Source organism: Mesoplodon bidens (genome assembly GCF_964165515.1).
Source record: "Mesoplodon bidens genome assembly, chromosome: 1".
NCBI classification, from domain to species: domain Eukaryota; kingdom Metazoa; phylum Chordata; class Mammalia; order Artiodactyla; family Ziphiidae; genus Mesoplodon; species Mesoplodon bidens.
This window is the reverse complement of record NC_138176.1, coordinates 737,008-872,197: the sequence shown is the minus strand read 5'-3', so window position 1 is coordinate 872,197 and position 135,190 is coordinate 737,008. Positions and strand designations below refer to the sequence as shown.

The 135,190-nt window shown below is 53.8% G+C and overlaps 1 protein-coding gene across 1 annotated transcript; it reads right to left on the bottom strand.

Annotated features, from left to right (window-relative positions):
* Positions 1-14,238: 14,238 nt before the first annotated feature.
* Positions 14,239-110,165, bottom strand: CFAP46 (cilia and flagella associated protein 46). Its single transcript, XM_081249549.1, has 58 exons — positions 110,096-110,165; positions 109,480-109,604; positions 109,196-109,327; positions 108,492-108,556; positions 106,730-106,894; positions 105,735-105,858; positions 105,168-105,262; positions 104,287-104,397; positions 101,045-101,144; positions 88,446-88,544; positions 86,189-86,379; positions 81,541-81,769; positions 81,260-81,380; positions 79,936-80,059; positions 79,596-79,726; positions 78,931-79,058; positions 77,778-77,911; positions 76,306-76,518; positions 75,011-75,176; positions 74,152-74,301; positions 73,182-73,289; positions 72,499-72,665; positions 63,889-64,020; positions 63,350-63,512; positions 61,470-61,554; positions 58,989-59,127; positions 58,442-58,625; positions 55,552-55,726; positions 54,539-54,744; positions 52,747-52,896; positions 47,853-48,001; positions 46,834-46,932; positions 46,059-46,191; positions 45,203-45,349; positions 43,832-44,032; positions 43,621-43,727; positions 42,346-42,522; positions 41,331-41,466; positions 37,388-37,576; positions 36,418-36,606; positions 34,574-34,708; positions 34,313-34,492; positions 33,711-33,881; positions 29,017-29,114; positions 28,454-28,530; positions 28,162-28,292; positions 27,743-27,867; positions 26,862-26,941; positions 25,733-25,894; positions 19,445-19,515; positions 19,283-19,343; positions 19,177-19,212; positions 18,584-18,686; positions 17,910-18,022; positions 16,525-16,606; positions 15,755-15,891; positions 15,588-15,668; positions 14,239-14,817 (listed from the first exon to the last, which is right to left on the bottom strand). Exons 1-58 carry the CDS (start codon positions 110,142-110,144, stop codon positions 14,693-14,695), a joined length of 7,656 nt encoding a protein of 2,551 aa, XP_081105675.1. The 5' UTR covers positions 110,145-110,165; the 3' UTR covers positions 14,239-14,692.
* Between the last annotated feature and the right edge of the window lie 25,025 nt (positions 110,166-135,190).

Below are 135,190 nucleotides of genomic sequence, written 5' to 3'. Positions count from 1 at the left end.
CAGGCGTTTCCCGGCCGTGAAGTCGCAGCTTGTTCCCGGGAGGCAACCTGAGTCCGGAGCTTGGACCTGGGCGCCCCGACCTAGGGCACAGCCGTTCCCTTGTGAAGCGCGGCCCGAGCCGGCGGTCGGGGACCCTGGCAGGCTCAGAGTCCCGGTCCCAAGGCGTGCGGGGCCACACTCAGGGCCTTAACGTGGGTGTGCGCCCGAAGTGCAGCCAGCGGGCAGAAGCGTGGCCTTCTGACGGGCACGCAGGGCCCATGGTGTCCTCCTCCGGGTGGAAAAGCCTCCCACCCCGTGGAATTGCTGTGAGGGTTCATGTAAGATCGCAGTGGACCGCGGGCGCCGGCGGAGAGCCAGTGCTGAGTACAGTTCTGGACGTGGCCTCCTTGGTTCTCTTGGGTGGTGTCACATAGCAATTACTAAGTGGCGGCTATTATTATTCGCTGCCTGCTGGGAACGTGACGGGAACGTGTGAGAACCAACGGCTGCAGTTTCGCGGCTGAGCAGCGGTGTGCGCCAGGCCGGCCTCTCTTGGGCCTGGTGTGGTCGGTTAGCAACGACGTTCCCGTTTCACCCCGGCCGCCAGGGTTTCTGTGGCGCGGACGAAGGCGACCCTCTCGGCTCTGTGCAGGGACCCAGCGTCCGCTGGCACTGAGGCCTTTGGGGGGGGGTCCATTTTCGTTTTGTGCAGTTAGCTTTCGGGTCTTGGCGCTTTGAGTCCCTACGCCAGATCGCCGCTCAGAAAGCCATTGGCCGCCGGGGCGGGGCGGACGTTCGGTAGCCGCCCCTGCCCGCGTGTGCGCGCACCGTGCTGTCCCGGGCGGCGCGCCGTGGCGCGCGGTGCCCCCGGCTTCGTGCGCGGAGCAGTCCGTGCGCATGGGGATTTCTCTCTTCCCGCTTCCTCGGCCGGGGCTGCACTCGCGGGATCCGGGTGTGGCTGCCCCGCGGGCGATCGGCACCTGCGGAGCCAGGCCCAGGATACCTAACAAGCGCTCACCTCTCGCATTCCCGTGCTACCTACGGGCGGCCAGGCCCCGAGACCCGCCCCGGGCCTCGCTTGAGCCCCACCGCCTCGGGCACAGCGTAGGTGCTCCCCGAGAGCCCAGCCGCAGGGAGGATCCTTCCCAGCTGGGTTTGGGGCCCTCTGGGCTCCTCGGAGGCGGCTAACGGGGTGGCCAAGGCTCGGGCTCTGAGGGGGGTGGCAGTTACTGGCTTGGGGGCGGGACCAGAGGAGGCGGGGGCGGGGCCAAGTGAGAGGGGCGGGGCCGGGTCCCTACTCCCGGCACCAAGGAGCCGACTCTGGGCAGCTGTGGCCCGACAGTCCTCTGGGGCGGGCCGGGAGTGGCGCGCCCGGACGGGACGACAGGGCGCACTATCCTCCCTGCGACTCTGGCTCGGTGGCTGGAGGAACACCGCAGCTCTGGGCGCCGCGCTGTGGCTCCTCGAGCACCCGGGCTGGGGCCTCCGCAGCCCTTTTTACCGCTGAGGAAACAGACACCATGAGTCGCTGCCCGGGTCTGTCCGCGCCGCCGGGCCCTCCCTGGACTGCGGCCGGAATGCTTGGGGTCGCGAGTGGGGCTGCTTCTCCCCTGGCCGCAGCGTGCTCGTCTCTCCAGGGAGCCAGTAGCCCTGGGTGCAGGATGGGGGTCCGGAGTGCGGTTTGGAGGGCCCAGAGAAGATTGGGGGCGCCGGGGGTGCGGGGTGAGGGCGGCCTCTTCTCCATGCTCTCTGGCGGTGGGTGTCTCGGTGCCCTCCCCATGCGCCCTGTCCTGCCCGGCGCGCGGGGGTTCCCAAGCCCTGGACGCAGCCCCCCAACCCCCCCAGGACGCCACGGCACGGGACACCCTCCCCCAGTGCCCCAGTCCCGGGTGTGTAGTCTTGTTAACTTGCTCGACTTGCCTGCCCGCCATCTCTGGGCGCTCCGAGGCTGCGCCCTCCACCTTCTACCCGGCTCCCACGCCACGCCCTCCTCCTGTGCTCCCGGGAGCCGCCCCCTGGGTAGGATCAAGGGAAACGCCCCTCCTCCGGGGAAGGTGCCGTGGCCGCCTGTGGGGAAGGAGCGCCTCTCGGCTCCCGCCGCCCGTGCTGATTGCCGCCGGGGTGGAGAGGTTCGCGAATGCCACCTCCTGGTGCTGAAGGAAAAGCCCTGCCTGGGAAGGCGGCGGGCACTTCGGCGCTCACACTTAGACGCTGTGGGAACACGCAGAGCGCGCGTTTGACAGAGACCTTTATTTAGTCAACGTTTATTTATTGGGCACCTACTAGGTGCCAGGCAAGCCCTGGGAGAGCCACGTGAACGCAGCGAACTCCACCTCTGCACCCCACCCTGCCCCCAGGGGAGGAGTGGGTAATAAACAATAAACCAAAAAACTTCCGCAAGTCCCTGCAGGAGGGGAACAGGACCAATGATCGCTGGGAAGGGGGAGGTCAAGGAAAGGTCGTCCTCCTGGAGGGCCAGCCAGGGCCAACAGGTGTCCAAGCCCAGGGTGGGTCAGAGCCTGGCCAGCAAGGGGGGGAGGGGGGCAAGGGCGCTTGCACCTAGAAGGAGCTTGGATTCTATCTCCAACCACACAGGTACCCCTGGAGTTGGCAAAAAACCTTGTCAAAGGAAAGATTTGTCATTTTGCGGGGCTGGCAAGTCATGGAGCTGCTACCTGCTCGGTGGCTTCCTGCAAAGGGCAAAGGGCCCTGGCTTTGTCCTCCCATGTGTGAGCAGTTCTCAGCCTCTGGGGGCTTGAGGAGGTGACCACCCCTGGGGGCAGATTCAGGGGGCTGCTGACCCAGAGGTTGGTGGGTCAAGAGAACCAAGTGCCGCCCGCAGCTCTGGGATGACAGGGCAGAGGCGCGGTCACCTGGGCCCTGGAGCTGCAGGAACTCCCAGGTTCTGGAGATGCTGAAGGAGCCCTGCTGGCGCAAATCCCACCCCCTCCCAGCAAACGCCCGGGCCACAGGGAAGACCAGACCCCTGCCCATCCCGCTGGGTGCCCTCCACTGGCTGGCCCCCGGAAAGGCGGCTGGTAGGGGAAACCCGGCTGGTCACCAGGCCCCGCCTCACCCCTCTCCCACCTGCATTAGGGCCAAGTGACGCCCACCACGCTCCAACTCGGTCTAACCCCCACCTAGAGACCCGTGTGCCTCAGACCGAGGCCCCCTGTGGCTTCGCATCCCTCTGACCCCCACACTGGTCTGTTTGCTGCCACCCTGCCTTCCGCCGGCCCCCGGACCGCTGTCCCCCCGTCTTCCTGTGGCTCACTTCCTGCTCCCTCGGCTCTGGGCTGGACCCTCACCCCCAGCCTCCACCAGGCTGGCCTGCCCCTCTGCACGGCAGCATCTTCCAGAGACTTAGCACCCGGGTGCAGGGCCCCCATGCTCCGGCCACCTGGAGGGCTGAAGAAGTGCTGCGGAGCCAAGGAATGAACATGCACCCCGGTCCCAGGCTTCAAAGGGTTTTCCGGAGCCCGCGCTCCCCCAGGGAGATGGCACTGCTAAGAGGCTCCAGATACCCTCAGCCAAAGGGCACCATGGGCGTGTGGGCCCCGGAAGGGACGTCCCTGGGAAGATCCTGGCAAGACCCTGGGAGGCGGGGACCGTTGGTGGGTGGGAGGGGCCCCCGAAAGTATATGAAAGAAGCAGCAGAGGCCTGGGAGCCGGCAGGCCGAGGGGCCCCAGCTGCCCCCCTTCCCCGATCTCTGGGGACCTCTTACCCCTCCCCCATCCTCTGTGATGCTCTGGCTTCATTGGACTTGAAGCCCCTCCCCCAGCCTGGGCCGGGTGGGCGTCTCCCACCTTGCAGAGCCCCTCCCCACACCCCCAGCTCGCCTTACTCCAGCTCCTTCACTTCTTTAAAGGTTCTGTATTTTGATAAATGTAATAGCCATAGAGGAGTCTACAGAGCTATACTTCACATTCTTGTCGTACAAACCTGAATCTCTTTTACCATTTAGCTGTGCTGGCCTCACCTTTCTCCTCCTGAAGGAAGAGCCCATCCTCCAGGTGGAGATCTGACACAGAGGCTGGGCGTCCGCCAACACGCTGGTCTCCCAGGACCTGTGGCTGTGCAAGCCACCGGTACTGGGTGACGACCTCACGACTCTGGGTCATTCTCTCTTTTTTTTTTTTTTTTTTTGCGGTACGCGGGCCTCTCACTGCTGTGGCCTCTCCCGCTGCGAAGCACAGGCTCCGGACGCGCAGGCTTAGTGGTCATGGCTCACGGGCCCAGCCGCTCCGCGGCATGTGGGATCCTCCCGGACCGGGGCACGAACCCGTGTCCCCTGCATCGGCAGGCGGACTCTCAACCACTGCGCCACCAGGGAAGTCCCTGGGTCATTCTCTCTTTGGGGCACATGGCCACAGGCCTCTTGTGGCTGCTGGGAGGTGCCCACATATGAACGAACCCCTCTGTTGATTTAGGTCCATTTATTTTCATTCCCTTCTCAGGCAGCTTCTTAAGAGGGTGGCACCCTCCACCCTCCCCGGCCAGTGCATCTGGGCTCAGCGGGGCTGCCCTATCTGATGGGCAGCCTTGGGTTTCAGGTACCTGGCCTCTGCACTTGGGGCGGCTCTGGCCATACTCCGACGGCTACCGGCATCCTGCGTGCCTGGTCTTCCTCCCTCTCGGGCCCCTCCCTCCTCCTTCTTCTCCTTCCAGGGTCCCTCCCCCAGGTCCGCTACCCCCCACTCATCTCGCATTTCCCCACGTGAATGTCCAGCAGCCGTCAAGGCTGTGCTGCCTCTTCCTTTCCAGGTGTCCTGCAGGGTCCTTGGTGCAGGACAGGCTCCAACCCACCAGGGGCCCAGGCTGCTAAGAGCTTGAGTGAAGGAATGGCTGGATGAATAACTCCCTGGCAGAGAGGATTTGGGGCTCAAGAGGGAAACGTCCGTGTGGGTCTGGTCCAGGCCAAAGGCTCGGACGAACCTGCCCCCCAGTCCCCCCTTCGCCCCGCCTCCAGGCCTGCCTGGCCCCAGCTCTGGGGCACCTTTCCTAGGGTTGCCATTTTGCTCTGCTTTCCTGCTTCTGGGTGGCACCTGGCTCTGGGTTGGAGACTGTGGCCACCTTTCCCCTCAGCCACATCCAAGCTGGACCCGGCGAGGGCTCCGGCCCCCTCTCCACACCCGGGAGCGGGGCCACCGCTCCCTCCGGCTGCGGAGGGCCGGGCTGGGGTGTGTGCGCCCAGATGGTCTCACCTGAGCTGGAAAGCGTCCCCCAGCCCATGGCTGTGGAAACGGGAGCCAGGCGAGGGGCCCCGGGAGGAGGTGGCCTCTCCCCTGACGGCAGGTGGCAGGCACATGGCACCTCAGAAGCACTCTTCTGGGGTCCCAAGACTCTTGTCTCCCTCAGGAAAGGACAAAAAGTGGCGGCCTAAATCCGCCCCCGAGCTCATCCCTGGGGCCTCGCGGCACCAGATGGGCTCTCTCCCGGGGGTCTGACCACGTGCCAAACACGCTAATTGGGCGCCAAGTACAAGGTTTGTGTTAGGGCGTCTGCTCCAGTGCCTTTGCTGTGCTCCCAGGATGGGCTCGGACAGCGCTGGCCAAGGAGACGCTTCCGGAAGGGCTCCTGGCTACACTCCAGGCCGCTCCGGCCCCAGGGTGGGGCTTCCTGGTGGGTGAGGGGTCCAGCTGTGCCGTGGCCAGTGCCCTCCCATCACCCCCCCAACCGCCGTGCGGGGCCTGGGCTTGGGGCTCAACGTCTTTGTCCTCGTACCCCCAGGTCTTTACTAAGTGCCTTTCATGGCAGAGAGGGGCAGACAGGAGGCAGATTAATAACCGAGCCTGACAGACGCATGGTAGCATTATTGACATGGTGACCCCTGCACTGCTGCTGAGGGCGCTTGCGGCTACCTGGGGGAGGGGCAGCTTCCCTAGAGACCCGTCCAGGAAGTGGGGCTCAGTATTCAGGGGAGGAGCTGCCTATGATGGGAACCAATTTGCACTTTTAAAGGGTCACTGGGCAGCAGATGGGGGGCTGGACCAGGCAGGGTTTCAGGTAAGAGTGGTGGGGTCCCCTCCCCGTTCCCGGGTGGGGGCCGGCACACAGGGGGCCTTGGTCTAAGGAAAGCCTTACAGCCGGTGCACAAGTCGGGGCTACTGTTTGCCATAGACTGGGCAGCCTGTCCTGTAGGCTCCTATACATGAGGAAGAGCCAGGCTGTGAATAACCCCCCTGACTTTGAGGCAAAGAGCACCCCACGCCCCTTGCAACACATGAAGGGCTTCCGGCTCCCAGCCCAGGCTGCCCGCTACCTGGACATCCAGCTGTCTGGGCAATGCATCCGGCAGGGCTGGGGAGGGGAGTGAACTGGGCCCGGGAGCTGGTCTGGCACATGACCCCCAAAGGCTCAGAGGCTGTGTGCAGCTGCCAGGCCACTAAACCCCTCTGCCACGGGGGTAGGGGGTACGGGCACCCCCAGGCGCTGGTGGCCTGTGGCATCAGTATGTGGCTTGGTCTGCAGGGGCCCAGTGAGCTGCCTGAATTTCATGGTCTGGCTGCCTCTTCCTACAAAGGGCCCAGGAGAGGTTGTACCTAATTTAATTCAGCTAAGGAAGTTAATCCACCCTCCCAGCCAGAGTTCCTCCTGCCCGGCCCAGGGGACTGGCTTTGCTTCTCCTGGGAGGACCCCACTCTCTCTCCTGATGACCAGCTTGGCCATGTGATTGCTGTGGCCGGGGAAAGATGGGCAGGAGGACAGACGCCAGCCCAAGTGGAATCTTTAGGATCCCCCGTGTCCACCGGTTTCCTGGCTCTTTGTCTCACCATGAGAATGGCGTGTCCCAGACCTGCCCCAGGTGAGAAGACCGAGATTTGGTGGTGAGGATGTTTTTTATACAGCATTACTGAGCAGAAGCTGGCTAATATATGGCCAGAGAGTAACAAGGGGCTCTTTCCAGACCCCCAAGTGAGGAGGACAATTTATGCTTTGAAGTCTCTAGTTGGGACAAACGTTTATTTGGGTGACCCTGGAGGGATCCGCGTGGTTTCCTCACTGTCACTTTACCTGGTTTATGGGGCAGACAAGGAGTGTGTCCCAGTGCCTGTCTCCAGGTCGTGCACGGAGACTTGAGGGGCAGAGACTGAATGCAAGTCCCTGCCCTCCACTGGCAGGGACAAGCTGGCGGGAAAGGCCTCTGGGCACTTACTCAGGGTCCTGGGACAAGGAGGGGCCTAGGGACTCCCGGAGGCTCCCTGAGGAAGGGACGGAGAGCTGAGCCTCCGGGAGGGTAGGAATTGAGGCTGGTTTCTCCTGCTCTCAAGGGAAGACTTACAAACCCAGGAGAGAGGCCCACACGGGCAGGCCGGACCCCAGCCACCACACGACTGTCCTCACGGGTCTCTGGGAGCCCACGTGGCGGCCTCACCTGACACCCTGGGATTTCCACCGCTGGAAAGACCCCAGGAAGCCCCCGAGGGAGCAGTAGGCGGGGGCTGGAAACATCCAGCTGCCTAAAGAGTCGGAGGCCAGGGCAGAGGGCAGATGTCACCGAAGGGGACTTGGGCCAGACCACAGAGGCCAAGCACTGCATCCCTGCCCGACCCAAAGGCAGAAAGCAGGCGGCTGCTGGGTCCCCGACTCAGTCTGTGTGCGGTGCCCCCGAGGCCTCCCCTAGAGGCACAAACGTGAGGAGGGACACGGAGAGGAGCCTCAAGGCCCCTGCTCCCCAAGGCCCCTCCTCCCCAAGGCCCCACCCCAGAGGGTCGCCAAGATTTCCTCTGCAGCCCCTGCCCTGCCACCCGAGGGCCAAAGGAGAGCCTCCACCCAGCCTGGGTCTGGACATTCAGGGGCCTCTGGGCACACGGGGGGTCCCGGGCACACAGGGATGCAGACTGGGACTCCATGTGCTTTGTGGGCTGCAGCCATGGTGGAGACCGACTGACTGTAGAGTCTGGATTGTGGTTCCACCGTCGGGGAGCCCTTGCCGGCCCCAGGCCAGGGCCGCATTCTTGACATCTCTGGAGAGGTGACCGCTGTCAGAGATTTGGGTGGAGAGAAATTGCATTTTCAAACAAAACTTTTTTTCTGGTTATGAAGGTGACAGACACCAGGTGTGAAACATGGAACACGATGAAGAAAGTAACCGTCTGCCGCGTCTCAACCCTCAGCCCCAGGTGGCGGTGTGGCCAGCGTCCTGCCCACCTCTGTCCACTCACACTCCTTCACTTGTTCGTACGACTGCTGAGTGAGCACCTGCCGGGGGGGAAGACACTGCCCCAGGCCCCGGGGACAGCGACCCCCAAGGACAGAACGCACAAAAGCCCCCGCATGTGGGAGGTCTCACTCTCTATAAGATCCACCCCCCACAGAACTAACACACACACTCACACACACGCTCCTGTCTGTGCCCTTTTTCCCACGGGGCCTGTGTCACGGCATCTTCATGGAACCACTGTTCAGGGCCCAGAGTTGCTCGGTCCTGCAGACCAGTTTTGTGGGTGTCCCATAAAGGGTGTCACCTTTAGCAGTTATACTGGGAAGACCACAGGGTACACATGCAAAACCTCTGATATCCTTGTTAGGACAGATTGCTGCAAGCCCCTGACCGGATCTGAAGATTTCTGTATTAATCCTGTTGGTGTGTGTAGTTACAGCAGGTGTCTTTGGCCTTCTGTGATCTGACTTTGCGTCTTGCTTTCCTTCTCGCCTGTGGTTCCCCCAGTTCTCATCCTTTGTCATCCGGTCTGCTTTTTAGTCTCTTTTGGCTTGGGCACAACGTGGGGACCCAGGAGGTCCCCCGGGAGTCCTGGGCAGTCCAGGCGAGGAAGGTAGGGCTGTCCCTGCCAAACAAACGCAGTTTGTGGCTGACGTACAGACATCTGTGAGTAGAAACCGTGGGCCAGACAGTAAAACCTCTAAGGGTCATCTCAAGACAAAACTACAGTTGACAACAGTGGAAGCTACAAGCTGTTCTGAAGACAAACCTGGCACCAAAATCCTTAAGAGTTAAAAAAAAATGACAGAAATGCACAAAGAAGCAAAAAGAAACCCAGTTGTGGTCATGAACTTTAACTCACCTTCCCCATCCATGAAGGCCCAAGTCAGCTGCAGGGACGGGAAGGCTAAGTGATCAATGCTGGGATCTAATAAATACATCGAATTCTCCGTCCTGAACACAGAGGCATGACAGAGTTACATGAGTTGACCATACATTATTCACAAAGAAGATATCAATAGTTTCACCAAAATAGACAGATTGCTTGTATCCTGGGAGCACAGTGACCCGGGGTGCGGCCATGTATGAAGTGTGAGCCGCCCACGAAGACGTGCAAAGTGGGGGGACCCCGCTATGACGCACTTCTAATATACTAGCACTCTGGGAAAATCTGCGCGTCGTTTCATCATTAAATATATGGACACTTACCCAAAGAAAAGTCCTGGAAATCCCCGTGGCACCAAACCCTGCCCTGGGGAGGAGCCTGGGGAGGAGGGGGAGGAATTTGGAGGAGAGGCGGGGCTTGGAGTGGAAGGGGAGGGCAGACCTTGCCTTCCTTCTTGTAGTCTCTGCTGCTCTCTTCGGTTTTTTCTACGAGCAGGGATTACTTTTTTTATTTTATTTTTTTTATTTTTTTTGCGGTACGTGGGCCTCTCACTGCTGTGGCCTCTCCCGTTGCGGAGCACAGGCTCCGGACGCACAGGCTCAGCAGCCATGGCTCACGGGCCCAGCCGCTCCACGGCATGTGGGATCTTCCTGGACCGGGGCACGAACCCGTGTCCCCTGCATCGGCAGGCGGACTCCCAACCACTGCGTCACCAGGGAAGCCCAGGGATTACTCATATTAATAAGAACGACAAAGGCCCTCATGCTGGGAACTGACTGGCCGTTGGTCATGACCGATGAGGCCGGGCTGGGGTCCAGGAAGACCTGCGTTTGTCTGAGCTCGAGGACCATTTTCTCCGGCCGAAGTGAGTTCGGAACAGCCTGCCCTGTTGGTTGTGGGTCTGTCGGCAAAACCAGCAGCGCAGCAGGAGGAAGGCCGAGCCCGCGGGGCCAGGTGTCAGTAGGGTCAGAGGGCCGAGGGTTGTGGCGGGTCAGGCACTGCCCGAAGCAGTCCGCAGGGCGAGGTGGTCTGGCCCCGGGGTGCCCGTGACGCCCCGTCCTCTGAGCAAGTCCCCCCTGACTGGCTCCTAAGTGCAGCACGAGCCTGCTGGGCCGCAGCCTCGGGCTTATCTGCGAGCCGGCCTCGCCCGCTCGAGGCCCTGGCTTTCATGAGCCTCCACTGCGGACTGCACCCTGTGGGAGCTGCACCGCGAGGCCATCCCTGTGCCCGCGTGGGAGCTGTCGTGAGTGCGAGGACTTCGGGGCGGGTCCCCGCAGCAACACGGCCTCCTCAGGGCCGCCCTGCGCTGGGAGAGGCCTGTGTCGGGGAGGACCCCTCCAGCCAGCGGCCGAGCTCCTTGCCGGGAGCGCACCGCCATGCACGTGCCCGCGAGCTGCCTCACCCCGGGCTGCAGGCGGAGCCCGGCGGGGTGACGGACACACGGTGGTGGGCAGCAAGGGCAGGAGGACTGCGCGGGGGTGGAGGGGGGCTGGAGGTCAGGGCAGGGGCCGCACAGCAGGCGGACGGCCCCCATTGGGATCCGACCCTTTCCGGCCCTGCCTGGAACAAGCTCCCATCAGGACCAGGCCGGCTCTCCTCCAGCTGATCTGAGCTCTGCGTCTGGGCAAAATCGTTTGTTGTTATCTTAGTTTCTCATTAAACCGGTTCCAGAGCCAGCAGATCAGGTGGTGATTCTGTAGCTTTGTAATACTGGCACTGCAGCTGGGCAGATGGAATCAGCCAGGATGCCTGAGTGGTCAGGATGCTTGGATGCTTGGAGCCTTGAGAGCTCTGATGCTTGGCCGTTGGCCCCAGGACAGCAGAGGCTGCAGATAAATCTTCTTTCCACTTTCTACTCAAACGCTAAGATTTAGGCTCTAAGGATGATGTCTATGCTCAGTTTTCAGGGAAATCCAGAATAATCTCTGTGAGCGGTGGAGCCGAGGAAAGGGCTTGGGGGGCAACAGGCAGCCCAGGGTGGGAGCCTTGTGGACGGCGGCCTGGGCCAGGATTCCGGCTCCTCAGTGGATGACTGCACCTGTGGCCACAACTGGCTCTCTGTCCACACTTGTCCCCATCACCTGTCACCGCCCTGTCGTTCCTCAGGGGTCAGATGTGATGGGCTACATCACAACCAAAGGGTGCTGTCCGTGTCAGTGATGTCCACGCGGACAGTGCCATGACATGGTCCCCAGAGGCGGTGGCAGAGGCCAGACACTGTCCTTCTCCTCGGCTTTCCCTGCCTCCACGCCCCATCTCCCTCTGCCTGCCTAGGGCTCTGTCCTCACAGTCCCGGACCCTGTATCCAGTGTTCCCAGCCTCCACCCGGAGCCTCTCCTCAGAGCCTGGGCCCGTCCAGGCACAGCTGCCCCTCCTGCAGAGGCCAGAGTCTCCCCCGTGGGGACGGGCTCCGCAGGCCCAGCAGACCCCTGATCTCAGGGCACCGGGGCAGAGGCCGCCTCTACCTTATTATCCTGATGCCGTCTCTCACCTCATGTCACAAAGAATTAAAACCTATAATAAGAACATTTAAGAGCTCCCATCAGCTCCTTCCCGGCCATTAGCCAGCCTTGCGGGGGTATTAATCTCCTCATCTCCCTTTGGTCTCAATGAATTGTGATAAAAATGTCAAACAATTAGATTATATTGGCCGAGAGAGCCGTGTGATTGATTGGCAAGGCAGGGCGCATCCCTTGAATCACCCTGACCAAGGGGGCGGGCTGCACGCTGCAGTACATCCCCCGGGATGCCCTCCGAGTCTGCGTGGGCACCCGGTCCATCCAAGGTCAGCGTTGGTCCAGTGAGCAGGGCTGTCCCTAGGGAAACCTGCTGCTGGGCGTGGGGGCCTTGGGGACCAGAGCGATGCTGGGGGGAGGGGAGGAGCAGGCAGCACCCGCACAGGACAGACCCCTGGAGGCGGGGGTCACAGGCCCCTCCCAGAGTCTGCCCCACGGAAACGCTCTACACAGAAGGGCTGGCCCGTGGAGAAGCCCCGGGGTCTGCAGTCAGGCCCGAGCCGGGAGGGAGTTTGCAGGCGCCACTTCCCAGGAACCACGCTGCCTTCTTCTTTATAAGGGTGGAGACGTATTGAAAATTGATTTCTCTGCTGGAAATGGGATAATTAAACTGGTTGTTTCTATCTCCATCATCGTCATAATAAAATGAGAGGACAGTGGGTTGTGCATGGCGTGAAGTAATACTGTATGTCTTAATGCAAGGGAACATTAATTGAATACAAATGGCCTTTCTTGAAGTTGCTGGGTTATATTTCAGAGATATGGGATAATGATGCCAGTTAATCATTTTTACAAGATATAAAATTACTGGCTCCTCCAGGACGATCATTAAGGAAAACAATTGTTCACAGTAATTGAAAATAGAGTTTTAATTATTTAATATAGAAATTAAACTATTAGAGACCAGCGTTGAATGAGGGAACTTAATAGAAATTTATATACAAGCACCTGTGAACATTTTAGCTTTATTAACCTACCGATTTCTTAATCCAGATCAACCTGGAAGGGCTGCTTTAGCTGTGATTGTGAATTAACCACTTGCAGAGGAGGGTGGGCCCAGGCTCCCCAGGCCCCAGGTGGATGGCGGAGCTGGCCGGAACCACAGGAACCACAGGTTCCTGGGAAGCGTGGCGAGGGGCAGCCGTGCCCTCAGGTGGGCACCGGAACACCCCACTGGGAATCCCAGGGTCCAGGAGCTCAGAGAGCCCGTGCCTGGAGGTGGGAGCCCGGGGCCATGGCAGACCAAGGCCAGGGTCTCCCACGCAGCAGAAGCGGTGGCCACGTCATGGAAGATGGACCTTGGCCTGTGCCTGGTGATGCTGTTCCTCGGGGTTCGATGAGGAAGGAGGTGCTGACCCGGCCGGGAACTGGGACCACCCACGAGGCAGGTCCTATGAGCGTGAGCCCCCCACGCCCCGGCTGGCCCAGCTCCAGAGCCCACCGTCCCCGGGCCCCCAGCCCAGTCTGCTGCTGCCCCCACTCACCCTCCGGTCCCCCCGCTTCCCCAGTGATGAGGGGGACCCCAGGCTGCCTTGCGCCATCCGGAGAGGCCCCCTCCAAGCCCGAAGGACCCTCGTCCTGGTGCATCAGATCTGTCGTGTTTGCAGGCAGCCTGTTTGAGGGTAGGAATGCTTTAAACAAGGTTTCTGATTAAAATCTTGAAATGGGAAGTCCTTTACCATGTTGTGTGAAACCACCCAGGAGCTCACTGTGCAAAAACACAGAGAAAGTCCAGAAACCATCAAAACATGGGTTTCTGCCTTTGTGTGGCTCTGAGTGCTTTTCTCCCTTTAATCCCCCCCCCAAATTTCCTACAATAAAACATATTGTTAAAAGAATCTCCATATTTTAAAAATATGAAAATCACTATTTCCAAGACATAAATTCGGAAAACAAACTGAACTTTTAAGCAGGTGACTGACGAGCAGGAACCGACTGATCCGATTCGCCGGCTGCCGTGGGTGAGGGACCGACACTGCCGCCCAGGACCTGGGGGGGCCTGGACGCAGGCAGAGTGGCTGCGAGGACGACGCTGGGCCCCTCTCCTCCCCATCCGGCCCGCCCTGGGTGCTGCACTTTCCGGGGGAGGGGGTGGGGCTCCTGGGCGACCAGCTCAAGGGCGTGGAGCCCATCCGGAGTCTGGGGAAGTCAGAGGCTGGGTGAGGGCAGTGGCGGGGTCTCCCGGGGTCTCCTGGGGCCCCCGGCCCCCCGTGCCCCGTGCCAGGGCTCCCCATCATCCACCTGCGTCCTTTCTGGAACGTTTATAACTTGTAGATCTGGTCATCCTTTCTCAAAGGGCTGAAGGGCTGTCCACCATTCAAATTACATTCTGTCTGCTATTATTACCAATAAATTCCAAGTGATCTTTCTTCTCCTTATAGTTTTTAGGGTTACATAAATTTCACCTACGCAGTTCTTTCATGCTTGAATGTATTACAGAATGCCACTTCTGTTATAGGAGCTAATTGATACTGTGATTTGTTATGTTGCTGGGACATAATTCAGAAAGTTACTGTAGAGGCTTTGATATGCGGAACGGCAGTCACTGTTGAACATTTCTCACAGGAGCAGATGCAGCATCAGGTAAAAAATGTGATGCTGCACAGATGAAATATTTCCAGAAGCTTTTATTCTTGTTGTTTGGGTGGGTGCCAACATCTTTCTAGAAGAAAGCTCATATTTCCAACGCTGCTTGATTTGAATTTATTCCCTCGTCATTAGTTAGTGCTTTAAAAAAAAAAAACTGGAACAAGTATGTGTATATATTTGAAAAAAGGAAAAAAATCAAACACAAAAGAGGGGAATCACCACCTCTCAATCTAATCAAAGATGAGCTTTTAGAAAAATGTTTATGGTGAATTAATTATAGATTCACAGGAAGTTGCAGAAATAGCAAAGGCAGCGCAGTGCATCCTACACAGCACACACTCCCCCAGGGGGTTGCCCCAGATAGTGGCAAACCAGGAGCCCAGTTTGGTGCTGCAATCCGGGCTGTGGACCCGGTTCTGTTTCCACCACTTCAACAGGCATTCGTGTGTGTGTGTGTGTGTCTGTGTGTGTGTGTTCTGTGTGTCTGTCTCTGTGTGTCTGTGTGTGGGAGGGGCACTGCGGATGGTGGGGACGGGCTGTGGGGAGGCGCGGCCCCATCACACGATGGCCTGGTGCGGCAGCCCGTAGAGGACCAGGTTGAGGGTGACGGGGAGCCGCTCCGAGCCCTGTGGCTGTGGCCGGAAGAGCACCAGCCTGTCCTTCCAGGTCTGCGGGGCCTCATCTATGGGGAGAGCAGACGGGGATTGTGAAACACGGGGCTCACGGGGACAGGATGCCTGGGGCCCAACCAAGGCTCACGGCGCGTGCGGGGAGCACAGCAGAGATGAGGGTGCTGCTGGCCCCGCCTCTGGTCGCAGCCCGGACGGGGATGCCGCCACTCGTCCCTACGGACGGGGACGCCGCCACGCGTCCCTACGGACGGGGACGCCAGGCGCGGAGGCAGCAACCACAGCCCTCGCCCACTCGCTCCACAGGCTTTTGTTGTTTGGCAACAGCCTCCCGGGCACCGCGGACCATGTGAGTTTCGAATGTGACGCCCCCTTCGCCTTGTATATTTGAAAATTTCATCATTTAAATCACCCTGGAATAAACCTTTCTTAGTTACGGTAGATTCTCCCATCAACGTATTGCTAAAGCTTAGACTACCTCGCACTGCATTTAAGGTTTTTACACCAGAATCCATGTGTAAGGCGGCTGCTACGTGTGGACTTCAGGGTTCCATTTGCCTTGAAGGAGTGGGTGGGCTCCCCGCCTCCCAGAGAACACATCAGGGCTTTTGGAGTTTGTGGGACTCGAGCTGTTTTGAAGATGAAGATGTTCCAGTGACCCATGTGTGTTTCCGTAAAGACATTCGATGCCAGATCTCACTGTAGGCAGCGGTCTTTGTCAGCGCAGGCTGACCCTCGGAGGCTGTGCAGACATGGGAGAAGTGGGGGCCCCTGACCCTGTAGCCTGAGGGATGGACAAGGAGGTAGGGCCGTTCCTAGTTACCGTGGTTGACAGTTTCACCGGTTCCCCTCTTCTGAAGGAGGCGGGTCGTTCTCCCGATCGGCTTGCCAGCTGTCAACAGATCTAGAGAAGAAACACCCCTTCAGAGGGGCCGTTAACACCCCACAGGCTTCCGGGAGCCCCGCGGGGCTGCAGGAGGCACGACTCACTTTCCCACAGGATGCTGGCCCGCATCGCGTTGTCCCGCAGGACCGTCGGCCACTGGTTCGCCACGATGCTCCCGACCCCCACCAGGCTCAGGAGGACGGCCGTCTCGATGGGCCCCTCCAAGGACAGTTGGGGTGCACTGTGGGGGACCGAGCTCCTGTGGGCCGGCACCAAAGGGCCCGGTCCGAGCCCTCCTCCACCCACAGCCCGAAGAGCACCAAGTGTTGGACCGTGTATTTGGACTGACAGCTCCTAGGGTTCTCGAAAGAACCAAGAATTCCTCCCCCGCCCCCACCCCACACACAATTAAATACCATTTAACAAGAAAAGTCATTTCAGAGTCCTGCCAAATCCCTCTGGACGCTCCCAGCCATGGGGTGTGGAGCCAGGAGGGGAACCCCCGCCGGAGGGTGGGCCTCTGCTCTGCCTGCCTGCAGCCCACAGAGGCCCTGGGGTATGTGTGACAGGTGACGCGGGGAGCCCTGGAGCCAAGGTGTCCTCCTGGTTGCCAGCTGTCTGTTTCCTGGCCCAAACCCAGCTGCCTGAAGTTCCAGCCAGGCCTGTGGTCTGTGCTGGCACTGTCCATCCCCCAACCCCAGGACTTTGCCAGGCAGGGTCTGGGGGCCGGATCATGGCATCCCAGCTGCCCAGGGGGTGCAAGGACAATGCCCCAGGCGGACAACCGTGGCTTATACGCGCCCCCCCAGGTTCCTCGTCAGCTGCCGGTGGCCAGGCTGCAGGCTTGAGCCCGAGCGCAGGGGACCCCGGGCACCTCTTGTTCTCCGAGGACTCCACGCAGCGCTGCATGCTCTCGTAGGACCGCGCCAGGTCCAGCAGGACCACCATCTGGCACTCTGTGGTCACAGGAGGGGTGGCTCAGAGGCGCGGCACCCAGGGTGAGGGCGCCGTGCAGGCAGGGGTGTCGCCCAGGGCGCGGAGGGTAGTGGGAACTCAGCCCGACCTGACCGAGGCTCCGACTCCTCTCGTCCCCTTCCTGGGTCACGTGGGCTGCACGGGCAAGCGGGCCGTCATCTGCCTCGGCCGACCCACCCCCTTCACGCCCTCCTTGGGTGACTGGGCCGGGCGAGCGAGGGAAGCCCACCCCGGGGCCTGCCACAGCTCTCCCTGCCTCGCAGAGGGGTCTTGGCTCCCAGAGGCCACCCGTGAGGCACTCCGGCTTGCCAGGGGCTGGGTGTCGGTGGCCCTGGTCCCGTGTGCCCACTGAAACGGGGTCAGTGTCCAAAATGCAGCTCTTGGATGTGGGTGTGCGGAAAGCCCCACAGATGCAGAGGCCAAGCGTCAGGGGCCATCCCCAGAGCAGGCAGAGCCTCCAGCTGTGTGAGGACAGGCCTGGCTGGGAACAGCGGGGGCACCCAGCAACGCTGTCACCCCTACAGGTGCCTGGGAGCCTATGATTTCTTCAGTGTCCCTCACCGCTCGTCTGAGAAGGTCTGGAATTCAAGTTTCAGAGAAGCCTGTTTCTACCTTCTCCTGGGGTAAGAACGTGCGGACCCCACCCATATCGGCAGGGTCTGGGCAGGAGATGGGGTGACGGGCTGGGTTCAGGTATTCCGACCACGGACAGTGTCCACCTGTGCCACACAGCCCAAGGGTAGGGGCTTCTCTGAGGGGTCCCTGAAAAGGCCCCCACTCAACCGTGCACAGTGACCAGCTACCCAGCAATCCCCTCAGGAGAAGGTCACCTGAGGGCAGGCCAGACGACACTCACGGGCACCCTGGGGGTGGGCTGGGTGACGCAGGGGCCAGTGGACAGTGGGAGGGAAAACGGGGCCAGAGTGCCTGCATCTCAAGTAGAAGAACTGGTGGGAAGGGGATGTGACCAGCACTTTCCAGAAACACCCGCCCAGCCTTCCTGCACTCTGCAGGCCCAGCCCTAGAGGGGTGACCCCTCCAACGCCTGACACTGGCCAGGCCTCTCAGAGAAATGGAGGAGGGGGACTGAGGGCAGGAGGGGCCCTCAGTCCACACCGGCCCCCCCACCCCAGGCCCTGCTGTGCCTTCCTAAAGCGCCCCCCCAGCCCTCCATCAGAGGACAGGGGAGACACCTGATAAGACACAGGGGCGCCCTGCTCTGTCCCCGTGCGGATTCGACTTGTGCCGGCGGGTCTGGCGGGCTTTTGGGGGGGGCGGTCTCACCTTCCAAGTTCATGGCGGCCAGCCTTTCTACCAATATGTGGGACAGGAAGCTCTCCATCCCGTAGAAGAAAAAGCCTCCGCATCTGCCCAGGAGCTGCTCCCACTCGGCCTGGCTGCCAAGGGAAGGAGAGAGACCCGGGGTGGGGAGACGGCGGGGACAGCCCTGCGTCTGCTGGAGCCGCGAGCTAAGGACGCGATCCTGAGCAGACTGTCCCCGCTTCCGCTCCACACCCTCCCCACAGGGCGGACTCTGAAAAGCCGCAGAGGGTCTTCCACCCGGCCAAGGAGCCCAGGTCCCAGCCCCAGATGGCCCCGCCCCTCCTGGGCCCCGCCCCGACAAAGCCCCTCCCCTCCATCGCGCCCCGCCCTCCTGGGGGGCCCCGCCCCCTCCGCGAGGCCCCGCCTGGAGGTTGGGCCCGCACACCCGCGACGGACAGGCCCGGCCCTTGTGCTGGGGTGCACACACCGCGGGGGCCCAGGTCCGCATCCAGGATCTGGGGATCTAGGCGCCTCCGTGCACCAGAAGGAAGGGTGTGACAGGACAGAAGTGGGGGTCAGGGCAGGAGGGAGCCTCGGCGGGACGGGGCGGGGGGAAGGGGCCGCATGCGGAGCGCCCCTCGGGCTGGTGCACGGCAGCCACCGCAGGACGGCGTTCCGGGAACCCAGATGCCAACCTGGGAAACTGCTTCTTCCCCAGATGCCCCGCCCATCTCGCAGTGAACGTGTCTCGGAATCTTTCCAAAATTTCCCGGGTCACGGAGACAGGAGTCAGCATTTCTGCAGCCAGAATCGGATGGTGACAAAACTTAGGAGCACTGCGTGTGTGGGCACGGGTGGTCCCTGTGCCCTTGGTGGCCCTTGGTGTGGCAGGGAGGCCTGGGCTTTGGGCCCTCGCAGACGGGGGCCCCGGGGGAGTGGAAATCTTAGCGCTCCTTCCCTCCTTTGTGGAGAGATGAAAACACCAGCTCAGCAAAAGAGGAGCTGAGGAACCCGTCCCGGAGCCGCAGAGGCAGCCCTCAGCCACACCCGCAGGCCCGGAGCGGGGCACCGGGGCCGCCTCGGGTCCGTGTCACAAAGCTGTCGCCCTGACTGGCTGCAGACGGTGAGGGCGGGGTCTCGGAGCACACCAGTGTCCCCCTCCCGCCCACCGTCAGTGTGGCAGGAGGTGACGGAGGGCCCGGGTGGCAGCAGAGGCCGAGGCACCCGGTCCACGATGCCCCGAGCGCTGTGGGCGGTGTATGGCTTGTGCGTGGGCGGGAGGGCTCACCTGGGCCTCGGGCCTCCTCGTAGGGGTCCACAACGACTGGGCCTTGGTTAAGGAGAAACAGGACCACACGCTCGCTGTCTGGGGCAGAAGCAGCAGCAAAGGATACACCTGAAGTTGTCCGCGTCGACCGCGATGCAGTGCGGGGGGATGATCCGGGACACGATGCCCTGCAAAGACAGGCAGGGGTCCTTGGGGATGCGTCCCGGGGGCAGGGCCGGACCGCAGGCCCCCTCCAGCTCTCCGCCTCAGCGGGGCCTCGACCACCTACCTTTGCTCCCTTCTTTGCTGTGCTTCTCTGTCTGCGATCTTTACCTCTGCTCTCCTTTTTCACGTTCCCTTCTGCTGAGACAATAACAAGAAGTGGTGACGGCCTGGAACTGGACAGAGGCCGTGGTACACGATGTTCGAATGCATTAAATGCCGCTGAATTGTTCGCTTGAAAATGGTTAATTTTATATTACGTGAATCTCACCTCAATGAAAAAAACAAGAAGTGGTGTGAACAGTTGATTTTCATTTTTGTAAAGTTGAAATGGCAGTAATCTCTCAAAGGTAAAGGCTCACAGGGTTGGGAAAGGCCCGGGCCAGGAGACCTCAAGAACGGAACGGCTGCCAGAGGTTCCCGGGCCCATGCGGCTGCCCAATCACACACCACGCTGGGCACCTACCGGTGCCCCTGCTGAGCTGGCCCAGTCGCAGAGGGCTGGGCCCTGCTGGCCCCTCTCCCTCTTGCAGGAGGACTTACACCCTGCCCCCGCTGCACTCCCGTGCTGGTGAAGGTAACCGAAAATAATGCCAGTTTCCTTCATTCCCATCCGGCCTCCTCGGAGATGTAAGTGCTGATGTGGGCCTCTCTGCCATGTCCCAGCTTTACGGGGGCACCACTGGGAAGCAGCTTGCCCTAGATTTGGATGGCTTTCTCCACCAGGATGAGGAGAACTCCTGGTTTGCTAAGAATTTCTATTACGGATGCATGCATTTTATCAAATGCTTTTCTTCCTGCATCATCTTGGACGCTTATAAGTTCATTTTCCCTTTAATCTGTTCCTCTGTGATATCTGTAAATTTTTAAGGTCAAACTGGGTGATGAAATGTCACACGTTTCTTTCTTTCTTTGCTACTCTTGAGTAGTTTGGGTGTCAGGGTCCGGACTGGCCAGCAGAAGGATGGCTTTTTTTCCTTCTACTTGGGGAGACGTGTATAGACTGACATGAACGGTTTCTTGAAATTTTGGTAGAATTCAACAGAAAAATGGTAAAACGGATATTTTTTGTGGGGAAATGTAAATCTATTGACCTTCCTTTCTTCGCTATGAGGCCGTTGGGTTTTCTTTCCTTCTTGAGTCTCCGAGTTTCCTAGGACTTTGTCCACTTTGCTTAAATTTTTGAATATATTGTCAGAAAGTTGTTTGTAACATTCTCTTATCCTCTTAAATCTCTGATGCTCTTTAGAGTTGGTGTCTCTTTTATTTCTCATATTATTTGTGCCTTGTCTATTTTTTTCTGGATCATTCTCACCCAAATGTGTCTATTTTATGAGGTTATTTTTTCCCAAATAACTAATTTTTGTCTTTGCTTCCTATTTTGTTGGGGTCTGTTCATGATCTGTTAAGCATTTAAAGCTAAAGGATCCTTCTAGATTCTGCTGTAGTAACATCCAGCCAGTCTTTGACATTTCTATGATCGCTTCTTCTGAGTCCCATGAGTTTTTAGAAGTCAGTGTTTTAAAATTTCCAAATGTACGGGAATTTTAAAAATCCGTCTTTTGGGAATTGGTTTCTAACCTAATCACACGTGGCCTCAGCCAGTTTCTGTGACTGTTTCACGTGTACCTGAAAAGAACGTGAGTCTCTAATTTCTAGACGCAGGGCCCGTGTGTCCATTAAGCCGAGTCTGTTAAGCGCGTTGCCCCAGTTCCCTCTGTTTGTGCTCTATCTGCTCGTCAGTCAGTCGTGGAGAAGTGCTGGAACCTCCCACCGCGGGGGTGTGCCCACCAGCCTCGCCCCAAGTGCTTGTTACTTGCTGCTTCCGTACTTGAGGCTCTTTGATCCTCCTGACGAACTTCACCGTTATCACTGTGTGATGACCCTGCCCTACTGATGCCCATGGCTGTAAAGTCGGCTCCGGCGGACAGTGAGATGGAGGCCCTTTCGGTGGCTCGCCCGCGTGGCACCTCTCTTTCCATTCTTTTGCTTTCTGGCTTTTGTGCCTCCTTTCTGTTCAGGAGTCTCACGTGGCCGGCATCCTATTGACATGCTCTTGTTTACTGTGTCTTTAGTGGGCAGGTGTGGTGCACTCACTTGTTCAGTTCCTGATCTAATGGATGGGCCACAGCACCTTGCCTGTGGGTTCTCCTTCCTCCCTGCTCCGTGTGTGCGTCTCCATCACTGGCTCTTTGTAACCCGACTGAGGGGTTGGTTCACTTGTTTTTCTTATTCATTTTCCCTCTTTACTGGTTTGGAATTTATACACCAGTTATGCTCTTTCATGATTATCCTTAAAGGTTTGCCGTGAATATTTAACACTCGAAGGGCATTCATTCCTCCAGCCTGAAGGGTTCAAGGCTCTGAGAACACTTGACTCTGGGACCTGCAGAATCCTCCTTTTTATCCCCACTCCGTAATGCATTGAAAAGACTTCACTCACATTTATGCAGTATTTTTGTTACTATAGGGTGAGAGTTTGTATTAGGGTCTAGTTGCTGCTGTAACAAATTACCACAAATGTTGGGGCTTAAAAACAACACCAATTTATTACCTTACAGTTCTGGAGGCAGGAGTCGAAAGGGGTCCCACTGGATTAAAATCCAGGTGTGAGCGAGGCTGTTTCCTTTGGGAGGCCCCAGAGGAGAATCGGCTCCCTTGCCTTTTCCAGCCTCCAGAGGCACCACGAGCTCCTTCCACTACCTCTGCACCCTCCTGCCTCCCTCTTTTCAGGACCCTGGCGATGACACTGGGCCACCCAGACAATCAGGACAGTCTCCCCATCTCAGGACCCTTCACTGAATCACATCTGCAAAGGCCCTTTTGTCACATCGGGGCACCTCCTCTTGGGCCTAGGGTCAGGGCTTGGGCGCCTTTGGGGCCACTATTCTGCTAACCCCACCAGGCGGTGGTCTGCTCTTCCAGACCACGCTGGCAGCGCAGAGCGGTGGGGACAGGAAGGCCCTTTCAGTAAATGGGGCACGCACAGCAGGGGACTCGTGGGAAATAGAGACCTGCCCCTTATCTTACACTGTGCACAAAACCGATTTCGGATGAAAGGTACGTAAAGACATGAAGGACAAAAAAAGAGAGACATATTTAGAAGACATCATAGAATATCTTCATGATCTTCAGGTAAGAAAATATTCTTTTTAAAAAGACCCCAAAAGCACCAGCTATTAAGAGAAGATGGGTACATTGGACTATGTTCAAATATTTTGTTCACCAAGAGGTACCACGTAAACGGGTGAAAAGACCAGCTGCAGACTGGGAGGAGATCTGTAGTTCATGAAATCATCAGAAAATTTATACAAACCTAAAGAACAAAAGCCAGGTAACCCAAGAGAAAAACTGGCCAAAGACTAGAATGGATTTTCACAAGTGAGGACATCAAATGGCCCATAAAATGTGGAAGGGTCTGGGCTGCCCAGCAGCAGAGGGGGCAGATGGGTGGGGCCTGAGCCCGAGGCCCCGCCGGCAGCTCCTGGTGAGCCCAGCACCGTGGCCTCTTGGGGGCGCAAGGCCTGTTCTCTCTCCCGTCCTTTATATCTGGCCCATTAGCGTCCTTTTATTTAAGCTGACTTCCTTAAAGAAGCATGTTTTGGACCTTGCGTTTCCACCCCCAAAGGTGATCTTTACCTTTCAACTGGGGTGTTTTGACCTTGTACGGAGACTGTGATTACTGACGTGGTTCGGTGGAAACACACCATCTTGCTGCTTGTTTTCTATTTGTCCTGTCTGTTCTTTGTTCCACGTCCCTTCTTTTTCCTGCCTTTTTCTGATTAATCGTATTTTTTTTTATGATTCCGTTTCGACTTCCTCATTGAGTACTAGCTGTACCTCTTTGTTTCTGTTTTCAGTGGCTGTGCTGGTCCAGTACCCCAAGCCTCCATTCTCCACCCCCCACCAGCCTTTGCTGCCCCACAAGTTACATTTATATAATGCCGTAGAACCCCACGACACGTTGCTATTATTTTTCACTCCAAGCTGTCAAAATCTTTTATTTTTTATTTCTTTTTTTTTGCGGTACGCGGGCCTCTCACTGTTGCGGCCTCTCCCGTTGCGGAGCACAGGCTCCAGACGCACAGGCTCAGTAGTTGTGGCTCACGGGCCCAGTTGCTCTGCGGCATGTGGGATCCTCCCAGACCAGGGCTCGAACCCGTGTCCCCTGATCGGCAGGCAGACTCTCAACCACTGTGCCACCAGGGAAGCCCCTGTCAAAATCTTTTAAAGAGATTTTAAATTAAGAAAAAAGCTTTAAATATTGACCCACCTAATTCCAGTTTCTGGTGTTTATTTCTTTGTGCAGCTGCAGGTTCCCATCCTTTTCTTTCCTTCCTGGAGAACACTCTGCAGCATTGCTTGTGGGGTAAGCAGGCCTGCTGGGGAAGAATTCTTTCAGCTCACCTATTTCTGAAAAAGTATTTCACCATTGTTTTTGAGAGTTATTTTCAAAAATATCTGCATTGATAGATATTTTCTTTAATAATTTAAAGACGTTCTTCACTGCTTGCATTGTTTCAGCCGAGAAGCATGCTAACTCTCTTGTATTTGTTTCTGGATACATAATGTGTCCTTTTTCTTTGGCTGCTTGTAAAATACTCTGTCACTGGTTTTAATCACCCTGACTACAATGGTCCCTGGTATGGTTTTAGTTCTTGTTTGGGATTCATTGAACTTCTTGGGTCTGAAGGATTACAGTTTTCATCAAAATTGGAAAACATTGGCCATTAGTAACTCAAATGTTCCCCCTGCAAAGACTCCAGTTACAGGCAGGTTCGGCCGCTTCACTTTTCCCAGCAGCTCACTGGTGCTCTGTGTTTTTGTTGTTTTTGTCTTTTTTTCAGATTTTTCCTGCTGTTACTTCTTCAAGCTCACTAGTTTCTTCTCCTGTCATGTCGAGTTGCATTAATGCTGCCCAGGGCATGTCCCTCCTCAGCAGAAGTTCAGTTCTGGTCCGTTTTACATCTTCCGTGTCTTTGCTTACCACCTCCTGGAGCACGTGGATTATAGGTACAGGAACTATCACCTGTGTCACCTCTGGGTCTGCTTTTGATTGGCTTTTCTCTTAACCACGGGTCTTTGCATGCCAGGTGATTTTTGACTGGACGTCAGACATTTTGAATTTTTCCTTGTTGGGTCCTGGATTTTTAAAAAAACTCTATACATCTTGAGCTTTATTTTGAGATGCAGTTAAGTTACCTGGAAATAGTTTGATCCCTTGAGGCCTATTTTTAAGTTCTGTTGGTGGGACTAAAGCCAGTCTCCCTAGTGCAGACAGGCAATGCCCTCTGGTCCTGTACCTGATACCTGTGAATGATAAGATGTTCCATTCTGGCTGTAGTCTCCACACACACCTGCACTGACCGGCTCTCAGCAGAAGACTGAGGGGGACTCTCTGCAGGTCTCTCCTCCCAGGACCGCCTTGGGTCCCCAGTCCCTCATCTCCTCACCTCAGGGAGACCGCCAGGCTCTGCCTCGTCCCCACCCACCCACCCACCATGTGCTACAGCCTGTAGATTCTCTCCAGGCAGAAAGCTGGGGCTCACCTGCTTATTTCTCTCTCTTGGGGATTGCTGTCCCCCACTGCCTGTTCTCCAATATCTGAAAACTGCTGTTTCATATATTTTTCAAATTATTTATTTATTTTTTTGATGTGGACCATTTTTAAAGTCTTTATTGAATTTGTTACAATTCAATATTAGCTCCCCGACCAGGGATCAAACCAGTACTCCCTGCATTGGAAGGTGAAGCCTTAACCACTAGACCGCCAAGGAAGTCCCTGTTTCATGTATCTTTGTTTGAGTTTTTGTTGTTCCAGCTGTAAGGGCAAATTTGGTCCCTGTCACCTCATCTTGGATGAAAACAAAAGTCCAATCTATCTACTTTTAATGTAATTTGATATTTATCGTAGTGCAACATACATGCAGAAAACTGTACACAGCACCAGTGTACATCCTGGAAAATTTTCACACCCCAGGCACATCCATGTCACAGAACATGATCATGCCTGAGTCCCCAGCCACCCCCAGACCAAGCCAGGTCCCCCTTGTCCTCACCCTCATTGTCTCTCACCATCTGATTGATGATTAACTGTGTAGTTGGTTGGTTACCACCAGTCCCCTCCTTTGAAACAGAAGTATGTGAGGCCAAGAACAAAGTTAAATTTCCTGTTCAGGGAACGTCTGGCACCTAACAGAGCACCGGCACATAGTAGGTGTTCTCTGAATGAACCAGGGCCTCGAAAAGTATGGCAACATCTGATAACTATTTTTTGACAAGAGTTAACATTCTCTTATCGTGAAAGTCACTTAAATATTTGCATTTTAAAGTCAAGTATCAGTGTAGCTCTTACCTGTCTCCTTTCTCTGCAGGCGGTTCCACAGCATCTGGAGAGAAAACTCTCGTGACACGGAGGAGACCATCCCTTCATCGAACACAGAGAGACCTTCTAATGGCAGCTCCAGAAGGGGCCTGTCAGCGATCAGGATGATGTTGTCTGCGACCTCGGGCTGCACTGTGGGCGGGAACGCCAGCGGCTACCAAGGCAGCAGCAGACACCTGAGTGCCGAGCTCTGCCCTTCACCACTGAGGCCGTCTGGCTGCTCCCCCGCCCGGCGGGAGACGCGGAAATGAGTCTGAACTGGGCACAGCTCGCAGACATGCCAGCCGTCTTGGGGGTACACGCTGGTTTTGATGGTGCGGCCGGGTCACAGCCAGGACCCGGACAGAGCCCAGGCCAGGGGGACGTCGGGTCCTCTGTGGTTCTGAGGGCCGCCCAGGCTCCGCGGCCACTCCGGAAGCAGGTGCTGGAGCCACAGCTCCTCCTCCCCAGGGAACCCCTTCAAGGGACGAACATCTGCACTAACCCCCCTCCCCAAGGACTGTCCAGACAGGGGCCATGGCCTCTGGGGACAGCTCCGTTAGAGGAAGGGGGTGGTGCTCCCGCGACACCTCGGCTTCTCCAGCCGTCGGGAAACTGGTGAAAAGGCTGAGGCCACCAGATATGTCAATGGAATTGATGTGTTTGCAAAGTCAAGTCAAGTTACTTAAAATCCAGCAGGTTTTCATCTGGGAACTTTTAGGGCAGAAGCTCAGGTCACACAAGTGGTCACTGGGATCCTGACAGCTGCACACACTCAGCGTGGCGCTGGGACCTCGGGCACTGGGGTGACTCAGCCACGGGGCAGGTGGCGGGAAGCAAAACAAGAGCATTTCATCTCCCACGTAGGAAATCAGCAGACTGCTGACCCGGGAAGCCCATCTGCCCTCCTGTCGTCTGACGTGCTCAGGAGGGTGACGGCGACGTCACCGTGGTTTTTGCCCGGGCATCTGGCAGGGCAGGGGCATCTGCGGTCGCATGGGCAGCGGCGGGGTGTTGCGAACCTTCTGGGAAGGCTGCCCCTGCCGGCCCCGCTGCAGCCACAGAGAGCGCAGCTCTGCCGGCCTCCATCCCACAGACGCGGACCTGGGGCCCCACTCACCCTGAGGCGGGGACACTTTCCTCTCCTTGTCTTTGCCCTTGTATTTTCCCAAATCCGAAACAACTGTGGGAACTGGTGCTCTGAAAGGCAGAGGCAGAGATTCAGGTTTTAAAAACTCCATGAAAATCACTGAGAACAGGGACAGCATCTCTTCAGGCTGTTCCCACAAGGGCAGTGAGGGCCACAAGACTCTCCAGCCCGCTGTTGGGGACTGGTCTCCTGAGATGGGGGCAGGGACAACACGCAGGACGTGAACACACAGGATTCAGGATGCTCTGACCTGCTGGCCAATCAGGGAAGGTCACGTGCCCGAGCCTTCTACCTTGTCTCCCACCAAACGCAGACCCAAGGGGCCAGGCACTTCGCCGGGCCCTCCCCTCCCTCTCACACCCAGGCCAGCGGCTCAGAGGGCGGCAGGGGCCTGCACGGCGGGGACGCCCCCAGAAAAGGTTTCAAGCAGGGCCAGACTTCCTCCCGATGGCAGGCGGGCAGAGGCCGGGCTTCTCTTCTCAAAGAGCCTGTGCACGTCTCCCATTTAATCGAATGGTCTGATCCAGCACACAGAGAGGCCCACTAAGCCCATGGCGCTGTGGCCTCAGAGGTGCGAATTTCCACAAAGGAAACAGCTCTGACTTTCATACGCCCACAGCCAGCCGTTCAGCTGGCCCTGGGACTCAGGGAGTGCTTGCAGGCCGCGCCCCCCAGCCTGCCCACCCCAGCCCTGGGTGTCACAATGCCCCTGGCTCCCCGTACCTGTGCACACCTGTGGGGACAGAGAGACAACACGACCCTGCACCCCGAGGGCTCGGGCAATCCAGACGGCGCCCACTCTCCACGCCCTCAGTCCCTGAGCTCCTCAGGAATCAGCCCTCGATGGGTACCTGGCTTCCGGGGGGCAGCTGAGCAGCGGGAACAGCGGCCTCAGATACTCCTCCATGGGCTTCACGACCTCCGCGAGCCTCTGCAGAGAGTGTTCTTCCCTGCTCAGGGGCACGCCTTCTGACTCCTTCTCAACCCAAAAGACAGCCACAGTCAGAGGTGTCAAAGGGGAAGAGGGGCGAGACGCTGCAGGCGACCCCCCAGGACAGGCCCAGCTCAGCAGCCAGGGCGCCCCCCACCCCCGACTCCTCTGCCAGCATCATGGAGGCGTCTGCAACAGACTTGGCCCAAGGATTGGCCCCGTGCCTGGTCGGGGAGCCTGACCCGGGGTCCAGCAGTACCTGGGGGTGGTCCTCGCCCAGGCCTCCCCACCCTGCCCTGCGGGGTGGGAGCAGCCCTGGCACCGGGCTCGGGGCCTCACCAAGCCTGGGCTCAGGGCCGTGTCCTCACTGTGCGCCTCGGCCTGGGCGTGCTCCCGGAACCGCTGGGCACTGGCCAACAGGGAGGAGAAGGCGGCCGGGCTCACGGCCACCCGAGCCACCTTGCAGGAGCCTGCAGAGACAGACGCTGCCGCTGTCCCCACACGCGGCTTCACAGAACGCCCCCCAGGGCTGAGGGGACGGCGGGTGTGAACGCATGCGCACGCTCGGCCCTGGTGCCCGGTGGGCGCACCGCTGCACGCACCCCGAGGGTGGTGCTCTGGCAGGACTCACCCCCGACCTGGAGCACTTTGCCTTTGGCTGCAGGGATGCACTTGGGTTTCTCGTAGGCAGCGCCGTACAGATGGGTCCTGTTGGCAGGACGTAGGGTGGGGTCAAAGCCCAGCTCCGGGGGTTCCAGAGGAGCCCCGACGAGGCCGACTCTGTGCCACATACCCACACTGCTGGGAACAGGAGCCTCCTCCCTGCGGTGCCCCAGCCAAGTCAGACACAGGGTTAAAACAGGCCCCTGGGGGGGCTCTGTGTGCGGTGCTGCCAGAGGCTGGGACACCAGCTTCTCCCCAGACCAGTGGGTTCTGCGCCACTCGAGCAGTGAACTTCAGACCAGGGCCACGTGCTGGTGGGAGGTGGCACCGTGCCCTCTCCCCTCCCCGGGTCGTACGGACCAGCCTGGCCATCGTGGCAGAGGGACGGTCGCCCCCCCCGCCCCCCTCAGCGGGCAGCCCCCGCCGGCCTGTCTGTCCCTCGGCTTCGCAGCCCCCATGCTGTGTCCACAGGGTCCTTAGCGGGCAGAAGCCTGGGTAGCAAGCCCGAGAACAGGAGCGAGAAGGCCTCACCTGTCCCGTGAGTGGTGCAGAAAGAGGATCCGAAAAGTGGGAGGGATTTCACTCAAGAAGTTAAAGTGCTGTTCGGTGACCCAGAGATTCTGCCAAGCCTGCGGGCGGCAGTCAGGAGTCAGCGCCGGGCGGCGGCTGCGGGGCCGCGGGCCCGGGCGGCGGCTGCGGGGCCGGGCGCCGCCACAAGGAGGCAGCAGACGCACGCGGACTTCACCGCTGCCCTGGACACTGGCTCCGCTGGTACCGCCAGAGCCAGACCCGCCGCCGCACCCCGGCAAAGGCACCGAGCCCAAAGGCGCACGGAGAAGCCCCGGCACGTCCTGCAGCACAGCTGCCGCCCTCTCCCCTCCCCGCGGTCCCGGCGCCCCCCGCGCAGACGTCGGGCAGGGCACGCGCAGGACCCGCGCTTCCTGGCCCGCAGGCCGCGGGGGACGGGGGTGGCCGGCGGTTCAGCCTGCCCTGACCCGGGTCCCCCTTCTCTGCGGGGAGGGGTCCGAAGCGCGGGCCACACAGCACCCCGCGGGCCGCCTCCCCAAAGAGGAACGGTTGCTCAGAAGTCCATTCCCCACTTTCGGATGAAATGAGCTTCGGCTTTGCCAAAGCCGACCAGCGTCCGCACTCAAGCCCACGGCGGTGCGGTTCTGGGACGCTTGCCCCGGCGGCGAGCAGACACAGGGAAGCCGTGGGAACCGCGCTCGGGAGGCTGTGGGCTGCTCACAGGGGCCACGGCCTCGCTCCAGGGGAGGAGCCGGCAGGCTTCCGCAGCTCGGGCGGCCCGCTGTGCGAGGCCCGGGGCCCCTCCGGGCTGGCGCACGTGGCGGCTGACCCTGCTGCCCTTTGCTGCCTGCAGAGTGCCCCATCGGTGAGGGCACCACTTCTCATCCCTTCTGTGGCCACTGGGCACCTGGGTGGGCTCCCTTTTGGGGCCGCAAATGCTGCTGTGACGTCTGTTCTTTGGGGACCACCGGCCGCAGGGGAGTTGCTGGGGGACGTCGCTTCCACCCCCGCCAGGGCCCCGCCTCCTCGCCCGCCCTGGGGCTTTGCACCTGTTGCCTTTCAGCCGTTCTGGTGGATGTCTAGCAGTACCTGAATGGGGGTTTAATTTTTCCATCTTCCTGATGACCAGTGAACTTGCGCGTCATTTAAAAAGTTTACTGGCCACTTGGGTATCTTTTGTGAAATTCCAGTCTTGTGATTGTTTTCTGTGGGACAGTCAGTCTTTCGCCGGCCGGGAGGGGACACCTCCTGTCTACACACAGGACACCAGCCCCTGGCCCCTCGCGTGTATCTCCTCTGGGGCTTTGCCTTTTGACTCCTGGGCTATGGTTTCGATGAGCACAAGTTCTGTCAGTGCAGTACAACTGATCACTCCCCCTTTGACGGTTGGCACCTCTGTCTCCTGCGTGGTAAGTCTTCCCTACTCCGAAGGCATGCAGAGGTCCCCTTAAAGCTGCTGAAAGCTCTGCTGTGTTACCTTCGCAGGCAGAGCTGCCCTCCGTGCAGGGCTGCACCATCCGCTCTTCTGCCCGAAGTGTCGCGCTTGACATCTGTCAGGTGTGGGTGGTGGGTCTGTTTCTGGGCGTTTTCTCGTCCCATCGGTCATTTTCTCCATTTGCGTGCCAATGCCACGCTGTCTTACCTTCTGTCGTTTTAAATAGGTCTTGGTATCTTGTATAGTAAGCTGGCATTTCCTTACAAACATCTTACTGTGGAGCCTTCCCCCACAAATACAGCTGCCTCTGTGCTTACTTAGTTCTTCTTGAATTTTCCTTTGGAAGGTTTGCAGTTTTCAGGGTAGAAGTCATGTGTATCTTTTGTTAGATTTTCCTTAGGTATTTGATTGTTTTTGATGTTACTGAAAACGGTATTATTCAGACATTGTAATTGCTTGTTTGTAGCTGGCATGTAGAGATACAACTCATGTTTACAGCCTTCAGCAGTGACCTGCCAAATCTGCGTGTTAAATCTGTTATCGAGAGACTATGGTTTTCAAGGCCCACAATCATGCTGATTGGGAATAATCAGGTTTACTTCTTCCTTTTCAGTGCTTCCGCCCTTTAGTCGTTTTTCGAGTCTAATTGTTCCATTGAATAGAAGCAGTGATAGCTTTCTTGTGTCATTTTGACTCAAGGAGAAAATTTTAGTATATAGTATGATTTTTTTTTTTTTTTTTTTTTTTTTTTTGCGGTACGCGGGCCTCTCACTGCTGTGGCCTCTCCCGTTGCGAAGCACAGGCTCCGGACGCACAGGATCAGCGGCCATGGCTCACGGGCCCAGCCGCTGCGCGGCACGTGGGATCCTCCCGGACCGGGGCACGAACCTGTGTCCCCTGCATCGGCAGGCGGACTCTCAACCACTGCGCCACCAGGGAAGCCTTATAGTATGATGTTTGATATGGAGTTTTAAAGACATTCTTTATCAAATTAAGAAAATTATCTTCTATCTTGATTTTTTGAAATCACAGACTGGTGCTGAATTTTGACAAATTTTTTTTTGCATCTATCAAGATGATCTTACGATTTTCTCCTTTTCCTCCTGTTAATACGGTGAATTATATTGAATGATTTAAAAGTATTAAACCACATGGAACACAGCCATTTGATCCTCATGTATTACCCCTTTTATAATCGCTGGATTTTACTTGCTAATTCTTTGTGTCCACGTTGATGAGAGAGATTTTCCTTCCATGTAACGTCCTTGCTAGGTTTCTAGTATCGAGGCTCACTGGGCCTCTTTAAAGACAGTTAGGAAGTATTCCTTTTATTTCTATCCTCTGGAAGTGTTTTGAAGGATTATTTCTTCCTTCGATGTCTGGAAGAATTTATTGACGAAGCCAGTTGGGCCTGGGATTTTCTTTGTGGGAATGTTTTTAATAAAAGCTTCCATTTCTTGAAGCGATATTATTCAGATTTTCCATTCTGTCCGCTTTGGTAGGTAATATATTTGGAGGAATTTGTCCATTTCATCGAAATTGTCAAATTTATTAGAGTAAGTTTATAAAAAAATAGTCTCTTATTAGCTTCTTGATGTCTGAAGGATCTCATGATGTCTTTTTATTACCAATACTGAAATTTTTGTTTTCTTTCTCTTTTTTCTTTATCGGGCCTTTCTAAGTGTTTATCAATTTTATTAGTCTTCTCTTTGGAACCAGCACTTGTCATGACTGATTTCCTCTGCCGTAAGTGTGTTTTAATTTCATGGCTTCTGCTGTTCTCGTTCTTATTTGTTTTCCATTTTTCTTAGGTGTTTTTACTGTAGCTTCTTGAAATCACAGCTTAAATCACTGTTTTTAAGACTCTCTTTTGTATTCAAGGCTGTATTTTTCCTCCATGCCCTGTTTTAGACAAGTCTCCTAGGTTTTGATATACAGTATTTTTATTCTCTAAGTCAATTTAAAGTATTTTCTAAATTCCATCGTGATTTCCTCTTTGACAAACGGATGACGATAGACATACTGGTTAATTTCAAGGCAGTTGTGTGTTTTACAGGTATCTCTTAGTTACTGATTTCTGTTTTAATTTCCTTGTGGTTAGAAAACAAACTGAATGACTTCAGTGCTTTGGAACTTGTTGAGGCCTCTTGTGGCCCAGGGCTGGTCATGCTGGTGCAGCGTTCCAGGCCAGGTCTGTCCAGACCTCCTGCACTCACAGACGCCCCGCACGCTTCTGCAGGCCACTGCCTCTTCATCTGCTCATCGTGCCAGCAGCCAAGAGGGCGGCTGCAGCCTCCCCGCAGAGCCAGGGGTCTGTCTGCGGCTGCTCTGTCTCTGGCAGTTCTCTTTTGGGCCTTTGAAGCTGCATCACTTGTGCTCACAGATTCAGGACGGTGGTCCGCGCTGACTGGCTCCTGGGCCATTTCCCTCCAGTAAGGCATCTTAGCAGAACGCTCACTGGTTCTCACCTGTTAGTGTTTTCACGGTTCACATACTGCTTCTCACCTCCTCCAGGCTGGCCTGGCCTAGAGCAGCCGGCACCCCGTCTTGCCTCCACCCCACAGGAGGGAGGATTCCCGTCCCTGGGTCACAGCACTGGCTCTCGGCCTGGTGACTTTTTTGGTTGTCACACCTGGGGAGGTGCTGGAGGCCAGGCCGCCGCTAAACACCCATGGCGCACAGGACGGCCCCACCACAGAGAGTCATCCCGTCCTCAGAGGTCAAAAGGAGGAAAGCAGCCTAGATCAAGGGATATGAGGTCGGCCCATGCAAGTAACCGTGGAAGCCCCACGAAGGAGGAGGGTGGGCTTGACCAGAGCGTCCGGGCCTGTTTTCTCTGTTGAGTTTCATCAAGTTTAATTTCTTTAAATCTCCAATTCATATTTGCTAGTCCAAATAAAAGCAGAGGTGCTATTAGCTACCATGCTCTGCAAATTTCTTTCAAAATTAAACTCTAAGACTTGACTGAGTATAAAACTTTTCTTCAAACACAGCGAGGGCTGAAAGCAGAGCCCGGGGGTACCGTCCCCTCTGCGGCCTGCTGCAGCCGCCGGGCATTTATACTCGTGAGCTCGCTGACTCTCGCTGTCACCGAGGAGGTGGGCTGCTGTCCCCCCACCGGGCCCATGAGGAAGCTGCAGCTGAGAGAGGTTGAGTGACCCTCCCAGAACCACACAGCAAGCCAGGATTTGGACTCGGTCCGAGTGTGTCTGCAGAGCCGCGGGGCCAGGGGCAGGGTCAAGGGCGTCCCTAGCTTGGTCACCTTGGATATGGCGGCCAGTCTCTGCTCCACGCTGGCAAACAGGTTGGTGGACGTCCTCTCCTGGCACCTCAGCCTGTGCTGGAGCTGCAGCAGCGCGGCCAGCTGTGAGCTGCTGGTGTTGGCCGTGGCCGTGAGCAGGACATCTCGCATCCCCTCCGCAGCCGAGCAGCTCTGAAACAGACCACGGAGGCTGCCGAGGGGCCCGGGCACCGTCCAGGGCGGGTGGGCCCCCAGGTGCTCCTCCTGGCGGCCGGCACAACCGCGGGGCAAGGCCAGGCCGGACCTTCACCGCTGTGCCCGCAGGCCTGCAGCTCAGGATGCAGGGAGGAGGGCTCGGCGCTCTTGCCCTACGTCTCAGGAACACGAGCTTGGAGGGCTTCCACTGCTCGTGCATCCATGAGCCTCCGGGCGACCTCGGGGGGCCGGACCCCTTCTCCTGGTGCCCACGGTGCTTCCTCCAATGAGCGGCATGCTTAAGGCAGAGCCCAACTGCAGCCTGGCTGGCAGGGCCACCAACGGAGGGAGCATCGGGGTCTCGGGGACCCTCCTTCTCCCCAGTGGCTAAGAGGGACCTTGCGGAAGGCGCCCAGAGCAGAGCGCACCTGAGACAGCGCCAGGAACTGGCAGGTGGCCGCAGGGTCCAGGGTGCCGACGCACTCCACCATCTCCAGGCTGGCGGCTGCGGCGATGTCCAGGAGGTTGCTGCCCAGGGCTACCTGCAGGCACTGCAGCAGCACCTCGGACGCCTGGGCCAGGTACCGCTGGGCTAGTGCCATCCTCCTCTGCGGGGCGAGGCTCAGGCTCAGGCCGGCTCCGCAGGCAGGGCGCGCCCGGGCCGGGGCTGGGGGCTGGGTCAGGGGTACCTTCAGATCCCAGCCTTTCCTGCTGTGCCCCTCGGAGGTGGCCCTGAAGGCCAGCAGGCCGCCGTAAGGCCCCTTGCGGTCCTCGTCCTCCTGGATGATCTCCAGACACTTGAGGCTGCTCAGCTCAGCACCCCCCTATGGAATACACACCTCCAGTCGGCCCACACGTCAGCATGGACGGCAGTGCCCGCCACGGCCAGGCGTCTCTGTAGGATCCCTGGGTGAGGGCGCTGTGGGCGCTGGGCCGGCATCTCGCTGATTTAGGTGACCAGCAGGACCCTGGCCCAAGAGCCTGGCGTTTGGCAGGTGCAGCCAGGGTGGGGCCTCGGCATGCTCAGGTCAATGGCCTGTGCTCACTCCCCTTCAGTCCTTCAAAATCACCTCCCCGGCATCAGGCCGGCCAGGACCCGGGGAGCCAGCTGCCAGTCCGCCCCAGGGGCCCGGGAGACAAAGGCACAAACAAGGCCCTCCTGTCTGCAAGACAAGCCACCCTGACGGGGTCCTCAGGATGCCAAGGGACCCTGCCTGGGGGCAGCAGGCCCGGGAGGACCCGGGTTGACGGGGAGCCCTGGGTGTGAGGGGACATGGCACGACGCGAGGGCGGGGGGCACGTTTCCCCAGCGGCCCCTCCAAGTTGGGGCGTGGTGAGGGCCGCTTCATAGACGGGACGCCCGCTCAGGAAGGAGCTGTGTATCTGGTCCACGTCTGCCTGACTCAGAGCCACCTGCTCTGGTGCTCAGTAAATACTGGTTGGACAAGGGGCCAAACGCCATCAATTCACTCAAATGTGAGTCATGTCCTGCGGCCTGGAGACCCAGGACAGACAGTCACGGGCTGACCCCAGGGCCTGCGCACCCAGCTGGGTCAGGGAAGTGGAGGCACCAGCCCCAAATCACACAGGGGTGCGGCACCTGGCTGCTCGGGGCTGGGGGGTCTCCTAAAAGAGCAGGGTCTACGGGGATGAGCCTGGCTGCACCGCCAAGCAGGTGCCTTCTAATTGGAGGAGGTGGCATCTGCAGAGGTGGTTAGGACGGTGACCTGGAGCTTCCACGGCCAGTGGCGGCAGTGGCTGTCACCAGAGCTCCTTCCGAGGGGCTCCAGGCCTTCTGAGCAGCCTTGTGGGGGGTGGGGAGTGCTGGAGAGAAGGGTGTGGGCTTCCGTGCACTGATGCAGCTGCTGGGGTCAGGGCTTCACCACACCGTATGGGTGGGGGAGGGGAGTGAGGGGGCGGGGGTAGAGGGGGTGAGGTGGTGGGGGAGGGGAGTGAGGGGCGGGGTGGAGGGGAGGGAGGGGGCGCGGGTGGAGGGGGGTGAGGGGGCGGGGGTGGAGGGGAGGGACGGGGAGGGGGAGGGGAGTGAGGGGAGGGGAGGGGAGTGAGGGGGCAGGGGAGGGAGCGAAGTGGGCGGGGGGGCCCCCCACTGTGCTATAGGATGCAGGCCCAGTGCTCAGGTGCAGGCCAGACGCCCAGGTGCAGAGCTGCCAGGGTGAGGGAGACACCAGGGGCACCCACATTCGGGGTGGGGTGGGATGCCCCCCATAGGATGGGTCCGTCCTGCCCTCGGACCAGGGCCAGCCGTGTGCCTGCCCTTCCTCTCCCACCCGTTCTGTGCAAAGGGCGGCCGCCCCTCCCCGGGCCCGTCCCCAGAGTCCCTGTCTCTGTCCCTCCCTGCGGGCCCCGGGCAGGGCTGCTTCCGTAGCCCACATCGCCCTTCTTGACTGGGATCATTCGAGACCTGTTTGCTACCTCAGTTCTTACTGAGGTCAGGTGAGCTCTAAATACCTTGTTTCTGTTTTTTAAGCACAGGTGGTAGGTTTGTGAATCACCCAGAAGCGGCAGCACGTACCAAGAGGCCCTCCTCCCAGTAGAAGGCGGGGCGCAGGGGGTCTGCGTGCACGGCCAACAGGTGCAGGGCCTTCCCGGCCAGGCCCAGGAGCTGGGCGCGGAGCTCCACGCAGCCGGCGCACAGTGGCCGCAGGCTCCCCAGCTGGGCCAGCACGGTGTGCGCCAGGGTCCGCTTCAGGGTGAACCACCTCTTCAGGGACACAGAGCGCCTCAGTTACCCCGCCCCCGCCCCGGAAACGCAACAGGCCCCCCGCTGCAGCCCCTCCCCACCGGGACCCACCCTCTAACACCCCATGCATTGTGGCGAGGGTCTCCAAGGCTCAGGTGTTGGGAGGGTCTGCAGTCTGCTGATGGAACCTTAATTTGGGGCTGACTGACAAGGACGTGAGTTGGTATGCAGTTCCATTTCAGGACTAATTTGATCCATTTTAGGACTAATTTGATCCATTTCAGGACTAATTTGATCCATTTTAGGACTAATTTGATCCATTTAGAGTTACATCAAATTAATTTGATTCATACTTCATCAAGTCTAAAATGCCAGGACATGTTTCCCTAAAACAAATATTTTGCAAATGTAACTTATTTTCTTAACAGACTGCAGTTGACCTTTATGGACTCCTTACTGTGACGACATAACCGTCAGAGCAAACTCCCGCCTTGGGAAGGGAAGCCGTCTGTGCACAGGGGACCTCCCCCCAAGTACGACCCCGCTTTCATTAGCCAGTTAGACGGGGCCTTTCTGAGGCCCACCGAGCTGCTGGGGGCTGCTGGGACCTGCCGGGAGCTGCCGGGGCAGGGAACCCACCCTGGTCAGAGACCTCAGGTGGGGAGGCCTGTGAAACCTGGCCTCCTGGACTCCCGCTGGCTGGTCTGCACTTCAGGCACATGGAGGTGGAGGCCCCACCGCAGCCTGACAGCCCCCGTGGGTGGGGGCCCCGGGGGACCGGTGAGTGTCCATGGATGGTTACCAGGCCGACACAAGTGTAGTCACTGGGACTCTGCAGGTAGTCGGCCAGCAGCTTGTCCACGGAGCCCTGCTCCAGCTGCCGCTCCAGGGTCTCCTCCCACGTGAGCTGGAGCGTGTCCAGACACACCTCCACGAGGCTGAGCTTGAGGTGCGCCAGCCTCCTCATCAGAGGGGTGCTGACGTTCTGTAACTGAGACGTGCGCGCGGGCAGTCACGGCACGGGCGCTCCCGCCATGGCTCAGCCTCCACCCGGTCAGCCCCGACAGCGCGCGCGTCCTGACGTGTGGATACCCACGAAGATGACGGCTGCACCCTCGCCCCCAAACCCCCCTGCGCCCTCCTCCTCAACCTCCTCCTTCTTCGGCAAACATGTGGCTACTTTCTGGGTCTACAAGTTAGCTTGCACTTTCTCGGATTTTACATAAATGGAATCCTATAGCATGTACTGTCTGCCTGGCATGCTTCACTCAGTGTGGTTACGTCAGGGTCCGTCCACGTTGTTGCTTGTATGTTAATCCCTTCGTACAGCTGAGCAGTGTTCTGCCGTGTCGATGCGCCAGTGTGTTCACCCACTCACAGTCTGACCCCTGCTGTGAGCATTCATGCACACGTGTGTGTGTGAACACGTGCTTTCACGTCTCGTGGGTAAACCGCTAGGAGCGGATGGCTGGGGCGCACGGCGGGCCTGTGCTTAACTCTTCAGGAAACGGCCAAACCATTTTCCAAGGTGGCTGCACACATTGTGTCCGCACAGGCAGCGCAGGAGAGTTCCAGTTCCTCAGGTTGTTGCTAATATTCAGTGTGGTTGGTCCTTCAGGTTGTAACCATGTTAACAGGCGTGTGGTGCTTTTTCACCGTGGTTATGATCGGCGCTTCCCTGACTAACAACGTTGGCCATCTTTTCACCTGATTATCTACCATCCACATATTTTCTTTGGAGAAATGTCTGTCGAAATGTTTGGTCTGTTTTTATTGGGTTGTTTATGTCTTACTAAGTTTTGAAAGTTCTTTCTGTACTCTGGAGACAAGACCTTTGTTAGATAAATGACTTGCAAACATTTTCTCCCAGTCATCGACTTGTCTTTTCATTCTCTTAATAGTGTCTTTTGAAGAGCAGAGTCCAATTTATAAATTTATCGTTTGATGGATCATGCTTTTGGTGTCATACATAAGAAATCTTTGCTAAACCTAAGGCCGCAAAGGTGTTTTCCTGTTTTCTTCTAGAAGTTTGATAGTTTTAGCTCTTACATTTAGGCCTATGATCCATTTTGAGTTAATTTTTACATATGGTGTGAGGTAAGAATTGAAGTTTATTTTTTGGATGCGGACGTCCAGTTGCTCCAGCACCACTGTTCTAACGATGGGACTTTGTTCACTGAACTCTCTGCACCTTTGCTGAAAGTCAGTTTTCTGTCTATGTGCATGTATCTATTTCTGGATTCTCTATTACGTTCCACTGATGTTTGTGTATTTTTAACACTAAAAGCACACTGTCTCAATTCCTGTAGCTTTATAATAAGTCTTAAAATCAGGTAGTGTTAGTCCTCCGACTTTGTTCTTCATTTTCAAAGTTGGTTGGCTATGTTAGGTCTTTTGAAATTCCATATAAATTTAAGAATCACTTTGTCAATTTCTAAAAAAACAAAACAAAACAAAACAAACCCTGCAGTATCCTGATCAGGACTGCAGATAATTTAGGGGGGAACTGACATCTTAATAACGTCAAGTTTTCTAAGCCATGCACTTGATATATCTTTCCATTTATCTAGGTATTGTTTAATTTTTCTCAGCAATGTTTTGTAGTTCTCGGGGTAAGAGTTTTCACTTTTTTGTCAAATTTCATATTTATGCTGTCATAAATGGTGTTGTTTAAAAAATTTTAATATCCAATTGATCATTCCTAGTATATGGAAATATACAATTAATATTTGTATATTGTTCTTGTATCCTGCAACCTTACTAATCTCATTCCTTAACACTAATAGCTTTATTCTTTTGTAGATTACACATTTCTATACAGATGACCATGTTAGCTGTGAACAAAGACAGTTTTACTTCTTCCTTTCCACTCTGGATGCGTTTAATTTCTTTTTCTTGCTTTGTTGAATTGGCTACAACTCTAATAAAATTCTGCATCAAAGTGATGGAGGACTCACTGCTGTCTTATTTCTCACCTAAGGGGAAAGCATTCAATCTTTCAACATGTGAGCTCTAGTTCTTTTCATAGATGCCCTTTATCAGATTGAGGAAGATCCCTTCTATTGGATCTTGGATGTTGGATCTTGCTAAATGCTTTTCCTGCATCTATTAAGATGATAATTTATTCTTAATTTTTAAAAATATATGGTGAGGGCTTCCCTGGTGGCGCAGTGGTTGACAGTCTGCCTGCCAATGCAGGGGACACGGGTTCGGGCCCTGGTCTGGGAAGATCCCACATGCCGCTGAGCAACTAGGCCCGTGAGCCACAAGTACTGAGCCTGCGCATCTGGAGCCTGTGCCCCGCAACAAGAGAGGCCGTGACAGTGAGAGGCCCGTGCACTGCGATGAAGAGTGGCCCCCACTCGCTGCAACTAGAGAAAGCCCTCGCACAGAAACGAAGACCCAACACAGCAAAAATAAATAAATTAATTAAAAAAAAAGAAAATTCTAAAAAAAATATATGGTGAACCAAATTGATTGATTTTGAATGTTAAACAAGTCCTGGGATAACCTCAACTTGGTATATAATCCTTTTTATACATTGTTGGACTTAATTTTCTAAATTCTGTTTAAAATTTTTCCATCTATATTCATGAAGAATAATGGCCTGTACGTTTTTGTTTTCTTTTTTAATATCTTTACCTTGTTTTGGTATCAGGCTCATAGAAGAGTTGGGATGTATTCCCTCCTTTTCAATTTTCTCAAAGAGTTTGTGCAGAATTGGTATTAATTTTCCTTAAATGTTTGGTGGGATTCACCAGTACAGCCATATGAGTCTGACATTTTCTTGGTGGAAAATCTTCTAACTACAAATTCAATTTATTTAATAGATAGAGGGCTATTCAGTTATCTGTTTCTTTTTGAGTGAGCTTTGGTAGTTTGTGTCTTCCAAGAAATTTTTCCATCCATTTCATCTAAGTTGTCAAATATATTGGCATAGAGCTGTTCATGATATTCCCTTATTATCTTTTTTTTTTTTTTTTTTTTTTTTTTTTTCTCTTTTTGCGGTATGCGGGCCTCTCACTGTTGTGGCCTCTCCCGTTGCGGAGCACAGGCTCCGGACGCGCAGGCCCAGCGGCCATGGCTCACGGGCCCAGCCGCTCCGCGGCATATGGGATCCTCCCAGACCAGGGCATGAACCCGTATCCCCTGCATCGGCAGGCGGACTCTCAACCACTGCGCCACCAGGGAGGCCCCTATCTTTTTAATATGTGTAGGGTCTATGGTGATGTCACAGCTCTTATTTCTGATATTGTTTATTTATGTCCTCTCTCTCTCTCTTTTTTTTTTTGATCAGTCTGGCTACAGGTTTATCACTTTACAGATCTTCTTAAAGAAACAGCTTTTGGCTTTATTGATTTTCTTTTTAATTTTTGTGTTTTCTATTTCATTGATTTATACTCTGATCTTCAATTTCCTTTCTTCTACTTGTTTTGAGTTTGATTTGCTCTTTTTCTCCTTTCACATTGCAGAGGGTGGTGAGATCATTGATTTGGGATCTTTTTCTCTTCTCATACAGGTGTGTAGTGCCACAAAATTTCCCCTAAGTATTGCATTAGAGATATCTTAAACATTTTGATATGCGCCCCCTGCAGCACTACAGTTCAAAATAATTTCCCTTTTGATTTCTTCTCTGGCCCATAGTTATTCTGATGTATGCTACTTACTTTCCAAACATTTGGGCATTTCCTCCATAGCTCTCTAGGTTTTTTTAAATTGAGGTAAAAATCACAGAACACACTTACACCCTGAAGGGACAGTGAGCCCTGAATACGGTGGAACAGCTCTTCCTCTTCCGCAGCAGCTCTCTGGACCAGGTCATATGCTTCCAAGTAACATGCAGTTTTCCGTTCTTCATCTTTCTCATTTTGGGCAGATAACCTTTATTGGACAGAAGAGTGGAATTTAGAACAAAAATGTCAAAGCATCACGTCGTCAGTACTAACAAAATGTGTAGCATGTAATTTTCTTGTAATTATGATGTATATTTTATTAGTACTTTAAATTTTATAATTAGATGTTTTACCTGGAAAGATATTCTCAATATATCTCAGAAAAAAAAAAAAAGGAGATCTGGAGTAATGCAGTAAGCACAGTATGACACTATGTTTATAAATAATTAAACTGGTGCTTGATACATCAGGTGTATACCTAATACTAATACCACAATATTAGTTGTGCTGGTTTAAACACCTAATTTTCCTGTCTGTGTTTTTTTGCATTTTTTAAAGTTCTACATATACTGCTTCTATGATAATACTGTGTTAGGTTAGGTTTCACAGGTGTCAGTTTGCTTTTCCCGCATAAAGGCTGTTTGTAATACCCTGCCCTTGGTTTGCTTGCTGTGTCTTGGACGCTTGCGTGGCCCCGACCGCAGGGGGGCCCTGGGCGGGGTACAGGGACAGGGGAGGGTCACGTGGGAGGGTTGTCGGCCCGCTGGGGCGGGGGCAGCCCGGGCCTCCCGAGGTGACGGGCGTGTGGCCGCGTGTGCACACGCGTGTCTGTGCCTGTATGGGACGTGGGAAGATGCGTGCGCCCGGGGCCAGGGCTGGGCCGGGACGACGTGGGCGGACGCCCCCCAGAGGCTGCGGACCCCAGTACGTGTCTCTGGGGGAGGATCGTGGAACCCCGCGGCCAAGCCAAGCCGTGGGGAGGCCCTGCTGGCGGCCGGGCGGGGGCTGGCCCGGGAGGAAAGCTGGGTGCGTGGGGGAAGCAGGGGAGCGCAGCGGAAGGCCAGGATGGGGCCGAGGGCCCACCCACCTCTTCATTTTGGCGCGCTCCAGCTTGATGTCCACACACTTCTCCTTGTGGCCAATGTTGGTAAACTTTTCCTCAATTTCCAACAAGCGATCATCCATTTCCATCGGCAGAAACGAGTTCTGGAGGGGCTCACAGTCCACCGGCTCCTGGACGGCTTTGATCTGGAGGCTCACACACCTGCGGGGGTTGGGGGCGGGGCAGGGAGGCGCTTCCCTGAGATTCATGGTCAAGGCCACCGCCCACCTCTAGCTTCCATCTGGGCGCAGGGAGAAACACCTTCCCCAGCGTTTCTTGACACCAGAAATCCTACAAGCCACGTTCTTTGCTCACAATGCCATAAAATTAGAAATAACAACTCCCCACCCCACCCCTCTCTTAAAACACTCAGGGGCAGAAAAGAAAACCCACTGGAAATGGAATCCGTTCACAGGTCACACCTGCAGGCTGCTGCAGGGGGCGTCAGAGGTGCCTCTGCTAGGGGGAGAGACAGCACGGGGGCCAAGGAACCCATCCCACAGGGGTGGACAGAGCAGCCATGACAGAACAAGCCCTCTCCCAGCACAGGAAGAACTCCGCAAAGACCAAGAGAGAATACAGAAAACCAGAATCAGGCAAAATCCACAATTCTTTGGTCAGTAAAGCAGAAGCTGCTCTGAGAAGGCGGATTCAGTTGGAATCTGCAAATCCAACTCAGGAGACAGACCTCGAGACTTTGCACAGCTACGAGAAAGGCACCCATGAACGTCTGTGCTGAAACCACGAGGAAACCACTTTCTAGGAGAAGATAAACGACCAGGAGGATGGCTCGAAGATAAGCTGCTGATCTGAAAGCTAACGATCTTACCTGGGGTCTCTCTCCCATGGCCTCCCGCCTCCCAGGCAGCTGCAGAGACCCTGGTGCTGTCTCTGTGGACCTGACACGCGGCCCGGAAAACTGGCGAGCAGAGGAGGAGACAGACCAACAGACCCAGGAGGACGTCTGACCACCTGGCAACGCGGGGAGAGGAGAGGCCCGGCCTGCCCCAGCCTTAGAGGCTTCCCGGAGATGGAGCCACTTCCGGGGGAGCTAAGAATCCACGGGACAAACAAGGCCACCCACCCCATCCCGAGAGAAATGCTTGCTGCCAGGAAGGGATGCGGGCGGAGGCTGTGGGCACAGGGCCCTGTCCTGTGAGTCTCTGAACTTCGTAGGCTTGAAATTTGGCTTAAAAATTAATAGATTGAACAAAGTAAACCACTATTTTCATGTTAACGTTTTTTCTTACAAAAAATTACCTGGCTTCTAGGTCTGTGGTCATGAATTCCAATACGGGCATTCGGTTCGGTCTCTCCTTCTTAAGAACGTTGAAGGTATCTATGAGCTTCTGGAACAGCTGGCAGACCTGAGGCAGGCCCAGCAGGGTCACGGTGGCCCCCGCTGCCCCGCCCCCTCCCCCCACCCCCCCGCAGGCTGCACCGCCAGGCGGGCACGCGGCCGGCCCCTCACCACTGCCTCTCTCCTCTCCTTCTCGGTGGACAGGAGCGTGTCCGCCAGGGTCAGGGTGGAATCGTACCAGAACTGCTCACCGCCCCCCAGGTGCTGGGCCTTCTCGATCATCTTCCTGGCTTGCCCGTACTTCTTTTCCTTGTTTGCCAACCGTGCCAACAGGTGCAGGCATTTCGATTCTGCACAAGGATCGTCGAGCTCCTAAAAATGAGGTGCGTGTTGAGACAGGACGGGGAGTGGCGGGGGAGAGTGAGCGAGACAGAGACAGAGACAAAGAGATAGAGAGACAGAGAGACAGAGAAACTGAGACAGAGAGAGACAGAGACAGAGAGACGGCAGCCGTGGCACCAGGCCTCTGCACACACTGTCTGAGCTCTTGTCTGGCGACATGCCTGCAGTGTGAGGGCACAGGGGCTGGGCTTGATGCCTGTGTGTGTGTTAAAACCTACTCCCCTGACTCTGGAAAGCACTGACAGCCCTGGAAAGCCTGCCCCTGGCAGCAGGAGGGTTGGGTGGCGGCCAGGTGGAGGTGAGGGCAGCATGTGGATGACTCTTTCGTGGGTCTGGGGGAGGCTGACAGGGAGGGTCACGGATGCATGGCCACAGGAGACGGGACTGCAGCGCCTGTGGCGTGTGGGTGTCGGCTCACAGCCCGCCACCTCCTTCGGCCACCTGTCCACCCTCTGGTGCCCAGTCCTGGCCCCGGGAGCCCCTCCGTGCTGTGCTCCTCTGCATCCCCCCAGGGCCCACCCTGGCCGCTTTCCTTCAGCAGCCTCACGGCCTTCTCGGTCCCTTCCCAGGCCACGCTCCCTCCTGAGTCTGGTCTGCACACACCTGTCCCCCTGCCTAAGACATAGAGCCGAACCTCCCAAGGCTGTGAATTTTTTATACCTTTATTAGGGATGCTTCTCTCTCTGGAGTTCTTCTACAAAGAAAGTGCCAGCCTGTCTGGTTCTGTAGCTTTGCCCCACCCTCCCAGGGAACAATTCTGAACCTGCACCATCTATCTGCCTCTTAGAACAAAACCGAAGCCCTAGGCCTCTCCAGGGGCACCCGTCCACATGCACATCGAGAGGCCGGCTCAGAAACAGAAGGGGCCCCGCGGCCCAGGAGGAAAAAGAGGTTCTAACACACTCTGTTGAAGGAGCTCGAGAAACCAGAGGAGCAGACAGACTAAGGACGTGAAGGACAGACCTCCGGCAGAGCTGGATCTGCACATGGGAGTTGGACGGGTGCTCTAGAACAGGCTTCAACACAGACAGGTCCCTGCCTCCCAGAGAGAAGTGTCTCAGCGGGGGCGCGGAGCTGGGGGGCTGCTTCTCGGGGGAAGAGGCCCCACAGGTGCAGTGGGCCGGGCAGGTGTGGCCTCACCTGGAAGGCCAGGTACGCCTCTGACAGGAGCAGCCGCGCAGGCTGGTACAGGTCCATCTCCAGCAGGACTTCAGCCTTGAGGGTCCACAACTGCGGGAAGGACATTCCATCCAGGCCCCTGCCGGTCTCTCCGTTTATCTTCAAAGTCTGTGAGACATGCAGGCCCGCGGGTGCTGCGTGGGTGCAGGGACCGTGCTGTCGAGCGAGGTTCCCCACCGGCCCCGCACTCGCCGAGCCCAGCCCCCACTCTGGTGCCCGAGGCCGGGCTGTCCCCCGGGAAGTGTGTCTCTCCTCACCCACCAGGCCCACCAAGCAGTCCCGGGTGCAGGTGGCTCGCCTGGCCTGGCTTGCAGGAGGGTTCTGCGCACTCTGGGTCCCGGCCATCCCCCACCACGAAGGGAGTCCCAGGTGTGGCACTCCCATGGTAACAAATGCTTATGACCTTGGAGCATGGCGGTGGGGATGGTTATTTCCTTTACGGGCGAGCCCACCACCGGACGGGGTCGGGGGCAGGCCGGTGGGCGCTCAGACCTCCTGGCCACTCTGGCTGCGAGGGCTTCGCCCTTTCCCCCTTCTGGTTGGCGCGGTAGCTCTCCCCGGGGGGGCACCCGCTGCTCCCAGCCCGTCCTATTTGAACTGCAGCTCAGGCCCTGCAGTCCCATCTTCCATGGGAACTTCCAGGGCCCGCAGGGAGGGGACACATCCCATCAGTCCCTGGATTTCCCAGGACACCCGGCACCAGGATTTGGAGGCAGCAGAGGCAGTTCAGACAAGTCTGAGCTTTACTGGCTGGAGCGGGGCCTGTCACTGCCCCCGCTGGGCGAGGAACCAAGGTGCTTCTGCAGAGCGAGGCTACCTTATCCTTTGCTACGAGGGGCTTCATCTCCGCTCGCTGGGCTGGAGTGGGGGGCTCGCTCAGTGCTGGCAGACTTTCTTCTAATAGAGGTTCCTTATTTTTCTCCTTTTTCAAGGCAATTTCTTTTCTGCAGCTAATATAAGTAAAACAGGCATTTTGCCAAAGCAGAAATACAATGGCCAGAGACAGCTGGAAATGTCCACGTTCAGTAGTAAATCAAAGACAAACAAACGAAAGTAGCCACAAGAGGCTGCTATCCACTCACGTGTTTACAAAGATTCGTCTTAATTCCCATATGCTCTCGCAGCATATATGGCTCCCAAATTTCCACCCCTAGCCCATTCTCGCTTCCAGACTCCAGGCTCATGCATCCAGCTACTCATCTGACATCCCGACCTGGATGTTTAACACGAATCTCAAACTTACGTCCAGGCCAGAACTCCAGCCCCTCTGGAAAGGCAGCCCACAGAGGCCCCCGCCCAGCTCCTGCTTCTTGTGGGACCCTCCTTCCCCCTGTGCCCTCAGGATGCCGCCTCCTTCACCCATCCCGCTCCACCTGGCCCCCTGCACACGCCTGGTGCTCCGTGTCCCTCCCTCATGCGGCCCCAGCCTGGGAGACGCCCACACACGGGAGGGCAAGTGGGGAATGAACTGCTCCTGCTGCCCAGCCGTGGTGGGAGACGGGGCCTGGGGCCCGAGGAGACGCGGCCGAGAGCAGGGCCGGTGCCTGAGCAGCACCACGGCAGGGGGAGCTCCGCGGCCTCAGCTGACTTACCTCGCCTGCTCCACCTCGCAGATGTAGGCGTGCCCGACCACCTCCTCGTGGAAAGTGGCTGCTTCCCTCAACTTCAAGTCAGAACAAACCAGGGCAAGTCTACGGGGGTGGCGAGAGGAGCATCAGCCCTGAGTCGGGCTGCCCTGGGCTCAGCCAACTGGATACAAGTTGGTAAACGGGAAAAGGAATGGATAATCTGAAGATGTTTTCTATAATTTGTAAAGCTAAGCCAGATTACTAGGGAAAAATAACAGATGGCTCCATCAAATTTCAGGCAGAGCACATTTTTACACTCATTCATATATTTTACTCCATACACATTTATAGTCTCAGGGTCAACTTTCGAGGTCAAGACAAGGCGCAGTGGGTGGGGCTCCGACCCGTTACAACTTGCAGCAAACAAGCTCTGCTTTGATTCTTGTGTAAAACAGTTGTATTGTGAAATGATTTCAAGTTTCCAGAAAAGTTACACAAACACTACAAAGAATTACTACATCCTTCACCACCCAGGTTCTCTCTCTCCTTCTCTCTCAATTTTATATATGTAAAAATCTATTAAAATTTTATATAAAAATATAAAAATAGTATATAGAAAAATTATTTCCTGAATAATAATATAAACTTTCATATATCGTTCAGGAAATAATTAAAAATTATTTACACATAAATTTTATTTAAAATTTATATATATAAAAGGTTTTCCTGAACTATTTGAGAGTAAGTTGAAGACACAATGCTCCTTTTTTCTACTTATTCTACTTCAGTGTGTATTTCCTTGGAATAATCATATTCTCTTAAGAACCAGGTACAAATTTTAAAACTAAAAATACTATTCTTATGTTTAGGTATTCTGATTTATTTGGCTTTACAAATCTTAGGAACTTTATTATTTATATAAATAGTCAACTACAGAATTAATATTTTAAAATCTTATTTCGTTTTATATTGCTTTGGGAAATATTCACTTTAGCCACTTAAATGTCTCCCAGCTCCCCTGAAAATAAAGCAGGTGTACCAACCGGAGGTGGTAGAGGTCCTTGAGGCTCTTGCTGTCGACCACGGAGGCTGCAATGAGTACCCCCAACTGCAGGACCGGGATGGTGAGCTCGTGAAGGAACACCTTCTGCAGGGCCTCGACCAAGTGGTCCAGATAGTATAAACTGTACGTCTACATCAATACACAGCAAACATGTAAGGTCAAAGACGGGGGAAGGGTAGGCCCCCAGCTCACAGGGTCTTCCCTCCAGGAACTCTGTCCCCACAGTGCCACGCGCACAGGGGTGCTGAACTAGTGTCTGTTGAGGGAAGGAATGACGTGCTCTCTGCCTCCTTTCCTTCAGTTAATGGCTTTCAGCTTGTCGTGTGCAATTTCCTGGAATCTTCACCCAAGTATAAAGATGCTCACAAGAAACATCCATCTGCTTTCATTCAAATTAATGTCTTTGTTTCATTTCTTTATATACACATACAACTGCTTTCAAATTTAATATAGACAGAGATGAACTAATACTTCTTATAATGTCACACGAGGTTTGATAAAACAATTATTCTTCAGTAGAAAATTAGAGAAGTTGGATGAGCTATTTTAAAAATCTGCTTAAAAGCAATGAAGAGTGAACAATGCAGGCAAAAATGACTGGGCCGAGACATGGAAGAAGATGTGAATTGAGAGATGTGAAGCTGGCATATTGGGATACACGTGTCCTGGGATGTCTGCTGACAGAAGAGGCAGCTGAGAGCCTGAACAGCACCTGTGACTTTTCCTTTGCAGGTGGAGTTGAAAGCCCACTGAAGGCTAATGTCCTGACTGGGTCCCCAAAGCCCACACCTGAGGCTTAAGGGCAATGAAGTAAAACAGCCCTGTCAGGGGTTACACCCCAGCCCAGTGGTATTCGGGTGGCCTGGAAAGCGTGTGGTTTTTTTGAGAGACTAATAATTGATCATTCCTGGTGAGGCCACTCAAGAAAGAGAGTGGGGGGAGACACAGAAATCTTTATAGATTCTACAGACACTAAAAGATGAAACTAGGACATTAAGAACCACATTATGCCAATAAATTTAAAATTGTATATTAACTGGAAACATCCTAGAAAAACACAACCCACCATTACAAAAGAAATATAAAATCTGAAGCGTTCTGTAACTGTTAAGTAAATTGGATCCATATTTTAAAATCTTCTCAAATGGATCTAGGCCCCGAAGTCTTCACCAGGGAATTCTTCCAAACATTTAAGGAAGAAATAACAGCTAATCTTACACAAATTCTTCCCAAGAAGAGTTAAAAAAGGGAACACTTTCTAATTGACTAAAAGGTCAGTGTGATGTTGTGATACAACAAGACACACCTCTGGTCTTTGTTCTTGGGTCCTGGCACTGAGCTCCTACAACCCTCGGGATTTTGTGGTTCACAAGCCCCTTTCACCCACACCTGAGTTTACACTCGCAAGGTGACTCCTGGCCATCCCTACAGAGCTTCAGGATGGGGGCTGGTGGCCGGAGGAACCAACCACGGGACGGGAGAGTGAAACCCTCAGCCCCGTCCCGATATCTGGGGAGGGGAGGGGCTGGGCTGGAGGCTGAGTTAATTCCCAACGGCCCGCGAGCCGATCAGCCGTGCCCTGTCCCGGAACCTGCATGGAAACCCTGCGGGAAGGGGTCTGGAGAGCTTCTGGGCTGGTGAACGTGTCCACCTGCCAGGAGGGTGGCGCCCGGCACACCCCAGCTCCACGGGGACAGGCTCTCCTGTGCTCGGGACCCTGCCACACCTGCCCCATGGACCTCCTCATCGGGCTGTTCACCTGCATCCTTTACAGCATCCTCTGTAACAGACCAGCGATCTAGTTAAGTCAAGCGTTTTCCTGAGTCTGGGAGCTGTCATGGCAAACATCGAACCTGAGGAGGGCGTCGTGGGAACCCGATTCATGGCCACACTGCATGGAGTGCAGTGGCCTGGGGACCCGACACTTGTGACTGGCGCCTGGTGGGGGCGGCCTCGAGGGACGGAGCCCTGACCCTGTGGGGCCTGCACTGACCCTGGCACGTAGTGCCAGAACTGAGTTAAATGGGGTGGTCACCCAGCTGGTGTCCACGGGGAGCTGATTGTTGTGTGGTTGTTGTGTGGAAACCCACACACCTGCAGTCAGAAGCGCTGGGAGAGAAAACAGTTCAGAGCCAGGGCAGGTTTTTACCACTTCCTGACAGGCGTGCAGTATGAAAGGAAAATTAAACACCAATTTCCTCATGAACATAGAGGCAAACACCCCAAACAAAATACTAGCCAGCTGAATCTGATGATAAATGAAATGAATAATACATCTCAACCAAGGTGACATTATTCTGATAACCATTAGGGAAAAAAATCAACATAATTAAAATAAGGAAAGAGAAAACCATTATTTGATAGATGGAGAAAAATATTTGATAAAAATCTATAGCCATTTGTGATTAAAACTCTTAGCAAATAGAAACAAAGGAACTTCCTTAATCAATAAAGAATACCTATAAGCGCCTACAGCAAACATCGATGACACTGAGTGAAATGCTGAAACCCCCTTGCTAAGACAGGGAGCAAGCTAAGAAGGTATCACCATCTCTGCTCAGCGCTGTGTTGGTGGCAGCCAGTGGAATAAGGAGATAAAAAGTGTAATGATCGGAAATGAGGAAAAACGTTTGCGGACGAAATGCAGACTCTGTGTATACACATAGAATCAAAAGAATCTACAGATTGATTACCAAACTTATCTAGAAGTTAACTAAACCGATGGCTGCAAGGTCAAGATGAAAACAATTATATTTCTAGATTTCGTCTGGAGTTTAAAAAAATGAAACAAAAGAGGTATATTTATAACAGCAGCACAAACATCAAATACATAGAAATAAATCTAATGTGTGTAACCTCCACGCATAAAACTCAAATCCACTATCAAGAGAAGTTACAGAAGGACCTGCGTCAACAGAGAGCTAGAACATGCTCATCGACTGGAATGTTCAATGTGGCAAAGACGTCAGTTCTCCCCCGAACCAAAAACTGATCTCGAGATTCAATGCAATCACAGCCAAAACTCCACCAGGGTTTCCAATGGAAGCCAACAAGCTGACTCTAAAAGACACATGGAAACACATGGACGACGGAAAGGACATCCAAGACCTTACTGAATAACAAGGTCAGGAAATGTTCTCTCCCAAGCAGTCCAGGTGACGAACCTCAGTAGCTCAGACAGTGAGGTGTCAGTGCGGGTGTGGATGCCTGATTCATGACAAGCGTGGCAAAGAAGCCAGGCAAGCGATTTTTCAATAAGTGGTGTTAGAACATTCAGCTATCCAGATCGGAGAGCTCAAAACCGGATCCTTCACCTCACAGCACACACATGAACCAATTTCAAGTGGATCTAAATCTGACATGTAGAAGTATAAAGCTTTTGGGAAAATATCATAAGAGAACATTTTCATGATCTTTGGGAAGGAAAACATTTTTTTAAACAGGACACAACAAGGCACTAGTCATAAAGGGAAAGATTAATACTTTTTAGTACACTAAAACTTGGAGTCTGTATTCACGAGAAGACCTCAAGACAGTCAAGTCACAGAGTGGAGGGTGACCTGCTGTCATAAACTGTCAAAGTGTTTTTTCCAAGACAGATAAGGAACTCCTTCAATTCAACAAGGAAAAGACAGAGGCTTAATAAAATGTGGGCGACCGATTGCACAGGCAGGCCACGAAAGAGGACATTCAAGTGGCCAAAAGGTGCTGAGAGGCGTCCGGCCTCACCATAGTCAGGGAGTGTCCAGCTGAGCCCAGTTAGAGGCCCACGCCCCACCCCCCGACGGCCAGGTGAGAAGGCGGGCCTCACTGGCACGACCACTGCTGAAGGCAGTTTGTCAACATGCTGTAGTTGGAGATACACCTGCTCCGTGATCCAGAAACCCCGCTGCCGGGTGTGCCCTCCAGACACGTGGGCACGTGGTTCCCTGAGACATCTGTAACGGGCATGCTGGAAACAGCCCCGTGCCTTCCATGGCTGAAGGACAGACAGGCCGTGGTCGAGTCACCAGACGGAATACTTGACACCGACGATGTGAACACAACCAGACACACGAAGCAGCGCGGAGGATTCCCGCGGACGCCGCGCTCCAGAGAGAAGCCAGCCGTGGGCGGTTAGAGGCCGAGAGTCTCTATTTCCACAAGCACAGAAACCAGGCAGGTGCAGGGCTGAAAAACAGCCCCCGAAGTTGTCCGGCGCTACGCCTGGAACCTGCGTGCAGGTGTGGTCAAGCTAAGGGTGCCGAGCTGGGGAGGTTGCCCTGGATGATACAGGCGGCCCCACATGTCATCGTATGGGCCCCTGTACGTGGGAGATGAGACGCAGACACAGTGGAGAAGCCACGTGACGACAGAGGTGGGGGGGGTGACGCGGCCACAAGCCCAGGAGCCCCCAGGAGCTGAAAGAGGCAGGAAGGACCCTCCCCTGGGGCCTCCAGAGGGAATGTGTCCCCGCCGACATCTTGACTTCGGCCCAGTGATACTGACTTTGAACCTGTGGCCTCCAGAACTGCGAGGAAAAACCTTTCTGCTGCTTTAAGCACCCGGTTTGCGGTGGCCTGTCACAGCAGCCGTGGGGCCCTCCCAGGCACGGCTGAATCTCATGTTCAGGAGTGTGACCTGTGCGGGGAATGCGTGAGGAAAAGTCCCCCGGGTGCTGCAGGTGCCCGGGGAGGGGGAGGTGGCTGGGGACGGGCCTGTGGGAGGGTCCGGGGGCTTATGCCCAGGAGGCCCTTCACAGTTCCCTGAGCAGAGCCCTGTTTCTGTGCATCCCTCTCTGGCCTCACTTCACACCGGAAAGCGTCAGCTGTGACAACAAGCCAGGAGGCAGGACAAGGACACAGGCCTGGGACGGCATCTTCAGGTCCACTCACCGGCTTCTGGAGAGTTGACGGGTTGACGGCAAAGTTGCTCTGATCCTGTTTAAATACTGATATGGCTTCTTCGGGGCAAGCGTAGGAAGCCCACTCTTCTATGCTTGCTGGTACGTCTTCAAGGCGTTTGCCAGGAGTGGGGCTTTGAAGCTGCAAAGCAGGAAGCCAAGCTCTGTTTTAGGAGGTGGAGCTCGAAGCAGACACCCAGGTGGCCCCGCGGGAAAGGACGGGTCGGCAGCGCCTCTGGGGACGTGCGTGGCGCCCTCCCTGGGCTGCCAGCCCGACGGTGAGCCACGCTGGACCCACACGTGTCTCCACTTCCTGGAGAGCACAGTGATGGGGGAGGGAGGCGGGGGCGTCCCCAGTGGGGACAGTGAGGTGGGACAGCCGGGAGGGGCGCTGCCGTGAGCACAGCCCCAGACACAGGCAATTCCTCCGGTGACAAGGTGACGTGCAGCACAGGCCCCCAGTGGATGGAGAGAAGGTGCTGTCCCGCCCCACGTGGCCAGGGCCCAGATGCACCTGGGCAGAGGGAGGGACCCGCTCTGGGAACGCAGATGACAGACCACAAGGGAGAAGCCAGACCCTCCCCGTGTCACCGCCTAACACCTGGGGCAGGGGGACCAGAACCACTGGCTCCACTTCCCAGGGCGGGAAACCGGACAGAGCAGCCAGGACGGCCCTGCCCTCTGCTGCCCAGCATCTGGGATGAGGAGCCTTGAGGGCGGTAGGGGCAGAGCCTGGCCACCCGGGAGGGCACGGTCACCTGCTTCGAGTCCCTGTCCTTGTCTTTCTCTCTGCCCTTGTCCTTGTCCTTGCCCCTGTCTTTTTCTCTGTCTTTGCTTTTCTCCTTCTCCTTTTGAAGCAACAACGAATGTGAACTCACTGCTGCTGGAATTCTACTTTCTGAAATTGATTTTCCTGCTGTTAATAAAGAAACCTGGGAAAAGAAAACCCGAATTTGCAGCACTGATAACAGAAGCAGGTCCCCCTCCTCCCACGCACTCATGGGACGCAGTGGCCCAGCCATGAGCCGCCCGGCGCAGAGGTGGCGGCAGTGCCCCTTGGTGGGTGGACACGCGGCCGCCCTCCTCTGCCCTCGGGGGGCTTCCTCCAGGACTCTGGGCCTGCGGGGACGCACAGCTGACCCTTAAGAAGAGCTTGTCAGCCCCATAAAATGAATTAATGTCTCTAATGAAGAACACACTCAAGTGACTTTTAGCGGTTCTCAAAGAATTGCAGAGTCGCCGCGTGGTGGGTGGTGGGTGGTGGGTGGTGGGTGGTAGTGGCCTGGGGCACCTTTAAGACCCAGGATGGCCTTCCCAGTCCTTCCTGCTGCCAATGGGCAATGGTCCTGTTGTCCCCAGCATATGGCCGGGGTCAGGGTGCAAACCTGCGCCCAGAAGAAAGGCCTGTCCTGCCGACACTGTCCCACTGGGCGGGCACCGACGGCGGGAGGTCCTTGAGAGCAAGAGTCGACCAGGAGCTGCCCCGGGGGCCCCGTAAGGAGGTGGTGGGAAGGAGGGCAGCTCGGAGGCCGTGCGGAGGGGGCACAGAGAAGGTTCTGGAAGCCCAGTGGCAGCGTGGTGGAAAGACAGGGTTCTGCGGGTGGTTGGGCAAAGGCGCTGGGGTGAGTCTTGGAGAGGAGGGGCCCCTTCGTAGGGAGCAGCGAGGCCCTCCCTCCTCCCCTGAGTCCCCAAAGCAGGGAGGGTGCTGCTGGGAAGGAGGGGAGGGGGACGCTGTCCCGGGAGAGACACAGGACCTGTGTAAGTGCAGGTTCCCGGGGCCTCACCTGCCAGATGCGGTGGAGAAAGGTGTAGGCCATGAGGCAGTGGTCCTGGTGGCTGGCGGCGCTCGGGGTCACCACCAGGGCCAGCAGTGTGTAGGCGCGGGCCAGCGTCTCAAGCTGCCGTACATTCCGAAGCTTCTCCAGGGAGGGGGGCCCCGAGCCCTCGGCCCCCGGGCCCTCTGGGGCCGCCAGAGTGGACAGCTGCTCTTCTGGAAGACAGGGTGCCGCTGGGTGTCCTCCCTGCCCGCCCCCTGCGCCCGCCTGGTCCCCAGGGGCCCCTGTCACCCGGCCTGGGGTTGAGACTCTTCCAGAGGGGGCGCTGCCCTCACAGGGGCCAAGGCCACCCTCAGGGACGGACCTCCCAGGGCTCCCCCAGCGGAGACAACAGGCCCACCTGCAGGGACTCTGCGGCCACTGTTGGGGCTGTGAGGGGACACTGCCCCAGGGCGGGCTGGCGGCCTGGGCTCTGGGGTCTACTTGGAGCCTCCTCCCCACCGTGGTCCACCCTAGCTGCTCTGAGCTGGGCGTCTGGCGGCACCCAGACACGGCTGGACGTCGTGTGGACGTGTCCTCGAGCCTTCAGCACGTGCAGACAGGAGGCGGCCCCTCTCCTGGGCCCCTGAATTCTGCAGGCCCGGGAGGAGGCTGCCTCGGTGCCGGGCAAGTCGGCCCGCTGTTCCGAGGCCCCTCTGCTGCCCGGGGCACCCATCCTACTGGAGCTTTGTCCCGCCTTTCGGTGACAGCTCTCAGGCTGGACCCAGAGAAGGACCAGAGGGGCTGCCGGGAGGCTGCCACCCCTCCCTCCGTCCATCCGGCAGGGCTCCCCTATCACGCCTGGGCTGGGCCTTCCTGGTGGATGTGCTCTGCTGGAGGGGGAGGACCAGCACCCGGGGAGGCGGGGCCCTGACCTCGCCAAGTCCACAGGGCACTGGCCTGGGGGGGGGGGCGTCGCAGGGACGGTGGAGCCCAGGAGCCCCTCGCGGCGGGCGGCCTCCCCCAGCCACTGCACCGCTCACCTGTGGCCCCCGCACCTGCCGGCTCCGGGGAGCCCCTGTCGGGCTGCATCCTCAGCAGGATGTCAATCGCCCACTCCAGGTGGAAGATGACGTCTTCGAGAGGAAACTGTTTGTGGTACAGCCACTCGCTGAATTCCACGATGCAGTCAACCTTCTGCCACTCACTCTCCGGCTTCTTTGGGATTAAACGGAAAAGGATGGTGAAGACACACACCTGCCACTCAGCAGCCCGAGAACCACACTGCAGGTGTTGTGTTCCTCCACTTCCTAGAAACAGAGGGGCTCCTTCTCACCCGTCTCTACCGTCACGAGGCCACCAGGCTCAGCAAGACCTCCCACGTGCAGCGGGCAGCAAGACCAGAGCCAGGCGAGTGTCCCCGGCCTCTGCTGCCTGCGGACGCCCCGCCGCCTGCCCGCCGGACCCCTCGCAGTTCCCACGTGTCCCTCCCGCCTCTGGGGCAACGCTGGCCTGAGGGGCTCTCTGCCGGCGCCCCACCATCTGCCCTGGGTCTCCTCCGGCACTTGGAGGTATGGACTGTTCTGTGGCTCACAGGGCTCGGAGGGCAGGGAAGATGCTGCACCGTGCAGTGTGTAGCCCGAGTCAGACCCAGTATCGCGTATCAATCATCACTGCACCAAGGGAGGAAGCTGCACCCCCCCGCCCCCCCGAGAGCGGAGCCAGCCTGCCTTCCACTTGCCGGGCCCCAGGCCCCAGGCCCCACACCTCACGCCTCACACGCCAGGAGGAGGAGTATGCGCAGCCACAGGTGAGGGAAGGGGCAGGTGGCGGTGGGACACGCAAGGTCAGGGTGGACTCTCCCCAGGACACTGCTCGACGTCACCAGGGAGGGAGGGGCGTGGACGGGGCCTCCCAGCCCTGAGTGGGGTCCTTCCCCCTCACTAGCAGGTGGGCAGAAGGGAAGGAGGAGTGGCCCTGAGCGCTGGGGGCCTGGAAGCCAGGTGACAGACGACCATGAGTGCCGAGGAGGGGTCAGACGGGGCCTCAGAGTGACTGTGACCATGTGGTCACGGGTGGCTTTGACAGGAGCTGTGCAAGAGAGACGACGGGGACGAGGGCGGTGGAAGAGAGAATGGTCATCGTTTCAACAACGGTGCTGGGAAAAGCAGGCAGCCACACGCTGAGGAAAGGAGCAGGACCCCTACCTCGCACCAAACACGAGGCTGAACTCAAGAGGGATCAAAGACTTAAATGTAAGAGCTGAAACTATGAAACTCTTGGAAGAAAACGTAGAAATCTTCATGACCTTGGATTACACTTTGGTTTCTCAGCTACGTTGCCATAAGCATAAGCAGCAGAAGAAATAGATAAGTTGGACTTCATCAAGATTATAAACTTTTGTGCTACAAATGACATCATCAAGAATACGAGAAAGTAGTTGAAAAGACAACCCACAGAATGAGAGAAAATATGTACAAATCATATATCTGATAAGGGACTTGTATCCAAAATACATGAAGAATTCCTACAACTCAGCAATAAACAGACAAGAAACCAATTTTTTTTAAAAAAGGGCAAAGGATTTGAATAGACATTTCTCCAAAGAAGATGTACAAATGGCCAATTAGCACATGAAAAACATGCTACTAGTTACTACATTAGTTACTAGGGAAATGCAAGTCAAACCACGATTCAAATAGTTAAAGAGAGTCATCACATGACCTGGTAGTTCATTCCCAGGTATGTGCCCAAGAGAACAGCTGTAACGTGTCCGCGCAAACACTTGCACACGGATGTCCACAGCAGCCCAGTCACAAGAGCTCATAAGTGGAAGCAACACCGAGGCCCATCGGCGCAACATCCATCCACACGATGGAAGATCATTCAACCACCAGCAGTGAAGCCCTGACATGCGCTTCAACAGATGGAGCTTGGACGTGACGTCCAGGGAGGGCAGCCAGACACAGAAGACCCACCTCGTCTGGTTCCATCCGTGTAACGCTGGCTCACTGGGGCTGGCGGGGGTGGGGGGAGGGACATCGTGCCCACGGACCTGGGTGTTGGGGGGCTGGTGAAGTGTTCTAAAATTGATTGTGATGATGGCTGCATAGCCCTGTGAATTTACCATAAAGCACCTTGTACCCCTAAGAAGAAAGAAACGAAGGAAGGAAGGGGCGGAGAGCCTTTCCACGGAGTCTGTGCAGAGCGTTCCGGCAGCTCGGCTCGGCCAGCAGCCGCCCCGTCCGTGGCACCACCTGCTCCCCCGGCACAGCTGCCTGGCCCCAGGAACCCTGGCCTGGGCTCCAGGCACAAGATGCAGGGGCACCCACGGCCTCTTGTAGTGGACCCAGGCCTCTGCTTGACCGCTGGGTGATGACCACACGGCCAACGATGGAGCCTGTGTTTGGACCCCTTCCCGGGAGACACCCCGACCCTGGAGCGCTCTGAAAACCTCGGTAGGATCCGCTCCATGAAGGGGAAACATTCTGCTCAACAGAAAAGCCTGTCAGGTGCCTGCCGCAGGGCACATCTTTGGGGCGGCTTCAGTCCCACCATCAAGGGGCCTTCTTTGCCCCGAGGCAAGTCCCACAAGCTCTGCATCAGATCAAGGTGCCCGCCCTCCCCCAAATCTCCAAGCGCGTCGAGAGGAACATGTGTCTTGGCTTCTCGGGAGCGGGGGCTGTCCCCAAGACCCCGAAACCCCAGAGGCTGCAGAGCCCCGCGGCCTACCCCCTGCCCTCCCCACACAGCCTCACAAGGACTGCGTCCCTCACGTGGGAGGACAGGATCCGTCTGCCGCCCCGGCTTGTGTCCCGCTGCCCCCCTCTTCCTTCCGGGCCTCCCGAGGGGCTGGGCTTCGCTCCGCACCGCCCCCCGCCTTCCCGCCCCCGGGGGCTTCATCCGCAGACACACGGTCAGTCAGAGCCAGACCTGCAGGGCCTGGATGGCATGGTGGTAGCACGTCAGCTCCCCGGAGACACTCTTGGAGTTGAGGGCCAGGCGCTGCCACATGTGTGCCAGATACTCCTCACTCTGGTCTTTGAATTTCTGAATTTCCATCATGAAGTTCTGGCCGAGTCTAGCCTTCACAATGACCATATGTTTGAAAATCAAGCTGAAGAAAAGTAAAAGAGAAAAATTAATGCTTGAATGGTAAAAATCGTAACTATATGGAATGCACACAAACTAAAGTATTTGTGCATGTTCCTACTTACAAAGAGAAAACAAAATGAAACCTGAGTATCTTGGGGGTCTTGTGTTGTGCTGTGTTTTGTTTTTTCATTTATCATTTGTGTGTGTTGGGCTTAAATCCCCTCCCTTCTTGTGTTGACTTCTTGGTAGGGAAATAAAGTCCCCAGGGGAAAGGGGAGAGTGGGGGGCTGAGGAGGGAGCCACCCTGCTGGGGGACTGCAGGGGGAGGCAGCCCGGGGGGGGAGGCGTGGGGAGGGGGGCGCCCTGGGGGGCCTCAGGCACTCACAGGCGGTGTGCCGTCCGCGGCAGCACCCGCAGGGCCTCCTCCAGCACCTTGAGGCAGCCCTCCCAGTCATGCTGGTCAGCGTGGCTGTGGAACAGCAGGCCGTAGAGCGCGGCCCTAAGCGTCAGGTCATCCTCGGCCCCTGCGGTGGGAGAGGGGGCTCAGGAGGGGCACCGGTCGGGGGGTCTGGGAATGGGGGTGCTAGCAGCTGGGGGTCCACAGGACCGGGAGGCCCCCAGGGAGCACTCGGGACACGGCCGCCTGTCTGGGACACCCCGGGCCTCCTGCCGCAGAGCCGGACAGCAGGTGGGACCGCGTGGAGATCCGGCCACAGGACCTCGTCATCTGCGTCCATTAGACACACGCAGAGCTGCCCTTCCAGGGCCGGGCCTCGAGCAGCGGGAGTGACCCCTGATCGTGGGAAACACATCAGTCCTTTTGGGACTGAAGGCTCAGGGGCTCCTCCTGGGCGACACCTGCGCCGCTGTCCTCCCTCCCCCACCTGCCTCACCTGCACCAGGTGCCCCCCGCTGCCCCTCACCCCCCCCCCCCCGCCAGGCTTTCTCGGGCCCCGCAGTCCTCAAAGCCCTTTCTCTTTTGGAAACTCCCATTACTCTTCCGTAATTTTAAAAATAAAAAATGGGAGCGTCAGGAAAGAAGCAGCCTCTCTCCACCACCCTCGCCCAGGCCACTCGAGGGGCCACCTCAGCCCCACCGTCCACCAAAGCAGAGCCCCTGCCCCTGGTACCAGATACTCAGGTTGCCCTGTTTTACCTCATTGACCGTGTAGCTCTCTTTCCCGTTTTTGAATCGTTATAGCAAAGGGGTGAACACTCCCATGGATCCTGCCGGCAGGTTGTCCGGCTGCTGGCTAGGAGGACAGCGCCAACTCACACCACTCGGGGCCTGAGGGCTCACCGTGGCCCCCCACTGCCAGCGATAGGACGGAATACAGTTGCCCAGGAGCAGGTGGATTTAGGCACATGAGCAGATAAACTGGTCAATGTCTGACACTTGGGAACAACGTGGGTTCCGTAGCGTGCTTTCCTCCTCTCATCTCAGCCGGGCCAACTCGGAACCACATGCCGTGGTGGTGAGGGCTCTTACAGTCAGGGCTCTGCACCCCCTGGTTGGCAGCAGGGGTACATGCCCCTGGACGTGGCAACCCCGCTTGCCAGAAATTCCAGACAGTGCCTCGGACGAGGAGGGAGAGACTGCCTGTGCAAGTTCAGCTGCTGAGCCGTCGGGGTCATTTGTTACTGCAGTGCGGCATCTTGTAACCTGACTAATGCGACTGCTCATGCATTATAGAAATGGATCGTTTAGCTGCTGAATTTGATGCCATTACTTTTCCAGTGTTTACTTTTTAATTTTCTGCATTTCTCATTATTTAAATTTTCATGTATTTTGAAAGTGTGCCTCTTTGATCACTCTAAACTTTAGGCAGTAATCTTTCCTCAAAACATTGCTTTGCTCAATTCTACTTTCTCATTTCTCCCTATGATTTGAATTGCTAAAGCTGCTAACCCATTTAGCTATCTGAGTATGTTTCAGCATGTGGAGTAAAGCGTACACGGGCTCCACGCGCTCCGGGTGGTGCCGGGACCCCAAGCAGCCAGCTCCTCACCGGGCCTCGCAGTCTTGCGGGTCTGGGCTGCTGTCTGCACCTCCCTCTGCGGCTCCAGCAAACAATCTTACCTGCGGGGGTCTAGAGGTCAACTCAGTATTTAATTACACATGGTCACATCTGTGTTCACTATTTTAAATCGAGTTACTCTCTCTCGTAGACCCTGAGGCACCTGAGGGAGGGGCCCCGGCTCTAATCCACACACTCACGCTGTGCAGTATACACCGTGGCCCTTACACTAACAGGGGTGATTCTTTTTTAGCAAATAATCTTTTTTTTTTTTTTGCAGTACACAGGCCTCTCACTGTTGTGGCCTCTCCCGTTGCGGAGCACAGGCTCCGGACGCGCAGGCTCAGCGGCCATGGCTCACAGGCCCAGCCGCTCCACGGCACGTGGGATCCTCCCAGACTGGGGCACGAACCCGCGTCCTCTGAATCGGCAGGCGGACTCTCAACCACTGCGCCACCAGGGAAGCCCCATTTGTTATTTTAGAAATAAATTATACAATATGTTTTATTTTATTATATCTCCACATTTTTATGGAAATGGAAAAGTGTGATTTACCTGTCAGAAAAACCCAGAGGCTAGATTTCAAGGCTGCCTGGGAGGGCGCAGGGTGGCCCTGAACTGGGGGGCCATCTAGGCTTGGGGGGTTTCCTCGTGCTTACAGTGGGGGCCCCTGATTGCTCACGAGGAGCCCTCACCCTCACCGTGCCTGCCTGAGTTCAGTGCTGAGCAGGCATTTCCCGTGGTCACTGCCACGACTTCACCTGTTCTACACAAGGCTCGGGATCTAACAACACCAGGCCCTGCCCCGGCCTCATGTCTGCGGCTCCGTCTGTCCTGCATCTACAAACCTGAGAGAAAACACCCTTCCGTCGTCCCTCCACTTTGGAAGTCGGCTGTGGGCCACTGGTGCAGAAGCAGCGTCTTCCCTTTTTCCTAAAGCAAAAACAAATCAACAATACAGACGTTTGAAAGTTGCAGTTTCTTCTTTCACCAGTTTGTTTTTCATTTGGTTCAGCATTGAATTACGGAAACTGCAGCTAAATTTCTGAAATACTAAGTCACAAAAAGTGGAATCACATTTCCCCTGTAAGAGAAGGCACTCCAGTTCAAGGTTTACTACCTTAAAACACATACACACATGCACAGACTAGCCCTGCAACACAGTCTACGGCTTTTAATGACACGAAGCAGACAAGTCAGTTTTATAGCTTTGAGTCAATAGGATCAAAAGCACATGAGGAGAACTTATGGGACGTGGCAAAAGCAGGGTTCAGAGGGAAGTTTATAGCTGCAAATGCTGACACTGAAAAAGAAGAAAGATCTCAAACCAACAACCTAAGTTTACACCTTAAGGAACTTGAAAAAGAACAAATTAAATCCAAAGTCAGCAGAAGGAAGGGAATGTTAAGGATTAGAGCATAGAAAAATAATAGGAAAAAAATCAGTGAAACCAAAAATCGATTCTTTGCAAAGATCAACAAAATAGACAAAACTTTAGCTGGACTGGCAAAGAAAAGATGAGAGAAGACCAAATAACTAAAATCAGAAATGAAAGTGGAAACAGTACTATCAACCCTACAATGATAAAAAGAACTATAATAGAATACTATTAGCAACTGTCTTCCAACAAATTAGATAACCTACAAGAAATGGAAAAACCCCTTGAAACACTCAAATTGCCTAAGCTGACTCAAGAAGAAATAAAAAATGTCAACAAACTTCTAACAGTAAAGACTGAATCAGCAATCAGAAACCTTCCAGTTAAGAAAATTCCTGGACCAGATGGCTTCCCAGGTGAATTCTACCAAACATTAAAAAAAAGAATAACACTTATCCTTCTCAACTCTTCAAAAAATTAAAGAGGAAGGAACATTTCCTAACTCATTCTATGAGGCTAGCATTACTTTGATAGGGGGTCCAGATAAAGACATCACAAGAAAAGAAAATTATAGATGAATACCCTTTATGACTATAGATGCAAAAATTCTCAACAAAGTAAGTTGCTGAATTGCAAATCAAATCCAACAACACAGTAAAAATATTATTCACCGTGACCAAGGGAGATTTATCCCAGGGACACAAGGGTGGTCCAACAGAAGGAGGCCAATCAGTGTAACCCATCACCTTAATAGGATAAAGGAGAAAACCACACGATCAGCTCAACTGATGGAGAAAAGGCATTTGACAGAATCCAGAAACGCTTCATCACAAAATCTCTCAGAAAACTAGGAGTGGTGGGAAAATTCCTCAACACAGTAAAGTTATGAAAAACTCACAGCTAGCGTGATACTCAGAGGTGACAGACTGCCACTTTCTCTCTCAGATCAAGGGAGGTCCCCGGGCCACGACCGACCGCACGCCTGGGCGACGGCGGAGGGGGAGGGGGCCTCACTCCCTGAGGCCCACCAGATGCCTGTCCACTGTCAGGCGAAACCTCCCTGGGCCCTGCGTGGGTCTGTGCCCCCACCCTCCCTCCTCTCCCCTTTCCTACTGGAGCTTTCTGGGTCTGAGTTAGGGTTCCCTCGGGGATGGGGGAGGGCAGAGCTGAGCCCTGAGCGCAGCCAGGAGCCGCCCGCCTGCCCCGCTGGGATCTCACGGGTGTCACCGTCCCCTGCCCCCCATGCCGCCGTCGTGTTCATTGCTTGAGTGGTCCCATGGGGCCCGTCTTTCCTCGGGAACCTCGCCCACCGTTCCGGAGGAAGGACGCGAGGGGCGGCCCAGAGCGCACCTGCTTTCTGGCCTCCGTCTCGTTGATGATGCTGATGACCCTCTGAGTGGCACTCTTGCACTTCTTCCTGTTGACCGCAGAGGACAGCAGTGGGAGCCAGGTGTTCCAGAAGTGTCGGGCGGCCTGCATCACCAGGGCGCTGCTCCCCGCGATGCCCCCAAACCTGGAAGGGAAGGTCTGGCCTGGACAGGTGTAGGTGCCGAGAGGAGGGATGGGGCCCCAAGACGGCTCTGCGGGACCAGGATGGGCTCTGCTCAGGGCAGCCCTGCTGTGACCCGCTCACGAGCCTCGGCTCCCCGTTCCTCGGGCCCGTCCTGGCTCAGACACTCAGGGCTGCCGGGAACCCCCGGGGGTGAGGTGGGTGTCACCGCACGGGGCAGGCGATGACCCTGGTCACAGGGCCACTGGGGGAGGGGCCGGCCTCGGGGACAGTCCCCAGCGAGCACCATGCGCCACAGTCGCCATCATCCCCACCGAAAACACGCACCCCAGACGCGCCACGCGCACAATGACTCTGGCCACCGGGGGCCGCAGCCCACCTCGCACTCTCTACGAAGGCCTTGGCGGCTGTCAGGCGCAGCTGCTTCCGGCCCTTGAGGTTATCCATGATGCTCCTGCCCTGGATGCAGGCTGCGGTGCTCAGCATCTCCGCCACCAACTCAGCCTCCACCCTGGAGACAGACAAGCGCCACGGCTACCAGGAGGCTCCTGGGGGGGGAGGTGCTGCCGAGAGGGGAGAGCCCTGGGGACACCCCACCCCGCCCCCTGGAGACACCCCACCCCGCCCCCTGGAGAGAGCCCTGAGGAGTCCAGAGTAACGTCATGAAGGTCCCCAAACCAGAGCTAACTGGCTGAGTCCACTCAACCCGCAGAACCATGAGACAGAATCATAAGCTGATGTTTGAATGACTAATACGTCGGGTGTCTTGTGCGGCGGCAGCGGCAACAGAACAAGGCGCCCAAGCGAGGCCGGGCCCTGCCGGAGCAATGGGGCCGCTCCCCGTGCCCCAGAGCACGTCTTGTTCAGGGGGCCTAGGCTCTGCGCTGAGAGCTCAGAACGTACAATGTAGACTCAGCAACGTCAAGGGTGCCATAAGCTCTCTTCTCTCAGCCAAGCCGTGGCTTGTGCACATAACAACCGCACGCACGTCCCTGCAAATCGGCTCGGGGGCACCAGGCTTACTCAGGAGAAAAGCACTGGTTTCTGGGTAGACCACCCCCCCCATGGCCTGGGAGGCCTCAAAGCCAGGTACCTGCCTGCAGGAGCCAGCTGCTCCGCCACCCTGCCCGTCAGGAGTCTAGGGGAGAAAGAGGCTGTCCCTCAGCCTGCAAGGATCTGCAGGGCACAGTCAAGCTCATGCTCTGGGGGTGAATCGGAGGCTGGCCCCGTCCCCCAGGATGGGCATGCCAACCCAGTGGGAGGCGGAGGAGAGCCTGGCCCCGCCTGGGCCCTGGCGTTGCTGTCCTGGAGACCTGGATCTTTAGGACGTAGTCCTTGGGGAGAGTCTGTCAATGACAACTGGGTGACCTGCTGACGGTGACCATCTATATGCTTACGGCTTACTTTGTTCTATCAGCCACTGGGAGAGGAATGTCGAAATCTACAGCTATAATTGTGGCTGTATAACTTTTTGCTTCTTGAACTTTGAAGTTCTGCTGCTAAGTGTGTACACATTTAAACTTTTTATGAGTTCTTGCTGACTGAACCCTTTTATCACTGTGAAATGTCTCTCATCTCTGATCCCACATCCTGGGAGCTTTACTACAGCCCCACAGCGTTCTTGCAGCTGGTGCTGCAGAGGCCATCTTTCCCCCTCCTTTTACCCTTCACCTGTGTCTTTGTATTTGAAGAGTGTCTCTTGAAAATGGCTCCGAGTTGGGTCTTGCTTTTGGGGCCCAGTGGGATAAACTCTGCACTTTAAGTGGAGGGTTGGTCCATTTACATTTAGTAGATCTGTTGCTGTGGTTGGGTGAAATCTTCTATCTTGCTCTTCGCTTTCCTTCTGTCCTATATGTTCGTTCTTTCTTCCCTCCCTCTTTTGGCTTAACTGAATATTTTTAGTATTCAGTTTTATCTTCTCCATTGGATGTCTAGGTATAATTCTTTTATTGTTTCTGTAGTACTTGCTCTAGAGACTGCAACATACATTCCTAACTAATCACAGTCTACGGTGAATTAATATTATATCACTTCACAGGTGGTGTAAGAACTCTCGATATACCCCTGTCTCTCCCATTCCCATCCTTGGTGTTACCACTGTCATACATTTTACTTCCACATTTGTTAATAATCCCACAATACAATGTATTTTTGTTTGAAACGGGCGTGTGTTTTTTAAAGAATTTAAGAACCGAAGGGGTAAAACCTTTTATGTTCAGCCACACAGTCACCACTTGGGGCGTTCTTCTCTACTTCCTGAACTGAGTTTCCATCTGGTACCATCTTCCTTCAGGCTGAAGAACTTCCTTTAGCATTTCTTGTTCTGTGGGTCTTCTGGGAATGGATTCTCTTAGTTTTAATTAATCTAAAATGGCTTGATTTTGCCTTCATGTTTCAAAGGCAACTGTTGGTGTATATAGAATTCTAGATCAACAGGGTTTTTTCTTTTTTACCACTTAAGATGGTTTACATTGTTCCTGTTGAGAACTCACCTCTCATCCCTCTTTCCCTGTGTGTAATGCATCCTTTTCCCCTTCCACCTTCCTTCCAGGGTTTTCTTGTCACCTTGGTCTCCAGCGATTTGACTACAATAAAAATAGGTGTGGTTTCCCTCGTGTATATCCTGCTTGGAGTTCATTGAAAATCTTGGATCTCTGGGTTGATATTTTTAATTCAATTGGAAACAATTTCAGCTATTACATTTTCGAATATATGTATTCCCACCTCGCCCTCTGGCCTCAGTCCTTCTGAGACCACACCTGCACTTGTGCTGGCCCATGGGCACTAGCCCACTGGTCCCCATGGCACTGCTCCTGTTTTTCAGGCCTTTCTCCCTGTGCTTCAGTTTCCACAGTGTGCTGACCTGCGCTCAGGGTTACTGATCACTTCCCCAGTGTTCAAATTCAAGCTCTCCCAGTGATATTTCCATGTCAGAGATCGTATTTGTCATTTCTAGAATTTCTACTTAGTTCTTTAATTAGAGTTTCCATTTCTTTGTTGAAATACACCACCTGCAATTTGCCCATTAAAATCCTTTCTTTCCTTTCTTGTATTTACAATAACTGTTTTAAATCCATCGTCTGCTAATTCCAACATCTGTGTCATGTCTGAGTCGGCTGACTGCTTTTTCTCCTGGTATGGGCCACAGTTTCTTGTTTTTCCACATGCCTGGTAACGTTTGCTGTTATGCTGGGCCCTGGGCGGGGGGCAGGGGTGGAGGGCTGTCTTGCTGAGAGTGTGGATTATGTTGCCTTGCTTTAAAGGAAGGTGGGGTTTCATTCTGGCAGGCAGTGAATTCACCTGTGGCTCACCCTTAGCCTACTGAGATCTGGACTAGGAGTCTTAGGGCAAGTCTCGCGTGGCCCTTAGAGCCCAGCCCCTAAGGCGTGGTCTTCCCGAATGCCCGGCAGTTCAGCGAGGGCTCCCTGACTCTCCTGGGTCAGCACAGGGCCTCTGGCCTCTCTGTCGCCTGCTTCCTGCCAGGCCTGCGGGATCTGGCCTTCTCTGTCCGGGAACCTCCTTGCTCGTCTTGCATCCTGTGGAGTCAGAGGCCCCGGCAGCCCCAGGGTTTGGTCTCTGTCTCCCGCGAGCATTTCTTCTGTCTGGGCTCCAGCTCCTGGAGCTGCAGTTTGGGCAGTGCCCTGCGCCCCCAGGCAGAGCGCGAGGGGGCATGTGGGGCTCACTTCTGATGGCCTCTTCTTGCAAGAAGAGTGGCCTTGGGCCATCTGTTGGCCAATGTCTGGAAGCAGTTGTTTCATGTATTTTGTCAAGTTTTACAGTTTTTAAAATAGCACAAGAGTATGAGATCCATTGTGTGTCATGGCCAGAAATGGTAGAAAAAGTGACTTTTAAGTTCACATAAAAACCCAACAGTGTTGGTGATTATGTTAAATGAAAGTGCTATACAAAGTAGGAAGGTAACCTCTGGTGGTCTGTTTCAGGGATCTACGTGAAATTCCTTATTAATATATATTCCTTTACATTAATAGTATAAATGTGAAACTGATTCTCGTAATTACACACTCAGAGGTGAGAATACTAATTGATTAGTAACTGCACTATTTTTCACCAAGATCTGAAAACTATTTTCACTATTACTGTGAAATGCTATCATAAAAATTACTGTGACAGGGCCTCCCTGGTGGCGCAGTGGTTGAGAGTCCGCCTGCCGATGCAGGGGATACGGGTTCGTGCCCCGGTCTGGGAGGATCCCATATGCCGCGGAGCGGCTGGGCCCGTGAGCCATGGCCGCTGGGCCTGCGCATCCGGAGCCTGTGCTCCGCAACGGGAGAGGCCACAACAGTGAGAGGCCCGCATACCGCAAAAAGAAAAAAAAAAAAAAAAATTACTGTGACCAACTCCACTCTGAGTTTCTTTACATAACTTGCAAAATAGAAAAAATAGCATAAAAATTTGAAATACATATAATTTTTTTGAAAAAAGGTGAATCATCTGCAGTACACACCACGTGCTGAAGTTGACCATGGATTCTGCTGACTGGAGACAGGGTCCAAGGCTCTGAGGGGCCAGCAAGACCACTGTGCAGTCGGCATCCCCTAAAGAACCAAGGGCCGCTCACCTCTGCCTGTCCAGCCTCCTGGCGCCCAGCTCCAGGCCTAGACACAGCTGGCCCTCAGTGTGGTGAGAAACGGGTCAGGTCCACAGTCAAACCCGGGTAGGGGGTGACCCCACTGAGAGCAGTGACACCAATTACCACTAGAGGACAGCAACAGTCTGCAAATGAGTTCTCAAAGGTCTTAAGGTGAAAACCAAAATTTTACAGTCTTGTATGACCTCCCCTTTCCCTATTACCATATGTAAACATTTATGTTTTTAGCCTATTTTATTATAAGAATTGCTGTTTTAAAATAAAAGATAATTTAAGAATCATTGAGGAAAGAACGGCGAAGCTGGGGCACACACCCGTCACTGCAGCAGGCACCCTGCCACCCCGTCCCCTGACGAGCTCTGCTGTGCCCGCAACTAGTGAAATCAGCCTTAACTCCGTTATAGGAAGGCGATGCAGCAGCCCTCACACACCGGCTCTTTCTTTATGAATGTAGTCTTTTTCTTTCTTTTAAAATTAACCTTTTAATTTTTATCAAAGTGGTACCTACCACATGGTTAAGAACTACTCCCCAACCCAGCTCCCAGTCCTATTTCCAAGAGGGAATGACTCCTAGGTCTTCAGCTCTGTCTTCTAGCAGGTATATGCTTTCCTCCAAAAAACTGGCTTCTATCTTGATTTCCCAATTTATAAATTTTAAACATTACCTACAGAAGTCCCTTTCCCCAACTTATGAATATAGCTGGTCCCAGCATTACTTTTAATTCCCTTATTTATTATCTTTGTACCTCAGAATATCTTGTGGTCCCACAAAGTGACACCCGACTATTCAGCTTCTCAGATGAGGGTCTCACGCCACCTGTCCTCTTCCCCCTTCCCGCTGCTAAAATATGTTATCTGTGCTTTTACTTTACTTTTGTACTGTCAAAATTGGTAACACTGATATTTTACTAGGTAACCACAAATAAGTCTTCTTTGTCAAAATGCTAATCCTAACACTGGAATTCAATAAACACCATGATAATGTCTGTGTTTTTCACTGAAGAGGCAAACTATTACCTTTGTTATCTCCTGGCATTTCCAACTGGCTTTTCTCCCTCCCTCCTTTACCACAATACCTGTAAACTCTCCACAACACTGGGTCCTCCTTTGGCCCTGCCTGCACCCCCAGGGCCCTCCCCTACATCCTTGCCGAGGAGGCTCTCTCAGCAAGCAGCGCAGCTCAGCACCTTTTCTGGAGTGCATCTCCATTTCCAGCATCCAATATCTTTCTCTTTTCTGGGTTACTCCCTTGTTTTTCTGGAGTGTATCCTCAATTAACTTTCTAAAAACAGGTGTGTGACAAATACATTTTCTAGGTCCTCATCTGTTTAAAAGTAGCTTTCTTCACTGGGATACTTGAAAGTTTGGGTGAGTTAGAATTACATGTTGAAAACTACTTACACTTAGAACGTTCCACTTTCTTTTAGCTTCTAGTGATGGTTTCTGAGAAGACTGTTGCGTTTCTATTTCCTTCTTTTTCTTTTCTTCTAAATGCTATAGGATAGTCTCCGTATCTACTGTGACCTGATGATCCCTTGACGTACCTGGATGTATCTCTTCATTCTTCTCGCCAGTCATTTAGTGGGAGGGTCAATCATGAGATGGTGTCCTCTACTCAGGGAAGCTCCTGCGTTTCACTCCTTTCTCTTTTTTTGTTTTTTGTTTGTTTGTTTTTGTTCAGTTTTTTTTTGTTTTTTGTTTTTTTTTTTTGCGGTACGCGGGCCTCTCACTGTTGTGGCCTCTGCCGTTGCGGAGCACAGGCTCCGGATGCGCAGGCTCAGCGGCCACGGCTCACAGGCACAGCTGCTCCGCGGCATGTGAGATCTTCCTGGACCGGGGCACGAACCCGTGTCCCCTACATCGGCAGGTGGACTCTCAACCACTGCGCCACCAGGGAAGCCCCACTCCTTTCTTAAGAACGCGTTCTTCCCTCTTTCTGGAATTCCGATAGTTGGGTTTAGGACCTCCTGTTGTTTCTTCTGACTTTTCTGTCACATTTCCTGTCTTTCTTCATATATTTTCTGCACGATTTCCTCACACTTTAGCTTCTAGCCCTTCACTGACTTTATTTTCAACTTCAGAAATTACCTTTTTAATTTTGAAGAGATCTTTAGTCCTTTTCCTTTTGATCCTCATTCCTTTTCCACAACACTACATTTTAACTTTTAAATGCTGCATCTTCTCAAATACCTTGGAGGTTATTATTATTATTTTTAATATTTCTTCTGATCATCATGTAATCTGTTCTGTGGAATGAATTACAGAAACCTCAGCTACAGCTAGAGTCAGGCCAGGCCTGTCAGGAGGTCCCACGTCCGCCACGCACCGCAATTACCCCAAACAGCAAGGGGCCTCGCCTACATCTCAGACAGGAAGGGGCCTCTACTCACTGTCCAGCAGGAGGAAGGAACCTTCCCTCCACCCCCGACAGCCCAGCCGATCAGAGACCGGCACAGACAGCCAACAGGAAGCCTCGGTACTTTGGACCCCCAACTCCCCCAGTGGACTCTGGCTATCACAGCCCCTCCTGACTCCCCCTTTTTCCTAGAAAAGCAAGATCCCCCTCCTTGTTTTCCAGATTTCCTGTGGTCCACCAAAGTTTGCATTTCCCTAATTGCAATTCCTCTGCTATTCCTGAATGAACCTGCCTTCCCTGGTGAGATAACTGGACATTATATTATAAAAGCTGACAGTTTCATCCAGAGTAATTTTCCCTATTTCTTCTCGTTGGTCTTCTCTTCAGAGCTGAGGGCCTTCTCAAAAGTCTGAGGGACCTCGGTTCACACTGGAGAGTGTGTATGAGATGCTGGGGGAGTTCAGAATGGCTTGTCTGCTGACGGGCCCAGCTTTACAGTTGGTGGTGGAGACCAGTGTCTGGTGGGGACCTCTGTGTTAAGGACCAGAGGCTTCCAGGAGGAACCCCGAGTCCCTGCCTAGTATCAGATGTCCTGCCGGGGGGCCGGGTGTTCAGTGCGCCACCACTGCGCCTTCTCCGTCTCCATAGGCTGGGCACCTGAGCCGGCGGCCCCCTGGCTGTCACGGAGCCCTCGGCCCCCACCTGCTGCACAGTGAGGCCAGGGCAGGACGTTCGAAAGCCTTTAAGAAGCAAAGTCCTTCTCAGGGTGGATTGTTGAGCAAAAGCCACCTCTGTTTTGGAGGAAAGGCAGTCACGAGGGAAAGCCCCTTGGGGGGTGGTGGGCACAGTGAGACATGCTGGGCTGGCCTGGGGGCTCCATCCAGCCTCTGCTTCAGCTGCCTTGGTTTTCACAGGGAAACTTCCAGACATGCAACCAGCTTGCCTGGGCTCCAGTCCCAGCTCCGCCTCCACCTGCTGGGTGGCCTCGGCGAGGGCCTCAGCCTCTGCCTGCCTTGGTTTCCTTGCTCCCAGTGCGGGCACCGCAGCCCCTGCCCAGGAGCTGCTGCAGGGACAGAAGAGGTGCAGGTGGGGCCTCCATGGGAGCTCTGAGCAGCCTGTGGCCTTGGCTGCCTGCGAGGCGGGTGACCACAGCTCGGGTCGTGGTCACTTGTCAGCCCCCAAACACCCACGGGGGTGTCCCACGCAGGCCCCAGAGCGGCCGCTGGGATGTGGCGGCCGTGCTCCCGCACCTGGCCCCGGGATCCTGACCGAGAGAGGCTCAGGGATCCAGTCCCATCACCCAGAGGCAGGAGGCCAGGCCTCCTTGGATCCGGCCTCGAGCGGTCAGCTTGGCTGTGCGGCCATGATGGGTGTCTTCCTGGCCTGGAGGCCGGGATCCCGTCTTTCAGGAAATAAACTCAGAAGTAAGGCAAAGAGAAGAGCCTCAAGGGAAACAGTCTTTCCAGCAGAAATACTCACAACAGAAACAACTTTAAAACAGCCTCCTGTTCAGGAAAAGGGAAGGATCAGGAGCCCTGATTACTGACGAGCTGAATGGGGCCCGGGGCACAGGAGCAAGCGGCCTGGAGCGTCTGTGGCCGTCCCGGGGGCCCTGGAGAGCCCGCGCCAGCAGCGCTCGGGCGGAGAGGAGCCAGTGGCAGAGGGGTAATTTCCTTTCACTGAAATCACCCTTCAGTTACTTCCGAATTTACGTGGCCTCCTAAGTCGCCTGCTCAAAACTACTCTCAACAAAGCTGCCTGCCCGTGGGAGCGGCCGCCAGTCGAGCCTTGCAGCCCTTTCAGCCTCTGAGCCCCAGTCACGCCCGCAGCTGGCGGGGCTTGTGGGGCCTTGGGATCCTGCTGAACACGGCTCTCCGGGGGCCGCAGCTGAGGCGTCGCCCCGGCCGACGCGGGGCTGGCGGGGCAGCTCCAGGGCCGAGCAGGTGAGGCTGTGGGCCCCGCCTGGTGGGCTCGGAGGAGGCACCGCGCCCCAGGGACACGGGTCAGGCGCTGGGGTGACTCACGGACTGAAGGCCTGCAGGTGCTTGATGCCTGTCTGGATGGCCTTCTGCGAGCAGGTCACGGTGGCCTCGTGGTCCCGGGCCACGTAGGTGAAGTGGGTCAGCCGCGTCAGGGTCTGCAGCTCCACAAGGGGGTCCGACCAGCTGCACTCCAAGGCCATCTTCACCAGCTGCCAGGGGCAGGGGAGGGGGACGTCTGTGAGTGGGGGGAGTCTCTGCTGCCAGCTCACGGCTGACATCACATGGACGGGTCCAGTGGTCACCCGGCCTAGGCTGAGTCACCTGCGAGGTTGAGGCTTCAGCTGCCAACTGCGGCCAAGCCTGGGTGGGGCTGGCGGGTTGGGGACAAATGTCCCAGTGTCCACACTGCGTTCCTGCCACACGGGCAGCCCTGCCCTCTGACGAGCCAGGAGACCAGGCTCAGGGGCCCTGAGGGGACCGCTCGGCTCTGCTGGGAGCGCTGTGCTGAGAACGTGGCAGGGCTGCTGGCCACCTGGGGCTCCTTGTCTCAACAGCAGGATTTGAATAAGCACCTCGAGGTGGGGAGCCTTGTCGGGGCACAGCCCCTGGAGTGCCTACCAGGCGCCTAGTGATACCTACGTGGGCCAAGGGGCAGGAAGGTGACTTCTGGGGGGAGGTGACAATGGGGGGAGGTGACACCTGTGGGGTGAGGGAGCGACAGCTACCTGAGCCAAGGGGGGCACAGTGAAGTCCATGAGGCCCAGCCCGTTGCAGGAGTACATCTCCAGAGCCACGAGGACTCTGGTCACCGAGTTGATGTCCTCGTTGGTGCCCTGGTGGGAAGGAAGTGCAGAGGGGGCCCGTCAGCCCCGGGGCTGGAGGATCTGGACGACTCGGGAAGTGACCCTGAGAAACAGCAGCTCTGCGGCAACGATCGGAGCTGTTTGTGTAAATGTTTGTCTCCGAGCTACCTCTTCGTGTAATAGAGGAGCAGGCGCTGCAGTCCCTACGGTGGCCCGGCGGCTGGCTGACCCGGCCAGTGGTGGAGGGCAGGTGGCCAGGCACAGCGGGTGGCCCTCTGCCTGGAGGCCCGTCCCTTGGTCCTGCTCCAACCCGGTGCTCACTCCTGGCAGGCTCAGATGCCCCTCCCTGAGGGTCCCCGCCTTCCAGCCTCACTTCCCACCTGAGCCACGTGTCCTGGGCTCCAGCTGGGCTCAGGGAACCTCCCACTGGTGTCCATCCACGGCCCACGTCTGAAGGAGCAGAAGCCGTGGGGCTGGCCCTGCCCCCTCCCCTCTGGGTCCCTGGTTGCTCCCCTGGCCCCTCACCGCGACGGCCTTGCACTCACAGCTCAGGTGGCCCGTGGAGCCCTGCCAGGGAGGTGCCTCCCTCTGGCCTAGACACACCTCCAGACAGAGCCACGGCAAGGGGTCACTGAGGGTGGACAGCAGCCCAGAGGCCCAGCGGCTCTTGGCGGACAGTTAGAACCGTGGCCAGTCGGCTGGAGGAACAAGGGGATGTTCCAGCGGCCAGGCAGGCAGAGGAGGCCTCATGCCCCATCTCTCAGGGGTCGGCCTCGGCAAGGACGGACCCTCCTGAAGGGAGGCACTCGTTCCGCAGCCCCACCGCCCTGTCCCCCAGGCTGCTCGCCCTCGGGTGGGGAAGACTTCAGCGGGGGCGCCCCCCGGCCGGCACCTGCTCGTCCGTGCCCAGGCGCGGCCCGATTTGCTGCTGCAGCAGCTGCTTGGCCTTCACCCACGTGGTGATGAGCTGCTGCCGGGCATTGACGGGCACCACCTCCTCAGGCACCGTCCCGCTAGTCAGGTTCAGGGCGAACTCGCAGACCTGAAACGGAGGTGTCCTTGTTCATGACATCTGAATCCAAACAGGGAACCCGAGCCAAGACCCAAAGCTGCAAAAACAAGCAGACCTGGCTCTTGGTCCAGAAGGGAAGGTGGTCCAAACACGCACTAGTCCTGGGGCTGAGGGACAGCCTCAGGAGGAAGGAGGCACTGCTCTCGGCCACACTTGGGGCAGCCGCAGGCTCTGCACGTCCCTCAAACTCACTACAGAACTCACTTTCTCTCACGTTTACTAGGAATGGGTGATGGGTCATCAGATGCTTGTCAACACCCATCAACATCCCTCCTCCTTGACTGGGACGACCACCACACAGTCCACGTCACCGGGAGATGCAATCAGGGGACAAACAACCCCACTCGGTCACCATGGAACCGTCCGTATCCCTGGTCTGTGCATCTTTTATTTGGTGTTGCGGCTTTCCTGTTCTGAACTGGCATTGGTCCTATTTTTCTGGCCTTATGTTCATATTTTTCTGAGCTCTGGGACTTGCAGGGATGTCCCCACCACTGACATCCAGGTGTCCTCATCTTGTTTCCTTGCTTTTAGAGAAAGCGTGTCCCCCACCCCGCGCCCCATTTCCGGGTGGTTGAGAATGCCTGCAGCTTTCCTTCCTCAACTGCTCTCCCACTGACGCCTGCACTGACCGGGGTCTGCCACCCCCCGGCTCCAAGCCCACCCGCAGGCGCAGCACCTCCACTGCGGTCCTGACTTCAGAGGCGGCCTCGGGGTCCAGCGGTGTATGAAGTGGGTTTGAGCGTGTGTGTCTTCTAGACTTCTCTGGCGTCGGGGCTGGGATCCAGGTGATGATCAGGCCTCGCGCCAGGGTGCTGCAGAGCATCACCAGCAGCACTAAGTCTCTGGAAGAGAAGCATGTCTGGGCCAGCCATCCCAGGGAGGAAGCCATGGTGACAGGACTGCCTGCGGTGGAGGCTCGTCCTCCAACAGGCGGCCTTCATGCCTGGGAGACAGCTGTGCCATGTGGGTTGGACTCCTCAGGGAGTCCTGCGGGGCCTGGACAGAAAGGCCCACCTGGCCACCGTGCCCGCTGCCGGGTGTCCAGCAGGCCCTCCACTGGTCGGCGGATGGAGTGGGCTTGGACCAGAACCTCCCTGCTTCTTCCTGAAACATCTCAGCACCAAAACATTTAAAACCGTCAAACGCAGTCTGACCTGTGTCTACGACAGAGACACGGACACCCGCCTAGAAAGAGAGCTGCTCCTGCAACCCCTACAGTCCTGGGGACCCTGCCAGGGCCTCGCGCCCAGAGGAGAGGTGAGGGCACTGGCAGGCCCGTCCTCCATGGCTGCTCCGTCCTGTTCGCAGTGTAAAAATCCCCATGTGCACATGTAGCTGTGTCCTGACTCACTCAAGCCTTTCTGCTTCGGGATCTGACGAAAATTTTTAAATTTGAGTGTTTAGACTAAAAGCCCAACCAAGAAAAAACACAAAGAGGGCTTCAAAAAGTCATCCTCATTAGGTAAAGGTCTGACCTGACTTGATGCTCTCACATGTCTAACTTCAGGTAGTGAAAACATCGGTCTCTCATGAGTTCACACCACCTGGATATGAAAACTCTCGGACACTGATTTTCCACCCGCCCCAAATCAGACCAAGGTCGCTTTCCACCCCTGTTCCTACGAGACTTGGGCCTCGCCAACCTCCCTCAGAACCGTGCTGTTTGCAACAAGAGTGTGACAGGCTGGAATCTGCATGGCAGTGATGCTGCTGGGAATCCGTGTGCGGGCCCGAGGGCGCCTGAGCACCTCATCGATCCCCACACGTTGCCCTGCGGCTTAGAGAGGGTGAGTACCTTGCTTGGGGTGCACGGCCAGTACACAGAGGCCCTGTCGCTGCTGGGCACTAGTGAGGGTGGCCCCGCACGTCCCACCCCACAGCTCCCGGCCTGACCTCAGGGTCTCTGGCAGGGGCAGGATGGGGCCCTCCTGGGAAGCCAGGATGCACACAGAGACCGCCAGCCTCACCCACCCGCTGTGACCCACGGCCTTGACGATGCCCAGGAGGTGGTACAAGGCGTCCACGAGCTCCCCCTGCCGGCTGGCCGTGATGAGGTGCTGGTTGTGGTTCAGGACGTAGACCACGGCGTTCTGCGCGATCCACGCCTCCTGTATCTTCCGCCCGATGTCCGCCGAGCGCAGCCAGCTGTTCATGGCGCACTGTGACAGGCCCTCTATCCAGGTCCTACAGAAGGCGTGGGTCAGGCTCTCCCCGGGATCAAGACCCTTCCCAGACTGGCACTAAGACACCAGTGTGAAGCCGTCCCTAGAGCCCAGAGGTCAGAAAGTTGCCCTGCTGGGGGCCGCCCGCCGCTCCCGCCGAAGGACCCGGCCTGCCCATCTCCTCCCGCCTCCACCCCATCCGCCTGGCTCTCCCATCTCCCTGCTGGACGCCCCTCCCTCTGCCCCTCCCTGGCCGAGGACGGACCCCTGGCCGAGGCTTGCAGGCTGCCAGTCCACCTCTGCACCTGGTGTGCCCAGTCTCCCCGGCCCATCGCACACAGGCTGCCCTCCTCCGTCCACATGGACGCGTGGGACCTGCTGGCCTCAGACCAGCGCCTGGCAAGCCTTTTCTCTAAAGGGCCAGACAGTTAGTAACCTGGGCTTCGACAGCTACGTGGAGTCTCTGTTGTGTGTTTCTTGCTATTTAATTTCACAAACTTAAAAAACATCAAAACCACTATTTGCTCGTGGGCTGTATAAAAACAGTGGTCAGGTGTGGCCTGGGCCCTCCTCCAGGCGTGGGGAGTCCGGCCCCAGACGGGAGCGGCAGCGGCCCCTGGGGAAGGCCCCGGGCTGCGCTCTCACAGGCGACTTAAAACACCAAGACACACCCCATCTGCACAAAATCAGGGCCCTCCTTCCTGTGCCTCTCATGGGCGGAGTGAGTCAGGCGGCGTCCCCAACCCCCTCCACAGCAGGTGGGTGTGAGGGCCCGTCCACTGGGGGCCACAGGCAGGAAAGTGGTCCTTCTGCACAGTCAGCAGGGAGCAGCCAACAGCCTCGGCTCCTGCGACACTGCCACGTGGACATTCACTCACCACCGTGTTCACCTCTCAAATATTTAATTTTAGATGAAACAACGGCTAAAAACTGTGGTTGTTTCCACAGCACCTCGATTTCAGGATTGAACCGCACTTGGCATCTCACGTGGGCAAGTCTCTGGGGGGTTCCCTGTGGACCCTCTTTCCGTTCACATACTTCCCAGGACAGTTTCAGCCCCGACTACCGCTTCCCTCCGCGGACACCAACTCCCTCACACCTCGTTTCCACCAGTAACGAGGAAAACTAACCACAGCGAACAACGACCTGAGCTAGTGAGCCGCGCTGGACAGCCGGCCACTTCCCTCGCATGTCTGGGCGCGGCCCCCGTCCCAGCCTGTGCCCCCGGGCCACACGTGAGCGGTGCCAGGTGCATAGGACGCGCCCCCGCGGCTCCCCTACCGGTACGTGATCCACTCGGCATTGTCCTCTGGGGACTCGGGTATGTAGCCCGCCGGGTGCTGACTCAGGTCCTCAGGGGGCGTGGGACGGTCATTTAGCCACACGCCCTCTGATCGCAGCAGGTGGACGGTGGCCTGCAGGGGAAGTGAGTGGAGTGGAGGAGAGGTCCCGGGAGCACAGACCCAGCGCGATGCCCCCAGGGCCTTCCCGGCCCCTGGGGCCTCCCTGCCTGCAGCGACACTTCCCCCACCCCATGCCGTTGCTTCACCCATACACGCTGCATCTCAGAGAGAGACGGGCTCCGTTCGAGAGCACAGCCTGAGCCCCCAGGGACACAAACGTCCCCTTGTCACACCACAGGCGCACACGGCATCCCAGTCCCCGTCCCTCCACGGCTGTGCACTGAAGCCCTGCAGGCTGACAGGACCAAGGACGGGGGGCAGGTGGCCTTGCCTGCCTCCCGGGGGTGATGCCGGCTCCATCCCTGGCTCCGCGGTCACCTGCCCCCAGCTCTCAGCATGGCCTGGCCCTCAGGAGGTGCTCAGCAAACCCTCACTGAAAGAGCCAGGGAGTTCTGGCCGGGTTACCCCATCGACCCCCAAAATAAACAACCTCAAGTGGCCCCAAGAATCCTGAAGTTACAAAGTATCACCAAAGTCACCACCACGTGCAGGTGCAGGGATCCCAGGGCCAGCTTAGACCCAGCTCAGCCACCTGGCTGACGCTGGGGTCTCTGCATGCTCACTGCAGGGGGCGGTAGCGACCCCAGGTCAGGGCTGAGGGGGCTGGTTGCCAGCAGCCTTCAGTGGCCTCTGAGGGGCTGAGATCAGAACACACGCTCCTCCCTTACAATGGGTTCAAAGTGCTTTTGAAGCTATTCCCATGCAGAGGGCACTCCCAAATCCAGTAACCGTCAGTCTGCAGTACCTATGTCACCGTGGATTCACAATTCAAACATTACTTCTAAGGAAAATGAACATCTACACCCCTCACGATACATTCTGATTTATATTTTTCTCCCAGAAAATCTCCCAAGAACCCAGGAAAACTTCCCTAAAGAACAGGCTCCTCCGGGAGCAGGGCTGGAGTACAAGGTCACGTCCGCGCAGACGCAGGTGACACGGGGGCCGAGGGGCCGTGGGCAGGGACGCACCTCTGCGTTGATGAACCCCACCTCCGCGAACTTGCGCAGCAGGCTGGGGGACGCCTGCGTCTGCAGGGTGGCGTCCGACTGGCCCGAGGAGTCCTGCCCCGCGCCGTCCCCGCCCCTCTTCTTCTTCCCTGGAAACAGCAGAGCGGCAGGATGCTCAGAACGCGAACAGCCTTCCAGGGAACGCGGCGCAGCGCCGGGTGCGGCGGCGGGGCCTCTGCGAGGTGGCACTGTGCCCAGGAGGGGCTGGCAGAAACCTCCCAAGCGCAAGGGCCCCACGGGGCGGCGAGGTGTCCCCAAAGCCACGGCCACGGCCAATCTCCCGCCGATTCCCTGACAGCCGTGCTTTTGGTTCTGTCTGCGCTGTTCTGCCCCTCGAGAAGCCCCGGCCCCGCCCCCAACACCCACTCCCCGGAACTCCTGGGACTGCCCGCAGGTCCCCCCATCCTCACCGTCCGCAAGACCAACCTCTTCCAGGGACGTGCAAGCCGGACTCGTGTGGACCCGGCGCTGACGGGGGGAGCCAGCCCAGGCCCCACCTCGGCCCGCAGGCCCCCAGCCTGCAGCCCTGGGTCCCCTCGCTGAGCTCCCGCGGGCCCCCGCAACGACCCCAGGTGGGCTGGGGAGACCCCGCCGGTGCGGGCGCCCAGGCGCGACCCGGGGCCTACCTCGCTTGAGCCTCTCCTGCCGCTCCACCTTGCCGACGTCATACACGAGGCAGAAGCGGCTGGCCGCCCGGCACACATCCCACACGCCCTGCTTCCGGGCCACCTTGGCCAGCTCGGCCCAGATCTGTACCCTGCACAGGTGCGCGATGAGCCCTCTGCTCGGGAGAACCGGCGCAGGGCTCCTGCCAAGAGCCCAACGGACGCCCCAGCCCGGACGCGAGGCGGCGGGCAGACCCGCGGGGGTGCCGCCCGGGGCCAGGCGAGGGGGCGGGCAGCGGTCCGGTGCCCCCGCCGCAATGACCCACAAGCCCCGCACGCCCCCCGGCCACCGCCCGCTCACCTCTCCTTGTCGTTCCGGCCCCGCAGGCGCTGCACATGCCCCACGGCCTCGTCCACGCTGAGGGAGTGATGCCGCGCCTTCGCGTACAGGTAGGTGAAGCGGCCCCGCTCTTTCCCGGTGGAAACTGAGGGTGGACGGTGGGACGGGGCAGTGACGCGGTGGGTCTCGGGTCAGGGCACGTGCCCGCAACCCCAGCGCGCAGGACTCTGGATGGGTGTGGTGGCGCCTCCCGGGTGTCTTTTGACCTTTTCATGAAGATTAGGTCCCGCTAGCTGTGCCTTTGTGGGGGAGGGGCGCCGGGCACCAGGGGCAGCTGGTGCGCAGAACGACCCCCCTCTGCACCCGCCGGGCCGGCCCCAAGAGCCTCCACCCGCGCCCAGCACAGTGGCGGTCTCCGTGCCCACGGCCCCTCACCTTCAGGAGCTGACTGGCCGAGACCCCGCGGAAGGCCCCCGCCAGGCCGGGTGCTCCTGCCCGGCCCCTCGCCGAGTGAAACGCACCAAGAGAGCCCGAGCGTGTCCGGGGCGACTGCCCACTGGGCCCGTGCCCCTCACACCCAGCAGGACAAGAAGGAAGCACGGGGTGGCACTGCCACACCCCGGACAGGGTGAAAACAGGACCTGGTGACGTGCGGCGGCCACAGAGACAGCACAAGGTCCGTGGCCCACCGAGGCCAAGGGTCACATCCCAGAGCCGTCCCCCAGTCCCCATCCCAGATCCACAACACTGGCCACCGCGGGCTCCCTCCGCGGCTCCTGTCTGCGGACGGCTGGGGCTGCCCGGCTGAAGGCGGCCGGGGGAGCCAACATTAAGGGGGCCCTGGGCGACCTCGGGTGGGACTCCAAGAGGAAGGGCGCCGGGGTGCTCCAGGGCCGGGCGCTAATCTGCCATCGGCAAGGGTTTGATATACTTGGGGGTGATGCAGAGAAGCCCAGGACCCCCATGCTTGGGGGGGACAGTGGCATGGGGGGGAGTGCCCCCTAAAGTATACGAGGAAGCCCTGACTCCCAGAACTCCAGGATGTGGCCTTATCTGGAGATGGGCCTTACCAGGAAACATCAAGTTAAAATGAGGCCATTAGGGTGGGCCCTAATCCATTATGACGGGGGTCCTTAAAAGGGGAAATTGGACACAGAGAGAAACGGGTGCAGAGGCAAGCCAGCCGCGCAGGCCCGGGAGACAGGCCCAGGCGGCCCTGCCCCCCAGCCCCTCGGTCTCAGGCTTCGGGCCCCGGGCTGTGTGACGGTGAACCCTGCCGTGTGAGCCTCCCCCCGCGCCACGGGAGGTGCTGTGTCACGCAGAGTGGGGACAGGAGGCTGCGCACCTTTGGCCTCGTTCTCGCTGTCGAGCACGACCTGGAAGGCGTCAGGGGCCAGGGCCAGGCCCGCGCTCACCAGCAGCGCCCGCTTCTTGCGCACACTGTCCTCGGGCATCGCTTTCTTTGCCTGCGAGGGGAGACGGCGTGATGAGTGCCCGCGTCGTCCAGAGCAGCACCGCTGCCCGTCTCTCCTGAGCGCTCCTGGCCTGATGGGGCCCCGCCCAGGACGCCTGCCCTCCCTAGGCGCAGAGGCCACAGGGCCCAGGTCCGGGGGGATGGGGGCGCACCTGCTCAATGGCCAAGGTGGCCTTGTCCTCGGCGCGCTCGGGGACCTGGTACAGCATGGTGCAGAGGTGCAGGCGGTTGAAGGCCATCTTGAGCTTGTCCTGGTAGAGGCCCAGGGTGTCCAGGAGCATGGCCTTCTTCAGGTGCTCCAGGGCAGGCTCCAGCCGGTCCTCATCCTCCTCAATGTAGGCCATCTCCATGTGCACTTGGCAACGGAACAGGACCATGAGGCTGGGGGGACAGACAGCATTACAAGAGCCTGGCGGTATGTCGCGGGACCCCCCTGGCGCCTGGCTTTCCAGCCCTGACTCCCGCCCTGCCTTACCCCAAGGACACACGGAGGACCAAGAGGAGGTCCCTGCAGACCACAGGAGACCTCAGAGCCCGCTGGTGCGCCAGGGCCGAGGAGCAGCAGCTGGGCCCAGCCAGGCTCCATGCTACAGAGACCGGCTGTGACACGAAAGCCAGGTGGCGGGCTCAGCAAACACGGAGCGCCCAACGCTGCCTCTCGTCCGGCAGCCCGGGAGGCTCTTGGCATGGCCAGTCAAGTGCGTTTAGTACAACCGAAGGCCAGGCTTTGCCTCAGGGGATGGGCCCTCTCGGCTCTGCTCTGAGTTCTCTCCGACTCATCGGCCGAAGCACACACACACCCCTGCTCAGAATGCCTCCCGTGGACCCGTGGGCCCTGCCCGGCGTTTGCTCCTGCCGCTGCCTCTGCTGGAGCCTCCTGGGCTGGGCGGAGCTGGAGACAGCCATGTCTAAGATGGTAATACAGTCTCCTCAAAGCCTTTCATCCACAGCACGCAGAGCCCCATGCCACAGCCTCCACCCTGGACGCAAGCATCAGAAAAGCCAACAAATTTGGTCAAATTAAAGTTCTAGGAGACCCACGAGCTGACCCTCAGCCACGACAAGGCATGAGCATCACACGCTAGGCCTGTGACCTCAGGGAAGAGGACGCAGTGTCCACAGTGCCTGGAGGCTGGCGCTCCGCTGCTCGGGGGGCGGGAGTGGCGGGCAGGAGAGGGCACCTGGTTGATGCCAAGGGTGAGGTCTGCACTCCCGTCAGGGAACCAGGTTCCACGGACTCTGCCTGGAAGTCTGGACAGCAGCCAGTCATGGGCCACTTCCTTCTGTCTTGAGGCAGGGGAAGAGGCGGCCCACAAAATGGGAGCTGGACCAGCACCGAACTGTGTGCTCTGGGCAGCCTGACCTCGAATCCATAATGCGAGACTCATCCAGGGCTGAACCACGCGAGGAGCCAGCTGAGGCAAGCCGACACCACAGAGAGAGGTCTACACAGAGGCACAGCCCTGGTCAGGAACAACCTGGCAGGCGGAGAGGTCTACACAGCAGAACAGCCAGCATCAGGAACAACCTGGCAGGCGGAGAGGTCTACACAGCAGAACAGTCAGCATCAGGAACAACCTGCCAGGCAGAGAGGTCTACACAGCAGAACAGCCAGCATCAGGAACAACCTGGTAAACCATTGGCTCAAGGAAGCCACAGAGATGATGATGAGTAAGCACAGCAGATTCAAATGAGAGACTCCGTCCCTGCCGAAACAGGATGAATGGGACCAGATGAAAAGGACTTAGAAATGAGTAATTTTCAGTTCCTTCTGCTTCCAACTGTGATCAAGCCTCTGCCATGAGTAGCCACTGTAAAGCTGGACCAAACACAGCACTGGGTCTGGGCAGCCTGAGCCTGGGGTCCCTGGAGGCGGGAACTCAGGAAGGAGCCCGTGCCCTGCCTGGAGACAGTGTCCTGTGGCATCGCGGGCAGAGCACTGGGCCCAGAACCAGGGCACCTGCCGTCCACAGGGAGGGGCTCTGCTCTGGGCTGGGAAGGAAGAGGAGCCGGGTACCAGAGCAGCTGCTGCAGGCCTGCCCACCAGAGAGGAGAGAGCCGGGTATCCCTCACTCACACCCCGGGTGTCAGCCGAGCCCACGGAGATCGCGGGTGCAACTGGGCTAGAGGCTGAGCCCCACTGAGACAGGCTGGAAGACACTGTAACCTTCCAGAGATATGGCCAACAAAACACGAAGCCAGCTCTCAGCCAGTAACTGAAGTACCCAAGAGAACAAAAAGCAACACTCTCTTAAAAAAGATCACAGAATCCACAGACTCCACAGTGCACCAACCACAACATTCGGTACACACAAAAAAAATACTGGACATGCAAGGAAGCAGGAACAGGTAGCCCACAGTCAGAACGTAAGATGGGCCAGATGCTGGGTTTTTATCAGAAACTACGAAGGCCAGAAGAAAATAAAACAACCTCTTCAAAGGGTTTAAAGAAAAAAAAAATCTGTAAACCCAGAATCCAGCAAATGGTGAAAATAATCTTCAAAGATGAAGGTGAGGTGAAGTCATTTTCAGATCAACAAAAGCCAAAAGAATTTGTCACCAGCAGTCATGCATTACAAGAAAAAAATAAAGGAAGTTCCTCAGGCTGAAATAACAGCAGAAAGAAACTTGGATCTGAGGGTAAGAAAGAAGAAAGAGCCTGTGGGATTGACAAAGAAGTGGGCAAATAGAAGAGACTATTGATTTTCTCTGTAATTATCTTTAAAAAACCACTGGCTGCTAAAAGCAAAACAATGACACTGTAAGATGAGGTTCATAACACATTTAGAAGTAAAAGACATGATAACAACCACACAAGGTGGGGTAGGTGAAGGGAAATGCGTGAGGTTTTCCCTTTGCCGGGTGGGAAGCACCGCCTCACACAGACTTGGCTAAGGAGGAGGTGCACTGTTAGCCCTACAGCAATCCCCCCACCCCAAGGGTACAGTGGACAAAAAAGCTGATAGAGGAAATAAATGCAATGGTAAAGAATTCAATTAACCTCAAAGAAGGCAGGGAAAGAGCAGCAGCAGAACAGAAGCGACAACTGGAAACAAATGATGAGATTGTAGACAAGTTCAAAGCTACACTAAATGCAAAGAGACTAAACACTCCAGTTAAAAGGCAGAGATTATCATACTAGACAGAAAGAAGTGAGACCAAAGTACATGCTGTTAAAAGCTGTGTTCTATGCTTTAAATTGAAAGATCCACAGAGGATGGGAATTGAAAGGATGGAAAAAGAAATGCTTCAGATGGGCCCAGATGGTTTCACTGGATTCTATCAAACATTTAAGGAAGAAAACACCAATATTGCACAAACTCCTTCAGAAAGCAAAGGAGAAAGAGTCCTTCCCACCTTCCCAATTCAGTTAATTAATAAATTCAGCATGACCTTGATGTCAAAACCTGACAGACATTACAAAAGAAGAAAATCACAGGGCAACGTCCTCATGAACCTACACATAAAAATCTTTAACAACACGCTGACATATGTCACGACCATGCAGAGAAAGCAAGGTTGGTTCACCACTCAAAATTCAATCAGCATAATTCACCACATTAAAGAACAAAAGAGAAAAGTCACAGACCTTTTAATAGATGCAGAAGAAACTTTCGACAGTACTCAACACACACCCATGATTAAAAAACAACACAGCGAAGGGACCTTAACAATGTGTGTATTCTACTGTGTGCAATTATATCTCAATAAAGTTAATCAGAAAAAGAACTGTCAGAGAAAAAGAGAGCAACTAGAAGACATTATTTTTAAAAATCAGGCAAATATGAAAATAAACTAAAAGGATATTTTGGAAGAAATAGTCATTAAAATTTAAAAACATAGGCTAAAAAAAGGAAGGAAAATTAGAGAATTTGTAAAACAAAAGAGTACTAATGGCCTGGAGGAAATCTGTCAGAATTCAGCGTGTCACACATGGGGGATGGGGCCATGAGTGTGGAAGGTTTGCTGGGGGGGCGGGGGGGAGGGTCGGAAGCTGGGCTAGGAGCCTGTCATACATCCCCATGGGATTCCAGAAGGAGAAACTATTTTTAAAATGGGTAAAAATCCCTGATTTGAAGAGAGATGCAGCTCTTCACAGCCAAGACCCCCAGGTGCCGGCAGGAAATGAACCGTACCGGAGACCCTGGGGACCCCCCTTGCCCACCCTCAGGCTGACAACCAGGCCCCTGGCTCCCCTGCCGAGACCCCTGCTCCGAGGGCTCACGTAGGCGATGAAACCCAACCCTAATTAATCACAGGAGCAGACGGGGCAGGGCAGCTCTCCCCACCGCCCCTCCCTGCGGCTGCACCCCCCTCCTGGGTGACCCTCCACACCTCTTCTCTGCCCACACACCAAGTCCCCGTCTCCAGCCCCCTTGTCTGCCGGGGACCATCTGCAGCGTCCCCTTGGGCTGCGACCCCCAGCCTGGGGGCCTCACTGACTCACCGCCCACCCCACCTTCCCTCCTGCGCCTGTGCCCACAGGCCCTGTGCCCTGTCATCCCCCTGCCACGCAGCCCAGGACCCTCCTGACAAAGCCCTATCTCCTCGACCCCTCTCGACCTCAGATGGGCGCCGCCCAGGTGCCCCCCAGCCTCCCCCTGCAAGGCCCTGCCCCCCGCACTCCAGACGCACCTCCCCCACGGCCCGCCGGCCTCTCGAGCTGGCACTTCTGCGGGGAGCCGTGGAGTCCCACTGCCCTTCCTGCCCACTTTTTGGGGAAATGAGTTGGACTTCGTCCTCACCCCAGGGGTCTCCCGCCCGCTGTCTCCCCCCGGGGGGATAGCCCAGGACCGCCACCTGTCCACCTTCTCCAGGACCTCCGCGATGCTGGTCAGCGACTTCCGCAGGTGGTGTCGCAGGTCGTGCTGCAGCAGCGGGAGGCACGTGTTCCACTGCGTGGCGCACACGACGTGCATGACCTGCGGGTCGCCCAGGCGTACAGCTCGCTGGAGCACCATGTCCAGTCTCTGTACTATATTCAGCTGGGTCTGCACAAGGGACAGTGGCCATGTGTGAGGCTGGGGTCAAACGCGCACCACAGGGCGAGCCAGGCCAGCCCCGGCCGACCCTGAGCCCAGGCGGCCGCAGGTGGGGCCCGGGCCCACTGTCTGAGTCTGTCAGTGATTTTTTCTAGAAGGGCCTGGCTCGGTCGAGATCCTGCCTTAGAACGGGCTCTGCGCCCTCTGGTGTGTCTCTCCTCTGTGAGCCCGTCTGAGCGAGGCTGCTGATCTCCTGGCCCTGCATATTTATGGGGCCCACGCCCAGTTACGTCCACTACCCAGTGAACAGCTCCTCCAGTCCGTGCCCCACATGCCCTGCCCAGCAGACAGGCGCTGGCTGGCCTCAGCCCACGCAAGGGGCCTCACCAGCTCCACACCTCCCTCAGCGCCCACCAGGGCTGCCTGGGCGCCTAAGCTCAGCCATGTCCATGGGCCCTGGCTTCTGGCACCTGGGGGCCTCCCCTCGTGCTGCTCCCAAGCCACAGGGACCAGCGCAGGCTTGGGGTTCAGACCCTGTGCCTCCTGCCTGTCAAGATGCGTCCATCAAAGCCTCATTGAACCGGTGCCCCTGAAGGGCCCCTGGCCGAGGTTCGAGGCCAACAAAGGCAGAGGGACACAGCCCTGCAGTCCCTGCACCACCACCTGCCAGCACCAGCACGTGGTCAACAGGTAGCCCATGACCTCCCTCGAGAAGGTCAACGCCGGCAGGGGCAGCCACCTGGGCAAGTCCAAAGGGAACACGCACATCCCCCAGGTGGCCTCAAACTCGCAGAGACCCGGCCCAGCTGCTCGTCCTCTGGCAGAGCTCACAGCGCCAACGCTGCCTCTGCTGCTCCCCCCGGGCTAGGAGGGGACGTGGGGCAGGACAGTCCGGCTACAGGGCTCCAGAGAGGGTCCCAGGAGCTGAGACAGGGAGCAGACACCCGGGCCCCAAAGAAATGCCAGCTGGCATCATTCTGTTTCAGTGTATTTTGGTTCCCTTTTTTCAACTGCAGGATTCTTTTTTTTTTTTTTTTTTTTTTGCGGTACGCCGGCCTCTCACTGTTGTGGCCTCTCCCGTTGAGGAGCACAGGCTCTGGACACGCAGGCTCAGTGGCCATGGCTCACGGGCCCAGCTGCTCCGCGGCATGTGGGATCTTCCCGGACCAGGGCACGAACCCGTGTCCCCTGCATCGGCAGGCGGACTCTCAACCACTGCGCCACCAGGGAAGCCCTCAACTGCAGGATTCTTATTAAAGAACATAAATGATCGCTGGATTCCTTTTCTGGCAGTGGCTGCTGGACCAGCTCTGACTGCATTACATAGGACGCTGAGCTCACGTGGTCTGTCACTTTGCCGCCGTGTTCACCAAGCTGCCGTGCGCCAACTCCTCATAGAGACAGCTGCCTCCTCACTAAATACCAGTGGAATATTCTAGACAAGTCAGGGGTTTCCAAAGGGGGCAGCGAGGGAGGGACGCTTGTGGCGGTCCTCTGGACCTGCCCCCCACCCTCCCTGGGGTCCCCCCTCCCCCATCCCGTGGTGACCTCACCACTTCACTGGAGCCCCTCTGTTTCCCAAGCCCAGCGAGACCGACAGCCCCACACTAGAGCCGGGGCAACGTCTGCCTTCCTGGACCTGAGTCAGGATGGCAAAGTGCTCTCATGGGGACTCAGCGTTCACCAATGGCAAGTGTTATCAGTGTGCTGGGGTGGGCCACTCCACACAGGCCGCAGGAGGGCTTGGCCAGAGGACAGTCTCACCCCAGCCCCTGACCCAGAGAATGGCCTGCATAAACCCTGACGTCCGCCAGGCCAAGGTGGCCCTGGGAGCCGTGGGGGACCCAGCTCCATACCGCGGAGGAGGACGGCAGCCGGCCTCGGCAGCTGAGGGCCACCCAGGCCCCTGGAGCTCCTGCCAGAGAGGCCACAGTCACGGGTGGGAAACCAGGGCACAGGGGGCTGGCCCGTGCCTGTCAGGTCTGCCCCCCAAACCTGGCACCAGTCAAGTCACAGGGTCCAGGGAACCTGCACAACAGTTCAGCCTCTGCTACGGCTCCTAGTTGAGGACTTACCTCCACAGCCTCTCGGGTGTAGATTTTAATTTTATTTGCAAGTCTTACAGCTTCCAATTCACACTCCAGGCATTCGATTTCAATTAGCTTCCTGGGATCCTGCGGGGCACAGGAGTTTCTGTGTGAGATGGAGAGTTTTAACGAAAGCGATCATGCACATTCATTAACTTCAAAGACCATTTAAAAATAGAATTCGTGTACTAGGTAGAAATTCAACAAATAAAAATCAGATAATACAAATATATATAAGAAAAAGTTAAAATGTTTCCAAAAGATGCAAAGATTTGAATAAGAAAGCTAGAAAAAAATTGTTTTTCACCTTTGATAGTTAATTTCACTGGACACAGAACTTTTAAATAACTACACCAACTTCAGACAAATGCCCTGTTATGAAATTTGGCTGACGATTTCTTTCACTGAATCCCTGCCGGGTTTGGACGGGGCGTCCTGCTGGAGGTGGCGGGGCAGCAGGGGCCTGGGATTTGCTGGGTGGGCGGCTGGGGCACACTCAACTGTTACAAACTGCTCAACCGTTTTCCCAAGGGGTTGCCGTTTCCCATCCCACTCCTGGCCATCTGGGACGGTCAGTCTCCAGTCTAGCCATCTACTAGGTGTGTGCTTGTGAGATAACAGCTCACAAAGTTTCCTCTTATTTTTTTCTCTTAACGTTTTTCCCAGAACTTTTATCATTTTAACTCTCACGTTTTGGTTTATGATGCATTTTGAGTTTATTTCTGTCCACGGTATGAAGTGCAGGCCGATGCTCACTTTCTCGCATGTGGTTGTTTCCTTGTCCGGGACCATTTGTGGACGAGATGCTCTGTCAGCCACCGGAAGCCTCTGCACCTCATCCAAGCTGGAGGCCCTGAGTTTGCGGGTCTCTTTCTGGACCCTGTCCTGTCCCTCAGTCTCTGCGAGTCTCCATGTCAAGGCCACCCTGTCTTAACCATGGTGCCTTTATATCAGGTCGTGTTCGTCTTCTGACATTGTTCTGCTTTTTCAAAGCTGCTTTTAGCCATTCTAGATCTTTTGCATTTCCACATAAATTTTATACTCAGTTTGTCAATTTCTGAAACACTCCTGCTGGGACTTTGATTGAATCACGTTGAATGTACAGTTCAATCTGGAGAGAACAGACATCTTAACAATATTGAGTCTTTTGATCCATGTTATTATCCTTGCTTTAAATAGCCAATTATCTTTTCAAGAGATTTACATATTTTTCAGTCTCTCTGTGACTCATGTGACTCCCCTTGCTGGTCCTCTTCACTATTTGTGTGGATCCAGATTTCCGCCTGGCATCATTTTCCTTCTGCTTGAAAAAGTCCTTTAAAATTTCTTGTAGTGTAAGTCAGACTCTTTCAGATTTTGTATATTTTAATAAATACTTATTTTGCCTCTGATTTTCAAAGATATTTTCTCTGAGTGTAGATTTTTTAGGTTGATAGTTTTTTTTAATTTTATGTTAATATTTTAAGGATGATCTTATGTCTTTTGGCTTATTTCCTACAAAAAGTCTGCTGTCATTCTTCTCTGTTCCTCAGTACATAATTTCCTGCTCTTTACAGACGATTAAATTTAGAATTTTGAGCCATTATTTCTTAAAATATTTGTTTTTCTGTTCCCTCCTTTCTCTATTCTTCAGGGGCTCTGATTACATATACATTAGTCTGCTTCAAGTCGTCCCAAGCTCACTGATGTTCCCTATATCCTCCTTAGTGTTTCTCCTTTCTGCTTCATTTTGGATAGTTTGCATTACTATACCTTTGAAAGTTTGCTAATCTTTTTTTCTGAAATGTCTACTCTGCTTTATTTTTATGTAAAAATTTTAATTTAGGTATAATTGACAAAGAAAATTGTATATATTTAAAGAGTAAATGTGTAAAGTGTAAAAGCATATACATTGTGGAATGATTCCCATAATCAAATGAATTAATACATCCATCACCTCACATTGTTATTGTTTTGTTTTCTTTTTGGTGAGAATGCTTAAGATCTTTCTTACCAAATTTCAAGTATACTCTACAAAATTATGAACTATAGTCACCAAACTGTACATTAGATCCTCAAAACGTATTCATCTTAAAGCTAAAAGTTTGTCCCCTTTGATCAGCACCTCCCCACTTCCTGCACCCCCAGGCCCTGGCAACCACCATGCTATTCTGTTTCTCTGTCTGGCTTCTTTCACTGAGCATAATACTCTCCATATTCATCCACACTGTCACAAATGGCAGGATGTCCTTTCTCATCGCTGAATAACACTGCATTACACACACACACACACACACACAATTTTCTTTATCCATTCATCCATCAACAGACACTTAGGTTGTTTCCACATCTTGCTTTTGTGAATAATGCCGCAGTGAACATGGGGGTGTAGGTATCTCTTTGAGATCGTGATTTCATTTCCTTTGGACATACACACAAAAGTGGGATTGCTAGTCATATAGTAGTTCTATTTTTAATTTTTTAAAGAACTTCCCTACTGTTTTCCATAATAGCTGTATCAATTTACATTCCCAACAACAGAACACAAGGGTTCCCTTTTCTCCACATCCTCACCAACACTTGTTATCTCATCTTTTTGATAACAGCCATTCTAACAGGTGTGGGGTGATACTCACTGAGGTTTTGATTTTATCTCCCTGATGATGTTGAGCACCTTTTCATATATGATTTGAGTATCTTCTTTGGAAAAATGTCTATTCAGGTCCTTAGCCCATTGTTTCCCATTGGAGGATGATGATTTCCTACTGATGTATGAGTTCCCTATATATTTTAGATATTAAACCCTTATCAGATATATGGTTTGCAATTATTTTTCTCCTATGCCATAGCTTGCCTTTTCATTGTGTTGTTTCCTTTGCTGTGCAGACACTTTTTAGTTTGATGTAGTCCTACTTGTTTACTTTTGCTTTTGTTGTCATATCCAAAACATCATTGCCCAGACCAATGTCAATAAGTTTTTGCCCTATGTATTCATATAGGAGTTTTACGATTTCAGGTCTTAAAGTCTGTAATCCATTTAATTTTTGTGAGTGGTGTAAGGTAGGGGTCCAATTTCATTCATCTGCATGTGGCCATTCAGTTTTCCCAGCACCGTTTATTTAAGAGGCTGTCTTTCCCCATGGTGTTTTCTTGTTGCCCTTGTCAAAGATTAGTTGACATTATGTGTGTGGCCTTATTTCTGGGCTCTCAATTCTGTTCCATTGGTCTGTGTGTCTATTTTCATACCAGTACCATATGTTTTGATTACTATAGCTTTGTGGTATAGTTGGAAATAAGGAAGTGTGATGCCTCCAGGTTTGTTCTTCTTTCTCAAGAGTGCTTTGGCTCTTCCGTGGTTCCATACAATTTTTTTTCTATTTCTTGAGAAATGCCATTGGAATTGTGATAAGGATTGCATTGAATCTGTAGGTGATTTTGGGTAGTATAGACATTTTAACAATTTTCATTCTTGCAATCCAAGAACATGGGATATCTTTCCATTCTTTGTGTCTTCTTCAATTACTTTCATCAATGTCTTCTAGTTTTCAGTGCGTAAGTCTTTCAATTCTTTGGTTAAATGTATTCTTAAGTCTTTTACTGTTTTTGATGCTATTGTAAATGGAATTGTTTTCGTAATTTCTCTCGCAGATGGTTCATTTTTAGTGAACAGAAACATAACCAATTTTTGGATGATGATTTTGAATCCTGCAACTTAACTGAATTTGCTCATTAGTTCTAATGGTTTTCAGTGGGGTCTTTAGAGTTTTCTCTGTATAAACAGGTTATGCCAAATGCAAACAGAGACACATTTACTTCTTCCTTTCTGATTTGGATGACTTTTATTTCTTTTTCATGTCTGACTGTTGTGGCTAGAACTTCCAGTACTATGTTGCACAGAAGTGGCAAGAGTGGGCACCCTTGTTTTATTCTTGATATTAGAAGAAAAGCTTTTAGTCTTTCACCATTGAATATAATGTTAGCTGTGGGCTTGTCATATGTGGTCTTTGTTATGTGGAGGTACATTCCTTCTGTACCTAATTTGTTGAGAGTTTTTATCATGACAGGATGTTGAATTTTGTCAAATGCTTTTCCTGCATCTATTAAGATGATCGTATATTTACCCTTCATTCTGTTAACGTGATATATCGCATTTATTGATTTGCCTACATTAAACCATCCTTTCAACCTCAGGATAAATCTCACTGATCATTGTGTTTGATCTTTACAATGTTCTGCTGAATTCAGTTTGCTAGTATTTTGTTGAGGATTTTTGCACCTGTGTTTATCTGGGATATTGGCCTGTAATTTTCTTTTCTTATAGTGTCTTTGTCTGGTTTGGTATCAGGGTAATGCTCACCCTGTAAACTGAATTGGGGAGTGTTCCTTTCTCTTCAATTTTTGGGAAGAATTTTTGAAGGATTAGCATTAATTCTTCTTCAAATGTTTGGTAGAATTCACCAGTGAAGTCATCTTGTCCTTGTTTGGAGATTTTTGATTACTGATACAATCTCCTTACTCACTGGTCTATTCAGATTTTCTATTTCTCCATGATTCAGTCTTGGTAGGTTGTATGCTTCTGAGAATTTATCCATTTCTTATAGGTTACCCATCTTCCTGGCATATAATTGTTCACAGTAGTCTCTATGATCCTTTGTATTTCTGTGTTATCAGTTGTAATGTCTCCTCTTTCATTTCTGATTCTGAGTCTTCTCTTTTTTTCCTAGTCTAGCTGTTTGTCAATTTTGTTTATTTTTTTCAAAAAACCAGCTGTCAGTTTCAATGATCTTTTCTATTTGTTTTCTGGTCTCTATTTCATTTGTTCTTTGCTCTGATCTTTGTTATTTCCTTCCTTCTGCTAACTTTGGGCTTTGTTCTGGTTTTTTTGTTTTGTTTTTTTTAGTTCCTTGAGGTATAAATATAGGTCATTTATTTCAAATCTTTCTTTTTTCTTATTGTAGGTGTTTTCAGCTATGAACTTCCCTCTTAGGACTGCTTTTGCTATATCCTATAAGCTTTGGTTTGTTGTGTTTCCATTGTCCTATGTTTCTAAATCTTTTTTTTTTTAATTTTATTTTATTTTTTAAATTAGTTTCTGCTTTATAACAAAGTGAATCAGTCATACATATACATCTGTTCCCACATCCCTTCCCTCATGCATCTCCCTCCCTCCCACCCTCCCCATCCCACCCCTCCAGGCGGTCACAAAGCACCGAGCTGATCTCCCTGTGCTCTGCGGCTGCTTCCCACTATCTATCTACCTTACGTTTGGTAGTGTATATATGTCCATGCCTCTCTTTCGCTTTGTCACAGCTTACCCTTCCCCCTCCCCATATCCACAAGTCTATTCTCAAGTAGGTCTGTGTCTTTATTCCCGTTTTACCCCTAGGTTCTTCATGACATTTTTTTTTTAATTCCGTATATATGTGTTAGCATATGGTATTTGTCTTTCTCTTTCTGACTTACTTCACTCTGTATGACAGACTCTAGGTCTATCCACCTCATTACAAATAGCTCAGTTTCGTTTCTTTTTATGGCTGAGTAATATTCCATTGTATATATGTGCCACATCTTCTTTATCCATTCATCCGATGATGGACACTTAGTTTGTTTCCAGCTTCGGGCTATTGTGAATAGAGCTGCAATGAACATTTTGGTACATGTCTCTTTTTGAATTATGGTTTTCTCAGGGTATATGCCTAGTAGTGGGATTGCTGGGTCATATGGTAGTTCTATTTTTAGTTTTTTAAGGAATCTCCATACTGTTCTCCATAGTGGCTGTACCAATTCACATTCCCACCAGCAGTGCAAGAGTGTTCCCTTTTCTCCACACCCTCTCCAGCATTTATTGTTTCTAGATTTCTTGATGATGGCCATTCTGAGTGGTGTGAGATGATATCTCATTGTAGTTTTGATTTGCATTTCTCTAATGATTAATGATGTTGAGCATTCTTTCATGTGTTTGTTGGCAGTCTGTATATCTTCTTTGGAGAAATGCCTATTTAAGTCTTCTGCCCATTTTTGGATTGGGTTGTTTGTTTTTTTGCTATTGAGCTGCACGAGCTGTTTATAAATTTTGGAGATTAATCCTTTGTCAGTTGCTTCATTTGCAAATATTTTCTCCCATTCTGAGGGTTGTCTTTTGGTCTTGTTTATGGTTTCCTTTGCTGTGCAAAAGCTTTGAAGTTTCATTAGGTCCCATTTGTTTATCTTTGTTTTTATTTCCATTTCTCTAGGAGGTGGGTCCAAAAGGATCTTGCTGTGATTTATGTCATAGAGTGTTCTACCTATGTTTTCCTCTAAGAGTTTGATAGTTTCTGGCCTTACATTTAAGTCTTTAATCCATTTTGAGCTTATTTTTGTGTATGGTGCTAGGGAATGATCTAATCTCAAACTTTTACATGTCCCTGTCCAGTTTTCCCAGCACCACTTATTGAAGAGGCTGTCCTTTCTCCACTGTACATTCCTGCCTCCTTTATCAAAGATAAGTTGGCCATATGTGCGTGGGTTTATCTCTGGGCTTTGTATCCTGATCCACTGATCTATCTTTCTGTTTTTCTGCCAGTACCACACTGTCTTGATTACTGTAGCTTTGTAGTATAGTCTGAAGTCAGGGAGCCTGATTCCTCCAGCTCCGTTTTTCATTCTCAAGATTGCTTTGGCTATTCGGGGCCTTTTGTTTTTCCAAACAAATTTTGAAATTTTTTGTTCTAGTTCTGTGAAAAATGCCAGTGGTAGTTTGATAGGGATTGCATTGAATCTGTAGATTGCTTTGGGTAGTAGAGTCATTTTCACAATATTGATTCTTCCAATCCAGGAGCATGGTATATCTCTCCATCTATTTGTATCATCTTTAATTTCTTTCATCAGTGTCTTATAATTTTCTGCATACAGGTCTTTTGTCTCCTTAGGTAGGTTTATTCCTAGATATTTTATTCTTTTTGTTGCAATGGTAAATGGGAGTGTTTTCTTGATTTCATTTTCAGATTTTTCATCATTAGTGTACAGGAATGCCAGAGATTTCTGTACATTAATTTTGTATCCTGCTACTTTACCAAATTCATTGATTAGCTCTAGTAGTTTTCTGGTAGCATCTTTAGGATTCTCTATGTATAGTATCATGTCATCTGCAAACAGTGACAGCTTTACTTCTTCTTTTCCAATTTGGATTCCTTTTATTTCCTTTTCTTCTCTGATTGTTGTGGCTAAAACTTCCAAAACTATGTTGAATAAGAGTGGTGATGGTGGGCAGCCTTGTCTTGTTCCTGATCTTAGTGGAAATGGTTTCAGTTTTTCACCACTGAGGACAATGTTGGCTGTGGGTTTGTCATATATGGCCTTTATTATGTTGAGGAAAGTTCCCTCTATGCCTACTTTCTGCAGGGTTTTTATCATAAATGGGTGTTGAATTTTGTCGAAAGCTTTCTCTGCATCTATTGAGATGATCATATGGTTTTTCTCCTTCAACTTGTTAATATGGTGTATCACATTGATTGATTTGCGTATATTGAAGAATCCTTGCATTCCTGGAATAAACCCCACTTGATCATGGTGTATGATCCTTTTAATGTGCTGTTGGATTCTGTTTGCTAGTATTTTGTTGAGGATTTTTGCATCTATGTTCATCAGTGATATTGGCCTGTAGTTTTCTTTGTGACATCCTTGTCTGGTTTTGGTATCAAGGTGATGGTGGCCTCGTAGAATGAGTTTGGGAGTGTTCCTTCCTCTGATATTGTTTGGAAGAGTTTGAGAAGGATGGGTGTTAGCTCTTCTCTAAATGTTTGATAGAATTCGCCTGTGAAGCCATCTGGTCCTGGGCTTTTGTTTGATGGAAGATTTTTAATCACAGTTTCAATTTCAGTGCTTGTGATTGGTCTATTCATATTTTCTATTTCTTCCTGATTCAGTCTTGGCAGGTTGTGCATTTCTAAGAATTTGTCCATCTCTTCCAGGTTGTCCATTTTATGGGCATAGAGTTGCTTAATCTCTCATGATCGTTTGTATTTCTGCAGTGTCAGTTGTTACTTCTCCTTTTTCATTTCTAATTCTATAGATTTGAGTCTTCTCCCTTCTTTTCTTGATGAGTCTGGCTAATGGTTTATCAATTTTGTTTATCTTCTCAAAGAACCAGCTTTTAGTTTTATTGATCTTTGCTATCGTTTCCTTCATTTCTTTTTCATTTATTTCTGATCTGATTTTTATGATTTCTTTCCTTCTGCTAACTTTGGGATGTTTTTGTTCTTCTTTCTCTAATTGCTTTAGGTGCAAGGTTAGGTTGTTTATTCGAGATGTTTCCTGTTTCTTAAGGTGGGATTGTATTGCTATAAACTTCCCTCTTAGAACTGCTTTTGCTGCATCCCATAGGTTTTGGGTCGTTGTGTCTCCATTGTCATTTGTTTCTAGGTATTTTTTAATTTCCTCTTTGATTTCTTCAGTGATCACTTCGTTATTAAGTAGTGTATTGTTTAGCCTCCATGTGTTTGTATTTTTTACAGCTCTTTTCCTGTAATTGATATCTAGTCTCATAGCATTGTGGTCAGAAAAGATACTTGATACAATTTCAATTTTCTTAAATTTACCAAGGCTTGATTTGTGACCCAAGATATGATCTATCCTGGAGAATGTTCCATGAGCACTTGAGAAAAATGTGTATTCTGTTGTTTTTGGATGGAATGTCCTATAAATATCAATTAAGTCCATCTTGTTTAATGTATCATTTAAAGCTTGTGTTTCCTTATTTATTTTCATTTTGGAAGATCTGTCCATTGGTGAAAGTGGGGTGTTAAAGTCCCCTACTATGATTGTGTTAATGTTGATTTCTCCTTTTATGCCTGTTAGTATTTGCCTTATGTATTGAGGTGCTCCTATGTTGGGTGCATAAATATTTACAATTGTTATATCTTCTTCTTGGATCGATCCCTTGATCATTATGTAGTGTCCTTCTTTGTCTCTTCTAGTAGTCTTTATTTTAAAGTCTATTTTGTCTGATATGAGAATTGCTACTCCAGCTTTCTTTTGGTTTCCATTTGCATGGAATATCTTTTTCCATCCCCTTACTTTCAGTCTGTATGTGTCTCTAGATCTGAAGTGGGTCTCTTGTAGACAGCATATATATGGGTCTTGTTTTTGTATCCATTCAGCCAATCTGTGTCTTTTGGTGGGAGCATTTAGTCCATTTACATTTAAGGTAATTATCGATATGTATGTTCCTATTCCCATTTTCTTAATTGTTTTGGGTTCGTTATTGTAGGTCTTTTCCTTCTGTTGTGTTTCTTGCCTAGAGAAGTTCCTTTAGCATTTGCTGTAAAGCTGGTTTGGTGGTGCTGAACTCTCTCAGCTTTTGCTTGTCTGTAAACGTTTTAATTTCTCCATCAAATCTGAATGAGATCCTTGCTGGGTAGAGTAATCTTGGTTGCAGGTTTTTCTCCTTCATCACTTTAATTATGTCCTGCCACTCCCTTCTGGCTTGTAGAGTTTCTGCTGAGAGATCAGCTGTTATCCTGATGGGGATTCCCTTGTGTGTTATTTGTTGTTTTTGCCTTGCTGCTTTTAATATGATTTCTTTGTGTTTAATTTTTGACAGTTTGATTAATATGTGTCTTGGCGTATTTCTCCTTGGATTTATTCTGTATGGGACTCTCTGTGCCTCCTGGACTTGATTAACTATTTCCTTTCCCATATTAGGGAAGTTTTCAACTATAATCTCTTCAAGTATTTTCTCAGTCCCTTTCTTTTTCTCTTCTTCTTCTGGAACCCCTATAATTCGAATGTTGGTGCGTTTAATGTTGTCCCAGAGGTCTCTGAGACTGTCCTCTGTTCTTTTCATTCTTTTTTCTTTATTTTGCTCTGCAGCAGTTATTTCCACTATTTTGTCTTCCACCTCACTTATCTGTTCTTCTGCCTCAGTTATTCTGCTATTGATCCCATCTAGAGTATTTTTTATTTCATTTATTGTGTTTTTAATCGATGCTTGATTCATCTTTAGTTCTTCTAGGTCCTTGTTAACTGTTTCTTGCATTTTGTCTATTCTATTTCCAAGATTTTGGATCTGGGAAATAGAATCTTGGATCATCTTTACCATCATTATTCTGAATTCTTTTTCAGGTAGACTGCCTATTACCTCTTCATTTGTTAAGTCTGGTGGGTTTTTATCTTGCTCCTTCTCCTGCTGTGTGTTTTTCTGTCTTCTCATTTTGCTTATGTTACTGTGTTGGGGGTCTCCTTTTTGCAGGCTGCAGGTTCGTAGTTCCCGTTGTTTTTGGTGTGTGTCCCAGTGGCTAAGGTTGGTTTAGTGGGTTGTGTAGGCTTCCTGGTGGAGGGGACTAGTGCCTGTGTTCTGGTGGATGAGGCTGGATCTTATCTTTCTGGCGGGCAGGTCCACGTCTGGTGGTGTGTTTTGGGGTGTCTGTGGACTTTTTATGATTTTAGGCCGCCTCTCTGCTAATGGGTGGCGATGTGTTCCTGTCTTGCTAGTTGTTTGGCATAGGGTGTCCAGCACTGTAGCTTGCTGGTCGTTGAGTGAAGCTGGGTGCTGGTGTTGAGATGGAGATCTCTGGAAGATTTTCGCCGTTTGATATTATGTGGAGCTGGGAGGTCTCTTGTGGACCCGTGTCCTGAAGTTGGCTCTCCCACCTCAGAGGCACAGCACTGACTCCTGGCTCCTCAATTTGGGATGATTTGTTGTCTATTCATGTATTCCACAGATGCAGGGTACATCAAGTTGATTGTGGAGCTTTAATCTGCTGCTTCTGAGGCTGCTGGGAGAGGTTTCCCTTTCTCTTCTTTGTTCTCACAGCTCCTGGGTCTCAGCTTTGGATTTGGCCCCGCCTCTGCGTGTTGGTCGCCGGAGGGCGTCTGTTCTTCGCTCAGACAGGACAGGGTTAAAGGAGCAGCCTCTTCGGGGACTCTGGCTCACTCAGGCCGGGCGGGAGGGAGGGGCACGGAGTGCGGGGCGAGCCTGCAGCGGCAGAGTTCGGCGTGACGTTGCACCAGCCCGAGGCGCACCGTGCGTTCTCCCAGGGAAGCCGCCCCTGGATCCCGGGACCCCGGCAGTGGCGGGCTGCACAGGCTCCCGGAAGGGCGGTGTGGACAGTGACCTGCGCTCGCACACAGGCCTCCTGGCGGCGGCAGTAGCAGCCCCAGCGTCCCACGCCCGTCACTGGGCTCCGCGCTTTCAGTCGCGACCCGCGCCCGTCTGTGGAGCCCCTTTAAGCAGCGCTGTGAATCCCCTCTCCTCGCGCACCAGGAAACCAAGAGGGAAGAAAAAGTCTCTTGCCTCTTCGGCAGCTCCAGAGTTTTCCCGGACTCCCTGCCGGCTAGCTGTGGCACATTAGCCCCCTTCAGGCTGAGTTCTCGCCGCCAGCCCCAGTCCTCTCCCTGCGCTCTGACCGAAGCCCGAGCCTCAGCTTCCAGCGCCGCCTGCCCTGGTGGGCGAGCAGACAAGCCTCTCGGGCTGGTGAGTGCCGCTCGGCACCGAACTTCTGTGCGGGAATCTCTCCGCTTTGCCCTACCCAGGTATGTGGGGAGTTTCTTGCCTTTTGGGAGGTCTGGGGTCTTCTGCCAGCGTTCAGTAGGTGTTCTGTAGGAGTTGTTCCACGTGTAGCTGTATCTCTGGTGTATCCGTGGGGAGGACGGTGATCTCCGCGTCTTACTCTTCCGCCGTCTTACCCGGAAGTCTCAAAATCTTTTTTTCCCTTTGATTTCTTCTTGTTCAGGAGTATGTTGTTTAATTTCCACACTTTTGTGAATTTCTAGCTTTTCTCCTATTGCTGATTTCTAGTTTCACACCACTGTGGTCAGAAAATCATCTTAAATTGGTTGAGACTTGTTTTATGATCTAGCACGGGGTCCCCAACCCTTGGTCCATGGACCGGTACCAGTCCACAGCCTGTTAGGAACCAGGCCACACAGCTGGAGGTGAGCGGCAGGTAAGCGAGCAAAGTGTCACCTGCCACTCCCCAGCGCTCGCATTACCGCCTGAATAACCCCCACCCACCATCCGTGGAAGAACTGTCTTCCTTGAAACTGGTCCCTGGTGCCCAAAAGGTTGGGTACTGCTGATCTTATGTATGATCTGTCCTGGAGAATGTTCCATGTGTGCTTGAGACGAATGTGTATTTTCCTCCATTGAATGGAATGCTCTACAGATGTCTATTAAGTTCATTTTGTCTAAAGTGTAGTTCAAGCCCAATACATACTTATTGATCTTCTGTCTGGATGATCTATCCATGTTGAAAGTGGGGTATTAAAGATTCCTACTATTGTTGCATTGCTGTCTACTTCTGCTTTCAGATTTGTTAGTATTTGCTTAATATATTTAGGTGCTCCAATGTTGGATGCATATACATGTACAATTGTTATATTCTCTTGACAAATTGATCCTTTTATCATTAATGATACTATTGATGCAAAACTGCAAAAATCACATCACCTCAACTGTATGAATTGCACTTAAAAAAGACTGAAAGGAAATTTACCAACATAACGATTTAGGCCCTCCTGGTGAGGGGCTTTTGAATTCCTTTCCCGTTTTTTTTTTTTTTTTTTTTTTTTGCCTTTCATGTCCAGATCACAGTGAGTAGGGGTGGTGCACCCAGTCCCTGACCACCTACTTTGCTGTCCATCTTCTTCAAGTCTGAGAGGCAGTCAGAGGTGATCTCCCCACATTTCAAGATCAGAGAAAGATGAGCTAATTCAAAAAGCAAAAGAATTCTGGAAACAGAAACAAAACAGCATTGGGTCAATAGGAGACAACAAGAAACACCCACCTGTGGGTAGAATAAGCCTTCAGCTGTCACTTAGGGGAGGCAGGAATAAAATGGAAGAGAAGAGAAATCCTATGGTGAGGGTCCCTAAGCCCAGCCCCCTCTGGCCCTGACACAGGATTTGGAGGGACTTCCACTGCCTCAGGGCAGGTGCAGGTGCAGCCTGATGAGGGGCTGTGAGCCCTGGGCACCACCATTTGAGCCCTTGGTGGGGGGGGCAGGGGTGACAAAAGACAGACACACATTTCCTTGGGGCCGGCTCTTCCTATCCTGTGACCAGAGCATTCACAGTCACCAATTGCCAATCGTGGTCTTTGTGGAAATCAGCAGGTTGATGCTAAAATGTGCACGGAAATGCAAAGGACCTAGGCTATCCTAAGCAACTCTGAAAAAGAACAAAGTCAGAGGACTAAACTGCCTGATTTTAAGACTTAATATAAAACTGCAGGGATCAAGGCAATGGTTCTGGTGGGAGATGGGTCAGGCTCCTCAGCCTGACACCATCACGTCTTAATGAGGCAGTTCTCTGCTGGGTGGGGACCCGTCCTGCACACGGTGGAGTGTTTAGCAGCACCCCTGGTCACCAGCAACAGTGGCCACCAGCAGCGTCCCCAGACATGCCAGCCTCCCTTGGGGATAAGCCAACACCTCGCTGCTCTTTCCGAGGCAGGCATCACAACCTGACTGTGGCCAGACCACACGGACTGCACTTGGTCAGCTCCTCTCAGGCCCGCAGTCTCACCCCCGCCCCCTTCTAGTGACCGTGACCCAGCTTCCGCCCACTCACAAGGAATGTGTCCAAGCCAGAGGAGCCCCGGCAGTGCTAACCCTTGCCTTCACCTGGTATGAAAACTGAAGAGTGCCCTGTGCTGACAGTGGTCACGGGACCCCCAGGGGAGGTAAACCCTCAGTCCCACTTGGTAGTCAGGTGCCATTTTTAGCTCTGGCCCCTTTAAGTCCTCCTTTAAGTCTCCTGTGCCCCTTTTGGTGGCTCGGAGCACAGCTGCGGATGCCTCTGGATTGTCATCCGCGGACGGTTCCTGCCTGTGTGTCAGTCCCCACAATGAACTTCCTAACTGCACTTTACAGAGCTGCCTGCTTCACTTTTCAGTCTCAAAGACGCTCTCAGCCAGGAGAATATTATCCAACATCTCCGCCTCCCGACACCCACCCCGGAAGCAAGCAGCCTGTCTGCTGTAACAGGCACCCTCCCTTCTCCCTTCACTGGGGTGGGTGCGGGTCCCTGCCCTCCACCCCGACCCATGCAGCCCAGACCTCCAAGGGCCCTGGTGGGGCCTCCAGACCCACAGCCCCTCTGACCTCCCCGAGCTCTGGCCACCTGGGCCTGTTGTGCAGGGAAGAAGGGAGAACCCACAAAGGGAGCCATCACTGATTTTCAGTGCTTTTTTGGTCTTAACCTCACAGAACTTTTATTTCTACCCAGAATTCCAGATACAGAAGCTCAGGTGGGGAGGGGTCAGCGGGCCCCTCACAGATGGCTGGAGCCTCGGGGCTGAGGAAGGACCTGACCCCACAGACAGCATCTCCAAGCGGCGGAGCCTGTGACCCTGGCCAGCAGGGGCCACGCCCCTGCCAGGCCTGGGGAGCAGCTGGGCTGAGCACCCGGGAAGCTGCATCACAAGCCACCAGCCAGCCTCTTAGCCACCACACAGTAAACTGGCAACCGTGAAGCCACAGACCCACGGGCGGGGCGGAGAGGGGGCGTGTGGCGGGCGTGGGCACAGAAGCCCAGGGCGGGCGCGGGGGGCCAGGGGCAGGGGCGCAGCTGGCTCCGTGCGGGCCACACGCCGGGGCTCCTGGGGGAGCCGGGTCAGCGCCCACCGACTGGGCTGCTGGGCCAGGAGGGTGGGGACTCCCTGACGGGTCTAAATGGAGCCTGGTCCAGGATGGTGGGGGATGAACGTCAGCTCAAATTATTCTTATTTTAAATAAAACACAGCTGGGGACTTGCCTGGTGGCGCAGTGGTTAGGAATCTGCCTGCCAATGCAGGGGACACAGGTTCGAGCCCTGGTCCAGGAAGATCCCACATGCCACGGAGCAACTAAGCCCGTGCGCCACAGCTACTGAGGCCCGCACGCCTAGAGCCCAGGCTCCGCGACAAGAGGAGCCACTGCAATGAGAAGCCCACGCGCAGCAACGAAGACCCAATGCAGCCAAAAATAAATGAATAAATAAAATAAAAAATAAAACACATCTGTACATTGTTTTAAAAGACCTAAAAGGTAAACATACTGACACAATGGATAATTATACTGGAATTGGAGGGCTCAAATTTTGAAACAGAAAAAGCTTTTGCAAGTCCTTAGTAAAATGATTTACAACCTACTTTTAAAAAACTGGGCAAAAGAAATCATTGGAAAATTAATGAGAGAAAAAAAAATGTCCGTAAATATATGAAAAGAAGTTCCACTTCGCCAGCAGGGAGCGGATCTGCAGTGGAGTCAGTGCAGTCCCAGGCAGCGGGGCAGGTGTCCTGGTGTCATGCGGTCCCCTCTGTCCCCAGGGTCCCCCCTCTGGAACTCGCGGAGCCCCTCAGGGAGGCTGTGCCCAGGGACGAGACGAGCAGGACCTGCTCCGAGTTAGAACAACTTAGAGAACCTGGTGAAAGAGCTGAACTGGGGGTACATTCCAGACTTTTCTTTCAGCCTCTGGCTCAACTACCAGTTCCCAGGAATCCGATCCAGGACTGAGCTCTGAGCAGTGCTCCCAGGACTCAGGGAGCAGAGAACTGACAACTGAAATGCTCAGGGAGAGGCATGTTCTCCTGCGGCTGAACTGTTAGGCGTCTATTCAGAAGGTGTAAGATGTGTAATAACTAGAAAAGCACTTGTGATTAGAAGTCGAATTTGACTTTAAAAAAGTATGGTGTGAAGTTTCATACCCCAAGTGCTGCCAAACAGTACAAACCTCAGGACCAAAAAAGACTACACAGTAATACACTAAAACCTCCACCACAACGGTTGGCACTTGCTCGGGTAATTATGGTTACGTTTTCCTTTCCCCACATTTTCCTATAGTTATGAAATGCTGTACATAGATGTGAAACTGGAAAAACAGAAACACTTACTTCTCCTCTCTGATTGAAGGAAAGTGCTGGTGATTGTAATAACTTAAACATTTATAGGTATCCTCCAGAATTGTGTTGGTATCTTCAGATAAATCATTTTTATCCAGTTTTCTAGAATATAGATCGATTTAATCAAATATTAAATAACCAAAAGAATCCTGTCAGATTTCTTTAAATTATCCTTAAAAAATCTGAAGTCCATGAACCTGTGTCCTCACTGAACAGAAGGCCTAAGGTAACACCTTCTCCTTCTCCTTCTCCTGATGACCTCTCACACCCCTCCGCCCTCACTGCCAGCCCAGGCTCTATCTTCCTCCATCACTAAGGACGGACCCCGAGGACACCGTGCACAGGCCCTGCACCCAGAACGAGTCCCACACCAAGAGCCCACCGAAAGGGGGGCTTGGCCCTTCCCATCTGCCCAGATCCAGCCCAGACAAGCACCCGCCTCCCTCTGGACAGCTGTCCTCCCCACTCACACCGGGATCTCCTCACCACACACACCAGGTTCTCGACCATCCTATCTCCCTCTCGCCACCACAGCAGGTCTCTACCTGGGTACGATCTCTCCCATGCATTCTCACCCAGTCCCATGAGGGTTTCACCCACAACTACCCTCTTTTTGTTCAAGCTCACGGTCAGGTCTCAAGCTGCCTTTGGCAGGGGGCCAATGAAGCATCTGACACGGCTGCCGTCCCTCTCTTCTAACACCACCCTCCTCACTGCTGAGGACCTGCGCTCACTCTGGCATCCTCCCCGGAGCCTCTCAGTAAAGGGAGGCAAGGCCGAGCCCGCCAGCCAGCCTCACCGTCCCTGCACATGTGCCCCCCACCCCGGCACAGAGACTAGTCGGCGCCTATCCCCCTTCCCAAGGCACTTACGCTTTTAGCATATTAATCTGGAAAGTGACAGACAGGCTAATAGAACTTCTCTTTTCTTCCTTTAACTGAAGCTCATCCATTAATTCATGTCGGACCTGTTATAAGATGAAAACAGAATACTAACAGAGACTTAAGCAAATAATTAGGGAAAGGCCAGATATTTTGTTTAGCTATTATTTTACAAATATTCCTCCTTTAAAAGTAAAATTTCGTAATTCACAATTATTTTCTCATTTATTATGCTTTATGTTTAGTTTCTCGTATATAATTTAAGTTGATTCCTATATATAAAATTAATAGGTGATGAATGCTCTTTACACACTGTTGCCGTAATTACTTAAATTACTAATTTTCTGCTAACTTTTTAAAAAATTCAGTGCTGTTAAAAAGGAAATATTCAGTCACAACAAAGGAAAAGATTTTGTTTTGTTCTGTTCATGCTCGTACATATGTATGTATGTTTTTGTATCTCTCAGTGGATGGTCTTGGCTGTTTTTTATACATAGTTTCCTGAACAATGGCTTAAGAAAATGACTTCTTTCTACAGTTTTGAATATTCCAACTTACCATAGGAGCAAATATTTGTCGATATTTCTGTGGCGCATTAGCCTTGATGAATGGTGCTGCAGTGGCACAAAACTTCGCGGCCTCCTCGTTTTTTCCAGCTTGTAGATAACACTCCAGAAGCTCCCTGGATAATACAAAAATAGTCCATATTAAACCTGGATGAAGTCATTTTCTGCTGCAAACATCTAATAACCCGGTTATTATATTTTTATGTTTTACAAATTTCAGAAAGATGCAGGGATTGGCCAGCTCCTTACCCCACGGCCAGTATGGGGCTCACTGGGCTGGGGCCGGGGCTGGAAAGCTCGGCCACTGCCTGCAAAGGGAAAGGGGACTGTTTGGCTGTGATTACCGAGGACTCAAACAACGGTGTTTTACAGAATGAGCATAGCTTTACTTATTTTCTGTTAAAGCCTCCCCAAATAGCTGTAAAGCAGGCGACGAATGCCTGCACACTCTGGATTCCAACTTCAGGGCCGACCCTCTGCGCCCCCCAGTGGCATCCACAAAATCACTGGCCACAAACAATGCCACCCAAATACAGGAAAGTGTCACCGAGCGCCTTTCAGCCCGCCTGGCCGGCTGGGGACCACTTGCTGACATCCACGCAGGGCTGTCTGTCCCTGGGGTTATGCGCTCAGGGCAAGCTTCCCTAAGTGGGGCCACCTGGATGCATGAGCATTCTGGCCAAGCTGTATGTTGCTAGCATGTCTACTAGACTCACAACTTATTTATTTTCAAAACCATGAGCCAGGACTATGACGCAGGCTCCCACTTCCTGGGTTCTGAGTAGAAGCACTTGTCCTGTGGTAACACCTGTCTGATCAGGACACCGTGATGCCATCTGCAGAGTTTAGAAACATGTGCAGACAAGACACGCAAAACCTGATTCTAACTTCGGGCTAGAGGGCACTGCCAGGGCTGCGATGTGAAATGTGGCCACCAGGAGAGGGGGGAGGGGAAGGCCAGCGTCTGCCAGGTGTCTGGGGACTCACAGCGTCAGCTCTGCCGGCCAGTCCTTGTCCTCCTCCTCAGTCTGAGTCAACACGCTCACGATTTGGGAGAGGCTGGGGATCAGGTGGTGATGATACCCAGGCTTGAGAAATGGCCTCACCATTTGCCAGTAGAGGACCGACGCGTTATACACCAGGAAGTAATACCTGGGGCACAAGAAGAGGGTGGGTGAGGCTCACCCAGAGCCAGTCCATCCTGAGCCCCTTCCAGTCCGTCCTGAGCTCCTTCCCAGGGCCTCTGTCTCTGGCAGGTGCAGCAGCCCTGCCCGAGCCGCCCTGGCCTGGCTGCCAGATGCACATGTGGGGTGGATGCAGCATCCTCCCAGAGGCAGCCACGTGCCCTGCTCAGCCGAGTAGTTGGCTCCAGTTCAGACCCCGCCACAGGCTCCTGGGTCCAGACCAGAGATCCCACCTCTCTTTCGGCCATTCTGAAAAGTGATCAGCTCCCCATAAAAGTACCCAATGAGGAAGGCCTCCTTTGGCTTTCAAGGGATAGACAAGAATGGGCAAGTGCAGGGGGCATCAAGGAAGGCTGCCTGGAGGAATCAGCCAGGAGAGCAGTACAGGGAAAGCGGCTTGGGTGGGGTCCCTGTGCGAGCGGATGAAGTGCACGGTGGGTGAGGAGGAGTGCTGGGGAGGGAGGAGGGCACCCTGAGAAGCTGGGCTTTTCCCTGAGGGCTGCAGGAGCCCCCAAAAGGACCCGAGTGAGGGAATCCAGGCGCCTCTCTGGAGGGGCCACCTCTGCCTTGCAGGACCCAGGTACCTGGCGGTGCTGGTCGTCTGATGGACGGGTGCTGCCGATGACCGCTGTGCCCCAGAGGAGGGAGGGCCAGGCCCAGCAGGAAGACAAGGCTGCCTGCTCCTTCATGGGGTCTACTCAGACCCCTCATCCACCAGCCCCCGAGGTTCCTGGTTTCCCCCAGGCAGTCTGCACGTCCCCCCAAGACCCCTGGAGTGCAGCATTGGCCAGGCCCCTCCCCAAGGGTGCCCAAAGCTTGGGCTCCAGGGCTCCGGGGCATGGTCCCCCTGAAACACCCACTGTCCTTAGAACCTCTGGCTCAAGGCTGGGCCTTGCCATCCAGATGTCCCCTCTGAGGAAGGGTCTGCGGGGCTGGGCCCTGTATCCCCAGCCCCTACGACAGGGGCTGGCCAGAGGAGGCCATCCACAGCAGACACTGGGAGAAGGAATGAATGAACCTAGGGTTTATACTTAAATGTGCTTTAAACGTTGTGTCCTGTTTAAATGGGCTGTATCAATACCAGTTTGTATGCAAACTTAACAATTTCAATAATATTTAAGCAGTAATTAAGTAGAAAACTGTGCTGGAGTTTCAGGGGAATCACCCCTCCAGACACGAAGCCGTGGGCCAGGCGACCTGACAGGGGCAACACAGGCTGGTGGGGGCAGGGCAGGGAGGGAGCCCAGATGCCAACCCCCCAGAGAGGACCAGAAAGGGAGGTGCCTGGGGACTGGTCAAAGGCGAGCTTCCCACAGAGAAAGCAGGCAAAAGGCATCTGCAGGTCATAGAGACCTTTGCACAGGGAAGAGGATGCAGCTAAAGGGTCGAGTGGGCATGCGGCCCAGCTCCAACGCTAGAGACGTGAGCCCACAGCCACAGATGCAGTAAAACACGAACAAAACAAGACAAAAACCCCGGCGTCCAAACAGACAGAACCACCTGGTAAGTTCTGGTTCTAAAGCTTGTACACACTCAGTTAGAAACGGCCGATCTGTCATGCTCACCTTGGTTCTCCTTTCGCAAAGTTGATTGCCTTCATATACTGAGTCACGCAATTTTCAAATTCCTCCTAAACAGCATAAAGAATGCACTATTCGATCAAATTTGCTACTGGAACATCAATCACTGGTCACCGTCACTCCCCTGACCATTAAGCCTCTGAAGACGGCCGGCCCCCAGGGTGTGAACGGGGGCAGTGGACGCCTGAGCTTCTGCTCTCAGGAGCTCCGCCCCCTCCCTGGAAGCCTGGAAGTCCACCCCCCACCCCACCCTGTGCCCCACCTGTGCTGCAGGCATGACCAGGCACGGGGGACACAAAGGGCAGAGGTCAAAGACACAAGCCAGACCCCTCAGGGAAAAGTACAGATGGGAAATGCGGCACCTCACTTCACTGAAGCAGAATCTGGTCACCCTCCCAACAAAGCCGGTTTAAGGTGAGTCTGGAGGTGGGGGAATTTTAACTGCGGCGCTACAAGCCGTGGAACTTTGAGGAGAATGAAAGCAAACTCTCACGGGAAAAATACAGTAGGACAATTATATATTCATTTCAGAACGGCAAACTAGCTAAGGCTGCGCTTCACCTCGCCAAGACACTCAAGGTTGTACACACCAAGGCTTCATGATCCAAAAGGACAATAAAGAAAATCGGGAGGAACCAGCACGCAGGGCTGGCGGGGACGCTGGGACAGGGCCCGGAATCGCCTCTCACCATGTTTTCGGTGGACTTGGGAGCACACAGCTGGGCCCTGCACAGGTGCGCTCGGCCCAGAAACTGGGTGACCGGCCCCTTCACCTTGAAGTACATCCGGATGCAGTCCTCGCTCACCTCGGGCTGTCCCATCTGCGCAAGAACACAGACCCCTCCACAAGAGGTTCACAGAGGGGGCGGCCCAGTGGACCACCCACCAGGGGCCGCCGCTTCCCGCTTCTAGTACAAACCAAGAAATCGGGGTCCCCTGAAGGCGCCTCCCTAGGACCCCTGGGATTAATCACCTTCAGGGCCTGTTCTGCACACAAAACAAACAGGTCGGGGCTGAAGCTTTCTGTGGGGTCAAACTCTGATTTCCCCAGGTTGGCGGACTTGATCAACTGATAAGCCCTCTTCAGGGACGCAGCATCTATCAGGACAGGAGTTGAGGCAGATTTGGTCATCACGCAGCCACTGCACCACCAAGCAGCAGTGGGGACGGTCAGGAGGCCCGGGACAGGGCTGGGGTCGGGCAGGCAACCCCGTGCTGGCCCCCGCGCTGGCCCGGTCCTCTCCGGGGGAAGGAGCCCAGCAGCGAGATGCCCCGAGCTCAGCCCTCCGGGCCCCGCAACAGCTCTGCGGCTCCGGCTTCAGGAGCAGCGTGAGGTGAATAAGCCTTGAGGAACGGTTAGGAAGGACGAACGGCTTCCTTTTAAAAAGGCGCCTTAGTTTGCCCAAGTCAGACAAATCCTCGAAGTGCTGGCTTCAAGGGGTCACTGGATCAACAGGGTGAGGACAGCCTCCCCAGGAGTGAGGGTCTCGGCGGGTCCCGAGTTCTCCCCGGGGGGGGCGGTGGGGGGCGGTGACCGGCGGGTCCCGGGGTCTCCCCAGGGGCGGGTTCCGGTTCCCCCCCCCACCCACCCTGCTGGCTCTCGGCGCGGGCCAGCTCCTGTCTTATGACCGGATCCATGGCGCCGGCGTCCGAGGTGCCCGTTGCGCAACGCCCGAGGGCTTTCTCTCCGCGGCCCAGGGGTTGCCTAGCGACAGAGAAGGGCGCGGGACCTACGGGTCGGCGGCGGGGCCAGACTTGTCCGGAGGCGAACCGCTCCGGCGCCCACCCGGTGAGCGCGCCTCCAGCCCCTCGGAGAGGACGTGAGGGCGAGGTGCCCCCGCCTGACCGGGGTCGCGTCCTCGCAGGCGGGTCCGCAGGCTCTGCCCCGCCTCCCGCCCCTGCTCACCCCCGTAGTGGGGCTGCCCAGCGCAGCTGCCCCGGGTTCCGATCAGGGTCCCTGCCGGTCCAGGATGCCCAGGGTTCGGGCCCTGACCCTCTGCTGAAACCACCTCGCAGTCTCCCAGAAAGCGGTCCTGTGTTCCTTAGCTCATTCATTCATGTATCCTGCAAATAGTTAATTGCCCCCTGCCACTGGCCGGGGCTGAGCTGGGCCTGAAAAGGCAGCCGGGTGGACGGCCGCCCCCGTGGGGAGAGGACATCACACCCGCACAGAGTTACTGTGCGCCCGGGGCGCCGCCAGGGGAAGCTCGGGAGCCAGGCCACTTGTAGAGGGGTGTGGTCCCGAGGGGGCTGTTGGGGAGAGTGCCCCAAGCTCAGGGCAGTTGAGCTGAGGTCTGAAAGAGGGGCCAGGTGCTGGACAGAGAAGGAAGGGGAGAGGATGTCCAAGGAGTAGCGTTTGCCAAGGCCTGGGGAGGGGCGTGGCGCGTGGGGCACTGCAGTGCGGTTGGGGGGTGGGGGCAGGAGAGCACGGTTCTCCTTCCTACTGCTTTAAGCGGTGTGCGTGGGTCTGAGCATGTTCCGTGGGCGCCAGGTGAAGACTGGGTGATGGACGTGGTGCCAGGGAGGGCCAGGGGACCCTTGACTTCGGGACTACACACCTGGAGGTGGATGGGGGCACGGGCCAGCCTGGGGAGCTCTGGGAAAGGGCGGGTGGTGTGGGGCTCAGGAGGACGTCGGGCCTTCTGTCTGGGACGTGTGGATCGGGTGCTCAGAGCCGACATTTGTGGGAGGTGTCTTAGCTGGGAGGAGAGGACCGGGGCTGGAGGCTCAGGCCTGTGAGCAGGTGTGCAGAGGTGATGGCGTGTGGGTGAGATTGCAGAGGGGGAGCGGGACGGGGCGGGAAGTGCTGGAGGCAGCCCTTGAGACCCCTGGGCCGTGGGCAGGAAGAGGTGCAGGGGAGACTGGAGAGGTGGACGGGAGGCCTGTGCAGGGCTGGCTCCACAAACCAAGGGAAGGGGGAGAGAGGGATCAGCCAGGTCAAATGTGGCCCAGACAGTGGTGAGGTGAGCACTGGGAAGTCACTGTCGGGTTTAACAGCACCCAGGGGAGGAGGTCGGTGACTCAGGAATAGCTACATCTCTAATTGGGGGGGGGGGCGGGTGTTGGAGGAGGTGGAAGAGTGAGCGAGGGAGAGGAGGCAGAGGGAAAGACTTGGGTCCATAATTCTTGAAGAAGTCTGGCGCATAGTGGGGAGGAAAGAGACGGGGGGAGATGAGGTAGGGCCTCTGGTGTCTGGGGAGGTGACTTAGTAAAGGTAAAAGACAATGAAGCACTTTTCAAGTTGATGGGCTTTTATTCGTAAACAAAGTGATCATGGATGTAAAAAATCCTGTGGCATCTACAAAACTACTACAACTACTACTAAGTGAACTTGACGAGGAGCAGGATACAGTGTATCCGTGGGTGTCAACTGTATCTGTGTATCTGACAACCAACAGAGAAGGGCAGAAACGTACCATTTAAAATAGCATCAAAACCAACTACCTTGGGATACATTTAACAAAAGGTGTGTTAGTACTGTTCCACTGAAAACTACAACACCTTGCTGTGGGAAACTCCAGGAGACCCCCGTGAATGGAGAGGATTGCCGAGCTCGTGAACTGGAGCTTATCTGTGACATGTCCTTCTCCCCAGGCTGATCTTTCTACTCAACGAAATCTCAGTCAGAATCCCAGAAGTGCTTTTCTGGAAATGGACAGCTGATTCTAAAATTTATATGGAAACCCAAAGGCCTAGAATGGCCAAGATAGCCTTGAGGAAGAAGGACAAAGTTGGGGGACTCAAACTCCTGGATTTCAAGACCTACTCTAAAGCCGCGGTGTTTCAGACAGTGTGGTGTTGGTGAAAGACAGATGAATAGACCAATAGAACAGAATAAATAGTTCTGAACCAGACCCACATGGATTCGGTCCATTGCTTTTGCCAGATGTGCCACTTCAAGGGGGAACAGGAAAGTCTTCGCAACAAGTGATGCCAGAACAAGTGAGCAGTGAATTGCCTGGAACCTGCATCACACCATGGACAGAACTAATTTGAGATGGACCATAGGTAGACTTTAAAAGTAAAATTTAAGTGCGTACAGCTTCTTGAGTAAAACAAAATACTTCACCACCCTGGAGCAGACAACAGTTTCTTAGGTAGGGAATAAAAAATGGCATCAAAGGAAAAGAAAGAAAGTTGTCCTCATCCAAAGTGAAGCCTCTGCTCTTCGAAAGGCACTGCTAAGAAGATGAAAAGGCAAACTACAGGTTGGTTGAAAATAATCACAGTGAACATCTAACAAAGGACATGTATCCAGGTTATAGAAAGAAAGCAGTTCAATAATAAAAAGACAACACAAATTTTAAAAGACGGATATAAACTTGAATAGAGTCTCAAAAATACAAGATATTTGAATATCCAATAAGCACGTGAAAAGGTGCTCAACATCGTTGGTAATCAGAGAAATACAAATGACAAATTTTCAAAAAGAGATGTCACCATAGACCCACTAGAACGGTTACAATGGAAACAGCCGGCAAAGGTGGATGTTGGGATTCTTCTGCACTGCTTGTGGGGATATGAAATGTGCTATCACTGGAAAATGATGTTTTTAATAAAGTTGAACATTCCCCTACTCTCTGACCCAGAAATCCTTCTCCTAGACGTTTACCCAGAGGAATGACCACATGTATGCACAGAGATGTGCACGAGAAATTTACACAGCAGCTTTATTCTTAACAGCCCCAAGGTGGAGACAACCCCAAATGCTCAACGGTAAACAGTTGTGGCACAGTCACGGTGGACCACAACTCAGCAACAAAAGTGAACCAGCCACGCGACCCCAAGGTGGATGAATCTGGGCGATGGGGAGCAAAAGCACCAGGTGTGAAAACCACCTGCACAATCCCGTTTCCACGAAATTCTAGGACAGGCAAAGGGACACTAAGGCGACAGAAATTGGGTGGGGCCCTGACTGAGGAGGGGTGGCATACAAGGTCCACATCTTGACTGGACAGTTGGGCACGTGGTCATATGCATTTTTCAAAATGCAGCGAAGCGACATTTAAAGCAGGAGCATCTTCTTTTACTGCGATGACAGCCAAGCCGGAATGAACCATGAGCTGGGCCCACTCAGAGCCGGGCTCCCCGGGCCAGGCAGGTGGACCAGGACCAGGGCTCAGCCAGCGGGCAATTTGCCTGGGAAGCTGAGGGAGGCCAGGTGGTCTGGGGAGGACTGGGCGTGGAGGAGGGTGAGAGAGTAGGTGACAAGAGGCTCCTGTGGGCCCTGCGTTGTGGGGCCATGAACCCCGAGTGGCACCCCCATCCCCAAGAGGCTCCCGCAGGGCACAGCTGCTCAAGTCCAGGGTGAGAGAAGGTCCCCCGGGGCCCCTGTAGGTGGGAGGCTGAAGAAGCAGGGGAGGTGGGTGCGGGCATCGGGCGGAGGTGACCGGGAGGGAAAGCTGGCGGGCAGGGGGGGTGGGTCTTGGTGCCCTGGGCGGGGCGGGGCTCTGGTGACGTGGCTGGAAACGCCCAGAAGGCCAGCCTGAAAAGAGGAAAGTGTCGTGGACGATTTCACAGTCGGCAGCTGAGGGGCAGTAGAGCAGCTCTCCCTCACCTGGCCTCCCAGGCTTCGGGGAGATCTTGTCGTACTCTGTCTTCTCCCCTTCTTCCTCAGGAATAGATCCCAGCTTTGAGCAGGCACAGGACGTCCCCAGGTCCCACCTTCCTTATGACCAGTATGCCCAAGTGACCCAGCTCTGGTCACTGCAAGGCAGCCTTAGGGGAGTGTGCTCAAAGGGAGAGCAACCCCTTCTTTGGTCCTTCCTTTTGTCTGCTGATGGGACAGTGGCTATGAAGACTGGAGCTTGAGCATCCATTTTGTGCCATGAAGAGGAAACCTCCGTGCTGGGGTGAAGGAGCCCGGGTCCCCTTCTGTGGGCAGCTGCTCAGTCCTGGGTGGCCTCATGTGAGAAAGAAGTAGACTTCTCTCTTGTTGAATCCACGGCTGCTTTGTTTCCTGAGACACCCCCAACCGACATCCTCATCAGGGCTTTAGCTGTGCCCGTCGGTGAAGGTTAGGACGCAGATGCAGACCACAGGGCAGTAGGAGGGAGGGGAGACGTCTGACACATTTTCTGACAAGTGTCTAAGTTTTCTTAGATAAAGCTTAGAGCCCAGCGCATGATGAAATATGGAAACACGTGTCCACACAGGACAAAAGAAGTTCTCCCTGGATATCACTTTGAACCCAAACACCCTTCTTCCTCAGTGTCCGGAGCCGTGCACCACCTTGGAGGGAGAAGGCTCCAGTCCCTGTCAAATTAGCCAGCGATTAGTCCTCACAGATGGCTCTCAAACGTGTCTTTGTTTATTCATAAAGACATCAGCACCATACGCACAGCAGTTATAAAATATTTATTCCCACCAAGGAAGTGTCTCAGACATTGTGTAGTAAGAGACTTTCAGAGTCCTAGAGCATTAAATATTAAAACTCATGTTTCCAGTTTTACAGCAGCCTTAAATATTAACAGTGGAAAACAAAAGTTGTTTTTTGCCTGATGGCATTTCATTTAGCAAAGACAATTCAGGTCAGGCCCACTCTTTGCTTTTTCTCCCCGAGAATCAAGTTGGAACTTGTGGGGCACCACGCGTTTCCCCCTGAAATCCTCCTCCGCTCCCTCCAAAAGCTGAGCGCACAGAGGAGCTTGGACAGAAGGCCGGGCGTCTGCCCAGGTGGGGCCCAGTGACCGCCCAGGAGGCAGCTCCGCAGAGCCCTCCGCGTGGCTGCTTCCCGCCTGTGCCCCGCAGCCCCATGGGCTTCCCTCTGGGCTGTGAGGGAAGGTCCTGCTCCTGCGAGCGCTGCACTTACAATATGCGCCTCAACATCAGTGCGTAAGGTTGTCCTGCGGTTTCTTCTCAAACAAATAATTGGGAAGCTTGTCCTTTTTTCCTTTTCTTCCTGAGCTCTTGAACTGGTTTTCATAACATTGTAATTATGTGTTTCTTAAAGGTTCACTAGAGCTTGTGAAACTGGACCTTTTCTTTTCTTGTTTTGAGGAGGTGTGTGTGTGTGATGTGCGTATATGTGCTTTTGTGTATGTGTGTGTGAGTATTTGTGTGGATACGTATGTGTGCATATATGCTCGTGTGTGTGTCTGGTGTATGTGTACATGTGTGTGGATGTGTGTGTGCTGCACGCATGTGTACTGTTGGATGTGTGTGTGCCGCATGCATGTGTACTGTTGGATGTGTGTGTGCCGCATGCGTGTGTACTGTTGGGTGTGTGTGCTGCACACGTGTGTACATGTGTGTGGATGTGTGCTGCACACGCGTGTACATGTGTGCTGCATTCGTGTGTGCATTGTGTGGCTGTGTGTCACACGTGTGTGTACGTGTGTGGATGTGTGTGTGCTGCACACGTGTGCACTGTTGCAGCTCTTTCACAACACTCTCATCCGTGGTAACTGGCTCCTCCTGACTCAACTTGGTAATTTACATTTTCCTAGAAAAGCATTCATTTCATCCAAATTGTAATATGCATGGGGTTGAACAAAGTAGTCATTCATGGTTGTTTTCCATTTTCTCTGTATCTGGGGCTGTTTTTTCTTCTTATTTCCTTATTTTCTGTATCTTTTTTTTTCTTGATTAGGTTAGCTAACTTATTTTAAAATTTTTATTGTTTTCCTTTTTTTTTAAGAACCAGCTTTTGGAGACTTCCGGGTAAGATGGCGGAAGAGTAAGACGCGGAGATCACCGTCCTCCCCACGGATACACCAGAGATACAGCTACACGTGGAACAACTCCTACAGAACACCTACTGAACGCTGGCAGAAGACCCCAGACCTCCCAAAAGGCAAGAAACTCCCCACATACCTGGGTAGGGCAAAGCGGAGAGATTCCCGCACAGAGGGTCGGTGCCGAGCGGCACTCACCAGCCCGAGAGGCTTGTCTGCTCGCCCGCCAGGACGGGCGGGGCTGGGAGCTGAGGCTCGGGCTTCGGTCAGAGCGCAGGGAGAGGACTGGGGCTGGCGGCGAGAACTCAGCCGGAAGGGGGCTAATGTGCCAAAGCTAGCCGGGAGGGAGTCCGGGAAAACTCTGGAGCTGCCGAAGAGGCAAGAGACTTTTTCTTCCCTCTTGGTTTCCTGGTGCGCGAGGAGAGGGGATTCAGAGCGCTGCTGAAAGGAGCTCCAGAGACGGGCGCGAGTCACGACTGAAAGCGTGGAGCCCAGTGACGGGCGTGGGACGCTGGGGCTGCTGCTGCCGCCGCCAAGAAGCCTGTGTGCGAGCGCAGGTCACTGTCCACACCGCCCTTCCGGGAGCCTGTGCAGCCCGCCACTGCCGGGGTCCCGGGATCCGGGGGCGGCTTCCCTGGGAGAACGCACGGCGCGCCTCGGGCTGGTGCAACGTCACGCCGACCTCTGCCGCTGCAGGCTCGCCCCGCACTCCGTGCCCCTCCCTCCCGCCCGGCCTGAGTGAGCCAGAGTCCCCGAAGAGGCTGCTCCTTTAACCCTGTCCTGTCTGAGCGAAGAACAGACGCCCTCCGGCGACCTACACGCAGAGGCGGGGCCAAATCCAAAGCTGAGACCCAGGAGCTGTGAGAACAAAGAAGAGAAAGGGAAACCTCTCCCAGCAGCCTCAGAAGCAGCGGATTAAAGCTCCACAATCAACTTGATGTACCTTGCATCTGTGGAATACATGAATAGACAACACATCATCCCAAATTGAGGATCCCGGAGTCAGTGCTGTGCCTCTGAGGTGGGAGAGCCAACTTCAGGACACTGGTCCACAAGAGACCTCCCAGCTCCACATAATATCAAACGGCGAAAATCTTCCAGAGATCTCCATCTCAACACCAGCACCCAGCTTCACTCAACGACCAGCAAGCTACAGTGCTGGACACCCTACGCCAAACAACTAGCAAGACAGGAACACATCGCCACCCATTAGCAGAGAGGCGGCCTAAAATCATAAAAAGTCCACAGACACCCCAAAACACACCACCAGACGTGGACCTGCCCACCAGAAAGACAAGATCCAGCCTCATCCACCAGAACACGGGCACTAGTCCCCTCCACCAGGAAGCCTACACAACCCACTAAACCAACCTTAGCCACTGGGGACAGACACCAAAAACAACGGGAACTACGAACCTGCAGCCTGCAAAAAGGAGACCCCCAACACAGTAAGATAATCAAAATGAGAAGACAGAAAATCACACAGCAGGAGAAGGAGCAAGATAAAAACCCACCAGACTTAACAAATGAAGAGGTAATAGGCAGTCTACCTGAAAAAGAATTCAGAATAATGATGGTAAAGATGATCCAAGATTCTATTTCCCAGATCCAAAATCTTGGAAATAGAATAGACAAAATGCAAGAAACAGTTAACAAGGACCTAGAAGAACTAAAGATGAATCAAGCATCGATTAAAAACACAATAAATGAAATAAAAAATACTCTAGATGGGATCAATAGCAGAATAACTGAGGCAGAAGAACAGATAAGTGAGGTGGAAGACAAAATAGTGGAAATAACTGCTGCAGAGCAAAATAAAGAAAAAAGAATGAAAAGAACAGAGGACAGTCTCAGAGACCTCTGGGACAACATTAAACGCACCAACATTCGAATTATAGGGGTTCCAGAAGAAGAAGAGAAAAAGAAAGGGACTGAGAAAATACTTGAAGAGATTATAGTTGAAAACTTCCCTAATATGGGAAAGGAAATAGTTAATCAAGTCCAGGAGGCACAGAGAGTCCCATACAGAATAAATCCAAGGAGAAATACGCCAAGACACATATTAATCAAACTGTCAAAAATTAAACACAAAGAAATCATATTAAAAGCAGCAAGGCAAAAACAACAAATAACACACAAGGGAATCCCCATCAGGATAACAGCTGATCTCTCAGCAGAAACTCTACAAGCCAGAAGGGAGTGGCAGGACATAATTAAAGTGATGAAGGAGAAAAACCTGCAACCAAGATTACTCTACCCAGCAAGGATCTCATCCAGATTTGATGGAGAAATTAAAACGTTTACAGACAAGCAAAAGCTGAGAGAGTTCAGCACCACCAAACCAGCTTTACAGCAAATGCTAAAGGAACTTCTCTAGGCAAGAAACACAACAGAAGGAAAAGACCTACAATAACGAACCCAAAACAATTAAGAAAATGGGAATAGGAACATACATATCGATAATTACCTTAAATGTAAATGGACTAAATGCTCCCACCAAAAGACACAGATTGGCTGAATGGATACAAAAACAAGACCCATATATATGCTGTCTACAAGAGACCCACTTCAGACCTAGAGACACATACAGACTGAAAGTAAGGGGATGGAAAAAGATATTCCATGCAAATGGAAACCAAAAGAAAGCTGGAGTAGCAATTCTCATATCAGACAAAATAGACTTTAAAATAAAGACTACTAGAAGAGACAAAGAAGGACACTACCTAATGATCAAGGGATCGATCCAAGAAGAAGATATAACAATTGTAAATATTTATGCACCCAACATAGGAGCACCTCAATACATGAGGCAAATACTAACAGGCATAAAAGGAGAAATCGACAGTAACACAATCATAGTAGGGGACCTTAACACCCCACTTTCACCAATGGACAGATCATCCAAAATGAAAATAAATAAGGAAACACAAGCTTTAAATGATACATTAAACAAGATGGACTTAATTGATATTTATAGGACATTCCATCCAAAAACAACAGAATACACATTTTTCTCAAGTGCTCATGGAACATTCTCCAGGATAGATCATATCTTGGGTCACAAATCAAGCCTTGGTAAATTTAAGAAACTTGAAATTGTATCAAGTATCTTTTCCGACCACAATGCTATGAGACTAGATATCAATTACAGGAAAAGAGCTGTAAAAAATACAAACACATGGAGGCTAAACAATACACTACTTAATAACGAAGTGATCACTGAAGAAATCAAAGAGGAAATTAAAAAATACCTAGAAACAAATGACAATGGAGACACAACGACCCAAAACCTATGGGATGCAGCAAAAGCAGTTCTAAGGGGGAAGTTTATAGCAATACAATCCCACCTTAAGAAACAGGAAACATCTCGAATAAACAACCTAACCTTGCACCTAAAGCAATTAGAGAAAGAAGAACAAAAACATCCCAAAGTTAGCAGAAGGAAAGAAATCATAAAAATCAGATCAGAAATAAATGAAAAAGAAATGAAGGAAACGATAGCAAAGATCAATAAAACTAAAAGCTGGTTCTTTGAGAAGATAAACAAAATTGATAAACCATTAGCCAGAGTTATCAAGAAAAAAAGGGAGAAGACTCAAAGCAATAGAATTAGAAATGAAAAAGGAGAAGTGACAACTGACACTGCAGAAATACAAAAGATCATGAGAGATTACTACAAGCAACTCTATGCCAATAAAATGGACAACCTGGAAGAAATGGACAAATTCTTAGAAATGCACAACCTGCCAAGACTGAATCAGGAAGAAAAAGAAAATATGAACAGACCAATCACAAGCACTGAAATTGAAACTGTGATAAAAAAATCTTCCAACAAACAAAAGCCCAGGACCAGATGGCTTCACAGGCGAATTCTATCAAGCATTTAGAGAAGAGCTAACACCCATCCTTCTCAAACTCTTCCAAAATATAGCAGAGGGAGGAACACTCTCAAACTCATTCTACGAGGCCATCATCACCTTGATACCAAAACCAGACAAGGATGTCACAAAGAAAGAAAACTACAGGCCAATATCACTGATGAACATAGATGCAAAAATCCTCAACAAAATACTAGCAAACAGAATCCAATAGCACATTAAAAGGATCATACACCATGATCAAGTGGGGTTTATTCCAGGAATGCAAGGATTCTTCAATATACGCAAATCAATCAACGTGATACACCACATTAACAAATTGAAGGAGAAAAACCATCTGATCATCTCAATAGATGCAGAGAAAGCTTTCGACAAAATTCAACACCCATTTATGATAAAAACCCTGCAGAAAGTAGGCATAGAGGGAACTTTCCTCAACATAATAAAGGCCATATATGACAAACCCACAGCCAGCATCGTCCTCAATGGTGAAAAACTGAAACCATTTCCACTAAGATCAGGAACAAGACAAGGTTGCCCACTCTCACCACTCTTATTCAACATAGTTTTGGAAGTTTTAGCCACAGCAATCAGAGAAGAAAAGGAAATAAAAGGAATCCAAATCGGAAAAGAAGAAGTAAAGCTGTCACTGTTTGCAGATGACATGATACTATACATAGAGAATCCTAAAGATGCTACCAGAAAACTACTAGAGCTAATCAATGAATTTGGTAAAGTTGCAGGATACAAAATTAATGCACAGAAATCTCTGGCATTCCTATATACTAATGATGAAAAATCTGAAAATGAAATCAAGGAAACACTCCCATTTACCATTGCAAGAAAAAGAATAAAATATCTAGGAATAAACCTACCTAAGGAGACAAAAGACCTGTATGCAGAAAATTATAAGACACTGATGAAAGAAATTAAAGATGATACAAATAAATGGAGAGATGTACCATGTTCTTGGATTGGAAGAATCAACATTGTGAAAATGACTCTACTACCCAAAGCAATCTACAGATTCAATGCAATCCCTATCAAACTACCACTGGCATTTTTCACAGAACTAGAGCAAAAAATTTCAAAATTTGTTTGGAAACACAAAAGGCCCCGAATAGCCAAAGCAATCTTGAGAACGAAAAATGGAGCTGGAGGAATCAGGCTCCCTGACTTCAGACTATACTACAAAGCTACAGTAATCAAGACAGTATGGTACTGGCACAAAAACAGAAAGATAGATCAATGGAACAGGATAGAAAGCCCAGAGATAAACCCACGCACATATGGCCAACTTATCTTTGATAAAGGAGGCAGGAATGTACAGTGGAGAAAGGACAGTCTCTTCAATAAGTGGTGCTGGGAAAACTGGATAGGGACATGTAAAAGTATGAGATTAGATCACTCCCTAACACCATACACAAAAATAAGCTCAAAATGGATTAAAGACCTAAATGTAAGGCCAGACACTATCAAACTCTTAGAGGAAAACATAGGCAGAACACTCTATGACATAAATCACAGCAAGATTCTTTTTGACCCACCTCCTAGAGAAATGGAAATAAAGACAAAAATAAACACATGGGACCTAATGAAACTTCAAAGCTTTTGCACAGCAAAGGAAACCATAAACAAGACCAAAAGACAACCCTCAGAATGGGAGAAAATATTTGTAAATGAAGCAACTGACAGAGGATTAATCTCCAAAATTTATAAGCAGCTCATGCAGCTCAATAACAAAAAAACAAACAACCCAATCCAAAAATGGGCAGAAGACCTAAATAGACATTTCTCAACAGAAGATATACAGACTGCCAACAAACACATGAAAGGATGCTCAACATCTTTGCTCATTAGAGAAATGCAAATCAAAACTACAATGAGATATCATCTCACACCAGTCAGAATGGCCATCATCAAAAAATCTAGAAACAATAAATGCTGGAGAGGGTGTGGAAAAAAAGGAACACTCTTGCACTGCTGGTGGGAATGTGAATTGGTACAGCCACTATGGAGAACGGTATGGAGGTTCCTTAAAAAACTACAAATAGAGCTACTATATGACCCAGCAATCCCACTACTGGGCATATACCCTGAGAAAACCATAATTCAAAAAGAGACATGTACCAAAATGTTCATAGCAGCCCTATTTACAATAGCCCGGAGATGGAAACAACCTAAGTGTCCATCATCGGATGAATGGGTAAAGAAGAGGTGGCACATATATACAATGGAATATTACTCAGCCATAAAAAGAAATGAAATTGAGCTATTTGTAATGAGGTGGATGGACCTAGAGTCTGTCATACAGAGTGAAGTAAGTCAGAAAGAGAAAGACAAATACTGTATGCTGACACATATATATGGAATTTAAGAAAAAAAAAGTCATGAAGAATATAGGGGTAAGACAGGAATAAAGACACAGACCTACTAGAGAATGGACTTGAGGATATGGGGAGGGGGAAGGGTAAGCTGTGACAAAGTGAAAGAGCGGCATGGACATATATACACTACCAAACGTAAGGTAGATAGCTAGTGGGAAGCAGCCGCATAGCACAGGGAGATCAGCTCGGTGCTTTGTGACCGCCTGGAGGGGTGGGATAGAGAGGGTGGGAGGGAGACGCAAAAGGGAGGGGATATGGGAACATATGTATATGTATAACTGATTAAATTTGTTATAAAGCAGAAAAAAAACCAGCTTTTGGATTCATTTTTTGATCCTATCATTTTTTATTTTTTAAATCATTAATTTCTTCCTTAGTTCTTATCTCATCCTTCTGTCTGCTTAACTTAGCTGTATTTTTAGTTCTTATTGAATTGGATGCTTGATTTATTATTTTCACCTTTTCTTAGTAATTAATATAAGTAAAAAAGAGTGACTTTTCATCTGAGCACTCTATTAGCTGTATCCCATGATTTCTGATATATAATGCAGAAGCCTGATTCTCAAATTGTTGAAAGGTGTTTTTTATACAAATAGCTGGGGGTGTGGCAGAGAACCTGCTAGCCCATTGATGAGGAAACTGGCAGATGCCCGTGAGGTCCGAGATTGCAGGACATAGAGTGCCTCCAGGGGACCAGGGACAGTGAATCAGTTTCCTGCCTCAGATCCACACCTGGTGCACGTCTCACGGGACGATGAGTGTATAGCCTTGGGGTCACTTCTGTACCCACACGCCGTCCCCTTTCCACAGGGTGACCTCTGACTTCCCAGGTTGGCCGGCCAGCCCTGGGGTCACGACAGGAGCCCCCAGAGCTCTGCCCGCTGCACGGGGCAGGCGAGGGCGTGGCCTGATGCTGAAAATCAGAGCCCTTAGCTGCCTTACTTCCAAATTCTGGATGCATTTTCTTGAGCAGTAGGGATTACCCTAGGATTGCTTTCTAGATATTCTGTAATGAGAGTTCTTTCTTCTCTGGCTCAGGAGTTTCTTATGCAAGTTGGAAGTTTTTTGTTTCCTGCCACTTTAACTTCTCGTGGTGTCGCACTGTGAGGAGAGAGAACTGGCCCGGCTGCACCTGTCCTGCTCTGCACCTCTGGGCCCAGATATGCGACCAGTTCTCAGGGAGGTCCCGCAGGCACTGGAAACATCATGACACGTCAGTTAGAACCTGGCACCGATTCCACTGTCCCGGTCCCTGCATCCTCACCTTTGAAAACACGGCATCACTGGTGTGCTTCTGCCTGCGTCTCTGAGCTCACCTGCAGGCTTCCTTGCTTTCAGGGCCTCTGGTCCTGTGTCACGTGGCACATTGGTGTTGGCGGCCATTCCACCTGCACTGTGGGTTATCACCTCTGTCATATTGTTCATTTCTTTTGCCTGGAGTCCAACCTTGTCTGATGTGAAGGTCACAGCCCTCCTTCGCTTTTCTCTCCCTCACAGTTTTGTGTATCTTTGTGATGCAATTTTTTGACCTGCCGTGAAATGCACAGGTCCCAAGTGCCATGCTTGGAGGGGTTTTGACAAATGCATACACGCCGTAACCACACTTCCACCAGGACATGGGTCACCCGGTCACCAGGTCCCTCCCCCAGAGACAACACTGCTCTGATTTCCATCTCCACGGTTTGCCTGTTTAGAACTTCCTGTAAATGAAATTTTACGAGTGTTCCCTTCTGCGTCCGGCTTTTTCTCACTCAGCATAGCCTTCCTGAGGCTCGTCCACGTTTTTGCGTGTGTCGGCGGCAGCTCCTTTACACGGCCACGCGGTGCTCTGCGACACGAGCACACGTGATTGTGCACCTGTTCCCGTGTTGTGGGACTTTGCGGGTGTTGGTCTGGGTGTTATGAACAAGGTTACCATGAGCTCCACGTGCAAGTGTTCCTTGGACGCTCGTTTTCATCTCTTTTGGGCAAAGGCTGAGCAGTGGGAGGCCGAGGTCCAAGGTGGGTGTACGCTTGCTTCACGAAAACTGCAAACTGTTTTTCAAAAGGCTGCACCACTTTACCACCAACAAGGCAGGAGAACCCGGTTGACCCAGATATTTGGCAACACTTTGTGAAATCTGTCTGTTATTTTAGCCATTCTCGCGGGTGTGAAATGGCATTTCATCGTGGTTTGAATTTGCATTTCCTTAATGACTAATGATGTCGAGCACTTCACGTGCTTCCGGACCTTCCTATGTCTGACTTTGTGAAGTGTCTGTCCAAGTCTGTCCAGGTCACTTTGGCTTCCTCGGGAGCCGTCCAATGCATCCAGGGTTTCAGATCATTAGCACAGAATTGTGCTAACCGTCTGTGGAGCCTTAATTTTCTAAGTCTGCAGTTAGTCTCCACTTCCCAGAACTAATTTTGTACCTTGACTTTTCCTTTGATTTTTTTTCTTGATTCAATTATCAGTTGGTTTAGCGACTTTGTTATTATTTTGCTTTTTTTAAAAAAGAGCTCCGACAAGATAGGAACCAGCAGGCTCCGCACAGACCCCAAGCCACCGGGACATCTGTCAGAGAGAAGGGGCTGGTGCCAGGCCTGGGGGACAAGCCCAGGCTCAGGGAGAGGGAGCAACCAGGCACTCCACACATTTCCCTGGCCGACTGTGCTCGCACCACTGATGCTATGTGGCCACTCGTGCCCCCGAGGGTGGCCACTCCCATCCGGGTGGCCTGTGAGGAGGGACTGGCTGCTTGGCCTCCCCCCATCGCAGGCCAGCGGAGCAGAGGCAGCCTTGGCCTGGTAGCCATGGGACACAGGCACCTCCTTTCTCTTTCCCCAGGTGTGGACTTCGCCGGAGACTCCCGGGTGGGCACAACAGAGGCTGGTTGCCCAGGGCGTGCTGGAGTGGGGTCCAGGTCACTGGGGTTTGGCAGGCTGGGGAGTAGGAGGCTTCCTAGTGGGGAGGGGGCTCAGGCTGCCCCCCGGGAGGCTGGGTCCTGGAGGTCAGTTAGGGGAGCCTGTGGCCTTCCCGGTGGGTCCCAAGTTGGAAGGGAGAAGAGTGACAGCCGTTGACCGCGTCCTGGTGGGTTTGGCCCGGCCGCTGCAGGGAGTGGGTCAGAGTTGCCTGTCGGGTGTGATCTGGCCCTTCAGAGTTTCCGAGGCTCCCGCTGAGATTTCCTCCTCAATCCTGTGGAGCCCGGGAGCTCCCTTCCCATGCTCAGCCAGGCCCATCCTCGGGCCCGATTCCCGGCCTTCCTGGCTCGGTGCCCTGACACGGGCAGCATCTCCAGGAGGTCACACGTCCTTTGCTTCTGGCTGAGCCTGGTCCTTGATGGTGTCCTTCCTCTGATGGACTTTGGGGCAAGTGGTGATCGAACCCTGTCCCCCGGAGCTTGGCCCTGACCACTGACCGGAAAGGCACAACCATGGTGAGGTGAGGGGCTGAGCAGACAGCTCTGGTCAGCCCTGGGCAGGAAGGTCCTGGGCCCGGGCAGGCAGTGCGACCAGGTCGGAGGAAGGACAACAGTGGGCATCCTGAGTCCGCACCCATCTGCACTGGAAACAGGGAGCACCAGGCATCCGCCTGCCTCCTCGGGGTCTCCATCTGGGTTAATCTTGTGTTTCTGATGTGCAGCTGGGACCCTAGCCCAGCTCTGTGCTTTCTGTGCTGGAGTCTGGGGTCATTTTGTTCTGTTTTGGGGACTGTAGTCTTTCCCACTGAGGACACACTTCTCTCCTTGAACATCAGGAACCCAGTGACCACCTGGGCCAGGGGCTCCTCCTCAGCTGCAGGGGTGACCGGCCACTGCCCACGGAGAGGCCCACACCCCTTCCGGCTGAGGTGCTGGGGTGGTCTTCTCCAGGCCAGGACCTGGACATCCCAGGAGTCCAGGCGTTGAGGGAGCCTGATCCCCGCCTGGGCTTCACGTCTGCCTGACTGCGTTGAGACACAGCACGTCCCAGAGAAGCAGGAGTGGGCATCCTGCCAATCAGGCCCATCCGTCCGCCCGGGACCATGGCCGACCAGGGCCGGGGTGGGAGGGCGACCTCTCAGGACTGCGGACGCCCTCCGGGGTTCATGCAGAGTTCGCAGGTCGGAGGTCAGCCTGCTGTTTACAGAGTTGCCGGCCCCCCCGAGAGGGCCCTCACTTGTCTTTGTGTCACCGAGTCTGCTGCCCCCAGTTCTTGGTACAGATTGGAAGCTCAAGGCTCACTCCCTCGTGCCCTGACCCCGCTCGGGGACCCAGAGGGGTGGCAGAAGCCCAACTCCTTTGCCACGTGGACACCAGACCTTTTCAGTTTATGTGATTTTTCTGGAATTGTGCCTCCTGTTTGAATGGTTCCCAGCCCCCAGGTCCTGCCCAGGAACCAGCTGGGGGCAGGGCTGGGGGCAGGGTCCGAGGCAGGGGGTAGCCTGGGTCCAGGGTGGAGACAACAAGTCCCTCCCTTGGGACATCTCTCCATGTCTGTCTCCCCTCCAGTGGCACAGCCCCCTGGGATGCAAGTCTGAGGAAATGAATTGGGAGCAGCCTCCTGTCCTGCTGACCCCAGTCCTGTGTCCACCTTTGAGGGCAGAAGTCTGGGTGGAGGGGCTGGCGTCTCCTCGTCAGAGGGAGGTGGACGGGGTCCAGGCTCTGGAAATCTGGGGAGCTGGAGCCTCTCCTGGACATCAGCCTTGTCCCTAAGACTTCAGGGTCAGGGTTCGTCATCATGGGAGGAGACGGATGAGCAGAGAAGAACCAGCCCTCAGTTCCCACGAGGTCACCCAGTGGTCCCTGAAATCAGGGCCCAGGTCTAGAAGTCAGCCTCTCAGCCCCAGGTCAGCACAGCTGTGGACCTTCTGTATACAGTTTGACAAACGAGTGACATGCAGGTTACCAGGCGGCCCCGGCTCCCAGGTGAGGGGTACACTTGGCCCCCAGACACCTAGGACCAGCCTTGGGGCGTCACCTTGAAGAAGACGGGCTCAAAACCCAGGCGGTCACCAGGGCCTCTGCAAAACTAGGAGTTGTGCATGCGGCCGCAGGCTGGAGGCCCCGTACTGCGGGCGCCATGTGGCCTGGGGGACCCTGGCGAAACAGGGACGTCCCACCTCCTGTCCTGCCCCCTGGCTGGCCAGGTGCCTGCAGTCTTGGACCAGGGGCCCCGGCTTCACCTTCTCCCAAGAACAAACCGCGAGGCCGGGCAGAGCATGGAGCCTGCCTGCCTCCTGGTTCTAGCGCCTGCGTCTGGCCTGCCTACCCCTTCCAGAGCCCAGCCCTCTGTCCCCCTGTCCCCCAGCGCCCCCCACCCCGTGCGCTCTGTCCTCGGGGGGTCTGCTCTCACTACCCCCTCAGTGTCGCCTGCGCAGACTTAACCGGGGGCAGGGTGGGGGGGCGCTTGTGTCTCCAATCCTCCATCTTTATCCAGAATTGGGGTTGGCAGACTTAGGAAAAATCAAACATACACAAAAGGACACCCTGTTACATTGGAATTTCAGATAAAAAATGAGTTTTTCGTATAAATATGTCCCATAAAATACTGCGCCTACCAAATATTGCATGGCTCCTATATATACTAAAAAAAATAGTATTTGTTGTTTACCTAAAATTCGAAACTAATGAGACATCTTGTATTTTATCTGGCAACCCCATCCAGAAGCTTCGATCTGAGAACTTTATATTCAGCCAAACTACCTCCTAACATACCTGCAAAAACTCAGGAAACGTGGTCCCCAAGAGCCTTTCCTGAAGACCCGGGGAGAAAACAAACCTCAGTCACCGGAGACAAGGGGGTTCGCGTCCAGAGCAAGGGGCCTGGGCTCCTCCTAGGGCACCTCTGGGCATTATGGCTGCAGGTTAGAGGTCAGTATCAAGGATGTAATAGAGAAATCACTCCAGTAACAATAGTTGTGAAGGGAGGGAAGGGAAAAGGAGGTAGAAAACAGTCTTTAAAAAATTATTTAAAATTGATACATCAAATAGTAAAAATAGAAGAATATTTAAATGTGTAGAATAGACCCTGGCGAAATTAAGGAAAGTGTTACTCAATGAAATTTGGTTGGTGGACAGGAAGGCCCGGAGTTACAAAGTGGAATACACCCCATAACACCGTGGTTACACAGAAACCACAGGGAAAAGCTTCCCCGGGAAGCCACAGTCCTCCACAGTGTCGGAAGGAGCTCACAGAAACCAAAGCAGAGCAGTCACAGATGATTTGCTAAAAGAAAAATGCAAAAAAACAATAAAGACAGAAAGTTTCATATAAAAATTTGAAAATATAAATGAAATAAAACAGAAACAAATATAAATATGTAATAAGACCAATTTAATATCAGGAAAAGAGCCCAAACACTTCTGTTGAATGAAAAAGACTCAAATTGGAGCACAAAACAAACCTAGCTATTTGCTGTTAAAAGAAACACACAAACAATTAAGTGACCCAGAAATGCTGAACATAAAGGAGGAGGCAAAGGCCTAAGAGAAAATGCAGGAGACAGAGAGACAGAGAAGGAGAAGAAAAAAGGAGGAGAAAAAAGAGACAGCATCCTGGGACCAGACAAGGTCAACATCAAATCTGAAAAGCATCAAGCAAAACAAAGTAGAAAATATTAATAACGGAGACTTTAATTCCGCCTCAGTTAAAGACAGATCAGGTAGACAAATGTAAGATTTTATAGATTAATAACAGTCCTCCAATTCAGATATCTATATATATTTCCTGCTGAAAATAGAGAATAAACTTTTTTTTCAAGTGCCCAGGGAATATTCAATTATTGATCATGAAGTAGGTTACCGAAAATCCCTCAATACAGTCCCCAAAGTAGAAATAAGCACATCTAGAATTCAGCCATTCTAACTGGATAAATATGTCTATGTCTTAAAGAACTCTCAGATTTAAGAAGAAATCAAAACAAATTTATTAAATAGAGTATCTCAAAATAACTGGAGGGAGGTCATGCACATCCCTGCCAAAGACAGTGCCTGGAGGAAAAAGAAATACTTGTGATTATAAACCAAACTTAATATTAGCCATCCAACCCAAAGTTTAGAAAAGAATGATGTTAACCTAAGAAAAGCACAAGGAAGGATTTTAAAAGATAATAGAAAATAATTAGAAAACAGAAGAACCAAAGCACTGATAAATGAATCCAACATCTGGTACCCCGCCCCCCATCACCACGCTGAGGTTTGCTAACTTGATGGTTGAACTTTGGGGACCGAAGAACAGCTTGGGGCATGGAGAGGGGCTGTGTCACCGTGGGGCCGGGACTTGGAGTGACTTTAGCTGGTGCGGGTTTCTCTGGGTGCTTTCCTTTGGGGCTCTGCCCAAAAGCGCATCTGAGTCCATCCCCGTTCCCTTGGCAGGAAGTGATAAAAGACAACCAGTCAGCTGAGAGGGGACACAAAGCACGTGCCTCAGACTCAGGGCAGACGCCAAACAATGCACTGCAGGACGGTGGGTCCCAAAGAAGTTGCACTGGGCGCTTTTCTTGTTTCCAGGCCACCCCACACCTGCTCCTCAGCCTGGGGGACCTCCTGCTGCTCCCAGACCGCCGGGCGCCCCCCAGCCTACTCCTGGCGGCAGTTAGGAACCCCCTTGCCCCCTCCCATTCCCGTGATCACAGACACCGCGGAGCTTGAGTCCCTTTGGAGGAATCTAGAGAATGAGGCTCTGCGTGCATGTGAGAGTGTGTGCACTTGTGCAGCCACAGATGCTCCTGGCGGAGGCTCTGGCAGCCCCGCCTGCCTCTCCCGTGTTGTCCCTGTCAGAGCCCGGGTGGCGCAGGGCCACCCGCTTCTCAATGATCCCGCCCCGCGTGCAGTCGTGATGCACAGCCCAGAGAACTACAGAGCGTCTGCGTTCCAATATCCAAGGGCGGAAAGGAAGAAGACTAAGCCTCCGTCTAGCTCAAAGCCCGGGGACGTGGTCCAGGCTCGCCTGGTCGACCAATCCAACCCTATAACCAGGCGCCGGTGCCGAGCCTTCCTGCCCAGCTCTGCAGGAATGTGCCCTTTTAGACCAAAATGCTTGTGGGACTAGTTACGGAAGCAACGGGCGAGTCTCTGCGGAGGCTCAATTTTTCATGGCCTCACTTGCCAGTGGGCGATGTGGCAGCTTCTCCTTTAAAATCCTCCTAAGAATGCTTGGGAGGCAGGCCCGAGTCCGGGTGGAGAGGCAGCGGTTCTGCAGTGACCGCTCCATACTGTGGCCCCTGGGGCCGGGAAACGGGACAGAAGCCCCATCCCCCAAGCCTCCCCAGGGCCCACAGTGCCGCTCTTGGGCCTCCCGGCGGGACCCTCACTCACAGCCGCGCTGATCCCACTGGGCACCTGCCCCCACCTCCCGTGGGTGCTGCCCCGAGCCCACGATGCGGGCTCCCGGGGCTGGGGGTGGGTACAGCTGCCGTGTCCTGGATCCTCTCGTGAGCTGGGTTCACAGTCATTCAATTCACATTCACGTGCTTGGGACAGTCTGACCGCCCTCGGAGAGGGCGCTCTTCTGCTGGTTTACAAAAATCAAGACCCGCCGGAAGCCGCTCGCGTCCTGGCTCCAAGCTACCCTGTTACCTGCCCATGGGTCCGGGGCCTCCCCAACCCAGGGCGGCCGTGGGTCCCGGGCCTAGCCTTGGACCTCTGCACACGCCCTGGGAGTGACGCCCTGGTCCGCGGCCCCTCCCTGCAGCACTGAGCCTGCTTCCGGTGTTACCCACTAGGGCTCTCAGCCTCCTTAATCAATAGAAATTGATCAGAGGCCAGACAAGAAATTCCGGCAAGGCTGTACAGGGGGCCCCTGCTGCGGGGAGAGAGAACAAACAACAGGCTCCTTTGCTTGCTCGCTCCCTGCAGGGGGGCAAGCTTGTTTCTTATACGGGGTGAGGGTAGGGGCAGGTCCAGGGGTCGGCCGGAGGGGCTGCTTAAGTGGTTTGCCCAGCCCTTAGGTGGTGGTGTGTGCAGGGGGCGTGCGCAGTTCCCTGCTTTTGCTCCAGGCTCTTCAAAAGTGGCAGTTGGGTTTTTTGGTTTCTTTGTATCTTTTGTCTAGAATTTGCCTCAACTGGCATGCATGCAGTTATTTTTAGTCCCACACGGTTACTTTGTATTTTGTTGCTCCAGGAGAGGTATGTCCAGATGCAAGCACTGCAGCACTGCTGCACAGGGTCCCAGGTCCCAGCCTGTCTCAAGAGGACCTGCTCCCCAGCCCCCCGGCCTCCCCTCCCTCCACCTGCTGCCTCGGCCTCTCCTCCCCACTCGGCCTCTGAGTGACAGGCCAGGCCCAGAGTCCCAGGAGACCAGGCCCCGGCATGAGCGCACCATCACTGCCGGCTGACATCTCTCCTTGATCTCGGGGGTCCCTTGCCCCCTTCAGCCGGCCTCTTCCAGCCCAGCCCCCCCCCCTCCACACCCACAGAGCTGCCCTTCCAGCCACAGAGTAGCAGCCCGTGTTTCCTGCAGCCAGGAACCCCTGGCCAGGTGTTGAGCAGGATTTAACAAACCTGAACACTTGCACACCTGTGACCCAGCAGTCCCACTCCTGAGCATGCACACACGTGCCGATCAAAAACACGCCAGCACGTTTCTCGCAGCACCGCTCACAGCCCGCGGAATGGGGGCCACGGGACATGGCACCGGCACCTTCCCGGTGCCCGTGACACTTGGCCCGGGCTCACGTGTGGATCGTGGTGGCGAGCATGGAGACAGTGGGGACGCTGGCAAATGGCCTTGGGCTGGGACACACCCCCCCTCCCCGGTTAGGACAGGACCCTTCAGAGGCACCTACGTGGATGAACTGGGAGAAGCGTAGAAAGCACAGAGTCAGGGATGTGGAGGGAGCGTCTGCTGGGCCGTGTGCACCCCGAGCGCCCAGCCTCCATCCTGGCTGCTGCCAGGGCCCTGCCCGGAGACAACAGCCAGCGGCACAAGCTAAATAACACCGGGCCAGGAGGTCCGGGCTGGGGGGCTGGGAGAGAAGACGCCACCAAACGTAGCGCCGTTTTCTCATTTGCAGCCTCAGGCGCTGTGCGGTTTTCTTTTCCCTGATCAACTCTCGTCCTCAGACTGATGGGACGAGGAAGCAGAGTCGCCCGGACAGCAGCACAGGAGGGAATGGCCAGAACCAGACGCGAACTGCGATCTGGGAAGCTCTGAACATCTGTTGACCTGTCACCACGGTCTGCTCACCCGCAGGTCCCCATGTGCTGAGACTCTAAGGCTCTGCAGAGTGTGGCTTGCCTGCCAGAGCCAGGGATACACCCTATGCAGACAGGGAACTGGCCAAGTAGGACCACCAGCAGCAGATCTCAGATGAGATTGTGCCCTCACGGGTGTGCTGCGCGCCCTCACCGGAGGAGACCATGTCGTCTGGGCTCGGTCCTGAGTGAGGGCTCGTCACAGGCCGCGTCTCTTGTCCCCCTGCCCAGGGCCAGTGCGGGTGCTCTGGTTCCTGGTCAGCGAGCGCCCGGGGAGCACAGCTGGTCCTCGGACGGCCCTGGGCCCCGGCCTGGCTGTGGGACTTGGGCGGGTAGCTTGACCTCTCTGAGTGTCATCTTCTCAAGCCCACGTCGAGACAGCCTGACTGGACAAACCCAGGGAGGTGACGGGGCAGAGAGGTGGCGGCAGTGACCATTATGATCACCTGGGGCCAGACACCCGTGGTGAAAGAAGGCTGCTTTTACTTGGTCAGCGATGCAGCAATGCCAGACCAAGAGCGGGCGAGGTCACTCGGGTCCCTGTGACGGTTTATTCACAGACCGGCTGTCACGGGGACTCCCCCAGCCCTCGCTGACACCACTCACATCTCGGTGAGGGTGGCGGGCCCAGGCCAGGCCCAGCAGCGCCAAGCCCCGGATGAGCACGGCTTTCCCGACCACGCGGCGCCCACCTGGCCCCAAACCTGGGCTGCTGGCGGTTTGGCTGTTCTCTGCCCGAGATGCAGGCCTGTCCTTGGAGCGTAGACGGCCGCCTGCCCTCTACGTGTCCTCACACGTCGACCCGCTGTGTGTCTGTGTCTTAATCTCCTCTTCTTAGAAGGACCCCAGTTCTTCGGGATCCAGGCCCAGCCTAACGACCTCGTTTAGCCTAATCACCTCCCTCAAGACCTCCAGCTCCAAATAGAGTCCCTTCTGAGGGGCGGGGGGTTAGGATTTCCACATTTGAGCTTTGAGGGACTCAATTCAGCCCAAACCATAGACAGCAACTTCTAACTTCCTGCCCCACGTTCCAAACCTGCCCGCACGTGGGCGACGGCAGGGATCCCCCGACACCCACTCCCCCCCAACCGAGTGCAGCGCAGACCACGTATCTGGGCGGACCTGGGGGACCGCCCAGACGGCAGGATTGAGGAGGCGAAAATTACTACAGTTCAGGGCTACTCGGGTGCGTCGATAAGATAATGTGAATCCAAGTCTCAGCAGCACTGAGTCCCTGGGGCCCAGCCTTCAGAAACAGAATCTGAAAAGTTATCATGACAAATCAAATATAACTTTAAATCAGTCTTTGCCCACTTCAGCTTTCCTCTTTGGAAGCTGTTTACAAACCTCGGGGAGCCAGGCCCTGGCACTGAGCGGCTGGTCCTCCCTGTGGGGCTAAAACAAGAAGATGAAGCTACGTTTCCACGAAAGTCTCCTAGAACGTTATTTCCCCTGTGCTTCTTACTATTGTCTCAAATCTGACATCGGCATTTAAGACCTTGTCACTTCAGTGAAAAGATGAAACTTGGAGACGGATAGGGGCAGCGTGGAGGGAACTGTGTGTCACTGACCAGACCCGGCATCGGACACATCAGTGGAGCATCGAGTTCACTTCACTGCGAGGCCCTCGTGCTCTGACGTGTGAAATGAGGCGAATAGTCACCAGGTCTTGCTGCCATTTCTTAGGATCAGGTTGTTCTCCCTGCCTTCGCCTGGCCAGGCCCTGGGGCCACTTTCAACACCATGGCTGAGGTTTTCTTTTACTCTGTGCTGACCATTCAGTCATTTTTTTTGTTTTTTTGCGGTACGCGGGCCCCTCACAGTTGTGGCCTCTCCCGTTGCGGAGCACAGGCTCCGGACGCGCAGGCCCAGTGGCCATGGCTCACAGGCCCAGCCGCTCCATGGCATGTGGGATCTTCCCGGACCGGGGCACGAACCCGTGTCCCCTGCATCGGCAGGCGGACTCTCAACCACTGCGCCACCAGGGAAACCCCATTCAGTCATTTTTGATGGGATTCTGAAAGACTGTTAGAGGGAACAGGTTTGGGAACTGAGTCTTTTCTTCACTGGACCGTGCCCATAATTCCCTGTCATGAGCAATTCCAGTGGGCATCGTGGGACCGCCACTTCCCATTGGACGGTGTGGCCTGTGTCGAGCCGTCTTCGATTTCCGGAAATAATAGCCCATTGCTGGTCTCTGGCCAAGGGCGTGTGGGCTTGGTCGGCAGAGGGGCTGGGAGGGCAAAAGGGGACACCAGAACCTCAGAAAACCAACCGGAAGGGGCCTGAGCTGGTGGCCGCTGAGGGACAGGTCCAGGATGCCCTGTGAGCCGCGGGAACACACGCTGTGGACTCTGGGGCGGGTGGACAGTGTCGGGAGGCTGCTGTCGGTCAGCCCCCCCGCCGCCCCCACCTAGGCCTGCAGGGCCCCGAGAGCAGGTGGAGGGGAAAGAGGACCACCACCCCCCAAGGACCACCTGGACCACCTATGGCCAGTGGGTGAGTGTGTCCCCGGCCTGACCTGCCCTATGGCCCCAGGAGGACACCAGGCCTGACCGCTTCCTTCACCCACATGTCCGTTTGTCCACTG

Bases quoted from the DNA above. Each gene is read 5' to 3' on its own strand.
- CFAP46 (XM_081249549.1), bottom strand. From the start codon at position 110,144: ATGGATCCGGTCATAAGACAGGAGCTGGCCCGCGCCGAGAGCCAGCAG. The intron at 105,263-105,734 runs GTAAGTTGGAAT...ATCTTATAACAG, and splicing joins GACAAATATTTGCTCCTATG to GTCCGACATGAATTAATGGA. The intron at 46,192-46,833 runs GTAAGTCAGCTG...TACTTATATTAG, and splicing joins TGCGAGGTGGAGCAGGCGAG to CTGCAGAAAAGAAATTGCCT.